Below are 144179 nucleotides of genomic sequence, written 5' to 3'. Positions count from 1 at the left end.
AGACATCGATGTGCATTTCAAATATATTTAAAAACTCAGACGCTTCCAAAAATGTAGTCGCTCATCAATATCATTTATTGCAAATTTTTCAGCAGTTCAATTGTTGTGCGGCTAGCGTTATAGAATCGATACTACTATGCGTCTACTGGACTCGTATTCGGGAGGACGACGGTTCAAACCCGCATCCGTCCTCCTTGGTTTAGGTTTCCCGTAATTTTCCTAAATCACTATAGGCAAAAGCCGGGATGCTTCCTTTGAAAGGACACGGCGGACTTCCTGCACCATCTTTCCCTAATCCGATGGGACGGACGACACCACTGTTTGGTCCCCTCCCTCGAATGAACCAACGGACCAACTATACGTCTATGTCCGAAGCCAGAAATCTACAGCAATTGCTGCCTATCCTAGGCTTCCGGGGGAAAGAAAAATCTAATTTTCAATATTTCACGTAATTATTGACCGAATTTAAAAATTTAAAATGCTATCACAATGTACTTATTAAGAAGTATAATCTTAGTTAAAAGTTTAACACAATAAGAAAAGTATACAGATAGAAATCGCATGTTTGTCTGGAAGCAGAATAACTGATGGTATCTACATACCTGGACTTTATTGATGAAGTATTTGAGAATGATATCACTTAGCGACTTCCAGCAGACTTTGCACAAGATATCAAACCTTTATGAAACTCTTTCTTTCTGACACCCACTGTAAAATCACGAATATGATAAATCATTTTGGCATACTAAATTTTGACAGACTTCTGCATCAGACATGACGATTTAATTTATTAGTTCTTCACTATAGACTCTACTCTGAACACAGTTTCCAGACTGTATCCAGATACCAGTGAACGTGCCAGTAAAGTTATATGATTATGCGATACGAAGTTTAGGAGGTATGACGTCGCAGACATGTAGATAAGTGAAAAACTAGCTTCTGCTAAAACTGGCGTGCAGTAATAGTTCAGTGACGTTCCAGTTTATTTTCTTTACTACCAGCTCTATTCGCAACACACTTTACAGACAAAACCTACATATATCATTAATATGCATGCAAAATTATATCATTGTTTAACAGACACTTCAGGAGATATGACGTCATAAACATTAAGATACCTGAGAAACTTGTTTCAAATGGTTCAAATGGCTCTAAGCACTATGGGACTTAACATCTGAGGTCATGAGTCTCCTAGACTTAGAACTACTTAAACCTAACTAACCTAAGGACATCACACACATCCATGCCCGATGCTGGATTCGAACCTGCGACGATAGCAGCAGGGCGGTTCCGGACTGAAGCGCCAAGAACCGCTCGACCACAGACAATATTCGTGCAGTGTTCCGTAATGAGAGCACTTAGCGACTTTCAACAAATTTTAAACATAATTTCAATTATTTTGTATGGTTTTTGTCGCTAAAACGTTTACCGCCCAACATTTGATACGTTAACTCATTTGTAAAGCAATTAGTACTTTTAAGCTCCTTTATACATGGGAGTTCCATTGTCTAAGGAATCTGGAGTTTACCGGTATTGTACTGAACCTCCTGGATCCTCACTTCGATCCTAGTCGCCGCTTGAAATTTGAATACAAATTGTCAGTAATGGAGCCCAAACACTTTGAGACTGCAAACGTTTTCTGCCAACGTTTTGTTTCACGGGGATTGAGCGAGTAGATGTCTAGGACGCCTCCCACTTCTCCTCTGTAACTTTACTCCACAAACCACGTTACAATGCATGGCGTAGGTTACTCTGTGTACCATTGTCGCTCATCCCCTTTCTTGTTGCAGTTGCAAATGAGGTGAGTGAAGAAGATCAGTTGTTGGTGAGTCTCCGTGTGAGCTCATATCTCTCTAACTGTACCTTCACGGTCTTTACATGAGATATAAGTTTCGAAGCAATATACTGAGTCTTCCAGGAAAGTATACCCAGAGAATAATTTTAAACATTTCTCCAGTTTCTCTCGGTGTCTTTGTTGATCCAAGAGGCCACGGGTGCAATGTCGTTTCGTAGTGTCGAGCGGACACAAAATTTCGGTGATCAGACGTGGCCGGCCGCTGTGGCCTAGCCGTTCTAGGCGCTTCAGTCCGGAACCATGCTGCTTCTACGGTCGCAGGTTCGAATCCTGCCTCGGGCATGGATGTGTGTGATGTCCTTCGGTTAGGTAGATTTAAGTAGTTCTATGTCTAGGAGACTGATGACCTCAGATGTTAAGTACCACAGTGTTCAGAGCCATTTGAACCATTTGATCAGACGTGTAGCCATCGTCAGGTGCGCTGACAAACTGAGCTCCTGAGGGCGCGCGGACCACTGACACCCGCTGCCCCCACCAGCGACCACGTCGGCGGTCGCGGAGACGCTGGCGTCGGCGTCTGTGACAGCGCTGATGCACGTCCTCTGTCCATCGTGGTCGCCAGATCGTTTTGTTTGCTGAGCGTCTTCTTAATTATACTCAGTGCTCGTTCCCAAGCCTTGCTAAGATTATAGCCGCAGTCTCGGTTGATGAGACCGTCCCTGGTGCTAATCATTGTGGCCTCTCTAACGACGTTGTCCCAGTATTTGGAAGTCTGTGCCCAGATCCTGGTACGTTCGTTCTCCGTCGCGTGACTGTCGGATAAACAGTTCTCAGCGAGCGCTGACTTATTGGCATACATCTGTCGAATGTGCCTCTGGTGTTCTCTGCAACGACGCCCGACGCTGCGCCCTGTTTGTCTTCTCACACTGGAATTGAATCTGGTATACGCCGGCCTTCCGCGGCTTGCGAAGGTCTTCCTCTTCAATAAACATTCAAGTTTTCTGAAACTGTAATCAACCGTTTGTTTTCACTTGTACGTTACATATAGCAATTTCCGTCCCTTTCGGATAGTTTCTGTGTGGTGCGTCGTATTCTTTTTTTCCTTAGAGTGTACTTCATCAAAAGTTATTCCTAGATGCTGTGTCAGGATTTCGTGACATGACACAAGTGAAATGTTACATTCTTCTGCAGTATCTCTGATAGTCAGTCTTCGACTGGCACGCACAGTTTCATTGACGTTCCTCACATGAGCGCCGTCAGTAGACGTCGGAGGGCGTCCTGAACGAGGGCCGTCTTTAACTTCCGTCTGGCCATTTTTAAACCGTGTCAACCATTCGTAATACTCATCACTCATCGCCGTAGGCTCCCTGCATCATTTGATGTGCCTCTGTAAACGTTTTTTGTGAGTTTCATGCAAAACTTAAAGCAGATACCTCCGTCGTATTTCTCTTGCTGCCGCATACTCGTTCTGATGTACAAGAACTTTCCTGCGTGAATCAGACATGTAAGCACTCCCTCATTGTGCTTCAGTTTCCCCAGTTTCACATGGGAGGCCTCCAGACCACGCTCCGAACCTACCACCAATAAATCCACGACCCCACACATACAGCGAGTGGATTAACTTCTGAAGCACTTCATAACGAATTCCTGGCCATAGCGCATGGTGGATCCAGTTTCGAACACTATCCCACAATCATTTTCCGTGCACAGAAATAAGACAGCTGTAACAGAATGTTTAACGTGGACGACACCAAACAGCAGTTACAATGTGTTTCTACGTATTCTCTACCAATCACAACCACACGGTGTCAGCTAGCAAGCACCTTACAGAACAGTTGTTGCATGGTTCTTTAACAACATTCTGCTGTATGTCTATTGAGGTAATAGGGATACATACAAGTTGCTTTCTTAAAAGAGAGAACCATGTGCCTCTAAATTGACATGGATTTGCGTTAAAGACTAATTGAAAGTAGATGGAGTAGTCGGTTGAGAATAGCAGTAACTAAGTATGATTTAATGGTAGACTGATGATGCATTCTAGAGAGAGGGAGATGTTGCGGTAGGTCATTCATAACACATTTAACCACTATTTCTGTTGTTCTGCGGGATGTTTTAGTTGTGTGGTATAACCTGTGTTCGACCTTTATGCAATTGCGTGTTCAGTGTGTGACTTAGAGTGCTTTCTACCTGCAATCGTTAACAGCAAATCTGTCTATACCACAGTCAGCAGACGGTTTTCAACGCTTGTTTGATGAATCATGTCCACCTAACCGATGGAAAACTTATTTCAGCACTATCTATCACATCTTGGACATAAATCGAGTATTCAGTTTCATAACTGCAGTGATTCTGAGTTAGTGACAAAGCATTGGTGAGGTACTGCAATTTAAGGTACTGCAATCCCTGTGTTCAATTGTTTGTCAGATGTGTGTGGAAGAGACTGTCTTCTGTTCATGGAGCTAGTGCACCATGAGTATAATTTCACATGTCAAATCCTGCTGCTATTCATATGTCTACTTCCCCATAAAATTTCGTTGTTTCATGCATTTTCCATTGCTGACGATCCTTTTATACGACTGATGCGAGCGTAGCATAATTTCTTAATCGTAAATGGATGTGAAAACTGAGTGCTACACACCTCCAGAGAGCTATATAGTGCATGCATCACAAAGAATGTATCGTCTTTTCCTCTGGCATAGAGGGTAATAGTTTTTATCATCTTAAAGTTTCTCATCATAATGAGTGGAATAGAAAACTCGCAGGGCGAATTAATGTAGGTGCAGAAAATATATTCCCTGAATTGGGGTATTAACAGTGTTGCATTCCCCACAACTAATATATCTGAAACTACATTGCTTTAACATTATAGCATGTCTAAGTGTAGAACTGTATCGTATTAGGAGCTTGTGTTCGTGTTCTAGAATCATTTTTCCCTTTTCCAGTACCACCTTGGTACGGAATCCAAATACTAGAAGAGTACTACAGAACTGATAGCACAAGTGATTTACATAAAATGTTTGAAACCTCTTCCATCTGGAAGTCCATCACGAATAAACCATACATTTTTCCTTCTTCTTAATCGTCTGTTATGTTACCATAACATCCTCAAATGTATCGGGCTTGTATCTACTATAAGGGATGAAGAAAAAGTGTGTCTCAATATTTTAACTGTGGATAGCTAATATCAACTGTGGATAGCTAATATGAAACATAAGAAATCACTTCTTGCCTCAATAAAACGTATACAGGTTGGATAAAACTTGTGTCCAATAATTTAACCGTGGATAGCTAATGCCAGTAGGAACCAAAATTACTAATGTTGTGTAGGTCGACAATGCGCCGTTTTTAAACTACGGAAACTTGGCGCCACGCGCTCCGATTGGGCGTGGGATTGCCCTGTTGCTATTCGTCGTCTGACGGGCAGTGCTGTGGTTTTTGGTTCACAGTCACACATTCAAACGTCAATCGCCCTGACACTGCCCCAACGTGATACGCACACGCGTCGAATAGGTCTCCCCCTCATGTCAAAGGCATTCACACCTAAGACGCCACCCACATCCGTAGACGTTTACAGCAAGTCACCGGCGACTTGCCGAAAACATATTCGTCGGCGGCATATCCTAGTGATGCTGGAAGACATCGAACACGACGAGATGCTGCATTTGAAGAGACTGTTCTCGAGCGTTTAAATGAAGCACATATGACAAGTTGAACACGACTTGGCTCACTCATCGGTTAGTCTGGGAGGTTTTGAGGGATGACGGTCAGCATCCATTTAGTATCCACTCCGTCCAAGACCTAAATCCTGTGGCGGACTATGAACACGGGCTAGGGTTTTGTCAGTGGTTTCTGCGACGTGTTGCCCGAGATCCCGACTTACCCGCCATTGTGTTGTTTACCGACAAGTTCACCTTCCATCGGGATGGCCTTTACAACACGCAAAACATTCATTACTGGGCAAGGGGAAATCCTCACCTCATGTACGTCCACGGACAGCAGGAACGATTTTCCCTCACATTTGGGTAGCCATTGTGGGTGAACATCCGACTGGGTCGGTTCAGCTACCTCCTCGACTTACCGGAGAAAATTACCTTCACATTTCGTAAGAAACTCTACCCGGGCTGCTGAAAGATGTTCCCCTCGACATACAGCTACGCATGTGCTTGCAGAATGTTGGGGCGCCCGCATATACCGGTTGTACTATGCGAGGATATTTCAATGAACTCTTCGACGGCCGGGCAATTGGCAGAGGTGCTCACAGGAAATGGCTCCCGCGATCACCAGACCTCACGCCACCAGACTTTATCCTATGGCGATTCTTCAGGGCTCTAGTTCACCCACCTGGACGCGAACCACCTAGAAACGAAGAAGAATTAATGGTTCGCGTTCAACATGCCGCCAATCACCTCAGAGCAATGCCAGCAGTCTTTGAAAGAGTTCGGCAAAACGCATTCCACATACCGCCAATCACATCAGGGCAATGCCAGCAGTCTTTGAAAGATATCTCGCAAAACACTGTTCGACTTTACCAAGCTTGTGTCGCGTCATAGTGTCGTCAGTTACAGCACATGCTTTAAGTAAACAATGTCCCAGCTACAAAAAGGGCCCTTATCTAGGTCGACACAATTTGTGAAGGACTTCCTGTACGCGAACTAACAGCTGTTGACGAGTTTGTTCCCGGTACGTCTTACCATGAAACTACAATGTATGTGTCGTGATCCCTGCGGATTCGCCCCCAGGACCTGCCGCGCTACCACCGACCATGCGAGACACCTTGGATATATCGCGATCTCTCGTTGGCAAAACGTTCGCGGTCATGTGTTGTCCAGAGCATCCGACAACAGGGCAATCCAGCGGGCATTGGAGCGTGTGGCACCAAGTTTCCGTAGTGTAAAAATTGTGTGTTGTCGACCTACGCATAATTAGTAATTTTGGTTCCTACTGGCATCATCTATCTAGGGTTAAAATTACGTGACACAAGTTTTCTCCAACCTGAATACGTTTTCTTGAGACAAGAAGTGATTTTTTATGTTTCATATTCTTACTTGGACATTTGGCGTATCAGTTTATATGTTCCCGATGTTAGAGGCAATGACGTTTATTCTTGGCACACAATACTACTCCTTACTGTCTTCGCCCTGATAAACGTACTAAATTTTGCGTCCCTTTTGTCTCCCCTTTTTACATTATTATTAGTTACGTGGAGAGATCCCCAGGGGTGGGGTAAAACGTTTTGAAACATTCTATACGATGATGTATTTTCAGGTCTAAGGAATCGCGGTCTGCAGCCATTCACTATGGTATGCCTTCATCTGCGTGTAACAGACGAAAAAATATATTGGAGTGTCCCGTGACGGTGCATGGCTTTGAAAATAGTAGTACAGTACAGACTGGCTTAATAGCGCAACTGTTAAAGTCTGACTTCACATGCAGAAGGTTGTGGGTTTCAGTCTTGTGAGGTGCCATCCACCTTTTTTTAGTTTTAAGTTTTTATCGAGATGACTTTGATCATTACTTTTATTCGTTAACTGGTTTAAATGTAACTTGTTTCTATACCTGTGTCACGTCGTATTGGTAATCGTATGAAATACATTATTTGATTTCTCTTCCTATCCGCCTTTTTCCATAGTAAAGTGTCGTCCTAACTCCCGTCTGCTTCACGTCTGCTGTGCAGCGAGCTACCTTAATTTTAGTATTAACTGTATTTTTCTTACTTGTCACTTCTTCTTCCGTGTGCTTTTCCTTCTAGGAAGCTTTATTTGTCGAGTGCTATTAATAGTGTTCCATAGATTTCGTGTTTGTTTTGAATCTAGTAAGAGAGAGTCCCTTTAGTCAACCATAGTGCCAGTAGTGCTAGTGTTTGTTTTCAATACAGTTCAGAGACAGGTAGTGCTATTTTCTTTGTTTTCTACAAGAAGTGGCTAGCAATCATAGTTTAGTCAATAGTCAGCCGCCTTTAGTCTAGTTAAAAGTTGATTAACTCTCTTCAGTAAATTGATTCCTTAGGAGGGATAGGATGTGTGACTGCTGTGTACGGACGCAGGAGGAGCTGGCCACTGTTCGCGAACAGCTGAACGTGTTGATGGCCGCGGTCAGCCGTCTTCAGGCTGCTGCCTCGGAGTGTAGCGGCAGTGGGGAGTCTGGTGCGTCGCAAGGTACCCCCCAGGTGTTACATGCTTCACCCACTGTCCCTGCTGTCGAGACATTTTCGCGGGTACTGGGCGCGGTTGGGCCACCCTCTCCCCAAGGGGAGTGGCGGGTTCAGCGGCGTTCACGGCGCACGAGGCGGAGGGTAAATGTGGAGGCTGGCCGTGTGGCATCGCCCGCTCTGCCTGTGAGTGGACATGTGGCTGCTCCTTCAGCAAGGTCCGAGCAGGCACACGGGGGGAGGGGTTTATTAGTTATTGGGAGCTCCAACGTTAGGCGGGTGATGGAGCCCCTTAGGGAAATAGCGAAAAGGTCGGGGAAGAAGGCCAGTGTTCACTCTGTGTGCTTGCCGGGGGGTCTCATCCGAGATGTGGAGGAGGCCCTTATTTGTAGTATCGTTACCAGAACCGATCGCGGTCCTCTGGTTTGGAGCCGAGTGGAAGGCTTAAACCAGAGGTTCAGACGATTCTGCCGAGATCTGGGGTGCAAACTTCTCGACCTCCGCTATCGGGTGGAGAAATGTAGGGTCCCCCTGAATAGGTCAGGCGTGCACTAAACGCCGGAAGCGGCTAAAAGCGTAGCGGAGTATGTGTGGAGTGCACATAGGGATTTTTTAGGTTAGAGAATTCCCTCCCTAGGCCCGACAAGACGCCTCCTGAGACACGGCAAGGTAGGAGTAGGCAAAATGCAACAGGGAATAACAATATTAATGTGCTAATAGTAAACTGCAGGAGCGTCTATAGAAAGGTCCCAGAACTACTCTCATTAAGAAACGGTCACAACGCCCATATAGTACTAGGGACAGAAAGTTGGCTGAAACCAGACGTAAACAGTAATGAAATCCTAAACTCAGATTGGAATGTATACCGCAGAGACAGGCTGGACAGTGAAGGGGGATGCGTGATTTTAGCGATAAGAAGTGCAATAGTATCGAAGGAAATTGACGGAGATCCGAAATGTGAAATGATTTGGGTGAAGGTCACGGTTAAAGCAGGCTCAGACGTGGAAATTGGATGTTTTTAAAGGCCCCCTGACTCAGCAGCTGTTGTGGCTGAGCACCTGAAGGATAATTTGGAAAATATTTCGAGTAGATTTCCCCACCATGTTATAGTTCTGGGTGGAGATTTTTATTTGCCGGATATAGACTGGGAGACTCAAACGTTCATAACGGGTGGTAGGGACAAAGAATCCAGTGAAATTTATTTAAGTGCTTTATCTGAAAACTACCTTGAGCAGTTAAACAGAGAACCGACTCGTGGCGATAACATATTAGACCTTCTGTTGACAAACAGACCCGAACTATTTGAAACAGTTAACGCAGAACAGGGAATCAGCGATCATAAAGCGGTTACGGCATCGATGATTTCAGCCGTAAATAGAAATATTAAAAAAGGTAGGAAGATTTTTCTGTTTAGCAAAAGTGACAAAAAGCAGATTACAGAGTACCTGACGGCTCAACACAAACGTTTTGTCTCAAGTACAGATAGTGTTGAGGATCAGTGGACAAAGTTCAAAACCATCGTACAATATGCGTTAGATGAGTATGTGCCAAGCAAGATCGTAAGAGATGAAAAAGAGCCACCGTGGTACAACAACCGAGTTAGAAAACTGCTGCGGAAGCAAAGGGAACTTCACAGCAAACATAAACATAGCCAAAGCCTTGCAGACAAACAAAAATTACGCGAAGCGAAATGTAGTGTGAGGAGGGCTATGCGAGAGGCGTTCAATGAATTCGAAAGTAAAGTTCTATGTACTGACTTGGCAGAAAATCCTAAGAAATTCTGGTCTTATGTCAAAGCGGTAGGTGGATCAAAACAAAATGTCCAGACAATCTGTGACCAAAATGGTACTGAAACAGAGGATGACAGACTAAAGGCCGAAATACTGAATGTCTTTTTCCAAAGCTGTTTCACAGAGGAAGACTGCACTGTAGTTTCTTCTCTAGATTGTCGCACAGATGACAAAATGGTAGATATCGAAATAGACGACAGAGGGATAGAGAAACAATTAAAATCGCTCAAAAGAGGATAGGCCACTGGACCTGATGGGATACCAGTTCTATTTTACACAGAGTACGCGCAGGAACTTGCCCCCCTTCTTGCAGTGGTGTACCGTAGATCTCTAGAAGAGCGTAGCGTTCCAAAGGTTTGGAAAAGGGCACAGGTCATCCCCGTTTTCAAGAAGGGACGTCGAACAGATGTGCAGAACTATAGACCTATATCTCTAACGTCGATCAGTTGTAGAATTTTGGAACACGTATTATGTTCGAGTATAATGACTTTCCTGGAGACTAGAAATCTACTCTGTAGGAATCAGCATGGGTTTCAAAAAAGACGGTCGTGTGAAACCCAGCTCGCGCTATTCGTCCACGAGACTCAGAGGGCCATAGACACGGGTTCACAGGTAGATGCTGTGTTTCTTGACTTCCGCAAGGCGTTCTATACAGTTCCCCACAGTCGTTTAATGAACAAATTAAGAGCATATGGACTATCAGACCAATTGTGTGATTGGATTGAGGAGTTCCTAGATAACAGAACGCAGCATGTCATTCTCAATGGAGAGAAGTCTTCCGAAGTAAGAGTGATTTCAGGTGTGCCACAGGGGAGTGTCATGGGACCGTTGCTGTTCACAATATACATAAATGACCTGGTGGATGACATCGGAAGTTCACTGAGGCTTTTTACAGATGATGCTGTGGTGTATCGAGAGGTTGTAACAATGGAAAATTGTACTGAAATGCAGGAGGATCTGCAGCGAATTGACGCATGGTGCAGGGAATGGCAATTGAATCTCAATGTAGACAAGTGTAATGTGCTGCGAATACATAGAAAGATAGATCCCTTATCATTTAGTTACAAAATAGCAGGTCAGCAACTGGAAGCAGTTAATTCCATAAATTATCTGGGAGTACGCATTAGGAGTAATTTAAAATGGAATGATCATATAAAGTTGATCGTCGGTAAAGCAGATGCCAGACTGAGATTCATTGGAAGAATCCTAAGGAAATGCAATCCGAAAACAAAGGAAGTAGGTTACAGTATGCTTGTTCGCCCACTGCTTGAATACTGCTCAGCGGTGTGGGATCCGTACCAGATAGGGTAGATAGAAGAGATAGAGAAGATCCAACGGAGAGCAGCGCGCTTCGTTACAGGATCATTTAGTAATCGCGAAAGCGTTACGGAGATGATAGATAAACTCCAGTGGAAGACTCTGCAGGAGAGACGCTCAGTAGCTCGGTACGGGCTTTTGTTAAAGTTTCGAGAACATGCCTTCACCGAAGAGTCCAGCAGTATATTGCTCCCTCCTAAGTATATCTCGCGAAGAGACCATGAGGATAAAATCAGAGAGATTAGAGCCCACACAGAAGCATACAGACAATCCTTCTTTCCAGGAACAATACGAGACTGGAATAGAAGGGAGAACCGATAGAAGTACTCAGGGTACCCTCCGCCACACACCGTCAGGTGGCTTGCGGAGTATGGATGTAGATGTAGATGTAAACGAAACATGGTCCGTAATAGGCTATAATGCGACGTTTCTTTAATCGTGCGATTAGCCAGTTTCGACCAAGCGTCATTTTCAAGCACGCTTGTAACATCGGTATTTCACGTCATTTTCAAATCACTCTAAATTAAAAGTAAATACTAGCCATAAGAGTGATTTGAAAATGACATGACATACGGATGTTACAAACGTGCTTGACAATGACACTTAATCGAAATTAGCTAATCGCACGATTAAACTTCGTGCTACAGCCTAATACTGACCATGTTTACATTTATTAAGGATCTGGAGGCTGTGGCTCGCCACAAATACAAAATTTTAAGTGTTTTTCCACTTTGAATCCTTGTTCGTTTGATTTGGATTATTGTTATGCGTTAACTTCGTTTTAATATCTTCCATTTCATCATCTTCCATGTTCTTCCATGTTACTGCATTCGTTACTTCTGTTTCTCATTTTGTGAATACCGTTTTGCTTATAATCGTCGCTTTCGTTTATATCATCTTAGTGCAATAATAATTAATGTTTTAAACATTTATGTGACGACTGACATTCAAAAATTGTACATCTTATAACGAAAATCACACTCTCAGCACCAATGCACAATCAGTATAAATTGATTATTTCGTCTTCTGTTTTTTAATCGACATATCAGTATTCATATCGGTATTTTAAAATGTTTAAACGGTATGGTGGGTAAATAAAAATAATTAAATTTTCCGGGCTCAGATATTCCAATAAGAATAAAAATGAACTATTGAAGATGTTAATAAGTGGATTAAATTTACGTGACAGAGCAATAAAAATATAATAAATTGCATGTAAATCAAATAATTTAACTTCCATTACTCCTAAACGAGGGCCTACCATGCTGAATGGCGCTGGACTTCAGGCTATATCACCGTACAGGTCGTTTCAAACTATCTATCCAGCCGCTGGGGAACTGTCTTTGTAAGTGGTGGATCTACCTGGAGTTCATCTTGTTAGGTTTTTGCTATTTGGAATCTTTGTATGTTAATAATTAATTTCCAATATACTGATGCACTAATGAGGCAAATCCGACGAACTGAATGCCGCCCGGTGGCTTTACGAGCAAGTGACGCGCTAAGAAAAATATATAACTGGAGTAGAGTAAAAGAGGGAATCATTTTACCGACAATACGGGCCATACATGGGAAATCCACAGATATTTACGAATTCAGTCGACTGTTCTGGCCAGCTGGCTGGGAACGAGCATCTCGGAATCGACGAAACTGAGGATTGTCCGCGTGCTACTGCCGTCTGCATCCAGGGAAAGAGACTGAGAGGACCTATCTGCGAAAGGGCTGCACTTTTAACGCTCCTTCCTCCCTCACAGTAGTTCGGATTTATAAAGCAGAAGCAGCTTAAAATTTGTACTTGCAATTAACGTTATTATTCCCAGCAGTTCTGAGAAAATCAGTTAGCTATCTTATAGTGATGTTGACAAAAATATGTATAAAATGCTAAAAAAACTGAACACTGTATAACAGAGCAAACGTTTTCTTTCGTATCTCTGACACCATAGCTTAAAAATCAGTCAAGCTACAGAAAACGTTACAAATATTATTTTACTGCAGGAAATATATTTAAAAATGTAGATTAATAATCAGTCGGCCGTTTTAGAACTTCGAAGCTTCATTTTCCTGTTGCTCACTTCTTTCTTTATCCTCCATATTCTTTCCCTTCATTCTTTGAATTATGCTAGCCGCCTGGGTAACACCTCCTGCTACTCTCTTCGCTTCAGTTACTTGCAACTGATCGGTAACGGTTTCATCTTAAACTGTATTCTTTCCAGTCTGGATACCTAACGTTTTCAGAACATAAATCCTACAAACTGCACTATCATTGAAAGTTATTACTCCATCCATTGCACCTATCTTCGACACTGTCAGCCCGACTAATACTGTTTTCGGTATTCGCTCCCCTCTGCAGCTGTTGATACTTTCGGTGGAATTCAATGAGAGAGCATAGGAATATCTTCTAAGAAGGTTTGTATTTGTCTGATCCCTTTATTTAATTGTCCATAACACGATGGAATACTTGTGAGGGAATTATATGCATGTACACCCTGTTTCAGTAAGTCACAACTGATCACAAATAATGTTCAGCTTATTATTCGAGGTTGCTTTGAACTGATTGCCTCGAAACCTCTGTTTAGTGTTAAATTTTTCCAGTCTCGGTATTTCTAGCGCAGGAAACCGTACTCTGAAATAGAACAACACGATGGTAACTACAAAGTTCACTTGTTTGAAATTCCGATAGGAAGAGCTAAACAAATGTATTTAGATCTTTACTTGCAGCTAAGCCACAGCCTTCTAGATGTACCTATACTTACGTTCCGGTAGTCAGAGCCTTCTAGAATACGTCTGTGTTTACGATCCGTGTCTAAAAGGTAGAAGAAGGAAAAGAAGGCTACATCACATATTCTAACGGACTTTAAAATTACAAATGAGTGTACCACCTGTGCAGCATTACGTTCAAATTATGTTTACAAGTAAATGGTAAATCAAAATGTCGATAAATTACACAGTTTTTGAATATAGCAAGAAGTGCTCTTTTCTACAGAACAAGATTTTTTTGTTGTTTATTTTTCACGAGCAGGTCCGCTTGACACAATGTTTAGCCAAGAGTAGGCATCATCACAGAATGTAAAGTACAGGGGCTTTCCTGCTCAGCAAAGCCGTATAGGCAGATGTCTGCAGGAAATCTCAAGACACTAGAGTGTTGGTGCAGGCGCTTTTCGTCCAGTACCTTTCAGCATACAGTATTGGACCTCTGCAACAGACGACCCTTACAAACTCCCATGTTGATCCAACAACATCATCAATTCAGATTTTAATGGGCATAGGAGTATTGAGATTGTCCACATAATCAGTGGAATCGTGTCACATCATTGGATGAATCACGTTTATTGTTTTTATTGCTACACTGGGTCCATGTTCATGCCTGGATACACCGCTATCCATGCACTGACCCAGGGACGTAGTCCGCTGGGTCAGTATTATCCTCCAAGGGGACATTCATCTGAGATCTCACGAAATTTATGGTTGTAATGAAAAGAACCAAGGCAGCTGTGGACTACCTGAATATTATGTCTTTCTGATAGCGATGGCATCTGTCAGCAGGATATCTGTCTGTGTCACAAGCCGATATTTTTGTTACAGTTTTGTTAGTTTCTTTCCCTACTGCCGTGCGGGATTAGCTGAGCTGTCTAGGGCGCTGCAGTCACAGACTGTGCGGCTGGTCCTGGCGGAGGTTCGAGACTCTCTTGGGCATGGGTGAGTGTGTTTGTCCTTAGGATAATTTAGATTATGTAGTGTGTAAATTTAGGGACTGACGACCTTAGCAGTTAAGTCCCATAAGATTTCACACACATTTCAACATTTTTCAGCACCTACTCACATTGACATGTTGGCCAACAAATTAGGTTGCTGTGATACGGATGACAAACATATGGGTGTTATCAGGCGTGAACTCGATACATTCAAACATCGAGCATAATGTATGGCAATTTTGTAACCTGTGCATAGATATCTCATACCACATACTCTTGGAGGGCTATCGAGTCGGTGCCATCAGAGCAGCGGCTGTACTGCGTTCCAGTGTGGGCCAACACACTGTTAAGACAGTGCCCATAATGCTTTGTTTTCCATTGTATATAATGAAGCATATTTTATTATTGCCTATGACTGAGCATTGGGACCCATGTCACTCTTTCAAGTCTCATCTTTCAGCAAGTTCTGGGACTGGATTTTGAAGCCCATTTTGCAACATTTTGTTTGTTCATAACAGATATTCATAAACACAGCATTTTTTTCACACAGAGGTTTCAAGTGTAATGGCTCTCATAGATTACTTTAATGGTTGCAAACTTCAGATGTATAACTTCGGTTTGGGCTACCTGGAAGTAAAAATTGATTTCATTCAAATTCACTTATCAAACCACGTTACTGAGGTTCTGATGATGGTACTGCCTCTATTGTATTTTGTGATATTTTGAGTGCTTTGTAACATTGCATAGGCATATTTATTTGTTTTCAGTCGTTGGAATTGTTTTTCACAGACTGTAACTTCCATAACATTACATTCACCATCAGCATCATAAGAAAGACTAATAAAATGTGGCATACAAAGAAATATTCTACGGAAGTCCATCCACATTATCATACCAAAAAATGACTCCATCTTCATGTATAGTCACACATAGTGGCCTAAAAAGTAATAGCACATAGAAGATCTCATCAGGTGAATGAATCATGGCACACAAAATACTCTTTAAGGGGACATTGTATGTCCTATGCATCCAATGTTAAATTACCGAATTTTGAGTCCCATTATCTTAGAAACATTTCAAGATACCAACTTACAATTTTCTATCATTATTGAATTCACCTTTCTAGATACACAGAACTAGAATTTTTATTAAAATTGTGTTGTAGGGCATATTATCTTTTTTTTTCAAACACTCAATTTTTTTAACAGAATGTTGTAAATAAATGAACATAAAAACAAAACAACACAGGATATTTTAATTATTCTAGTTCCATATGTCTTGAATTTCACACTTGGCATACTGTGAAAATTTCGTGCTTCCACCACCAGTACATTTTTAGAAAACAGGTCATTTATTGCAAAAATTGTAGTTGAGAGATATTGATGTTAAAAACTTTTTTATTACAAATTCTTATACAGACTTACATTTCTGAGTCTTTTATGCACTAGAATTACCCTGGCCCATAGTCTGCGTCTCATTTAGTGTCACAACAGCCCAGTGCTTGCCTCCTCCTTTCCTTTCTTACTTCTGTTGTCATTTGGTGAGCAGCTTACTCTGCTACATGTACATGAAGCTCATCCAGTTTCCACAGTCCTTTAGCTGTGGTCTGTCCAAATCATACCCTAACTTCTTTCAGAACCTAACGTCTTTCGTAGTTCCCACCATTAAAAGTTATTACAGCATCAGACTCTGCTATCTTTAGAGTCATAAGGCCAAAAATACATTTTTAGGCTCGCTGCAGCACACAACATTATTGAAGGACTCAGTCACATTCTGGATCTTTCCATGTAAACACTAACTCAGTAGCTGAGGATTTGCCACATCTCTGTAAATAGGTTTGATTGCCTCCATTCCTGCCAAAGGAACAGAATATTTATGTTTAAATAAGTTACTTTGCTTTTAGATGCACTAGGGGGTGTGGTCATTTCAGAAACATTATCGTTATTTTCTTCACTGCTAGCATATGTGTTTTTAAGTGCTTCAGAAGAAAATGCAGGTCTCACATATCTCTTATCCGCAAATCTGCGTTTCTTGAAGTTACTTTTACGCTTAGTCATTTTATTTATGTATAAGAAGGAATAGAATTTAGCGTACTACAAAAATAGCCGATAATTACACTACTTTCAACGAAAACTGGTATCAGAAACAAAGGACTGCTTTGTCTTTTCGTAATGCCAACATCTGAGACGTAGCAGTAGGCACAAAACAAAGCAATTCACAGCCTTCTAGGCTGTGTAGTTCCCAAGATATGACTGCTCAACTGTGGCAGTGTATACCTAGCCGCCAAATTTGACAGTCACACGTCAACATTCAGAATATTATTTTAAGATCTCACAACTGTCTGATTTTAACGTATTATATACAAATTTTTTTTAAAAAAAAGTCCAAAATACATTATGCAGTAGAACACAGAAAATGTCAAATTTCAACTAGTTTCACGTACAGTGTCCCCTTAGAATAACACACATTCGTTACTTTGTTGCACACAAAAGAAAACTGTTAGTTAAAATATAACAATATCATATACACCACAGTGTAACAACAAATGATGTTTACTGTTGCCACACACCCCTAAAATTTCACTGATTTCTCTCTTAGTTAAAATTATCCTCATCATTTCTAGCAGGGAGTTCCTCCATCAACCACTTCAAGTTTCAACGCCATGTCGACCTAAAAGTGACTTGTGTCACCTGAAATCATACTTTGCGTTTCCCTGTGACTTCAGTTGAAGTAGAGAAAACATTATCATTCTGGCCAGCACTGTCCTTTTCAACACTACCATACCTCTTGTGGTAAAACATTGGAATTCTTTAGAGATTAGCTTTACACCAAACAGAATGATTTGGTGGAGCTCTGAGAGAAATTTCATAATCCAAATGCAAGTTCGTTCATCAAGAGTGTAGGAAGTTTGCAAAAACTGATTTCCTGACCCTGCACTCTCAAGAAACCAAGCGGGAGTTTTAAATCCAGACTGAAAAAGTTTTTCATCATTAGTGTACCATGCTTTACTCTGTATTGTGCTTGCTGAGACCAGCATGTAAAAAAGAAACATCAAAATTTCTCATATTATTCGCAATTGTACTCTAAGTCAGACATCTGCATTGCAATTACCCACCAAGTAACCACACACTAATCAGTCTTGCAATTGCCAGACCGAGGTGGAAAATCAAACTACGCCAAGCAAGCATGAGGATGAATGTCATTTAGCACATAAATCTTTTTGATGGATATGAAATGATTCTAATCATCACCAAATAATTCTTCACAACTGTACAAAACTCACCCATATGCCTTCTTGAATGTTTGCTTCGCTTCTTCCTTAATCGGTGACATACTGGCCCCAGTCCTTCAGAACTTTTTTCTGAACTGTAGTAATGCAGCGTGACTGGAAACTTGATCTTGAATTTGAGTTACCACTGCCTAGCCAGATACCCTCTCAAGTTTTTTAAGAAGCGTCATTTGTTCCTTTCTTATTCTACCCTCAAATATTGAAAACAACTTTGTAGCTGTTTAGTTTCCTCAGTAACTACGAGATGAAATTGACCATTACCTTCCAGAGAAGGTGGTAAGCTTAGACAGTGGAATCTGGAGCGAAGTCGGCGTTCTAAATAACCCGGTTTGATGCCATGACTCTGGGGAATCTAGTCCATTTCTGCAACGTTGTAGTCGGCAGACGATTGGTTCAAAGATGCTGCTTTATTATAGGGTAGAATGTCATACTATAATGAACAATCATTGCCTGCAAAATGACCCTCTACTATATGTACTTCTCTGTACTGTAATATGGGTTCACATCCTTGTGCTTTCAGCGTTATCTTAGCCGTAGTAACAGGACCACACCTAACTATAGAAAGCACCCTCATACCATACCACAAATTCCTTTGTACTCAGTTGACATCCAGTGACTACTTCACGTTCAAAGTTGCTGACGTCTCCTAACAGACTCGGTCTGCTAACAATCCAGTACTCCCCAACTCGTTTTATACTGCCAGGTCAGCCTCTTCTGACATCTAATCATTAGTTACGCATTAGAGTGGAGTGTACCGATACTACTGTATACTGTGATAATAGTTCGCTGTCTCACTAAACAGAAGTACCTACCCTTGCTTCTGACGATGACTCACCATGAATAATGACACAGTCTTTGGTGACATGTATTTGTTTGAAGATTCTAGGCTTTTCACGGCCTTTCACGTGATTGCCATGACCTCTGTAAAAAAACCTCCTGGTGTAAAATCCTTTTAGTTTCTATTAGCTGCACACCCATTTTCAGTGGTGGATACATTTGCGGACTCCAGTTTCACAGCTTCCCTGAAGAACAGAACAGTCAGTGCCCGTAGTTTTGCCTTTATCTCGGATCAAAACAGTCCCAGCTTTGTGGGCTGCTTATCACTATGAGTTGTTACAGTTATTTGCTCGGTCTCTTTACTTTACATGTTTGCAGTAACGACAGGTTTTTTGCTGGATTTGGTTATCCAGAACTGTGGCAGTCTGTGTCAGCAATCCACCTATCTAGTACGCTAGTGGCGAGATGCTGGCTGCCAATTAAGATAAATATAACAAGAAGATGTGAGCAGTCGCATGACTGGCAGTCAAGATTTTGAAAAAAAAAAAAAACGCAAATGTGAGAACAGCACTGCAAAGGAGAACTCCAGGCTTCGAATAAAAGTGTCAGATGAATGTATCCAGAATACCACCAATGCCACAACAGGAGCAATATCTACGATTAACACCACACAGAAGGCCAAGAATACAAGACAGCTTTTTGGAGAGCTTAAATTTGATGAGATGCACGTCCAGTACAGTTGTGTATTACTCACCAGACGGCCCTCGACGTGCATCCGTTTCTTAGTGTTTCAGAGGCTGGCTCGTACGAAGAGGCACGAAGTGAATGACTGCAAAAGTGTGAATCTCGTTTCGTTTGTAGTACAGTGCTTTTGTCAAGCACAAAACGGACGTATCGAGGCCACAGCATATGTCCAGACCATTTCCCATCACAAAGGAAGAGAGAGTAATAAAATTAATCCTTCAATTCAAATCACAGATTCTAACCCAGAAAAAAACAGAGGAAGATCCGAATAAACTGACGCTTAGCTGAGACGAGTCGATTAATTACTTCACAATTCATCAAACTCAGATACTGAACTGACACTACTAAATTAGTTTTCCCACATCCACAGACACTATCGGGTTATTGTCTACATACAGTTCCATCAGTTGCAGACGCAGGACAAATTTAACATTTCACGATTAATTAATATAGGAAACGCCCCAGATGGTGAAGTCGGCCCTCTAGCCGTTATTTCGAGTCGTTGAAGCCACGCCGTGACGAAGTCACACACAGTACTCCTGCGTTCTTAGAATTCTCTCCAGTTCAGGTCACCCAACGTGAGAACCGGAACTTGGTAACCCCAGGCGGCCAGGACAGCAGGGACGTTCCACCTCACACACCTGTTTGGTTGGCTACAAGGACTCTCTCGTGTACCGCGGAGCTGTGCCATAGCTCATTGACCGAGTCTGTAACTAATCATAGGTGCAGCTCTCCAGTCCATTCCGTTGCAGTCTGCAGAGGTGCAACATCGCCAGGTTCACTGTACGGTACTTACCGACATTTGGCAGCTAGTGCTGTCCATTACCATGGGGACAGCCTAGTTTAGTCATCCTCGAACCACTCGTAATGTTTAGAGGTACTAAGCACATCGAAATAACTATACTTGGGACTCTACTACCGCTATGTCTGCGCCGAGAGGTACTGGTACTGCAAATTGACATGTAGCTTGGAAAGCTGTTTGGGCCGACCGCTGTTACCGTTATCGTGTGTGCCGTTGTTTTTTTTTCTGGTATAGCGATACCCGTTGTTTCATTCCAGTGCTCTGTCCGTTGTGTGGTCTGTATTCTGAAGACGGTTTTGTTGTGTGAAGTTGTACACTTTCAACTTGTCCTTTGGCAAATGTAATGCTCGCCCAGCGGCTGAATTCCGTGTATGATAACTTGTACAGTGTTTCCTCTCACTTATGTGTACATTTTTCAGTATACATTTCCACAAATTATCTCGAATTTCATTGTCTGTAGCTTCGCTGATTCCCATTTCGTAAATCAGTTCCTTACTAGGCGATGAAACATCTGCTGTAAGAAATGAAGTCGGACGCCTGAAACAGATGATCGACTGGTTAGCGATCTTCTACAGAACAATGTTAGTCTGTGGTTCTTTACTAATTTGCTACAGTCGCATCCACCAACACCCGAAGGCTACAGACGTGGCGCCTGTGTCAGGATCGACTACATATCTCCTCCAACATATTCTGGGTTAGTAACGGTCGTGAGTTTCAAACGCTCAATCCAGCTACAGTTGTTGGCCGCTCTTTACTGAGTGATAGCGTTGACAGGAAAATGACTTAATTCCCGCTGCCCCTCAGTGTTTTAATTCAGTAAGAAAGGAAATCAAGAAAACTTGGCGCTCTGTGCCGTCTCAGAAAGATAATGATGGTACACAACCAACGGCAGCCGCTGCCGTTACAGACGTTGCTTAGGAAAGCTAACGAGCAGAGTCAAGGTACTCCCGCTGTCTGTGTGTAGTGATTTCGGGTTGGAGCTGAACTGCCCGCAAAATCCTTCGGAATGCTTACTGGCGGAAGAATTTCTCGTATCAGTACAGGCGTATCAAAGTCTACGCGTAGCTTGCCACTATTCTGAATCCACATGAAAGATATTCGTTGGCACACGTGCAGGTATCCGGATGATCTCGTGAGTTGTTCGTGGCGTTACACTTACAGGTTCGACAACCGGAAAGGTGGCCCACATTTTACTTCTCGTGCCTGGATCGTCGAAATGCAGCAGTGAGGAGTCACTGTTCGCCGGACAAGCCTTTAACAAGCAGCCGCAGACACAATTGAACGGCATTCCCTCGAAGTGGGGACACTGACACGGATTCACTGTTCAGCTGAACATACCAAATGGGTACAGTATATCGCGCAGTTCGAAGAGATCATTTAATAGTTTAATCCACGATTCTACAAGTTATTCCCCTACCGAACTTGTGCTTCAGAGACCAGTAATTACGCCTGTCAGTGCTATGGTGCAATTACCTCCTTCCCAAGAAGAGGTATTGCAAACCAAATTGTCAAACACACTAACAAGAACGAGGAGGAAGGAAGCTCACCAGAAGGCGCAACTTGATCAGACAGCCGAACATCCTGCGTTTAAGGAAGGCGATTTGATCCTAGTCCGAGACCATCAGCTATCTGATCTCTTAGAAAAGAAAGTAGTCAAGATCTGTCCGCTGTATGACGGTCCCTGCGGAGTCATATAACTTCTGGGCAAATATCAGGCTGTTGATCATCCCTTCACGCTCATAGATTAACTTAAAACTCCACTTTAGCATTCTCTACTTTGATTTTGTAATGATAGCGTAGTTTACTTAACTTTATTTGCTTAGGGATATAGGGTGAGGTTCTAACAACTATCATTTATGCTATGTGTTCCTGGGGTAATGTACTCCTAGTTCTAAGTTGTGATTTACGTAACTGTGTGGCGATTAGCAGGTGCTAAGAAGGAAACTGGGGAAAAACTCACGGAGTTCACTAAGCACGAATGGCTTATGCCTTTGGAAAACGCTTGGGATTTAGTGAAAGAGTGACATCCAGAAGTATAGATTATATGTATGGCAGTTGGGATAGGTGACAAGGATAGCAATAAAATGGATTTAGATCTCCTTGGGGCATGTGGAAAAGGGAAAGCGATTGCATTGCGTGACAGGCATGATATGACCAATCACGAACCACTCCCCCACTAATATTTACTGGACACAGATAAGGTTTGAGAATCTGCCTGTAACGCCAAGTCATTCACAAGAGTGTCGAGAAGTCGGACTGAACCACCTCCCCCCTCTCATACACATACAGAGGCCACAAACTAGAATGAAAACTTTTTTTTTTTTTGGGCCATCAGTCTTCTGACAGGTTTGATGCGGCCCGCCACGAATTCCTCTCCTCTGCCAACCTCTTCATCTCAGAGTAGCACTTGCGACCTACGTCCTACACAGCACTATATTATACCACACTACACTACAGTACTTGTATTAGAACGAAGCTAGATTACTTGTTTGTCTGGATAGTTATCCCATACGGCACTGAGGTACAACTCGGGACTCACAGGGGCTGTGCTGCTGTGCCATGAAAGATGTGGAGATCTGCAGGTGGCTGTTAGGGTCTCAGGTAATCCTTCCTTGTCCTCCTCGAGGCTCATCTCCTCACAGCTTCTGGAAGGTTGTCGTAGGTGGATATTTTGCCGTGTTGTGTGTCGTTTACATTATGCGTGGCCTCGTCTTCGTTGCCTCTCTGCCATGTAGGCTTGAAGTTCATAAACTGATGTTTTTGCCTCTAGCGAATTCAGCTGATTCCACAGTTCCTCATTCCTTATTATGTTACAGACTGTAGTAATGCTAAAGACGCTCCTTCCGTTGTCTGTAACATGTAGGCTGATGGCACTTTCTTAGACGATGTGGTCACTGTGCCGATTGCTCCACATTAACAAGCATACTCAGTAAGCAGTTAGGTATGGACCGTGTCCCTACAGCTATTTCTACCCTGCCCAGATTTCACGTCATTCTCTATAAATGCATGCCACCATTTCCTTATTCGATGTGGCTCTTATGTCCACTATCTCATTTAGCTTATCATGTTCGCCATTTGTCAGCCAAAATTGTGGACCTGCCTTTTTTAAGCTCGGGTCTAGAGACAGCAAGCCTATTACCACTGCAGCGCCTCAGACGGTGTTATGGCCTGTCAAGTGCAGGAGTACACTTCTCTGTGCTCCCAGTAGAGCCTGTGCTGTCCTAACCTTTGTGGCTCTGTGAGCCCAAACGCTCGATCTGTAGCCCCCAATAGCGATTACGATTGCTTTGCGGCACGTTCTTTCTGGTCGCAGAGACAGCAGAAGACTTTTTTGGCTAATTGCTGCTACTTCATTGAGGATCTTAATACCTCTCTGTCAGAAGATTACTACATGTCCGTGAAATATTTGCGCTCCGTTGACGTTGGTATCAGGATAAACGGCTGCTTGTGATTCAGACCGGGTATGGCAAGGCAATTTTCTCCGTGGTTGTACGTCTTTATTGGTTATCCACGGAGATAAGCTGATTTCTATCTTGAGATACTGCAACCACAAGCCCAATTTTTCCATGTTAGAGTTGACCATACTTAATGGACGGTTTTTAGTAGTTGCTTCTCATTCGTGGTAATAAGCGCTCACATCGAACTGCGACGGGACGTAAGTTTTGCGTGATGGAAAGTATTCACAATCTAAAATGACAGCTACGTCTCTGAATCTGAAACGTATTGACCGAAAACGTGACACGCCACTATAAGGCTCAGGAGGATAATCACGTACCATATTAACTGTAACGTTATTAGGGGAAGAAATTTCCTATACATACCTCTTTCTTTTAAATGAGTATTTGCGAATTATGAAGGTGGTTGTTTAAAGGTTTTCGATATATTTGTGAGATAAATATCGCATGATTAAGTTCATTTTATTCTAAAGCTCTTCAGTTATACAGTTAAAAGCGTTTTGTCATTTCTTGATTACTCTCAACTATTGGGTACAGGTATAATTTTCGATGTGAAACGTATCTGCACCTTTGCCCTGGTACATTCCTTTTCCCTTACTATGAAACGTCTTTATTCATTCAGTTACTCCGTTCTCATCCTTTTCATCTGGAACGTTTACGCTGTCTTCTTTCCTTCTCTCTTTCTTTCTCATTTTCCCCGTACTTTTCATGCACTGCACTGATACAGAAAGGGGCGCTCAAACCTCCATCTGTAGCACTTTTGTGTTAGCTCACGTTTCGAATTTAAAGTACTTCGTACGTGTACACGCCATTTTCAATGAAGATATTTTACAGGGAGCTCTGCTATTTAGTACTTCATACGCTCAACCTGTCCAGTTGACTTAATGTAGAAACAACTATATGCATTACACCTTCGTTAATTTGTTAACACGTTAAACGTATTATCAATGTGTGCTACTGTCTACTCTTCTTAACACGACATTTACCTCTCACGATTAGGTGATTTTGACGCTCACGCCATTCAATGACGGTTGTTTTCTCCAAAATCAGAAATAAATTTCAATACACTGAACGAACTATAGATTGTCGCGTTGCTTTAATGCATAAATTTACAAATTTCACGGGGAATGTCTCTTCGATCATATTTCGTGCTCATTTGCGTCAGAATATCACAATATGAAAATGTTTCGATCTGATCACAATAAAATAAACCGAGGAACGGTTCTAGCTAAACTAACTGAGAAAAATGTGGGTTTCGCTGAATGTCTCTATTACCCATTTATTTTGTTGTTTTGGGCGAACTTTAAATTAGATTCCGGATTTTCGGTGATGAAGAAATAAATTTTTTATGTTTTCTTCTTTTCTTACGAGGATTGTTGTAATGGATAATAGACAGTTACAAGCAAATCGGGAATGGTTAGAAAGTTTTCTACAGTCACACACGATGGATGGTAACTCTTCAGTATTGTTCCCAGGCCAGGCTCACAACAATGAAACATCGTGGAACGTCGTGCATGCGTTGCCTAGCATTTGTCTGCCTGGTGAACTTAAGCTACTGAGGTGCGTATCGGTGATCGTAGAAAAAGAATCTGCTGAAAAGTGAAGTGAGCTGTACATCTGTGCTAGAAGGAGTTAAAGTCGTCGCCGAGAAAAGTTTGATTACTGAAGAGAGGCAGATATAAGAGAAAACCATGAAGCCAGTGGAGGTAAGTGACCAATAACTGTCTACACTCAGCCATCATCCACGTCCAAGCAGAAAGCCCGACAGTGTGCATCAACCAAAAAAACCGTTACTGTTGAATGCTATTATCTCATACGTCCTAATCAGAATAATACAGAGCTTCGTATATGGGACTCACAGTCTCCAGCGTGAATCGCCTATCACTGTACATAGAAATCTATACTCCGCAAGCCACTTTACGGCGTGTGGCCGAGAGTGCTTCTGAATTCCCACTTTTCCTGTTGTATTCGCGAAAGGTGCTTGAGAAGATAACATAATAATTCGCTACCGTAACATCTCTAAACGCTCAGGGTTTCACATCATTATCATTTCGTGAGAACTGGAATCGAGAAAATAATATCCTGTCCGATTCTCTTCGGAACTTACTCTCTCGCAATTTCAACAGTAGCTTCTCCGCTATACACAACTCTTTTACCGTCTCCAACTGGACTTGAGCATTTCCATAACGGTCTCGCACCTGCTAATCGATCCCGTGACGACAGATATCCATCTCCGATGGATCTCCTGCAACTCCTCCATTATTCCAAGATGATAAAGGGCATAGAGTAATCAGCAGTACTGAAGCATTGGTCGAACAAGGTTTTTATAAGTAGCTGTTTTCGTGGATGCATTGCATTTCCTCAAGACTCTTCTAGTGAGTCTCAGCTTGGGATCTGCTTTTCCTACAATTATTTGTACACCATCATTCGACTTCATGCCACTTCTGCGTGTTTTATCGTTGTTTCACTTTCTATTGATATATCGCCAGTACCGTAATCGAACAATAATGGACTTCCTCAACTATCTATAGACAATGTGTTATAATGAGAAGAATTTTCACGGTACTACCTGTTCCTGTGCGACTAATTGATTCACTGCAGATATTTCTCCATTTTGCTTATAGTCTTTTGGCATTTCAACCTTTCTATAGACGATAGATTCACCTCCGCGTACCCTCAAGGAACTTTCGACGTTAACCACTAAGCTGATCAAGATCTGTGTTTTCAGAAGACTCTTTTTGAACTTTCTTCCTGCAAAAGCTTAATATAAATTATAGCATAAATATAAAAAAAATATTCCACTATTCTCCAACAGATTGTCTTGGCAATATAGTGATATAATTATATGCACCGATCGGGACGAACTTCTCGAAAACGGGAATGGCCTGCAATTCTTATCCAATCCGTTGACATCCTCAGTTGCTCAGGCGACCTACGGTAAAGAGTTACTTGAAGGATCACAAGTTCTTAGAGTAATCTCTACAGAATATTCCAGCATCTTATCAGGTCCCGATGCGTTTCCTCTGATGAGCGATTTTAGTTGATTTTCTTTTTTGTGATAACTTGTCTCAAACTACCACCTCGGCGTTTGTCCAGTGACTGAAAGGAGGTACCCTATTGCGATCATCCGTGGTGGAAGATTTTCTGAAAATCGAATTCATTTGTTTGGTTTTCTCCTTATTGTCTACCATTTCGGTGCAAGTATGGTCAATCGAAAGACCGAATAAAACATTCCGATTATTTAAGGCGATTTTCCGGGGACTGTCAACTCTGCAAAGGATTAACACTTAAGGGAGTCGCAGTATGGCCCGTTTGGTCTCTATAAAACTGTCGATGTGAGCAACGTATACTGCTTGAGCTAATTCACGTGAAACTAGTGTCACCAGTCCACAGAGTAGATGCAGTAATCGGGAATAAGAAGTTGCTAAATTTTAGCTCTCTCTCATCGTCTCTGGTGTGTTCATGTTTCTCCCAAGAGCAGTGAATCTACATCCGGTAAAATGGTTGATCAGTAATTCTCCGAACTACCGTCACCACAGATACGTGCTTTGCCGTATGTGCTTCGCAAATAGGTTGCCTTTCATCCGGTGTCAACCAAATTAAACTTTTTGATTACCAGGACTGTCTGAATGCGATCCCTTAATTCCTTAGCACGTGTAATCCGAATGTAGCACTGTGGTAGCAAAATCAGCATCCAAGTTAGGATATTTTTTCATTAAATAAAGCCTGTATAACCGGTCACCACAAATAAATTGTGTTAAATCCACAAGAAGATAGGTTTGAATGGAAAATAAAATATATTCCAGCTTTAAATTATTATCTCTATTTCCTCACAGTACCAGAATTTTGTTTTCCCACTGCTTAGAATCACATATAGTTGAGATGGAGCTGAAGCATTGCGAAGTAACTACGTCCGTATAGCAACTTATGATCAGCTTAGCTGACATGCTCAGAAAAATATGTAAATTGCCCTTTATAGCTGTTGGAAAGTCGAGGTCCAGTACCTTGCACGTCGGTACTATGTCACGTAGGCAATACATAATAATTATCCCTCCTGTGACAGCATTTTATAGGTAAGTACTGCGAATAAGAAGAGAATTTAGATTTTTTAAATGTTATTTGCGTGTTCCTGAAATCTTGATTTTAGTTTTTCATTCGGTATATTAGTCACAAGTAAGGTCGTTATGGAATATAATTAGTTAAACGCCTCTAAGTCTGTTGTGCGTATACATTAAAAGATCTGCTATCATAAAAAAAAAAAAAAACGCGTGGCAGTGGCACCGTAGTAAACGCAACTAGCAGCTGATTTTCGAATCTCAGATGTTTGTTCATTATGTATCTGTCGTTGACACATTCCCTGAAATTTATGACTAATGCACTGAAGGTAATTGTTTAGCGTTGTCAGTAACAGAATACCCTCACTACTTACGGAGACATCACAAACTCATAAAAGACGTTAGGAAATGGATGATACCTGTGAACCATTTATTGTGTGGGAAGTTACTAAGTTTCCAATTAAAATAGAGAGTGATTTTGTCGAGTTCCAGGCACGAATTAGGAAGATGCACACTTAATTACTAGTAGTCAAACTGTCAACTAACCATCCTAAAATTTGCCAACAGATTAAAAGGATATCTAGAGAATTGCTGGAACTTCAGCTAATGCGGTGGATCACAATATAGCTGAAAGGAAAACATGGCTTTGGCTTCTCCATGATATGCGGATCCAATAAAGCTGTGCCACCATAAGGATCATCTATTCTTAGGTGTACCAATCTGGCACCTGACTGAACTGACTTATGGAAATGAAGTAAATTCCAGCTCAGATCGCTGAACAGCTCGAACCGTAGGAAACTCCAGTGCATTAACCTCTCCACCAACGTGTGCTGCTCTTCCTACTCGTCCACATTCAAAATATACGTCGTAGCTGACTAAGATTGATGTGGGCTATTCCATTATTAAGGTCTGCTGGGTCGTGAAGTCTAAATCACAGAGAAAATCCGATGAAACCTTGCACAGATGTCTCCGGCAGTGTCCCAGATATGCCCGTCGATAGCGTCTTGTCACTCTTTTCAGTTCTGAGAGAACGGAGATCAAGTAAAAATGCACAGAAGATAGTGTTCCCCGCCAAGAACAAATGCCTGCCGAGGGATTTCGCCTTATTAGATGCAGCGCACGTAACGTAACTGTAAGGCATTTCCACACACTGCAGCGGCAATGAAGATGCTCCTGCAGCATTTTCGCTGAAAATTGTTTGATTACCTGCCCTACAGCCAGAAATGGCTCCCTCTGGGTGTCATCTCTGCTCGCATAAACCGCTCTCCATGAGGAAGAGTTGGTTTCACATGGAACTGAGACGAGCATTGCGACACCTGCAACAAATCGGCGCCTTGTGTCAGCTGTCACAGATCATCCACCATGCTGGGATGGTTCCTTTGAAAGGGCACGGTTGTCTCCCTTCTCCATCCTTCCATAATCCGAAGGGATCGAAGCCCTCGCTCTTTGGTCCCATCCCCCAAACCAACCAACTCTTCCAAATAAATCATTTTTGACTATCACCGTGATTTGCGTTTCGCGACCGATCGGATTTTTATAAAACAACAGTACTCGTACATTAATCTGCCAAATAGGCTGAAACCAACTGGGTCGCTGAGCAGACAACGTGTGGATTTAAATAGAACAGGCAACACCAATGTAGTTTTCCCTTGTAGGAGTTTTATTACTCCCTTTATTTGGATTGGGTTTATTGAGCCACACTGCGAAAAGCCTGGTACAAATACAAAATAATATACGCCGAGTAAGCAGAATATAAGCAGTGCAAACAATGATTTCAAATTATTGTAGAATTTCCTTGAAGGGCCATGGTTTGTAGCTAATAAATATACACATATCACGTACAGACAGAATATACCAAACACAACTCAGGAGAGAATGATAAGCATCCACATGGACAATATCACCTTTATGTAATCACAGATAAACACAAATTTCATTTTATCATGTTTTTACCGCCTGTAAATCAAAAAATTTTTTGAATCCTCCTGAATATTGAACTTAGATATCGTGAATGAAAATTTTATGTCGGTGGTCAATTTTTTTTTCTGGGACCAAAAAGACTGAAATACTAAATTACAAAAATTCTTCATATTCACCAAATATTAGGACACATAGTATATATTTTACATCAGTACTCACACACGTTTTTCATCCTGGTAATGACTTATTTCCGCGGATTAATTTGCTGACCTTTACTTATAAACTGCCGACTGATATATAAATGTGCAAGTACCACAGAATATTAATTTATTATTATATGCGAAGAAAAGATAAGAAAATTTTCACGTACGTGGGGCCCTCAAATAGTAAGTTAGAGATTGTCGTGATAGGCCAAGTAACTTGCAAATTACTCGGTTGACTTTTCAGCTTCGCAGACGGAAGTTGAAATACGCTGGCGCTAGAGCAGCTCCGAGTTTAACGTGTAACATGTCTGTGTGCATCTTAACTACGTCATTGCTTGAGAAACAGAATCTCAAAAGACAGAAAATACGAATTTGGAGAGTTCGTCTACACATGGAACACAGACGAAGGCTGCGACATCTGCAACAATGCGTCGGTTGTGTTCAGTGTCATGGATCATCGCCCGCACATTCCCGACTAGGTCTCCTCTGTTTTCCATCTGTTTCAAAAACTTAAAAATTACCTTCGAGGACTTCGCTTCAATAGTAATGAAATGGTGCAAACTGAGGTGATGTAGGTGTTGGGTTGGCAGAGGCGCCAACACCGTGTTACGAGTGGAGGCCGAAATGCACGCGTTTTAGCTCACGCAGGCTGGCGTGAGGAGGGAAGAACTATACTAGCGTGAGGTCTGGAACATGACAAGGAATTAGAATTCAGAAAGCGGACGTAATTAGTTTCATACCTAACTTTAATCCATTATGATGAACGTCGCACTTGACGGTACATGATTCACAGTATTATCTGTTCAGAAGACATAGTAACTGAATATGGCGCCTTGCTAGGTTGTAGCAAATGACGTAGCTGAAGGCTATGCTAAACTATCGTCTCTGCAAATGAGAGAGTAAGTAGTCAGTGAACCATCGCTAGCAAAGTCGGCTGTACAACTGGGGCGAGTGGTAGGGAGTCTCTCTAGACTAGACCTGCAGTGTGGCTGCGCTCGGTCTGCAATCACTGATAGTGGCGACACGCGGGTCCGACGTATACTAACGGACCGCGGCCGATTTAAAGGCTACCACCTAGCAAGTGTGGTGTCTGACGGTGACACCCCAGTAGGCATGAAGAATAAAGGTGTAGAATGTTAATAACGTACGCTTTATTTAAAAAGCCTTAAGAGATTCAGCACTTTGTACACATCCGGCAACGACATACACATTCACATTCACAGTAGAGAATGCAAGGCGCAGAAGAGAGTGAGGAAGAAGAGGTGGAATGTGATGACAAACGCGATGCATTTCGAATGAGGAAATGCTCTAGAACACCAAACCCTGAGCCAACACTGACAGTAAAGATGCTCCATGCCATGTACCGTGTCCACCTGAGATACTGAATACAACACGGAGAATTTGATTCGGATGGTTGTTGCCTGGATGTAAGGGTTTCACGTTATGCAGTGCACTAAATACATTTGTCTTGCAGAAAAAACCAACTGCTTATTGCAATACCATAAAAATAGCAGAATCGCGCCATATACGCAGCGACTGCAGAGAGTAACACACGTTGTCCCACGCTAGGATCACTGCGCAACTGGACTGGCGCGTTATGAGAAGAGAGTACATGCCTTGAGACTTCTGCAGGCACAGCTACACTGCGGTACGGATAGTAACTGCGTCACAGTTTGAGAGTGAAATGGAACGGCGACTGGAAAGCTGCTACTAAGTTGAGTTGCGCGAGACAGTCCGATTCTTGTGGGCAAAACATCTAAATTGCACAAAAACTAACCGCGAATTCTGGCTTTGTGTGTACAAAATGCAATGACGCGTCCCGCTGTATTGAAACGGTGTTATCAATTTAACCAATGCTGAACAGCCTTGTAAGACGTTGATAGGAAAGGAAGGCCGTCGATATCGACTTCGGCCGCAGACGACAATGTCCAGACCATCGAGGAACTGATTCAAAGAAGTCGCGGTTTATCCGCGATGAAGACAAACACTTAGCAGTTCTGGAAAGGCTCCGTGACCAACGAGCGGATTTCTGTCGTCGAGTAATTGAAGGACTGATAGAAGGCTCCGAGGCCTATTTACAGAGATTTGGTAACTATGTTGCTAAACTGTCTCATGTATCTGTGTCAGTTTGAAGTGTAAGAGAGCATTCTACACCTTTATTCTTCATGCCTACATCACCTCTGCTTGCACCCTTTCATTACTATTGAAGCGAAGTCCTCGAAGGTAATCTTTAAGTTTTTGCAACAGATGGAAAACAGGCGAGACCTAGTCGGGAATGTACGGGCGATGATCCATGACACTGAACACAACCAACGGATTGTTGCAGATGTCGCAGCCCTCGTCTGTGTTCCATGTGTAGACGAACTCTCCGAATTCGTATTTTCTGTTTTTTGAGATTCTGTTTCTCACGCAACGACATAGTTACGATGCACACAGACATGTTACACGTTAAACTCGGAGCTGCTCTAGCGCCAGCGTATTTCATCTTCCTTATGCGAAGCTGAAAAGTCAACCGAACAATTTGCATGACACGTAATACCTCAACCGATCTTGTGAACAGAACAAAAAATTTGGAGGCATTACTTTTCAGCACGCTCTCGTACATCGAAAAAGTTTATCTTTACATTGTTTTCAGCAAATAAACGATCTCTAATTCTATAGCGGAATATATACACATATACAACCTGAAATTACCTTTCTTTATTCAAACCATGCAAACAGCGCGATAAAGAGGTTTCTTCAGTCAGATGCTGAAACTTACTGGGAGATTGCAGAAACGGAACCAAGTGTTGAACAGAAAACACATGGTGCAAAGTACAACCTACAATCAGGCACAAGTTCAGTTTCTGACCTGGCGTAGACCAAAACAAATAAAATTTGGATACTGAGTATGTGCTTCGTGAGGACTGCGAAGGATATTTCAGGATCTTCATGATACAATAAGACAGTAGCACTTGACGGAAGGGAGACCTTCAAGATCTTGCAGGAAATAGTTCCATTGTCTTTCGATGTATCTGTAGAAAAACAGTTACCAGCCTCCTCCTCTCCTGAAATTTCCGAAACCTGCTGGAGCTTCTAATAGGTGCTTTTATTGGAGTGTAGTATTGACTTCTATCGTACACTAAAAGGCCCCAATCCTCTGCCCATTCTTCCTTGGAAAGTTTCGTCTTCCGCAACCTGAATTCTTAGGATGGTAAATGACTTTAATTACAGGGTGAGAAACACTGGCCTTGTTCGTCATCTATTCGCCCTAGTCGTTGTAAACTAATACCAAGTGTCCTCAGTTCCATGGAAAGGAGATTCATGTACCTCTTCGCTTATTTGCAGTACCCGAATATTCATTTTACTGATCCATAGACATTGCTGAACACATTCGTATACACATTTGGATTGTTACGCTACAGAACGTTCTGGAGCGCCGCGGGACGACCAGATTTGAGAGTCACTCGAATCGCTATAGCTTCTGCTGTAGAAAATGAGAAATGTGGTGGAAGACGAAATTGCTTGGAATATTTCAGTTTCTGGACAAGAAATACACGTCGTACTGCTGAAGACCCTTGCAAGCACAAGCCATTAGTATAAACATGAACAATGTTCGTCGAATAAGACAGCTGAGCGGTAGTAGATAATTTTGAGGTTTACAAACATATGTAGCAATGGAGTACGAAATGGGCCTATGTAGATATGAGATTGAATTCAACCGTAGGTGTTACACACCGGATCTAATGTTTTAACAAGTCAGCAATTAAGACGCTACATTTCCGACTTGGATCTTATGTGCGGAAGAATTTATCTTACATCCCGTAGGAGGGTGATTGATCTACTGTCGGACTGCTGTCCCTCTAGACCAATAAATCTTCTCGCCAAGTACTTAATAGTCAAGTACAAAATCTAACGAATTCTCTCTGGTCTGAATTCCAGTTACGATTTCTGAGTTTCCTTGTTGTACTCCACACATCAGATATCTTAATATCTCTATTCATCGTTTCACAATAATTTATCCAGATAAGACGTTTTTAGTTCTTTTTTGCAACCCGTTAGTTTCGCATCCGTCTTCTAGCAGTGCAGATTGTCTGCTGAAGATAAGGAGAGTTTATATTGCTTAAATGCTACTCCACGTTGCTCAGTAATTGTGAGGATTCCGTATCCCATGTCACAGAGCTAATAATCTATAACGAAGTAGCATGTCGTTTTTGGGATAGAGAGATCTGTCACATTTAACACATTGAACAATGTGTAGCAGGATACGTGCTGTGGATCCGTTTCTGGCACAACAGCTACTGTATTCTCCACGATTGTTTGAAAGAGTGCCAAGGAGTGTTAGGGAAGAATCTTGCTGTCGGTTTGTCATCAGAACATTAGGGAAATGATCTGATCCTAATGGGTCATGCCATATTAAGTAGAAACCGCATCGTCTGGTAACGAACATAACGTGATATCGTCAACAGAGCTGCCTTTATAGGGAAGACACATCAGGAGAGGACAGCCATCGTTGACAATTGACAGTATGTAAACAACGAAATCGGTAGCATCCGTCGTAAAGGGTGTGAAAGCATGTATTACAGAAAATCGATTTTAGTCACTGAGTAACCACCTTCAGTGCAAATATTTAAGTCTTGAAGACCCACGTAATAATAGCAAATATTACAACTTCAAGTTGGTATCAAATGGCTCTGAGCACTATGGGACTCAACTGCTGTGGTCATTAGTCCCCTAGAACTTAGAACTACTTAAACCTAACTAACCTAAGGACATCACACACACCCATGCCCGAGGCAGGATTCGAACCCGCGAATGTAGCGGTCGCGCGGTTCCAGACTGAAGCGCCTAGAACCGCTCGGCCACCACGGCCGGCCAAGTTGGGATCAATATAGAAGAAAATGGCAGTTGACGAACAGATTTTTTCGTTAAGTGCTATGCTCTTCTATATTGTATACCCAACAGGAGCACCGTCTTAGTGTCACTGTCCCACAGTGCAGGCTCAAAATATGAACATTTCACAATATGTCTTGCTGTGGCAAACGGACACAATCGTTTGGTGTTTTTTGCGTTTGATATTGTGTATGGTGTGTCTTAAGAGACTTGTGGAGGCACCATTAATTTATGGGCGGTTGTCAGAAAACCACCCAAAACTTTTTTCATGTATTCTTTCTACCAAAACCGAGCCGCGGATTCCAAGACGGATTTTAATACCATATGACTGGATTTCCTACGATATACTCCTACAATACCGAGCCCAGATAACCTTGAAAGTTGTCTTCATATCTTTATCCGTTTCCGTGAGACGAAGGTCGAAAGTTACCCTACTTGAACAAGTAAGATATGCATGTGTAACGGGGTGTGAGGCGAAATAGTAGTTTATACTGCGGAGATTCAAGCGTTTCTACTGGTAATGTATTTGTCGAAGTTGATCGCATTGTTGCAAGGCAGAGTCGCTGGCAACCAAGATGTACTGTTTCAAGTTTATGAGGTGCACCTTTCGTATCCACAATCGATGACTGAGCGGAGAAAGCCCTAGGGTACGTTCAAGAGAATGGTGGGCTCCACACCCTACCAAGTAACATCTACAGATATCGTAATGTTAATGCTGTTTCCTGATTAGAAGAGATATGTGATCATCCCATCTGAAGCGCGTTCCAAACACCACAGGCTTCAGTTACCTATGGGAAGGAGACACTATGTAATAAAATGGATGAATTACACCGTCGCAACCATCTCCGGTTGAAGAGAACTATCGAACATTTCTGAGTTGAAATTGTTAGGTCGTTGACATTGTAATAGCGTGTTAATGCGTAAACTACTCTGTCTGAAGCAATGCAAAGATATTCAAGATCATGCTGTACAGGAATCAAGACGCTGAATAGGCTTCAAGACCGTGGTGTATAGGAGAAAGGTATAAATCATCTGCAACCCGGAGAGTATCAGTGCCGGGTGAAATGATGTTTTCCGTGGTCCGTATCTCGTGTGTACGTTTAATACATATAAGGGCTGGGCATGGAGCACTGAGGCAGTCCTCTCTAGGTTGTACGAGCAATTTGTTCTGCAGTCAGAGCACTGTATCTTAGGAAGGTTTGAATACCAAACAAAAACGTCTCTCGAATACACATATCCCTTAATTTTTGTAACAGAAGTGAATTTTAAACATTGTCGTGAGCACTTTTACGTCGATAAACGCTAATGCAAAAATGTTGCCTAGTGTTGAACGTTCGAAAAATTTCAAATTTTTTTAATACGAAGAACGCATAGTTTCCGTTACCCTTCGTAAATCCCACCTGGTTTTCTGAAAGCAAATACTTCTATCGCAGCTACCACTCTGAGTGGGTCTTAATAAACTATCTAAGGGTCCTTCTGGCTCAAGACGACGTTGTACCTCCGGCCTTTGCTTTAGGTCACGGAGCTGGAATAATTATTTGAACAGTGAGGAGAGGAGTGTCATCCAAATACCGTTCAAAGTTCGTAGAAACTTTGTCAATGCACTATTTGGCGAATTACACAACGAAGGATGGTGAACATGATCCACTACAAGGACAGAGTTCGTCGAGGACTGCAGCATTTTCTTCAGCTCTTTTAACTGAAAAGGTGATCACTGGATATGGCCAGATTCTACGGCCACTGGTGGAATAACGGGACTGCAGTCGTAAGACAAACATTTGGTCCGGGCTCCATTTGCGATTTCTGAGTTTTCATACTGTATTCAACACATCGGACAGCTTAATAACACTATTCAACGTTTCACAATAGCTATTTGTTTCAGACGTTCCTGACTTTTTTTTTATTTTTACAACCTGTTAGTTGTAGCATCGGTCTTCCAGCATTGCAGGTTGTCTTTTTAAGATATGGAGATCTTATGTTACTTACGTGCTAGCCAACGCTACGCAATCATTTGTGAAGATTCCGTATTCTATGATATCACAGGGGTGTTAGCATGTAACGAAGAAGCGTAATACCTTGTGAGCCGAAAACGTAGTTTATGAAGTGGCATAGCACCGATGAACAAGTTGTAAAGTGTCTTCACTAACATCAGAAGAGTTCTGGGAAGCCCACGTTGTAGTACTGAGGCACAGGGAAAGTCATGTGCGCGTTAAATCCTCTGTGAGGTGTAAAATTAGTCGCGCAATATTTCAGTTTCATATAAGTAATGTATCAAAATTTTACTGACCCATAAAATTCTCTCCATAAGAGTGACTTGCCCTACTGTGGCTGGCAAAAGTGGGGAAGTAGCGGAAAAATGCTCCTACCGGAGGACGAAAACGGCGAACACGCTGTTGTTTAAAGACTCTGACAGAAAAGTGGAGTACCAGCTGCCTCATCTTACTTTCCTCAGCACCTTTAAAAAATTTCCCAAAAATTTTGGCATGTAGGCAAATTCGCGCGCTTTTTTATGCAGAGAGAGAATGTTAAAGCAGCAGTGGAAAAGACACAGATATACTGGAAGATAGTAAAAGCTGGTTGTGGCATAGAAAGATCGAAGGAGACATTAGGATTGTGAGAGAAGGAGAGTGTACAGTGGCATAGGTTCGTAGTTGACAGTGCTAGGAAATGAGTGAAAGAGACTGTGCTAGTGATACAGGAGTAAAGGGAAGGTGCAGTTGAAAGTGAATGACAGCCAGTGATAAAGAGAGACAGCGTCTACGATAGTGACATCGAGGACGAGAGAGATAGCGACAGAGAGAAGGCGGCGGCAGTTTGAAGGGGTGAATGAAATAGTAGCAGTAAGAGAGAGCAAGAGGGAGGCAATGACGGTGAGGGGATACAGTAGTAGTAGGGGTGTGGGTTGCAGGGAGGGGAGTTTGTCGGAATGAGAGATGAGATGACTTCGCTTACATTGCTTTACGGGGAGAAACGTACCGATAACAGGGTGAATGATACAAAACGTAATTATATCTGTGCTACTGGTATCTACAGTCTTATAGTACGGGAACTGATCTGTGCTTCCAAAAAAGTATTTTCTTCCCACACCAGTACAGGGACACCGCCTTTCCACTCTGGTGTGCTCGACCTGATAATGACGAACTCTCTAGAAATGATACGTCTGTCTTGTGCCAAAAAGGTTTCGGAAACGCAAGCTGCAGATATAATTGGATACGAAATCTCTCGGAAGACTTTCTTGATTTTCTTTGGCTGACCGAACGCTCCACTGAACGACCCCGAAAACCGTGATAGGTGATAGCACATACAATTCCATTTCTTAAATCTCTCATGTGTACCTCTACTTTGGTGGGGAAGAGTACCTCGGTTGTTAATGTGATGCTGCTGGTGTTACGCGTGTACTGATAGTGGCTGCCATTCTTCGTGAACGTCGTGAAGATTACTTGCGTGCCTGCTTCATGACATGTCGTTCTTTCCTGGGGTAGAGGAAGCAGGGGGATAGTCTGTGAGTTTCCAGCACTCTTCATGTGGTATTTGGTAGTTTTAGGGTATTTTTCAAACAAATTGAGGAAAGGGTCAAGTCCATGTGAGAGGTAGTCCACAAAAAATTCGTAACTTACTGACTGCTCTGCAGCAAGAGTTTGAGGCGGTGTCATTTTGCTGTCTGAATACATAAACTCTGAATCACACGTGTTCTAATGTTCTTTTGTCTTCGCAGGTGCTTTACAGCATTTTGTGCTGTCTGTGTCTTCCCTGCAGGAAGAAGACACGTGATTTGGGGCAGAAATCAAAGAAAGCACGTTCGACGGAAGTCTATGATTACAGAAATGTGGACATGGGGAAGGTAAGCACTGAGCAAGTCCAAGGTGTATGAAAAATTCCACAATGAAGCCAACGACCAGTTACATTACAGTTAATATAGTCACTGATACAGCACCATACAGAATCTCACTGTATCAGCTTCTGGACTCGGCTAAACTCTCTCAACTACTCGTTGTCATAAACAAGCCATCAGTAAACGGGAGCTCCTTCTACAGTGCACACTGACCCCACCGTTTTATAAGTGCATTTTCAGCGACAGTGAAATAAGTGTGGATCGAGCCACGTAACCCAATTGCAGCCACACGTCTTCGTATCCATCACCCCCGTAACACTAGCCGCTCACTTTCTTATGATCTTCGGACCGGCATAATAGCTATACCTGCTTACAAAAGGACTCGTAATAACTGGTGACAACGGTAACAACATTAATGGTTGGAATTAAGCTAGTAAACTGAACTGAAGAAAACATTTCGGCTATACACGTACGCATTCCGGACCGACCAAAACTTCCATATGTCACATATCGCCCATATTTTCTATGTTCGCATTTTGTTGTGCATGCGGAGGGAGAGACTAATTATTACAACCATCACACAGTCTGTGTTTATACGATGTCTGTATATTACATTACAATTTCCTTCAGTCAAGCATGCAGTCATTAACGGTTTGAGAAAAGAAGACCGCGTACTTACGTTCTTTCTACTAGGAGGCAACTTCTATACATAATGTGGCAATCAGCCGCAACGCTGCGGACAGCAGCATCCTGTCTTTAATAAATAGTAAAGTGAAGTACGCATGAAGGCAACCGAAAATTACATTCAGTCGATATTGTTACAGATTTGTGGGTCAAACCGAAAAAACATGCCTGGTAGGATTAAACATCGTTCCTTTTGAGAATATTCAGGAGTATCAATTGATGAATGGTTCAAACATTTAGGAAAACTTTATATCTTTTAATGGATAAGTTCATTTCCATTAGTGGATGTAACGCAGACATGTCACACAATCGCAGACTACGCGGTATTAAAATAGGTGCACAGTAGATTGTAAAACGTCTACAGTTATTTACGTCATCAATACTCTTCTCAGCGTGCTACTGCGAGGAATGTCACATGTTTCCCATTTCTGACACCATGATTTTAACCAGAGCTATATGACAGAGCATTATTTTCATGACGCCATCAGTAAGAATGTGCGTTTAGTGTACACAGATGGTTCAAATGCCTCTGAGAACTATGGGACTTAACGTCTGAGGTCATCAGTTCCCAAGAACTTAGAACTACTTAAACCTAAGTAACTTAAGGACATCATACACATCCATGCCCGAGGCAGGATTCGAACCTGCGACCATCGCAGTCCCGCGGTTACAGACTGAAGCGCCTAGAACCGCTCGGGCACACCGGCCGGCTGCACACCGATGTGTGTTCCTTAAATGATATTTTATGTAGCAGGCTTATTCTCCAACCTAGAGAGGCTTCCAGTCTTTATGTTCTTAACGAATTTTCAAATTCGTCTCATTCGTCAGTAGTATAGAGATCACAGTGGGACGATGGCAGCTGAATGAATTTGCCTTCTGCGGGCACGCGCTCCATCGACTATACTAACCAAGAACGACACACGACCTGTCCTCACAAGTGTACATCCACCAGTGCCTCATTTCACAACTTCCAAACTTCACAGAAAGGCAAAGGTCTCGTACTCGAGTTCCAGTCCGGCGTATCCCGGCCTTCATATTTCACCACGTGTTTATTGTATATATCTATCCACATTTGCTTCACATATTCTAAACCTTCATTGTACATACAATTTTTCTCCTTTCAAGCGCCAGGTTAACTATTACAGGATGCCTTAGCAGTAGCCATATTACCGTGCCACAGTTTTGTCTAGTGTTTTCCATTAAAATCTTACCTCACGTTTTCATTCTTGTAGCTCTTAGTTCTCTGCCTTATTTGATGTCTTAATTTATAACCGCCATCTGTAGCACCGTACTGCACATCTCTTAATTGATACAGTTATGGACTGCATATGTTGTATAAAATCTGTTTCAGTATTGTAAGTCAAGTGTTTAGAAAGTTCGCATCTGTTAGAAAAATATGCAACCCACTCTTCCAGGTTTATGGCCGCTTGAAAAAGAGGAGGGTGTCACAAGTGCCTTCTGTCTTTGAGATATTTCCCTGCCAATGGACCCCAGAATCAGCCAGTCACATCAGGAATGGAGATAATAGTGTGAATTGTACGCTGAAGGACGGCTATGCAGAGGTAAGTCAATATCAGTACAGCCGTGTGAAGTAAACTCGAAGAAAGGGTAAGAAAGAACGACAGCGAAGAATGACCAAATAAAGTAGCAAATTGTATGGTTTGCAGAATCTGTTACTCTGCCGGATAACACTTTCATTTGTACATGAAGGACTAAATAAGAATTGCATTTGATTACAATCCAATATTAGTATCGTGCACTGGTTACAAGAACCTAAGGTAATTCTAAGGTGCAAAGGTGCAATAGTACTTGTGCACTAAGCTTCGTCTGTAAAACTGTCAGGGTTTCGGAATATATCACTCGTCTCACACGCAATAGTGTTCTTCCGCACTCCACCTTCACCAAATGAAAAACAAAGGTTAACAGTGACTCAGTGCACCAAAATCTGGCGAGAGTATTAGACGTGCTGCCTCAGTCTCCAGTAGGCAAGATACGGCCAAAGGGAGTGTTAGTTTGGATACCTGTGCATAAAACTAAGCACTTCCGTACATAGGTAAAAGCGTATACCATCATTTTAAAAAGAAGACGAAAGATGACTATAAAGTGCGTGCAGTTATTTCAGGAAGTAGTCCGTATCCACTGTAGAAAAATGTACACAAGGGCACAACGATATAACGTATGTTACAGTTCCAGTGCCTGTGACGCTTACCAAGAGCTCATGCAGGAGAATGTTTAGAAACTTGAAGAATAGTTGATAAGAAAATAAATAACCGGAACAGAGAACACAGACGTGTTAGAGAAGGTATTAGAGCGTGGGGATTCTTAAACAAAAGATAACAGTGCTGTCGTAGAGACCCCCTGTAATGCTCCAGAATCGAAATTTGAGGTTGATTAGGCAGTGTCAAGGAACACAAAACATAAATTCAAATGACGATGGTAAGAATAAGCTAAGAAAAACTAGTGTGACAACAAAGATAATTGTAAACATTAATTTACATTTTCGTTAGTAAGCACTCTCACTTGCAATTCCCTACGTATCTAATTGTGTACTGGCACTTCAAATTTATTTGATGTTGTGTCATACGTTAACTGTTTGTTGATGCCTTAGCACTAGTAGCAACAAACTACACATAATTTACTAAGTGTGCTCCATAACCATCTTTCTTTGTCTTTTCCCCTTGTATCTCTTGGTTCTCTACCTTATTCGATATCTTTGCTTTCAGGACACATCAATAGCACCGTACTAAAATTCCTTAAAACTACAATTTCGGGCCACTTATTGATTATATAGTCTGTTTAATTATTAAAATTCAGATATGTAAACCTTTATATCTGCTGTATACATGACGTCTTGCCTAAATTAGTGATGGTAAAAATAAAACTCCCCCAGGTTCGTATATTTGGGCGCTTCAAGGTGGTAAATGTGGACGAAGAAATTCCTCCGTCTGTTTCACACGACTGCAAGCTTCCTGTAGAACCTCGCAACCGCCGGAAGAGACGAGAGAAGAAACAGGAGAATCTCATTGATGTAAGTCAATATTATTACTACCATGATAAATAAGCAGGAGGGAACGGCCAGACAGCGTGAGGGGGAAGAATGCACAGATAGTATTTCAGATGGTATGCACTGCGGAATCCGCCACTCTGCCAGGTAATACACTGAAAAGCCAAAGAAATTGGTACACCTGCCTGGTATCATGTAGGGCCCCTGCAAAGCACCCAGAGTACCGCAACACAACGTGGCACGGACTCGAGTGACGACTGACGTAGTGTTGGAGGGAACTGGCAGCATGAATCCTGCAGGCCTGTATATAAATCCGTAAGAGTTCGAGGGGATGGATATCTCTTCTGAACAAGACATTGTAAGTCTCAATAATGTTCACGTCCGTCTCCAGCTGCACACGCCTCACACCATTACTGAGCCTCCACCAGTCCCCTGCTGACATGCAGGGTCCATGGATTCATGAGGTTGTCACCATACCCGTACACGTCCATCCGCCCGATACAGTTTAAACATAGAGACTCGTCCTTCCAGGAACCATGTTTCCTTTCGTCAACAGTCCAATGTCGGTGTTGACGCACCCAGGCGAGGCTTAAAGCTTTCTGTAGTGCACTCACCAAGGATATACAAGGGGCCTTCGGCTCCGAAAGCCCATATCGATGATGTTTCGTTGAACCGTTCGCACTCTGACAATTGTTGATCGCTCAGCATTGAAATCTTCATTAATTTGCGTAGAGGTTGCTCTTCTGTCACGTTGGACGATTCTCTTCAGTCGTTGTTGTTCTCGTTCTTGCAGGGTGTTTTCCCGGCCACATCCATGTCTGGGATTTGATATTTTACCGGACTCCTGATATTCACGGTACACTCATGAAATGATCGTGCGAGAAAATCCCCACTTCATCGCTACTTCGGAGATGCCGTGTCCCATCACTCGTTTGCCGACTATAACACCACATTCAAACTACGGTAAATCTTGATAACCTGCCGTTGTAGCAGCAGTAACCAATCTAACTACTGCGCCAGACAGTTATTGTCTTACACAGGCGTTGCGGACTCCAGCGGTGTATTCTGCCTCTTTACATATCTCTGTATTTCAAAACTGATGCCTATAGCACTTCCTTTGGTGCTTCAGTGTATTATTGGGAATCGCTCAAGCTCCATACGTGCTTTCAGAGCATGGGAGACCGCAGCTGGCACTCAGATTTACAAGAAGAGCAGAGAGAGACATTCACTCTACTACAGACCAATAATATTATCCTCAACTTGTTACAAGGCCCTAAGGTAAAAATAAGGTTGCATGCAAGAATATAAATGTTGAAAGGAATGCTAGGCTATGAAACTCAAGAAGAGGGAAGATGAAGAACAATACACATAGGGAGACGTGGCTCCAGTATAATTGGTGTAAATTAATCAAAGAATACGATATTAATATGTTCGGAGGAATTATGCATCATCTTATAATATAGCAGGACAGTGTGAAAGGAGAATGAATTTAAAATATGTAAAAAACAATATATCGAGACACTGATAAACATATAGTAAATAACTCTACATGAAGTATTGTTAATCAGGCGTAGTATTTCAATCTGACGAAAGATACAGTGTAGCAATATCGAAATATATTTATATTTTCGTTAGTAATCTTCCTTTTTTAAATCTACCGGCACAGTTACTTTAAGATCGCAAGTAGTAACCACCAAAAACCATCGAAGATGTTACATATCATACGGCTATAAAAGGATGCGTCCTGTTTTTAGATCATCATAGTATTTCTTGGTTTCACTCTTTTGCATGGTCTAATCATTTTACGTCATGACACTATCCCACTGTATACGCGATGGTCTCATTCTTTTTTTCTAACGTGCCCACATCTTCGCAATTTTAACATACATTAAAAACACTGTATTTCACGTTCATTACAGCCTACAGTTAAGCCGTAGTTACTTAATATGTAATCCATTTATGAATGCTGAGACAGACGTCTAAAGATTTCTGTCCTTTAGACACATGCTATTCTAGCTCAGTCACTAATGAATAATAAACTCGAACCTCCCACAGGTCAATTTTTCTTGGGACTTCGGTGAGGAAGAGATGGCTGAAGAGATTCCACGTTTTGAGGACGACACTTCCGAACTGAGTGCTCTACCTGAAATTTTACCGCAGAAACCAGAGGCAGAGTTGCTCGATGCGCCGCAAGAGGGCCGTACTGAGGTAAGTCAGTAGCATTACTACCATGAATTCTTAGTAGGGAGAAATGCCCTGACAGGGTTACAGCGGAGAAAAGCCAATTACACGTATGTCTGCATGCATTGCAGAATCACCCTCTCTGCGAAATTTGTTTATTTATTTGGAATGTCTCACGCTCCAGACATTCTTACATGACAGCAAAATGCAGTCGAAAATCAAGTTTACATGAAGGACTGTACAAGGGATTCATTTTATTACAACTCAGTAATACTAAAGTCCATTGGTTACAAGCTGTTAAGGTAAACTTCAGATCGAACTCAATACTACTGTTGAGGTACAGTAACCTTCAGTTGTAAAATTGCCATGAGTTCGGAATGCCACTAGCGTGACACATGTCGGTCTAAAATGAGTTGGGATGCACCGATTATAGACGACAGCCTTGGAGAGTCGCAGCTGGTCGAGCTCTACTGCTGGCCAGACTCTCATCTGTCCATCGGTGTCGTAAGCTCGAGGCAAACGTGTAGGATTAGAAGCTGACTTTCAGTTTGCGACGATGGCGTTATACACGCAGTGCGATTTCGAATTGTGGGCCGAGCGAGATTGAAACCGGTTGGCTCATTATTAACCCAACTACGACGAGGATAGTGTCGAGCGATTTATGGAAACGTGGAGTACTTAAATCCGCGTGGCAAAAGTGAAATTATCACAGAACATACTTCTTGCGGAAATAAATCCTTGTTTACGTTGTGTCTTTAAGAAAGATATAATACTTTACTGATGCATACGACTGTATCAAAGCTGGACTGTTCTGATTCTTGCCACTAAGCTTAGGTTGACCAGTGGCTGCCAGTAGATTGCGTCCTCAGCCATTTTGTGGGAGAAACAGACGAGGTCGGCTACAGGCCTCCCTGTACTGTAATTGTAGACCGCAGTTGCACAACTTGTCTCATCAACACACACTAAACAGAGGTATCATTGCGAAGACGTATCAATAGTAAAGGGAAAAGCTGCGATGCAGTTCTGTAATTGTGTGACATTAGGCAGACCTATTAGTTGAAATGATGTCTCGAATCCGACATCCAGATGTCAGGGGATTTGAAACCAAGAGCTGGAAATAAATGACTATGAACGCCATAAATTAACATGTTGTGTGGCAGTAGGGGATAGATAAAGAAGACAGAAGGAATCACAGCATCTCAATGATTGTAGCCAACTAGATGGTGAACGTGCCACCTAAGACAGATGATAGAAACGGAATGACTATTACACCAAATCAGTATGCGTGGTAACGGGCACGATGGTTCAATCCTTGTGAAAGTTCAACACGATAAATGTGACGACATAAAGATTCCGAATGAACTTATGGAATATTCTATAACATCCACAAAGGCGCTCTACTGGGACTCTTTTATCTACCTTCTAACATAGTTCACACCTAATTGCTCCAGCTAAACTTTCGTGGCGTCTGTTTTGCCTTATTGTGATACCGTCACCGGTTGTTCTAATGCTGACGCTCACGTGATCTTTTAATTACGTTCTTGATGAAAACGATCTGGATAAGTAGACTGTAAGAGTATAAAACTTGTAAGAGCATACGAGCAGTTGGCAGAGACCACATGGAATCAATGGCACAAGCCGTAAGGAAAGGGCGAATGACGGGTGGCCCAGGCATTTTCGGTACAGGTTCTGACAGACGTACCACGAGAACTGAAACAGTGGCATCCCATCTGTTCGTCCACACCGGTATCGCTCGGATTTGATGCCGAAGTTATAGATAATTACTATAGTATTACGACGTCTTTGTTGGATAGCAATTCATAAAAAGAAATGTGACAAGAATTTTGATTTGTACAGTCAGTAGTAGGCTGCCTTCGAGGCTAGATTATTTAAATGAAACAGTGTTTTGGATCACCTTCCGTCGCAGGCTGAGCTACATCTTATGAGGAAAACTATATCTACATATATACTGCGCTCGCCACCATGCGGTGTGTGGCGGAGGGCACTACTCACGCTATAGTCATATTTACCCCCCACCATCACACACACACACTTTTCCACTCGCGATTCGCACGAGGGAAAATCGACTGTCTGAACGCCTCAGTACGAGCTGTAAATTCCCTTATCTTTGAATGGTGATCATTGCGGGATTTGAAAGTTGGTCGTAATAATATATGATCTACATCCTCGTGAAGATAGGATTTTTGGAATTTAGTGAGCAGCCCCTTCCCTTTAGTTCGTCGTCTATCTGCAAGTGTGTCCCACTTCAAACGTCATAACCATGTAGTCCGAAGACAACGAATGTGCGAAATACGACTTACATAGTAGTGTTTACCAAGAGGCTGCGCTTCTTAGTCACAAAAGAGGATTACCTCTGACTACTTTTTACTTCAGATACTTAATCAGAGTAAATGAATAATTTAGAAGGAAATGGAAATTTGTGCGAACTGTGTTACGGGTTTCGCTGGTCCTGTTATAAAACATAGTCGAGATGCATCCAATGGAAAAGAACACATGTTCTTTCACCCATCATCCTTTCCCATATCTAGACGAAGTTTTCTTATGACCTCGTCAACGATGGCACGTTACGTCTCAATCAGCATACTCCCGTCATTGCGGCTGCCACTGCACGTACTTTCTACATGTTATGTTGCCTCGCCACAACTGTGCTGTTAGGGATACGTCGGATAACATCTTTGTGAAATTTACAACTGTGTGGTTAATGGTGTTGCACTGCTCGTCCGAAATCCTAAAGAAGTCGAATACTTTATTGAATGACTCGATAAGGGACAGATTCTGTACGGCTAAAAACACTCCTCACACTTATTACCCGGGATGATTTGACCGAAGAGAGTGACGCACATAAATGCGTGCAAAATAGATCCACGTGATAACACAGTAACAATTCTAGATATAAAAATGTTACCACTGCATGTATACAAATGTGTGATACGTAACGAAACAGAAAACATTGATGAGGAATATATTGCTCAACAAGACGATTACTAGTAATGCATTAGGAAGTAATTCTATTTATTGGAGGATAATAATATGAAATCATACGTATAACAGACATCAGTTAAGTAAAAGAACAACATCTGTTGGAGGGAAGCGGATGTAACTTTATTGGAGTAAATTAAAACATAAATCTTTAACAACTTCAGAACAATCATACAAGTCCTGATATATGACACATGAACGTGAAAGACGTGTGAACGTTTTTATACTTGACTAAACACTTTTATTGTAAATGAAATTAAGTATCTGTACAACTGAGAAATATGCTTCCTTTTAACTCCAAACGATATCACGATTATTGGATGTGTTACTTAAGTTTACTACATGATTCAGATTGGTTCAAATGGCTCTGAGCAGTATGGGACTTAACTTCTGAGGTCATCAGTCCCCTAGAACTTAGAACCACTTAAACCTAACTAACCTAAGGACAGCACACATCCATGCCAGAGGCACGATTCGAACCTGCGACCGTAGTGGCCGCGCGGTTCCAGACTGTAGCGCCTAGAACCGCTCGGCCACTCTGGCCGGCTACTACATGATTCAAAGTAGTAATAAAAAATAAATATATTTCTACATTTTCTTTAGCAAGCTCCCTTGTTTAGAGTTGCTGTACGTCTGTCTGTGTTCTATTGTAACTAGTAAACAAAAACCATCACAATCATTACATGCCATATAGACCACAGACAATGTCCGAAGTTTTTAGATCATCATTCTCTTAGCAAGTTTCATTCTTCTGCGTGATCATTTTGTATCATGGTAGCACGAAGTACTGCATGGGCAATAACCTGCCTGTTATGTTCGAACCTGAACATATCTTAACAATTCTTACTTTCAAGTGCCCGATTAACTATTCCTCTTGCCTTACCAGTATTCACTTTAGCCTTTCTGATCAGTCTGCCCCATAAAAGTGTTCCCCCTCCATTAAACTCATGTACCTCTCAGTTCTCTACCTCTATCTTACTTTTTAGCAGGAATCTGTAGCACTGTTCTTCACCTTTATTACAACCTACACATAGAGATGTCGTATAAGCCATTTTAGAAAGTTAAGTCAGTGTCTAGACGCTTGCCTTTACAGCTGAGTCAGTGATGATGAAGTCAAATCATCCACAGGTCCGCGTCATTGGGCGTTTCGACGTGACAAATGTGCTAGAAGATATTCCACCGATCGAGGACGACGCCTGTAAAATGACTGTGAACGCCGAGACTATTTGCAAGAAAGCAGAGGTGGAATTCGTTGATCTGCAGAAGGAGGATCCCGCTGAGGTAAGTTAGTGTTATTAGTACAATGAAGAGCTAGCAGGAATAAATAGCCACTCAGTTTGGAGCGATGAAGAGACAAATACATCTCATACTGTATGTATTTCAGAAACAGTCACCCTGCCGGACGATAATTTTTGCGAACTTCTCACAATGCGGTTACCTTTCACGACTGTAAAATGTAGTCGACTGTCTCGTTTACATGAAGAACTAAACGAGGGATTCACTATATTACAATCCTATCATACACACTAAAGCAAAAGAACGACGCACCACAAACGAATTATTAGAATGGGAAGGATATCGATAGACGTGATGTACAGGTGCAGACAAACAAATGATTACGCTTTCAAAAAATTTGGATGATCTTAACAAACTGAGCAAGTCAGAAAAGCGTTGGTACACCTTTGGAGCTTCTCCAGGCAGTTGGTGGCCTTGGCATTGATTGGCATGATTGTTGGATGTCCTCCTGAGATATCGTGCCACATTCTGTCCAACTGCCGCGATAGATGGTCAAAATCCTCAGTTGGTTGCAGGTTCCCTTCCATAATGCTCTAGACGTTTTCAATTGGAAAGAGATCCGGCGACTTTGCTGGTGAAGATAAGGTTTAGCAAGAACGATGACAATCAGCAGAAACTCTCGCCCTGTGTGGAAAAGCATTATCTTGCTGAAATTTAATCCGAAGATGGTTTGTCATAAAGGGCAATAAAACGGGGTGCAGAATACCTTCGTCGCACCCCAGTGCTGTAAGATTGCCACGGATGACAACCAACCGAGGCCTGCTATGAATGGAAAAGGCGCACTAAGCATTATTTCTGGTCGTCGGTCCATTGGTGTCTCACCGGTGTCTGGGGCGTATAGATGCGTTTTCAGCTAGGTATCTCTCTGACACGAGTAGAATTGTCTTCAGCGAGGAATGTCTCTTCGCATTGACCACCGATGACCAGAGAAGACGTGTTTCGAGAATCCTCTGACTGCCGCCCTCCACACAGTCTGACAGCCAGGAAAGATGGTCTGGGGCGCCACTCCTTTTCACAACTGGAACCACTTGGATTCCATTCGCGGCACCTTTACAGTACAGCAGTACGTCGACGATATTCCACGCAACGCTTTGTTGCTATCCAGGGCTTATATTTCAGCAAAACGAGTGTTTATACTGCCTCCCTTCTTGCTTGTCAGATCCTACCATGGCCGTCAAGTTCGTCGGATCTCTCCACAATTCAGAGCGTTCGGAGTGTTATGCGTAGGGTCCTCCGTCCAGTTCGAGATTTTGATGCTCCAACACTCCGATTGGCAGAATATGCCACGATGTCAGGAAGACATCCAGTAACTGCAATAATCTGTGCCACGTCGAAAAACTGCTGGTATAAAGCCCAGAGGAGGAACAGCGCATTACTGACTCCCTCAATTGGTGAAGCCCTTTCTCTTACATAAATAATTCAGTTTCACTGAAACTGTAATAATTTGTTTGTCTATACATGCACATCACTTGGTTATTTAGAGTGTACTCATGTCCTTTAGTTACTAGACACTAAGGTGAATCCAAAGTCTAACGCGATGGTATCACTTGTGATTATAAGCTTTATAATATATTAAAATAGTGGAATAGGTGATAATAAAATGTTGAAATGCGTGGCTTTCTAAAATGTATTGAATTAGTGGGATTAATTTTTCGGCATGAATGACAAGCACAATAAGCTGAGCTATGCCTGGAAATAAGTTCGTATTAGTTCATATTATTTTGCAGGACGAAGTAGTTTCTTTCTCCGCTGTAAATTTGTGCTTACCATTCTTTATAATGCTACGTTTGGTCACCGTGTTCACCTTTGAAGTCTTGACCGTGTTCCCATTAAGCTTATCGGATCTTTGTAATTTTCCAAAGTACACAGGTGGGCTTCAGTTCTTGTAATTATTGTACTATTTGAAATAACAACTCACACGACCTTTCTGTTAATAAAACAATACTGTATTTTTCTAAACGGTACACATATGAAATACATACTCCTCACTTATTCATAGCGACCCCAAAATGGTGGTCTACAATTACTCGCTAAAAATGGCGTGCTTCCCACTCGTTCACTAGCTGAGCGCGAATCCTCCCTTCCTCCTACTGGTACCAGAAAAAATCCTGTGTTTTTTAACAACTAAAAGTCAAAAATACATGACGGCAGGCATAGGCTCTATGATGGGCTACCGCTTCATCTTCTCTCTTTGCCTTTAAAGAAGACGAAAACAAAGGAAATGCAAAAGGTTTATCACAGTTTCCACTGTAAAATTGTCACGTGTTCGTTATGGTTACGTGGCACCCTGCAACGACTTGAGTCGTGCCAGTTGGAGATCATAGTTCTTGCGAGTCACAAGTGACGGTATGTCACTGCTGACTGGAGTCACATCCTTCCGTCTGCATGGCAGGATCGAGGTAGTGGTGTAAGATAAGCAGTTAACTTTTATTCCGCGACAAATACGTTATTTACGTAGCGTGATTTCTAATTGGGAAATGACGAATACTCAAATCCACTGACTCACATTCAACGCAACTATGACGATTAATGTTTTACGTAATTTATGGAAACGTGAACAGTCTAAATCTGGATAGTCGTTGAACATTTAAAAGGGCACGTACTGATTTCGAGTACTGTGTCTTAGCCAACTCACACCTTCGCCACGTTGTAGTTTTCTTTGGAATATCGTCTGTATCTGGCTTGTTTCTTCCAGAGATGTAAGACTTCGCCGAAGTCGACTCCTTCAGAGATGAACTTTTCCACTAGTTTCAAGTGATCTCAAGTACCTCTTGCTTCAACGAGATTACATCCTTAGCCCTTTACTGGAAAGAACAGAGGAAATTACCCGCTTGCTGGACAGAAATGTAAATATTGACCGCAGTAGCATAGGTTCGTCTGCTCGATTACGCACCAAACAGAAATATTAAAGCGAAGACATATCACTATCAAAGGAAATGATTGCGATGCACTCACATGTCTAAGTGACGTAAGGAAACCTATCAGCTGAACTGGGCACCTTAGTAAGGTATCCTAGTGTAATAGGATATGAAACCGGGAGGCAGAATGAGATGTCGCCTGAATACCACAGATGACTATGCTATGAAGTAGATTGTCATCGATAAAGCAGTCAAAAACAATTACAACACTCCAGTGCCTGATAACCACGAGAATTTAACGCAGATTTTAGAAACCGACGGAATTATGACATTAATGCAGTAAGCTTGGTAACGAGGACTTTCGTTTCATCCAAAGTTACATCTAAGGACATGTCGGGCACAGATGTAAGGTTGATTGAAATTTTTATGACGAACAATGGTACTGAGCCTTTCTGCAGCTTCAGTTTCTTTTCTCTCAGATTTTCCTGCTGTGACAGAGAGATAATTCACTGAATATTACACCAAAGAATGCGGATAACCTAACACACAAAATAACGGTGAACGTTTTATCATGTGATATGACAATAAGAATTAACAACGATGAGTTTAAAGGAGAATGGTATGATCAAGTGTGCTGAATGTCAGAAGATTAATAAATCTACTGCATGTGAAGGTACAAGAACAACTCCTATGTTACATAAGTTCAGTCGCCACTGCTACCAGAATATATATATTTTTCGTGTAAGGATACGTCTGTTTAGCCTCATCCACTATTTTGCTGTGAATAGCATCAGTACAGCTATAGCCCTTAGTAGATACGGAACAGCCAACTATTAGAATATCAACCCGGGGCACTACCGTTGCTCTTGTTGTCTTCTGTCTGAAGAATGGCTTTATGCAGCTCGCCACAGTAGTCTATCGAGTGGGAGCCTCTTGGTTTCTTCATGACTATGGCAAGCGTCATTCATGTGAGTCCACTTTACATGTTCAAGTCTTCATCTATCAGCATAATTTTACTAACATCCCACGTTCCACGACCACACACACTCCCTAAGTCCTTTTTCACCAACCTGATAACCTCCTGAGGCTTCATGATGCATGCTACCAACAGATTCCATCTTATATTCACTTTCTGTCATAAAAATATTTTTCTCCCCGGCTCGATTGAACTGCCCCATGTAAGCCACGCCATAGGTCGACTTCGTCTTCAGCACTCTCCTGGAACACTTCCCTTCAAAACCATCTGCTCTTTTCTGCCCTGAACTGCTTACGGTTCGCGTTTCATTCATGTACAAGGCTAGACTGCAGACAAATACCATTAGAAAAGACCATGTGACATTGAAATGTGCCTTTTATGTTAAAAAATTTTGTTATTGGCGTTCTCAGTTTTATATCTGCTGCACTTCAGCATCCATCTGCTATTTTTCCACCGAAGTAGCAAAACTCTTTTGATACTTTCAATGTCATTTCCTAATCCATCTCCCTCTGTAGCTCACAATTTCAATTTTATTCTACTGCATTTTACTACCTTACTTTCACTTTCTTAACATTCAGCTAACAACATATTTTCAATACGTTACACATTTCGTTCAGCTGATAATTCAAGTAAAGTACCGTCTCTGATATAATTGCATTGTCGTCGACTAAACTAAAAGTTTTATTTTTTTCTCCCAGAGCTAAAATCTCCATTCCAAGTTTCAGTTTCCTTTCCGTATTGCTTGCTGAATGTCCACGTGGAATAGGCTAAAAACCTGTCTCATTCCAGTCTCGCATTTCATCCTTGTTACCTTCAGAAATGCAGCAGGTATGACGTCCGTTTGCTTTGCTTCAGTGTATCTCCCAAGTCGTAGAATTGAGTCAGTAATGGTTCGTGCATCTCTACATCCCTCTTGAACCTAAACTCATCTTTTGCCAGTCTAATCATAATTTCGTGTAAGTTCTCTTCCAACCATTCCATTAACATTCACACTCCTTTGGAATTTTCCCACTTTCGAAGTGGGATCATTACATGTTTTCTATGACTGAGAGTATGTATCCAACCTTGCACGTGTTATATGTCTGGTGAACTCTTTTTTTTTCTTGCTTCTCACAATGATCCCAATAACAGTAAAGAAGTTTTGTCTAATCTAGGTGTCCTTCTTCGACATATGTCTTTCAGTGGTCTGTGAAATTCCTTTCACAGTATAATGTGTTCATCTTACCCTCGTCTAATTCCTCTTTCCTTTCGATAATAATTACTTCAAGCTGGTATTCTTTGTTGAACCTCCCCGTACACTGTATCCCAGTTTCAGTAATTCCTTTCTTGCTTCATACTGTCTTGCTATATGAGCCCTAGGTATTGATTTATGTGGTTGAGTTTTCTCCAAAGTTTTCTTAAATTTTCCTGTTTGGGGCCTCTATTATTCTCCCAGTCAAGTTTAGAGTTTCTTTTCCATTACTTTTAAACTTGTTTATTCACATCTGCTGGCTTAATTTTCTGTATTTAGGTATTTTCTTCTTTCGTGAATAAAATTCTTTACTGATGAGTTGTCTTTTCCTCCATTTGATCCTATGCAGCTCTCATGATCACATCTCTCGAAACAAACCGTTCGTCATCTTTTGCAATACATCTCCCTTTCTGCCTAAAGCTCCCTTTGAAACACTCGATAGTCTTCTAGTATCTTCAGGTTTCTAAAAGATACGTAGCCTGCTTTCATATTTAAAAAAAAATACAAATTCAACTGATTTCTGTGCACATTTTTCCAGGCGCCTTTCTCTATAATTACTTTCCCATAGCTCATGGTGCTCTGTTATATTTTATATTGTCCTGCTCTCGAATTCCTGCCTTGCATCACAATTACTTTTTTTCTCCTTTCATGCAATGAATAATTTTTTCTAATTAAACTTTATTTATTTCCACCTTCTAATGATCTACAAGCTAGTGGCCTATCATACTAACATCATGTGGGTGTAGGACTCATGTTTATCTGGCTACTCATGTTCATCTGGCTTCTAAGTTGATCGGCCGCATTCCTATTTTCTTGTTCATAAATAAATCATCTCCAGAGAAATCTCCTTTTGCTTTCAGCTGTTGGAAGTAACCACACAACAAACCCCACCTCATTGATCATATTAGCTCCCTTTAGCAGGAATACGGGTATCAGAGGAAAGTGCCTTCGTCTCGCTGGCTGAAATGAGGCACGCCTCAGCCAGGTATCAGGCTTCACCAGCCTCGCCCAGCTGGTCCTCCTCCCAGTGACACGGGGCTCTGTAGCTTAGGAGTGAGGCAGCTGCGTACAGTGACACTTTAAACTACGCACCGGCAGGCAGTGTGTTGTCTTTTCGTTTGCTATTCCATCATTTCATTGCAACAGATTCCCTCATACCCTGACGCCCAGCACAATATCACATATTTCCGTATTTACTTTATGTTGGGTGTCCAGAAACCGCAAAATGCACTGAATAAGCAAATGTGCACTAGGGGAAGGAGAAGAAATGGGTAATTTTGGAGGACTCGTAACAGATGAAATCAAACGATGCTTATAACTGACACACAGTTCTTCACTAAATAACAGTAAACCACCGAGTAGGGTAATTCCCAGTTACAAGACTGCTCGCAAGCAGTTGAACTATCCGTTTTAGATTAACATCAACAAATTCAGAATAGATAATTCGATAACAGTAACAACACCCACATCAGACTGACTTACAAGCAATGAATTACATTGAAAGGACAACTTAATTAATAACCTGCCAGAAATCGTATCAGTGTGTATCTAGTTAAAGTCCCGTTGCTAATAGAGAGATCTTCAGCGGTACTCCATTGAACATTGTGCGACAGACGAAGACTCCTGTTTGTAAACAATTTAGTTCTCTTTCATATTTTTTAACGGTTAGCAGCCGTACTGTATTCTCTGAAGGCTGCACTTCTTAGTATCATTTTAGCGCTTCTCTGACGCTAACAGGACGTTGTGCTCCTGTTCTGGATTTGATTATACTCTGCTGCTACAACTCGAAAGCTTCTATCATTGCTCGTGGAATTCGTACATGAGGCCATCTTTGGCGATTGACTGTGCTCGTATGTTATAAATGTTGTGAGGCTGGTCTAAGATTTTTAATTTTCTCAAGCAGTTTCATGCTGTTTTGTTCAACCAACTAACCTATCATGACTTCATTAAGATCTTTTATGTAGGTCTCTGGCTCTAGACCATCGGAGTTATTTGAAAATGAGTCTTAAGGATCTCTTTCATATGACTTGAAAAGATTTTATATTTGTCTGGAGTACTGTGCCCCAAAACGAACTTCTGTATGTCATGGCCTTAATCGTGAGTGCCTTATAACGTCTTATTTTTGTATTGACTTTCACATTTTCGTTGTCTAGTAAGGGATGTAGGGCATCAATTAGTCTCATCGTCTTCTCTTTCTTAACTTGTATGTGTAAGTTGAATATAAATTTATTGTCTAATAATACACCTAGGTATTTGACGTGGTTGGTCCCCTGTATCTGTCTGTTATTGATTTGCAGTCGGCCCCTCAGGTCTGGTCTTCTTGTAGAGAACAGGACTAAGCGTTTCTTATCAGCACTTAGACGCACCATGTTATATTTTGTCCGGTGCTCTGTGACAGTTAGATTGCCTCTAAAGGCGGCCTATGGCAGCATTCACTCTGCCACAACATCGTTTGCTAAATACCCCAGCTTACTAGTTTATAAATTGTAACAGACCGGAGAGGACATGTAAAAGCGTCTTATTTATTTGCTATCAGCTGTTATGAATATCGTTAAAGCTTCTTTTTCTTTTTTCTCTTCTTTGCACTATCCGGGTAATAACAAGAATGGTATTCCGTATTAACTCTTTGTTCGTCACAGTGTCTGGATATAATTTGCTACTATTATTTTATTATGTAAGTTCTAGGTGATTACTGTTTTTGTCGCAACTATAGCTGTGCTGTTTGCCTAGGTGGACGCTGCTGATAAGGAGAAACCTCGTAAAGAAGTGGAGGAGGGGGCAGCCGAGGATCTCAGCAGCCATGCTTCGGTTGCTGCTTCCAGCAACTGAAGAAAAGATTTATTTGTTCCAGTAGTTCTTGTTTGTTCCGAGTTTTTTGTTCTCTTCGAGTTATTTGTTCAGTTTTGTTCCTTGTTCTTATGTTCGAGTTCATTTATGTTCACTTTTGAATTTTCATTACCATTCTTTGGCACATTTATAAACAAAAAATAAATCTTTTGTTTTTCGTCAACTGCTGTCTAGTTCTTTAAGTGTGTTACTCTAAAATGAAAGTTCACGAACATACTTCCTAAGAAGTTCATTTTCCTGTATTTAATAGCCATCAATAATAGACGCTTTGCATTCTGGAAACCAATCAAAGATAGCAATTTATAATAAAACAACACTTCTGGCTGTCAACCGAATGCCAAACACGTAAGCCCCACGTCCACAGCACCACACACAATGTCACCTCACAGCTGGGCCATTTTATGTAATGTGCTGTTCCAGTCTCTTCTGTACCTAAGGTCCATCACCGTTCCCTTTGGATCCCTACGTAATTCGGTGCTCTCCGATACACACGATCGAACAGCGGAGGAGTGGTACTCAAGCGTCAACTTTAGGTTACAATATCTCCGGATGTAATTAACATTTTACAATGCAACAAACGGCACTGATTGCGTATTTGTTTATATGTTCAGATGTGCTAACAAAACTAACGGGGTTCCATTTAAAAAAACGTAGGTTTGTGTTAAAAAACATAGTTCCGTGCATTTTCTTATTGTTTGTATTAACCAGTTACACTAGCCCCTCTCCTTTCTTTCGGTCTGTGGAATCGATTCGTCAGTATTTGATGTGGTTTACGAAATATATTCAGCGGTAATGTTAGGTGACTCAATCCTTGCTGCCACAGGATACATTATTTGTAATTGATCACCAAATGCAGCTGTATTACCACCAACCACTACGATGTGCGTTCAAGACAGTCTAAAGCACTTGAAAACCTCAGTACAGTGTCATAAATAGGGTAAACATGTATCTCCGACAGTTTCGCATATTTTAGCTTAGTTTACAATACCACATTCACTTCACAATGACACACTTCATATGATGCTGAGAAGCTCAATTTAGTTTTATAGTTTTTAGAGTGGGTTAGATAAGTGTGTGTAATGAGGTGTAACACCATATCTCCAATGACTATGGGTAAAATCATGGCCTACAAATTTGTCCACACTTGTGAACAACTTATATGGGGGTGTATACCAGCCATAAGATGTTTAAGACTCCGTTGGATAAAACATTGATGGAACCTTGCGAAGAACTCTCATAATCTACTTTCTCCTACTAAGCTTACTTCCATGTACAGATGCGTACTTTTCTGAAGATTTCGCGTTCGTACCGATATAAATCGGCGCCTTCAATCTGATGTTTGGGAGATTTGTAATATATTTTCTGTGATTCTCCTTACGCCTTCCAAGAGTACCGTACCTTTTTACTCGTAGTTTGTTTAGGAATATTGTATGCATCATCTATACGAATTTCTCACCTTCATCTTCCGTTGATACACGGTGTAGCTATTTCAGGAAAGGCAGTTAGAACAAGTTAAACTGTTAATAAATGGCAAACTCTCACGGAATAGGTTTGTCTCCAATTATTTTCAGGTATGGATATCTGTATGGTTCAGTGTGCATAATACATACGCGTTAATGTAAAAGTACAATTTTTATTCCCTATTGACATGGAAAGTGTTGCCTCTTTAGCGTCAGTTTGATTAATTGTACTGCATCTTGCCAAGACCATACCAAAATTGTTATTTTATCCTGTGTATGCAGCCATGGATATCACCTAGTGCAGAACTGGGCCATAGGTCGACACAAAATGATTTTAGCTCTGTTAATCCTGGTTCTGCTTGATCTTTGTTATTCGTTGTGTACGCCAGCTGCACTGATCTCGCCTTATTCATAACTTTGAGTGAGGTCATTTTCGTAAACCTGTTCTGCTATCTTCACCCTACAGATACAACATCAATTGAATGCGATCAGAACCTTCGGAGTAAAGCTAGTGTCGCTTGGCATATATGACATTCGAACTGGCAACCCAATAGAGCCTAATTGAGAGATGCAAAGGCCAATGCCACTTGAATAGATATGTTTCGTCCAAACTGCGGTGGAACGTATGAACGGACCACAGCGCAAAGTTCACAAAAATATCTCTGTCGCTGAAATAAAAATATAACATAAAATTTAGAGAAAGACTGCAATGAACGTTCTTTGAACTATTGGTTTGTTGCTAGACTAATGACACGTCTGACTTTTGCTACTCGAAATACACAGAATGCATACAGTGAATGTAAAAACTATTCCGGTACTAACAAATTCCTGATGCGAAACTAATCCAGCAGACAAACTACTAAGCTAGCAAGACACAGACTGCATAGCTATGTGCTGTAAGAAATATTTTCCACGTCGAATGGAAAACAGAAATATATACGCTAGATAAGATAAAATTGTAGGGAGTCGTCCGTTTCATCGGTCAGCAAGTGTTTGAAGGCAGAAGAAAAAGTACGGTAATTATATGCTTTTGTAAGTCATTCATCGATTCAAGTTTAATGCCATTCTTGAGTAACTCAACGAATAACAAGCGCTTCTGACACTTCGCACTGTATAGTCAACCTCAGTAACAAAATAAAAGAACAAACATCACAAGAAATCGGTCTCTAAGACACAGTAAATATTAATGCCCTACCTCAGAAAAAAGCCAATAGCTGCAATTATGTCATGAGACTGACTATTTGTCTTACACTGAAATGTGTTTCAGCAACCAACTAAAGAAAAAGTGCCTGCAATTAGAAATAATATTGGAACCGAAACAAAGCTTCCTGTTATGAATCATAATAAAACTAAGATCTTATGTTCAGACAACCACACAAAGGGAATGACACAATTTTACAAACATTACAAGCAAATCCTGGTTGCTGTATTCGCGAAATTTTAATGAAACGTAATGAATCTTATGTTCAGACAACCACGCAAAGGGAATGACACAATTTTACAAACATTACAAGCAAATCCTGGTTGCTGTATGCACGAAATTTTAATGAAACGTAATGAATCAAAAAAATCAGTAGATTCCAATACTTGGTGATAAGTGTGATGTTTACAGTAACAAACTGAAACAGTCACTTGAAACCCTGACAGTGACTGTGAGTATAGTAAGGTAGCAAACAGTTATCGTGGCAGACATCCCTTACAGAAATCATCAAATAGAGTCTTCTTGTGTAGAAGACATTCAAGAAGCAAGGCAGTTAGTAAAGAAATATTTGCCAGTCAATTGGGAATGTGTTTTTTCTGTTTGCCTAATGTCTCCTCTGTTAACTACAAATGCCCACTGATTGCTTCTTTCCTTATGCCGTGGTGATACTGTAATGGACATTTTCTCCTACAAATAGCGAAGTGCATTTTCAGTGATTCATTAAATGTCTAATGATTATGTGATATAAGTTGTACCACAAGTTATTTTTTAAATTTTGTATTTAAGTGTAAATGAAAGATGAAGTATTTTTGATATTCTAATGTTACAAACACTTTGGTTTGTATGCAGTTTACACGTATAGAGACCACTTTCGTCTAGCAGGAAAACTTTTATTTGTGCAAAATTTTGTTAAGGAGGAATCGAGAAATGATAGGAGTCAGTCGATGATGGGCCTCGTAACTTACTGACGAACAGACAGGACAAGAAATTTAACCAGTGAGAAGGAGTGATAATTTCGAGGAACGTTAGGGAGTTTCTTTGTGATGAAAGTCACAAGATTTTATGCAGAGCTTGGAATTATCCTAACGAGGAGAAGAATGCAGTTTGACCATACAGAGACAAGGGAGTTTTAAGAATAGACACAGATTCTAATGTTATCAATGCAAGACAAGACGACAAGACAAGAAGATTTCAAGCAAAAAGATAGCAAGAAAAAAATATCAAAAAAGGCGATTCAAGACTATAAAATCTGATAATGAATCGATGCAGGAGAAAAGAAAAATCAAGCCATCAGAAGTATGAGAAGAACTAGCAGTTATCACAAAACGCTAGCGTACAGTGAATTTGCCGAGGCTGAGTACATTGAATAGTTATCGGCTTTATTTTGATTGAGGAAAGAGTATGAACGTCAACAGTAACATGGATGGTGTTGTGAAAAGTGACTGTTTAGCGGCCTACCGTTGTTATAGAATTAGATCTGAGAATTGACTGTCTATTAAAAAATTACCTGTAATGAGGACCAAGGCACACATTATTTGAAGAGTGTTTCTCAACACACATTATGTGCAGACGTTAATTATAATTAGAGACATTTAAAATATTTTGAAGGTTGGAGAATGTTATCCAAAAGAACAATTGTTGAGCTGATATATTTTTATATTCACTGAAACAAAGATCCGTCTTGCAATTAAATGTTGTTTTCATGCTATTAGAGAGTGTATGATTTCTGTATAGTCAATATTTTTCTTGTACTTTAAATTGCAACAGTTGGTGTTGGTTAAGTCCTGCATAAAGTTTGCCCTCCTGCGAAAATGAATAATTCTCAATTATTATAATGAGGTCGGGCTACTCTCAGTGACGATTCTCAGGCCCCAACACTCAAAACGTGCAGTGTACTTTATATTTGATGTCTAAAATAGTCAGTTTGTCAGAAAATCTTCAGGACAGGGTTTTTAAATAATAGAAAACTGCGCTTGGCAAGTCATGATCGTAGCTCCGAACTAAGTAGTCCCCTTGGCTACCTACTAACGGTTACTAACGTTGCTGGAGGTTTTGGAAGCAAGCAGGGAAATTTTCAATTGTGGTGCTTCTAAGTTCATTTCTCACAGCTCATAGGATGTCTGCGATATCTTGATGCAACTTTCCATTCAGTCACCTCTTCATTCGCGGAAACAAGGAAAAAATCGGAAGGCGAGAGATCGGGCGAATATGGTGGATGTTGGATGTCAATAATAGAATGACTCACCAGATACTCGATAAGAGATGAAGCAGTAAGGGGTCTTGCATTGTCGTGCAGTAAGAAGCAGTCTTGTGAATGCCGCATATTAGGGCGGCGATGTCGATTTGATTGTCGCAAACCTTTCAAGACTTCGATGTAAGCAGTTTGGTTCACTGTTTGACCTGGAGGACATACCCGTGGCGAACTAATCGTTTAGTATCAAAGAAAGCGTTCAACATTGTCTTTCTTCTCGAGGATTGTCGTTTGACAATTTTCGAGGCTCATGATCCAGAAAATTCTTCCATTCATCACTTGATGCTTCATGTGAGGGTGTTAACGGTAGATCAACCCTAAGCACTAACAATAATCTTTGACACAAATGTGGAATAACTCTATCCAGTAGTTCAGCAGAAACTCTTCTCTTTCCTCTTTCTGTTGGTCTGTTAGTGTGTGAGGGACGAGTACTGCAATAATTTTCCGTTTGCTTAAATCTTCGCATAAAATCTTAAGACACACATCAAGATTCAAATTGAGTTCTTCTGATATCACACGCACAGATGCAAGTCGCTTGCAATAAAAGCCTTATACGCTCCACGTTTGCATCGGTATGTGCTGCAGACGGGCGACCAGATCGTGTTCGTGTTCATTCGAATCTCTGTCTTCACGAAACCCTTCGTGTTCTTGAAAGTGCCTCACCCGCATTTATTACCCAAGTTTCACTAGAGGTTTTCCCGAGCTTGATGCAGAACTTTACATTCACTCTTTGCTCACCATCAGTATCCATCGTGTCAGCGTAAATAATGTGCCAAAAACCTAAACAGTGTGTTGCTAAGCACACCACTATTACATCGTTAATTTGCACGGTAACAGGGCCAAGGTCATTTCACGAATGGACACATGCCAGGTAACATAAAAATAACATTTGTCCTTTTTAGTATTGCAATCTCAGAAAGAAAAGACCTTGTCTTAGAACTTTTCTGACAAAAGGGAGTAATTCAAAATATTTACTGCTGGTTAACTTTTCCTTTTACTGAAATCAGACTGAATGTTCCTAGGATCTAGCTTTCCCCTGATTAGTAAGATAGGAGTCGTAGTTGTGCGTTAATACATAATATGATGATCTATCTCTGGCGAGCTTGTAATACCACAAAAAGTGAAATCAAATTTATGCAGCTGCCCTCTCAAAAAAGTAGCTTAATAAAACAAAAAGTATCGTGTTTCTGAATATTCATTATGGGCAACTAGTTCTGAATGAAATATAAATTGAATTGGTCACGAGAGTATTTAACTTGTTACTTCCACTCAAGGCTTCCTAAAAGACCTGTTTAGTAACTACCGCATGTTGACTCACAAAAACTGTGCTTCATTTAACTGAATCTACCATTGGTATGGATTTGAAATAAAACATATAAGATTTATCACTTTGGCTATTATTGTGCCTCATATACACAAAATTCCCCATAATGACATCACCTAAAGTAACATGAATCACAAATTCTCCTTAGCACACCCTTACAAAAATCAGTTTTTCAACGGATATTAGAAGATCATGTCAGGTACAGCTTATTCGGTGAATGAACTACCGACAGCAAGATAAAGATATTTCACAAACAGAACGCAAGCTATTTCAAAGAATCGTATTCTTTGAGAGTCAGTCTGCCCTGAGCTAGACAGATTTGCACTAGCCAACGTGGCTCGCCCACTGCCAGCATTTCGTAGTGCATAACGGTTAGATTTGCCCAGGGGAGTTTTGTTGTTAATAAAGTGTCTGACACCTACAAACTATTGCTGATTCACACACACACATACACACACACACACACATATATATATATATATATATATATATATATATATATATATATATATATATATATTTATTTATTTATTTATTTATTTATATATCTATACAGGGTGTTAAAAAAAGTTACGGCCAAACTTTCAGGAAACATTCCTCACACACAAATTAAGAAAAGATGTTCTGTGGACTTGTGTCCGGAAACGCTTAATTTCCATGTTAGAGCTCATTTTAGTTTCGTCAGTATGTACTGTACTTCCTCGATTCACCGCCATGATTTCATACGGGATACTCTACCTGTGCTGCTAGAACATGTGCCTTTACAAGGACATTTTGAACATTTCCTGTAACAAAGTGCTTGAAGTCACGCTGGTGCGTTCTGTTGCTGTGTGTTTCTATTCCATGATTAATGTGATTGGAAGAGAAGTAATTAAACGAGCGTTTCCGGACACATGTCCACATAACATATTCTCTTTCTTTGTGTGTGAGGAATGTTTCCTGAAAGTTTGGCCGTACCTTTTTGTAACACCCTGTATATTGTACTTAACTTCTTCATATGCTGCATACATATAATTACAAACATATCTAGAGAGGCATTACTTATGTCATACTTATCTCGACCAACGCGAGCAGCAATGTCGCGATACGATAAACCGCAATCGCGATAGGCTACAATCTGACCTTTATCAAAGTCATAAACGTGATGGTACGCATTTCTCCTCCCTACACGAAGAATCACAACAACGTTTCACCAGGCAACGACTGTCAACCGCTGTTTGTGTATGAGAAATCGGTTGGAAACTTTCCTCGTGTCAGCACGGTCAGCACGTTGTAGGTGTCGCCACCGGCGCCAACCTTGTGTGAATGCTCTGAAAAGCTAATCATTTGGATATCACAGCATCTTCTTCTTGTCGATTAAATTTCGCGTTTGTAGCACATCATCATTTTAATGACCAGTAGTATATATATATATATATATATATATATATATATATATCTTCTTATCCACATGGCTGTAACGGATCGGGCAGCCACGTCTCGATCCCTGAGTAAACAGATGTGGACGTTTGCAAGACAACAACCATCTGCACGAACAGTTCGATGACGTTTGCAGCAGCATGGAGTATCAGCTCGGAGACCATGGCTGCCGTTACCCTTGACACTACATCACAGACAGGAGCGCCTGCGATGGTGTACTTAACGACGAACCTGGGTGCACGAATGGCAAAACGTCATATTTTCGGATGAATCCAGGTTCTGATTTCAGCATCATGATGGTCGCATCCGCGTTTGGGGACATCGCTGTGAACGCACATTGGAAGCGTGTATTCGTCATCGCCATACTGGCGGATCACCCGGCGTGGTGGAATGGGGTGCCATTGGTTACACGTCTCGGTCACCTCTTGTTCGCATTGACGGCACTTTAAACAGTGGACGTTACATTTCAGATGCGTTACGACCCGTGGCTTTACCCTTCATTCATTTCCTGCGAAACCCTACATTTCAACAGGATAATGCACGACCGCATGTTGCAGGTCCTGTACGGGCCTTTCTGGATACAGAGGATGTTCGACTGCTGCCCTGGCCAGCACATTCTCCAGATCTCTCACCAACTGAAAACGTCTGGTCAATGGTGGCCGAGCAACTGGCTCGTCACAATACGCCAGTCACTACTCTTGATGACCTGTGGTATCGTGTTGAACCTGCATGGGCAGCTGTACCTGTACACGCCATCCAAGCTCTGTTTGACTCAATGCCCAGGCGTATCAAGGCCGTTATTACTGCCAGAGGTGGCTGTTCTGGGTACTGATTTCTCAGTATCTATGCACCCAAATTGCATGAAAATGTAATCACATGTCAGTTCTCGTGTAATATATTTGTCCAATGAATATCCGTTTATCATCTGCATTTCTTCTTGGTGTAGCAATATTAACGGCCAATAATATATATATATATATATATATATATATATATATATATATATATATATATATATATATATGTGTGTGTGTGTGTGTGTGTGTGTGTGTGTGTGTGTGTGTGTGTGTGTGTGTGTGTGTGTAAAGACACACACCTGTTTGTGTGTATGTGAAAGCAGCAATAGTTTCAATGTGTCATATATATTCTCAGCATGTGTAAATGCAGGCACTTTCAACAACACATTATTTCACGCTATAAGACAGAACATCCTATCCGTATCATAGTCATGGGCAGATGAATAAGAAGCCTTCATTATTGTTCTGCTTTATATGACCAATGAGTTTGGCCCTGATTACCTCGTTGCCTGGGGCCCTCTTGCTCTTATTAACCTTATTATGTACACTATCACAGCAGATCACATAACGAAAGTCAATCAGTGGGTTCAAAGGTGAGAGAAAAAATCAATTGCAGATACCTGAGATGAAACAAACCGAATCTATAGAATTTGGCAAATATGCAAATATAATGGACAACTCTCATCAGAGTCTCTTAAAACGGGAGAACAGGCTATAAACTTTTTTATGAACTAAAAAGAAGAACACACTCCAAGGTGACCCCTTTTCATAACCTCTACTGCTAGGAAGTCGTACTTATTTGCAAGTACAACCAGAAATAAAATATTTCAATAACGACTAAATACCGGAAAATTTGTTTGATAAATAGTCTTGATAAATTTCACATGTTCCTCCCACAATTATCATCAATGTCTGTGAGGGTAATTTTATTATTATATGATATTGATTAACAACATAAGTAATAATTTTATACGTGCAACACTGATCTAGTAAAATGTGAGAAGTTCCCAGGAATGATACCTGAAAGATGTTACCCATATCGAAGACATGATTGTAATATGATTTAAAATATTTACAATTAACTGTAGAAGTTGTGTAAAATACTTAGATTGAAAAAGCTCTTGCATAAGAGACAAATGTAAATCGTCACAAAAATGAAATGACTTAGTCAAAGCTATGGCCCCAGTGTTGTCGTGATGTAAGTGAACATCAACAGCTAATATGTGAAAGTAATACAAAATACAAAAATATGATACTAAATAGTGTAAAATGTTAACTCAAGACCTCGCTGTGGATGTGATGTAAATGAAACATACGTAGCTAGCATATCAATAGAATTACTGTAAGAAGCTTAAGCTTAAGGTTACTCTCAATAGCTAACTCACATGTATGTAATTTACGTGTACTATCTTAACTATTTTATAAATCTGAGCACCCATCTCATTCATGCTCTTCTTTGGGGTAGAATTGTATATACCAAAAAACGGAAGATTATTGTTTTGGCAACTTCATCATGGTCACATGAAGGACACATTAAATGTGTAAAATCTCTAAGTCGATGGAGATAATCTATACAGAAAAGATCAAACAACTCTTAATACTCGAGACCCGATTATTTATCACACCAACGATATTACTGCAAAGCATTATGAAGTGGCTTCCAGTATAGCCTAGTGATACACAAAATTTGCCTCAGGTGGCATGTGCAGTTACTTAGCTAATGTTGTAATTACCTAGGCTCAGTACGTGAGAGCATTAATGAATCAAGATGGTCCACAATGCAAGAGAATTGGCCGTTGTCCTGTTAAATTACCGTAGATGAAGTTACAAGTGTCATGCAACACATAACAGTTCGTCATCTGTGAAACATAGAAGGATAAGTGTTGAGTACATAGTTCCGCGTAGTCAGCGCGTACACAACTTTCCCAATAGAACACGCCCCACTAAGCACAACAGCGCAGGCGCAGCGCTCGTCCGTCTCCGCACTACGAGAAGGCGCTGTCTTAGAGGCGGACCAAATTCTGCTTCCGACCATCCGCATATTAATATGTCTCGCAGCCAATGAGATTGCTGCTAACGTAGAACCTTTTCTCCTCACGGATCACACTCGTGCAGTGATATCTGAACGCTAGAGGTATTATAACGAGTGTACAGACCTCCGATTAGTCAGTCTGCATTTGTCTGCATTAGTCTGTACCAGTCTGCATTAGTCTGCAATTGTCTGTACCAGTCTATAGTCAAGGTTCAGTCTGCGCCTAATAATATTATCATATTCCTGTACATAGCCATGATACTTTGTCAAGTATCAGAGATATGTGAGAATAAGATTAACGCACCAAGACCAAAGGAACTTCAGGATGTCAGTTGTAAACAGCATCAAGAATCAAGTTGCGTTATGTCTATGCTTTTTATTATTTTAATAAATGTGTGTGAAAATTAATCCAGTTCTGTTTAAAGTTGGTCACCATCAATCTGCTACTCTAAGCGTGCAAGTGGCATTTCTATCGTCTGACCTAACAGCGGAAGATAAACACGCCACGATCAGACCACGAGACATATTGCTGACACTCACCTACTTCCTTAGAGCGACAAGTCAAATAATTTGATGGTGTGTGTGCCAAAGGTCTTACAGTATGCACACCACAATAAGAAATGAGCTTGTATTTATAAACTTGAAGTAGCAGACACACACATTATTCGTTAGTGTAACAAGGAATGGCTGATCTTTTACTGGCTCCAGAATTACCTTCCATGCCGTTTGGTGGCTTTAGGAGTATGATTTAGATGTATGGCGCGTGCTCAAAGATAGGACGCTAATCGTTATCTTTGGCGCATCAAGTATAAGGAAAGTATTTAAGTATATACTACAATGACAATATTTTGTTTCATTACTATCAGGGTTGTGTACTTCGGCTTAACTACAAAATTTGTACTGAATTTAATGGATGAAAGGTGCGAATCAGAAATAACGATTTTAGATTTCCGTTACCTTAATAATATTATTGTTGTATCTCGGTCAGACAAATGTTTTACGTTGGAAGGGCACAGTAACTTTGTTATGTTCTGCAGGCTGTCTCTTTTCTGCTTACGTTTTCTTAGATTTTTTATCTTATCATTGGCAAAGTTCACACTGCGAACGGATTTGACGCCGGCCGGGGTGGCCGAGCGGTTCTAGGCGCTACATTCTGGAACCGCGCGACCGCTACGGTCGCAGGTTCGAATCCTGCCTCGGGCATGGATGTGTGTGATGTCCTTAGGTTATCTATGTTTAAGTAGGGGACTGATGACTGCAGAAATTAAGTCCCATAGTGTTCAGAGACATTTGAACCATTTTTTGAACGGATTTGACTTTTATTCTCATTTTATTACGCTCGATATTCAACATATTACGTACCTTTAGCCACCCTTCCTAAACGTGGATGATTGCTTGGTTGTGTGAACGTTTGTGTAAATACGAACGCACGCACATCGATAAATTTAGATGGTCCTCTTCGGTCCCGTCTTTGGGCCTTGGAATGGCCGTAGGATCTTTTACCGGAGGCTACGTTGTGTCGGCAGTCTAGCGGGTGCGAACAGAGGGGGGAAGCTCGGTCTGCTTGTTCATTCTTAACGAGTGGCTTCACGAATGGTTTCTTGAAGATCGCTGCGCAAGAAAAACGATTGCTTCAATTTTTTATGCTTAGGAAATACTGAAACGAGAAACCAGCTGCTGCGTCTGCTGTCTCTGACTGGAGGAGCCTCTCGGAACCACTGAAAAATCACTTTGTCGACTGGTCAGTTCGCCACTTCCAAGTTTTTATCTGTCTCTTTCCTCGGAGTTGCTACAGACTGAAAGTTGTTCAGATGCAGCAAACGCTGTTCTGGATCTGTTTAGTGTGACTGCCACTGCTGTGCTCACTGGAAATGTGATTTTAGTTGTCAGATAGTAAGTATTACCATGTTAGGAAGTATCTACGATTTTTAGTTCATATGTCAGAAGCACTTTTTGGACACTTCATGAGTGATAAATATCTGGTCGTTTAACTAGATTCAGTTAGGGAAGGCCTTGTTCCTCATCCAGTCATGATTTACTTCTTGCATCGCGATCCTTATTAAGTTTCTTGATGTCTTTCCACTGTCAGCTTCAAGCCAGTTTTCACAGCTCGTCTACGCTAGAGATGGTGACCTAGTCGTCTGCTCTCTTTAAGTGTCTCTTTAAGTGTGTCCACTTCGAATTTTTCACTTAACCTAATCCTTACGGAATACTGTTGACTAAAATTGTTAAAGCAGACACCCCTCAAGGATCGATAGTGAAAGGACTTCTTAAATTATAAGTGTTTACAGGAGTTGAGTATTTCATTCTGTTTCGTGAATAAATGTAGCTTGGAGTGAACTACTAACCCAAACTTCTCCCTAACGTGCATTCCAGCACACCATCCAATGTTCCTGTGCTCATTAACCCCCAACTGCCCTGTAATTAAAATCTATGAGAAGACATATATTTAAATTTTATTCCTCATCGGCCGTTCTGAAGTTTGAGTTCCAATTCCCATTGCAAACTTTAGTAAAAACAAAAAAAGTAATTACGACCAAATTCAATTAAGATATCGTATGACTTCAACCAGTTCGGCGCAGTGGGTGTCCGAGAATGGTGGACATTTGTGGGGTCCTGCCCATTCGTCTCTTTGCTTGAATTGTTGTACAGCAGTCCGAGAACGCAGCATCCTTTAGGCATTCTATTTTTATGACAAATAAGAAGAATGACAAAACTTAACTTCTATGTACAACAAGTGGTCGCAAACGATAGGCGACATGCAAATAAGTGTCCCTTGCTATATACAGTGTTAATGCAAGCAGTTGATATGGATGACACGTCACTGCTACCGGAGCACTCTCTGCTGGGCCATGCTGATGCTGTCCGAATACTGAACGGCCGAGGCAGGCAGGAGCGGCGCTTATATTCTCCTCTTGTAGAGGCCGCTGCTGTCGTGGTGCGGTCCTAATCAGTGCACCACTGGCCGATATCGTTTCACCGCCTTCTCTTCTCTAGCGTTCTTCAGCTTCGTTCCAGCGCTTGTGGTTACGCCAGAACAACATTGTGCAAAAGGAAACATAGAACTTCGAAAATGTCCACGTTATATGCTGAAACCTCGTCCCACAGTATACTCAGTTATCAAAATTTAGACGTATCAGTATTTTTGTAGCAATAGGCATGTTTTAACCTAAACGAATCTAATTAAGGTTAGTTGAAACAATTCCTGGTCTCAGCACAGCATAGAAAGACCAGTTCCTTCACAAAGGTTTGATAAGAATAAAAGATGGAGAAGGTACGTGGTGAATGAAATGCCGACTTGCTTATCCTGATGGCCAATTAAACGCAGTTTATAAACGGAAACTGCAAAACTGAACTGTAACTGCGGAAAGGCACTCTCCCATAGCATTCTGTGTCTGACCCAGATACACGTCGACAACCCAACATTTCTCGCCCTATATTTAGTAAACAACAAATGGTAATCTCTGACGCAGAGTAGCCATATAAGAGGACCTTTAATTTCACACAAGTACTTCACACATACAAACCCGCTACCGCTTTCATATATTGCTTACTCTGTGGCGCGCTGTATTGTGGTTTGATTGCTTGTTGTACAATTTCAGCAAGATTACAATAAAATAAGTTACTTACTATTAATGGAATATGAAGTTTTATTTAATAACAGCTTTTCCCGGCTGATGATCGTTATTTTGTTAAACAAATCTCCATCTGGAAACGTGTAGCAATGTTGTCTGTCAAGCAGTGTAAATGGCACGAAGTTCACGCACAATAGTAATCATATATATATCAGCAAACAAGCTAAATGTATGACACGTAATCTGAACTAAACAAAAGTAATCATTTTTAGTAATTTTCAGTGGTATTCCATAATAGTCTCTTTACTAGTTGCATATCGTTTATCGAATTTAACGCTACTGTTATTCGGGGTGGTAACACGTTTTCTTTCAGCAAAATGAACAGTTTTGTCACACAATACCACACTCACACAACACTAATGTATTTTTTCGCTTCAAAATATTTCATAAAAGTCTTTACGAAATAACCAGGCTTCATACATCAGCATATAAGAATTTGTATCACATAAGATGCTGTTTCCATTTATAGAAGTTCACAATATTTAGGGATTACTCACAGTCTAACTGGAATTTATTACCTAAGATTGGGTTCTGGGCCACCAATACACAATTATTACCACTATTATGAGCAACAACATTTATGTCTGTATAGAAAGTTAATTTAAAACTACCGCTGCAGTATATCACTAAGATGGCGGCTAACGTAAGACAGTGACTTACCGATTCTTCTCCTACCCCTGTTTTACTATTAACAAATAATATATATTAAATCTTTTTGTATCTTTACTATATGTATTAACATTTGAAAATATTTCTTAGTGTTAATCGCTTATTATTCAGCATTTCCCAATAAACCGCACTGTAGATCAATAGTTCCAATGGCTGCGCTTCTTTGTAGCTGCTCAGAAAACTTAACATTTACATATGACGAGAGTCAAAATGAAATAAAACTCCAATCAAAGAAGATTTATTTCAGTGACACATAAACTATATTTATGAACTATAAAATTAGCAACATAATATACTCTTTTACGGACATCTGTGTTACCAGACATCAATCACATCCTATCAGTACAACAGTTCGAAAAAGAAGAAGGATTATTCTAGAAGAATCATAAGAAAACAAAAGATTGAGATTGCCATTATCTTTCTCCATGGGTATTGTCTGAGATATAGTTTCTTACAAAATATTAAATTATGTCATTTACAATAATTATTTGTTATTTTACTAACGATGAAGTCGTTTTTATTAATATCGCAAGAACGTTCATTCACTTTCCACACACAATGCTGTCGTGAATATTATTCTGAATAAAATGTAGCCGTGGGTATTACAACTCTCACAGACTTCTCATCATGTACGAGGGGCGGTCAATAAGTAATGAAACGCATTTATTTGTTCCATCATTTTGGTTAAAAAAAAAAATATTTTGTTGTGAGACATCGTGGCATATTCCTGCTTCACACCCTCCAGTTTCATGGAATTCCGATAGGTGGTGGCGCTATACGTGGCCTTCAAAATGGCGCCTGTAGCGGAGGTGCGTTACAAGCAGACAGCTGTCACTGAGTTTCTTTTGGCGTAAAACTGGTGTATCGCAGATATTCTAGCCGCTTGCAGAATGTCTACGGAGATCTGGCAGTGAACAAAACCACGGCGAGTCACTGGGCGAGGTGTCTGTCATCGTCACAACGGGGTCGCGTAAGTCTGCCTGACAGCCAGCCTGCCGGCCGCACACAGCTGTCACTCCTGCAGTTTTGCAATGTGTGGACTCTCTGTTTGCAAGTGATCGATGAGTCACAATCAGACGCCAGGCTGCACAACTGTGTGTCTCTGTTGTTAGTGCTGACTCACTCAAAATCGTGTGCTGACATTTCGCACCCTCCGGCTACCATCTGTTAGACCAATGAAGAACGCACTCTGCGGGAAAAAGTACCCGGGTGATGGTGAGCTTACTGATATAGCAAGACGATGGCTCAGACGTTGGCCAGTAGAATGCTACCATGTTAGACTACAGGCCCTCCCAGTAAAGTGGCATAAGGCTCTCACACTGAACGGAGATGATGTTGAAAAGTAGGATTTTGTAGGCAAAGCCTGTGGGGAATAGTATGGAGTATTTGAATCCATAATACGCTCTCAGGAAAAAAAATGGTTGTGTTACTTACTGAACGCCCCTCACGTATATACAGTCAGTCTCAAATGTTCAAATGTGTATGAAATCTTATGGGACTTAACTGCTAAGGTCATCAGTTCCAAAGCTTACACACTACTTAACCTAAATTATCCTAAGGACAAACACACACACCCATGCCCGAGGGAGGACTCGAACCTCTGCCGGGACCAGCCGCACAGTTGTCGGTCTCAACGGTACACCATTTTACACCGTAAGAAAGGACACCTTTCTCTGTCACAGCCTCGAACAGAAAAGAAAGAAGATGCAGGCTCTGTTTTCCTTCGGAATTTGTAAAAGCATGCCTAACGTCTTAGCTCTCTTTCCCTTAGTTGGCTTGGTTTATTCACATCCTAAAGAGCTCAAGCAGAGAAACTACCGTAACAGACGCTGCAGTGAAAGTTTATGAGTGGGTTCTGCGATAACAACAGAAGTTCGTCGCGAATAAGCGACACGTAATAAACTGAAGGTTAGCAATGTGCAAATATAACAAGCAAATTTCATTTTGATAAGACACGCCAAAAGGAATCGAGGAATGCAAGTTTCGAAATGGAGGAAGAGTGGAGAGTTAAAAGTACAGTAGAAGACCAGGGCTAGAGTACAGTAATCAGGTTCAAATTGATGTAAATTGTGGTTAAAATATTTTGTAAATTGCGGTAGTTACTCATAGCTGAAGAGCTTTTACACATAGCAGACTAGTGCAGAGGACTGCACGAAGCAGTCTTCGACTGATCTCCACAATGACGCAGAAATGTGTAACGCTAAATTATTTACAGATGGTAATCAGCTAGGAAAGCCGATAATTGAGAAAAGTATTCTTCGCAAAATGTAGCAAAATAAAGGCTGAATTTTTTTGTTTTCTCTGTTGTCCTCAGTACTTGAAGCAAATTTTTGGATAACCGTCACACCCAATTTGATATTTTGGCTTACTTCCTGTTGCACTGAATTTCAATGCAAGACCATCCACGGATGATGATGTAAGAACTGTGGTTCTGAACCTCATCTGATCTGTGCGATCTAAAATTTCTTGTCATATCTTTTGATATGTTCTCTCACTGAAAGATGTATTATTTTTGTCACCGATACAAATAATATGTGATAGTTTTCATGTTTCTCCCGAGATTGTCCTATGTTGTGAGGATGTAACTTCGAAGGTCTTTCTTGAGACAGGATGACAATGACTGTTTCCTATTTTGGACAAATAGAAATACTGTCCATGCTTTTTTAATGACTTTCCTCTCTTTTTTTATCAGTTTGTGGGTGTGGCTTCCATAGCCGAAAATATTCTGGGTTATTACTGGGGTTGTTAGCTGAATTTTTGTGAAGAAACCCAACTTTAAAATGGAGAAACACGGATATATCAGCTGTTACGAAATGTTCTGCGATCAGGAGAGCATCACATTCTGTTTGGTAAAACTCTTGGCCTGGAAGTCACGCGCCTGTATTGTCATACGATATGCAGGGACACGATAGAGGTTATTAAACATACCTATAGTTTAATGGGATGAAGCTGATTGTGAAACTAAAAGGTATCTTTATTCCCCTGCTAAAGAAGATGAGTACTGTTCTTCTTTCATGGGGCGATAAATCATAACGAATGCAGTAATTGACAATGGCCGATTACGGTTGAACTTTGAAAACATGTGGCAGCATATTTCTGCAGGGCACCACGCAGAAACGAACTTTTATTGTAGTCAGTAATGAGCCAGTAGCTTGCATTTCTTCGAATTATACGTAGAAGAGATAATTAATATAGAAGTATATTGAAGGACGTCTGGAGCGATTGGATGCAATGTTGTGGATTTAATCGGTCCGCGTAACTGCTACAATCACCAGTGAGTATACGACGAGTATGACCAAAAGAAATGTGAACAACTGACACAAACAGTCTGTTAGATAGACTATTACGCGCAACAGCCGCGGAATACACTTAACTGCGACATAATGCTGTCACAATCACGCAGAAAACTCTTTTTTTGTACAACTGACATTTTCAACGTAATGTGAACGATGCGCAGATGCCGTTCGTGGTCAAATAGAACGGCGTACCCTGCCGCCTTGGCTAGGATCTGGATTTATGTTCACGCATGCATTTTTCGCGGTGTTCCCTTGTTTTTACTCAACTCCCATACAACAGCACACACTCACACTAATATCCCACCCGTATTGAGATAAGTGTCAAAGGCTTGCAGTGAAGAGAAATGCAAATTGCAGTTGAAGATGACAGTCTCCATTTTACTGGAGTGTGTAAACATAAAAAAGTGAAAAGGAAAAATCGAAGATTGTGTTTAACGCCCCGTCGATATCGAGATCATTAGAGACGGAACACAAGCGGGCATTCTGTTAAGGGTGTGGAAGGAAATCGGCCGTGCCCTTTTTGAGGGAAACATCCCGTCATTTCCGTGGAGCGATTTAGGGAAATCACGGAAACCCAAATCGGGATGGTATTTATTACTTCTCACGCCATTAAGTTCTAATTTCTCTGAATCATCGAATCTGTAAATTAGTTATCGCCAAGGGTATCTTTTACGATAATATATGTTTATACTTATTACCTTGTTCTTTCATTTTATTATTTTATCGTAAAGCCCAACTCTGAATGACACAGATTTCATAGTCTTTATTTTCATGACTACAGACGATCCAGTCCCATTTATGTGAGCCGGCCGAAGTGGCCGTGCGGTTAAAGGCGCTGCAGTCTGGAACCGCAAGACCGCTACGGTCGCAGGTTCGAATCCTGCCTCGGGCATGGATGTTTGTGATGTCCTTAGGTTAGTTAGGTTTAACTAGTTCTAACTTCTAGGGGACTAATGACCTCAGCAGTTGAGTCCCGTAATGCTCAGAGCCATTTGAACCATTGAACCATTTATGTGACCACCTGTCAAAACGCTCAACAACCACCTTTTGTAACGCATACTTGCAGGTAGAAAGTCAGTGAGGCTCTGGAAGGTACCGACAAGGACGTGGCGTGGCCAGCTGTTCTATGTACTTTGCTTGTGTCACAGAGTGATGGACTTCGGGCAAGTGAGAGACTGTTTGTTTACTCTTAGGACAGTATATCTTTGACATGTTGTATTGTATGTTCTGTGACTATGTAATAATGTGATGTTAGACTGCTAATCTCTGCTCTATTGTGATTCACGACATAAAAATTTGAAGTGGGGAAAGAAACGCGCAAGTCATATATCACTCTTGCCACACGTGCTGCCACACGAGCTGTACACCTCGTACTCTGTACAGACTTGTCAACGGACAAGTTTCTTATGGCACTTCAGCGATTCGCCGGAAGACGCGGGCTACCCCACACGATATATACAGATAACGCGAAAACATTCCAATGTACGAATTTGGGACTAGCCCAACTTTGGAAGGTATTAACCACCACAAAAACTTATCAGTTCCTCGCCCACCACGGTATTACTTGGAAATTCATTGTCTCCCGGGTTTCGGCACCAAATTTTTATGTCGTGAATCACAGTAGAGCAGCGATTAGCAGTCTAACCACACTTTATTACATAGTCACAGAACATACAATACAACATGTCAAACATACACTGTCCTCTGAGTAAACAAACAGTCTCTCACTTGCCCGAAGTCCATCACTCTGTGACAGCTTGAGAATGAACGGCGTGACAGCCCGATCGACGTGGTCCCACAGAATTTGACTGATCTTAAGTAGGGGGAGTTTGGTGATTAGCGGAGTACTCACCCTGGTCTTCCAACTTCACGTGTACACTGCGAGCTGTGTGATGCTTTGCATTGTCCTGCTGGTAGATGCAGTGGTGTAGAGGAAAAGCAAACTGCATGTAGGAGTGACCATGACCTCAGGGATAGATGCACACTTGTGTTGATCCATTTCACGTTCGAGAATAATGTCACCCTGGGAATGCCACCAAAATGTACTCCTGAACTTGATGCTGGCTCCTCCAGCTTAGAACCTTCCGACGAACGTTGTAGGGCCGTACGCGCCAACGGCAGTCTGTACGATGAAGCAGAAAACGTGATCCACCTGGAAAGGCCTCCTGTCGGCGCTCAGTGGACCTTCAGTTGCGGTTCTGGAGTGGGAATTCCAGCCTCCGTCGGCGATGAACAGCAGTCGCCATGGGTGCAGGAAGGAGGCGCCTGCTGCGGAGGCGCATAAAGCAGAAACATTCACTGAACGGGCGTTGAGGAGACACACACACATTTATAGCCTAACGAAGGAGACGTGGGTAAGTTTTTTGCAAACGTAAACATTAAAAATAGTGTGCATTTGATTTGAAAGTGGAAAATGTGACAGTAAGAATCAGTAACAGGTCCTCTAGCTTCATCAGCTATCGACGCAAATACAGTAAAAGATTATTTAACTGCGTTACGAAAGCATCCTATTCATGTCATAGGCTTCTCTCTTTGGTTACTTTGAATGAAGAGACAAAGGGCAATTTATATTTATGACGGAAAATCAAGTGCGCCTTTAAGGAAAAAAAAAGGAAAGACGAACAGGTGCACGTTGCCTAAACCTGCATTATAGAGAAATAGGAAACGACTAGGATGAAGAAGAAGACGAAACAGAAGAAGAAGAAACGTATTCAGAGATTAATTTTAAAAGAACCACTTTTTAGTGTCCCATAGCAAATGGTACAGATTCAAGTATATTGGGAATTGTCTTTGTTTATGGTGTTAGATGAAATGTGGGGTGTAGAAACGAAAGGTGAATACGAGAGATGAACTGCTTGGTGGCATCATTGAAGCTGCTGCTCTCATTAGGGAACGTACAGAAGCACTCGCACAACCAACAGTACATGTCCTACCTAGAGTGCGCATATCCAATGAAGTTGACGGTGGGATATTCTAGAATTTATTGTCAACTGTAAAACACTTGTAATGTGACATGCACAAGAGGGCTTAAGGTGAATCTGTTACAAAAAATGATATTTTTCGATTGACACTTTGTAAAATACGTTGTAACATTTACTTCCTGTTATACATCTGTACATGTGTACACCCGATATTTTATTGAACAGCACTGAAGCTGAATATGAAGCTATACTATCTCGGAAACTATTCCAGAATATGTCCATATGAATATTTCGCCTTCAAATGATCGTTCTTCTGATATACCTGAAAAGTCAACATACCTGCCCAGAAACCCTATACCCAAAGGGTTTGCAGTTTAATTTTTTTCGTGTTTACACATTTAGTACTTGGTTGTGTGGACCAATGCCTGAAGCTATTTGAAGAAATAATAATATGAGGGACGTTCAGTGTGTAATGCAACAGATATTTCTGAAGGCAGGTTGGTTTGATTTACCATTCCAGTGCAGGATATTGTTTCCCTCTCTTTTGGATACGAAACTCTATTTTTCAGCATAATCTCGGTCCGATGAGACGGCCTTACGCCTCCCTACCACGCTGACCTGTATGCCCGCACGGTACCACCTGCTGGTCCACGTCGGAGACGTCTTGTAGCATCATCCACGTGCTGCTTCCCGCGGAGTCCATTTCTCTTTCGACCAGAGACATGGAACTCGGAAAGTGCGAGATCCAGGCTGTAGGGTGAATGACGAAGAACAATCCAGTGAACTATTTTGAGATCCTGTTGGATGTGCAGACTTGTGTGAGGTGTTCTGTTGTTATGGAGAAGGAGACAGTCGTTTACATTTTTGTGGGAACACACTGAAGTCGTTCCTTCAGTGTCATGAGGGCACCAGGGTAAACTTCAGAGTTGATCGTTGCACCATGAGAGGGTATATCAAAGTGTCCACACTACGAACAGATGTGTCCAGCCCTGCAGCGAGGTGTCCGTCTGTGATCTATCGATCACCTCGAATGAAAATGTCGACACGTTCCAACACTGCAGGAGTCACAGCCGTGTGCAACGAACCGGAGCGCCTGAGATCGGTCAGGTTAGCGCGACTCTGTTGCAGTGATCACAGACACCCTCCTACGCCTCCGCAGACATTCTGCAAGCGCTTATGAATATCTGCGATACTCTGGTTTTCCACCAAAAGAAACGTATTGACAGCGCTCTGCTTTGAACACACCTGCATTACAGAGGGCTACATATAGCGCCACCACAGATCGGAACTTCATGAAACTACAGAAGCTGAAGCGGGGTATTGCACGATGTCACCTAGCAAAGTCTTCATGTTTTCAACAGAAACGGACAGAGAAAAAAATGACATTAATTATTGAACGCCCCTAGTAGAACGATACCTTTATTTCGAATGTGGAGCTTACTCCACCGACGTTATGTAGCTTTACAAAACCGTCGTCAGCAAACAATTTGTTTGGAACAAATGCTGCTATTTATTTATTTACATAAAACTGCGGTCAACCGATTGTCGTTATGAATGAAACAAAGTTCCAGGCTCTAAAAGCTACTCGTTAAAGATGAAGCCTAAAGGACACAAATGCGTCTGTCCGTAGCGTTCCACAGAAGTCGTCCATCGGACAGACAGATCTGTTTGCGCTTCGGCAGAGAGGAATATGGACTGCGATCTGGCGATAACGAGCTGCCCTTGCCGGAGCTACGCGGGCCGCCTGTCCTCTGGAGGCGAACAGCCGCTGAGGCGCGCCACTTGCTGTCAGGATGGAGCGGTACGCAGGTCGCGTCGCCCTGGTGACGGGCGCCAACTCCGGCATCGGCGCCGCCACCGCGCGGGCGCTGCTCAGGAGGGGGCTCGAGGTCGTCGGCCTCGACAAGACGATCGACAGGGTCCAGGTAGTTAACTAACCACCAGCCTCGGTACAGCATCTGAAAATCGGACAGGTTCGAAAACTGTGCCAGTATTTCTGTTCCAAGTGTTATTTAGCTAACTGAAACAGAAATAGCGTGGGTTTCAGTGCCATAGAGAAATGAATGTGATGTATTAAGAGTAAGGTATTACTTTTTTCTATTTTTAGCTCAGTCACTTTTTTATGACACAATCGTAACTGGTTTTCAGCCTTCATAGGTCATCCTCAAATGCTACTTTTTTTGGGTCATCAGTCTTCTGACTGGTTTGATGCGGCCCGCCACGAATTCCTCTCCTGTACCAAACTCTTCATCTCAGAGTAGCACTTACAACCTACGTCCCCAATTATTTTCTGAATGTATTCCAATCTCTGTCCTCCTTTGCAGTTTGTCTCCTCTACATCTCCGTCTAGTACCATGGAAGTCATTCCCTGATGTCTTAAACCAATGTCCTATCGTCCTGTCCCTTCTGCATGTGAAAGTTTTCCACATATCCCTTTCCTCTCCGATTCTGTGCAAAAATTCGTCTTCATTACCTTACCATTTAACCTAATTTTCAACATTCATCCGTACCTCCACATCTCAAATGCTTCGATTCTCTTCGGTTCCGTGTTTCCCACAGCCCATGCTTCGCTACCACACAATGTTGTGCTCCAAATGTACTTTCTGAGAAATTCCTTCAACAGATTAAGGCCCTTTTTACCGGTGCTAGTCCGCTTTTGATGTCCACCTTGCCCCGTCCGACACTTGTTATGTTGTTTCCTAGGAAGAGGAATCCATTAACTTCATCTACTTCGTGACCATAGGTCCTGATGTTAGGTTTCTCGCTGTTCTCATTTCTGCTACTTCTCATTACATTCGTCTTTCTACGATTTACTCTCAAACCATATTCTGTACTAATTAGACTATTAATTCAGTTCAGAAGATCATGTAGTTCATCTTCACTTCCACTCAAGATAGTAATGTCATCAGTAAATCGTGTCATTGATATCCTTTCACCTTGTGTTTTAATTCCACTCCTGAACCTTTCTTTTATTTCCATCATTGCTTCCTCGATGTACAGATTGAAGAGTAGGGGCGAAAGGCTACAGCCTTGTCTTACACCCTTCTTAATACGAGCACTTCGTTCTTGATCGTCCACTGTTATTATTCCCTCCTGGACCTTGTACGTACTCTATATTAACCGTCCCTCCCTATAGCTTACCCCTATTTTTCTCAGAATTTCGAACATCTTGCACCATTTTGTATTCTCGAACGCTTTTTCCAGGTCGACAAATCCTATGAATGTATCTTGATTTATCTTTAGTCTTGCATCCGTTTTCAACCGACATGTCAGGATTGCCTGTCTGGTGCCTTTACCTTTTTCTAAAGCCATGAGCTGTTAAGCTGATTGTGCGATAATTCTCGTACTTGGCAGCTCTTGCAGTCTTCGGAACTGCGTGGATGATATTCTTTAGAAATTCAAATGGTATGTCGTCAGACTACTCATACATTCTACACACCAACCTGAATAGTCGTTTTGTTGCCAGTTCCGCCAAGGATTTTAGAAATTCTCTTGGAACGTTATCTATCCGTTCCGCCTTATTTGATCTTAAGTCCTCCAAAGCTGTCTTGAATTCTGATTTTAATCTCTTCTAAATCCACTGGTGTTTCATTTTCTACCACAACAGATATACCCTCCCCTTCATAGAGGCCTTCAATGTACTCTTTCCAACTATCTTCTCACTCGTCTGCATTTAACAGTGGAATTCCCGTTGCACCCTCAATCTTACCACTCTTGCTATTAATTTCACCGTAGGCTGTTTTGATTTTCCTGCTGCGTCAGTCCTTCCGACCATCATTTCTTTTTCGATTTCTTCACGTTTTTCATGCAGCCATTTCGTCTTAGCTTCATTCCTCAGCAATTTGTATTTCCTGAATTTCCCTGCACACTGCACTTCCTATTTGTTTCATTCCTCTGCAACTTGTATTTCTATATTCCTGAATTTCCCTGAACACTCCTGTACTTCTTTCTTTTCGGAGTTATTTCATCTGAACCAATGTTTTTCTATCCAACTTCTATCATTGCTCTTATTAGAGATGTCCATTACTCTTCAACTGTACTGCCTACTGAGCTATTCCTTATTGTTGTATCTACAGCCATAGAGAACTTAGCGTATCGTGTCATTCCTCATTACTCTTGTATCCCACTTCTTTGCTTATTGATTCTTCCTGACTAATCTCTTACACTTCAGCCTACTCTTGATCACCACTGCATTCTGATCTGAGTCTATATCAACTCAGTCGAGTATCTGATTTCAGAATCTCTGCATGTCTATGATTTAATCGAACTGAATATTCCCGTATCACTCAGACTTCTCCAAGAAAACTTCCACCTCTCTTGAACAGAGTATTCACTATTACTAGCTGAAACTTATAACAGAACTAAATCAATCTTTCTAGTCTCTCATTCCTAGTCCCGCGCCCTTATTCTCCTTCCCTTAGAACTGTATTCTAGTCCCCGATTACTATTATATTTTCATCTCCGTATTCATACTGTATTACCCGCTCAATATCCTTATATACTTTCTCTGTCTCTTAATATTCAGTCTGCGACGTCGGCATTTATACCTGAACTATCGTTGGTGTTGGTTTTCTGTCGATTCTCATACAAACAACTCTATCAGGGAAATGTTCACAGTAACACACTCTCTTCCCTTCGTTCAATTTGAAATGAATCCTACTCCCGTTTCACCATTTGTCGCTGCTGTCGATATTACCCTATACTCATCTAATCATAAATCCTTGTCTTCTTTCCATTTCACTTCACTGAACTCTACTATGTCTATAATGAGCATTTGAATTTCTCTTCTCAGATTTTCTAGCTTCCCGACCACGTTCAGGCTCCTGACAAACCCACGTCCCGACTCTTAGGACGCTATCCTTTCGTTGGTCATTTAACCTTTTTCTCGTGGTCACCTCCCCTTTGGCAGTCCACTCCCAGAGATTCGAATGGGGGACTGTTCCGGAATCTTTTGTCAATGGAGAGATCATCATGAAAATTTTTCAGTTACAGGCTACATATCTTCTGGATACACGTTATGTGTCTTTAATGCAGTGATTTCCATTGCCTTCTGCATTGTTGATTGCGTTTACTTAAACTTATGGGCTGACTTTTTTCTGGTTCATAAACATTTTATCTTTATCTGTTATTACTTTTATATTGTAATTTCATGTACTGACACGTTCCATGACCTTGGACGTTTGATATTGTTGTTTCTTCCGCCCTTAGGGGCAGTTTCCTAAACCGAGGACAAGAGAGTGGCCTTAACCTCCGTCCGCTGCATCGCCCCCTTTGACAAGGCCGTTGGCAGAAAGAGGGTGATTCTTATGTCGGAAGTCTTCGCCTGCCAATGATGGTTATTAATCAATATTCAAGTAGTTTCGTGTTTCGAACTTGGGACCGAAGACGTCAATCAAATCAATAATCAAAGACGATACCCCTCGACCACTTGTGCATCACCAATGCTGCTATGGACAATACGAAAGGTTACAGTAAGACCTGAAACAAGTGCTATTTTTTCACTTGGTTTACTTGTGAGCTTAGTAATGTGCTATAACAATGTATATGGTTTCATCTGATGAACAAGTGCTCATCACCGTCTCCACAGACGGGATGTTATTTATTCAAAAATGTATTAACAGTTCTTGCTGCTAACAAGTGAGTCTGACTGTAGGACTGTAATACTGTAAACACTATTGTCTGAACTTGTCATGTTCTCAGAGATTCAAAACACACTATCTAATGTCGGCAAGTAAACAAACCAAGACTTACCTTAATGTTGCGTTTGGCTTCTATATTCACACTAGCGAAATCCTTCAATAGAGTCCAGATTTTCATTACCGGAATGACAGCGTCGACCTCCGTGGATTCTCATTTATTTTCACGAAGCATCTTGGTGATACCCGCGTGTTGCTCGAGCCTGTAGTAACAAATCACGCAGACCGTCTTTGAGTTGCTCCGACATCTTCCTTTAATCCGAACTTTTGGAGATCCAAATTACTGGAGCACTACTCAAGAATGGGTCGCACAAGTGTTCTATTCGCGGTCTCCTCCATATCTGAGCCAAATTTTCATCAGAATTCTTCCAATAAATTTAAATCGATAATTCGCCTTCGCTACTGCCGACACTACTTGCTCCTTTCATTTCATATAGCTTTGCAATGTTACACGTAGACATACAGAGCGTAACGGGTGTAATTTATTTTAATTTTATTTACACGTCAGGTTCCGTAGGACCAAGGTCATGGAACGTGTCAGTACTTGAAATTACAACATAGAGGTAATAACAGATAAAAATCAAAAGTTTATGAACCAGAAAAATGTCAGCCCATAAGTTAAAGTAGACGCGATCAACAATTCAACCAGAATGAGTTCAATTTTTAAAGGAATTCCTCGACAGAGTAGAAGGGGTGACCCATGAGGAAACTCTTTAGTTTCGATTTGAATGCGCGTGTATTAGTGCAAAGATTTTTTAATTCGAGTGGTAGCTTATTGAAAATGGATGCAGCAGTATACTGCACACCTTTCTGCACAGGAGTCAAGGAAGTCCGATCCAAATGCAGGTTTGATTTCTGACATGTATTAACTAAGTGAAAGTTGCTTATTCCTGTGAATAAGCTAATATATATATATGGTGAACAGGGGTCGACAAGGGGTTCGTGAACTTACACCACTTATTGCCCGAACTCTCCCGTTTCTGAGCCAAAAATATCATTTTAGAAAGGGAAGAGTTACCCCAAAATATAATACCATACGACATAAGCAAATGAATATAAGCAAAGTAGACTAATTTTCGTGTCAAACGATCACTGACTTCAGATACCGTTCGAATAGTAAAAATGGCAGTATTAAGTCTCTGAACAAGATCCTGAACGTGGGCTTTCCATCACAGTGTACTATCTATCTGAACACCTAGAAATCTGAACTGCCCAGTTTCACTAATCATATGCCCATTCTGTGAAATTAAAACGTCGGGTTTTGTTGAATTGTGTGTTAGAAACTGTAAAAACTGAGTCTTACTGTGATATAGCGTTAGCTTATTTTCTACAAGCCATGAACCTAGGTCATGGACTGCACTATATGAAACCGAGCCAATGTTGCACATAACATACTTTACTACCAAGCTAGTGTCATCAGCAAACAGAAATGTTTTAGAGTTACCCCTAATGCCAGAGGGCATATCATTTATATAAATAAGGAATAGGAGTGGCCCCAACACTGATCGCTGGGGCACCTCCTACTTGATTGTACCCCACTCAAACCCCACATCACAGCCATTCTCAACATTGTGAATAATAATCTTTTGCTGTCTATTGCTAAAGTAAGAGGTGAAACAAGTGTGAGCTACTCCCAATATTACGTAATGGGCCAACGTCTGCAGCAATATTTTGTGATCAACACAATCAAACGCCTTAGTTAAATCAAAAAAATATGCCTAGCGTTCGAAACCTTTTGTTTAACTCATCCAGTACCTCACAGAGAAAGAAAATATTGCAAATTGTGAAATTATTTAAGTGGAGCTCCGATACACCAATAATCTACAAGCAGTTCGCTAACTTTGTCTCTAATACCTCTCATATTTTGATGAAATATACTAATTCCTTCTCTATTTGGAAACATGACGTCCTCTGAAGGTGAGCCCTTAGTTAGAGGGACTTGCTTTAAGTAAGTTCAGATATTTCTACTGGTTGCTGAGGACAGCGTACTGAATAATATTACTTCTTTATTTATGTCACTGCAGACTGAAAGCCATAGTCAGTACAAGTCATATATGTTTTAGTTGGTTAGTACCTCCAAGTACATGAGGCAAGAGAAAGCACTGAATGACCGTCTTTCCCCTGGGCAGCAGGTCAGGTGTGAGGCGTGGACGTGTGGTCGCAAAACGCTTAGTGCACACTGACAGGCATAGTCCTCTTAGTGGTGCAGCATTGTCATGCAGAAAGCCTCAGGTCGTAAAGCTTCTGATGTGTTTGCGGGAAGACTGTTACACGCAGAGAAACAACAACCAGCACGCTGATGTGTGTACACTTCAAGGTCCCATCTGTAACAATATCCGCAACTACACCTGTTACAGCCTGTATAATCGTCACGTCTGTGTCCTTCAGCACAACACTACCAATGTACCGAACAGTACAGGAGTGTTTTTCCTACTCATCCGCATTAACTGACACCTTTCTACATTTGCATCAAGCTGTCATTCATCATACCAAATTGAAATTATCTCCGACTCATCCTGTAGCCTCTAACACACTCTACGAAAACACTTTCCATTACACTGCAGTATAGTCAGCAAACCGTTGCCTTACCCATCACATCGTTTATCCATATCTGGAGAATAAGACAGGTTTCATCACTCGTCCCTGGCATACTCGAGATAATAACCTCGTCTCATTTGCACTCTGGAACAACGAACTACGTACTGTTGCATATGGTAGGACCTTCTTTAAACCACAATAGAGCGCTGTGTGGCAATGTGTGGAATTCATTCTGGAAATCTAAAAAAATTGAATTTGCCTGTTGCCCTTCATCAATGGTTCGCAGGTTTTCATACAAGAAAAGGACAAGCATTTTTCACGAGCGGTGCATTCTAAATCTGTGCTGATTTGCGGACAGAAACTTTTGTGTCCAAAGGAGATTTATTATTTTCCTCGATAGCGTTAGTGATCCGTTCATATACTCCTCTTACACGCACGAGTCACCTGCGCTTTTTTCCACTCAGTTGAGACTTCACTCTGAGCCGGAGATTATGCAAGCTGGTTACGGGTTCAGTGCCAAAGAGTACTCCCCGTAACACAGAATACTGCATTCCATACGGACCCGGCGACTGATTTCTTTTCAGTTTTTTCAGATGCTTCTCTATATCAGTGATGACTATAACTATGTTTCTCGTACTGGGGTATGTGTGGCGGTCAAACGACGATGTCTGTACTATATTCCTAGGTGAATGATTTTTTAAACGCGAAATTTAAAATTACTGTTCCTATTGCTGCCTTCTGTTGTCACACCAGACTGGACTTTTCGATGAGTTACTGGATAGAAGCCTTTGACTCAGTTACTAATTTTATGCACTGCCAGAATTTTCTCCAGGCCTCGTCAAGATCTGCTAACGTATGGAGGTGAATTTGTGTTAGTCTGCTAAGTGACAATAACTGGTAGCTGGGGTCTTCGCAGTACATGCTCAGCGAATGTGGGGTCATCATTCTGCGACCTCCTGTTGATTTCATGTTCTGCCAGCGAAGCTGCTATCCCTTTGCTTGACTGCTATCCCTCTGCCTGACTGGCCAATATAGAACTTATCATACTAAGGACAAGTAATTTTTTATATCCCACTTTACCTGTCCTAGCTATGGTATTGTACACCGCTCCTGCAGTCAATGCAAAGAGCACCAGAGCGAATAGAACAGGGGTTGAATTTTCGGTTCTTGTTTACGTTGAAAGGTGTTATCTACCAGCACAGGGCTGTAGCTATTGATTGTGACAAGAAATTTGTGCCTCAGCCTAGATGAGTAACTTCCTTTCCAGTTTTACGATATTGCAGTGCCTGTGTTGATAAGAAGAACGATGCAATGTGCTTCCGGACATACATGCATGTCAGGCATTGTGTTATGAAACACACAAAATTTATTCGAATTTGCGAGTGCGAAGAAACATCAGCTTAATAAGGGAATGATGACAGTGAAAATTTGTGCCGACCCGACATTCGAACCTTTACTTCCAGCTTTACATGAGCATTCACGTTAATCGCTTTGGCTATCCGTGAAGGACTCGTGGCCTGACCTAAACTTCCGTATGTCTTCGTTCCTGCAACAGAACCTGTACTCGTACACACATTATGTAATTCCCGTACAGGGGAGGAATGTTTAATTGAACGTCGCTGTCCAGCATTGGCATATCAATTTGATATTGCAGTGCCTGTCGTGATAAGAAGGAAGATACACTGTCCTTCCGGATATGCATGCATGCAATTCTGAACCTCATGGATAGGGAGTAGCAGCCGTCCATATCCCCTCCCCACACACACATCCAAGCAGTTTCAGCGTTCAATTTGAGGGCAGGGAACTATTTTTGCAATGTCTTCCTGACGTCCAGAAAGAAGTTTAGTCTGCAACAGAGTACGTGCTGATCTGAAACGCCCTGGCTATTAATGCTTTGTACCAGACTAGTACTCGAACCAAGAACCTTCGTGCTACACTGGTAAGTGCTCTACTAACTGAGCTATTCAGTCGCAGGTCGCAACTCACGCCCCTCCTACAAACCTGTACTTCTATCATAGATTCCACACTTCATAGAACTCCTGCATGCCTTCTTGTAGAACCATAACGCCTGGAAAAAAGAATATTGTAGAAAAATGACTTACCCACAGCCTGAATAATTGATCTTGGAATCAATTTAACACTTCAGGCGAGTGTGTGCTTAAACATTAAGTCATATTAGAACTGTGTCTGCACACTGGAGTGGGCTTGTAACTAGGGAGGGAACAAATGTGTCAACATCCTACTAAAATTTGGGATGTTGTTAGAAGACATAAACCGCCCCCCCGCCAGGTGTCTCAGCGATCGCTCCATGTCTGCAGCCAGACTTGGCATTCCAGACAGGAATGTCCAGATGTGGAGGCGTCTAGGGAGGAGTGGAATGGTAGGAATTTGGATTTTAGCAATATCTCTAGTGCCAACATTTGTCAGTGATTGATATTGAATTTTCTCAAATATCCACGTCAAAATCGGTGAATACCCACAATGAATATGATCACAAAGGCTGCCCGAAACATTAGTATTAGTATTAGTTCGCTCTTCACCCGCCTAGAGGGCGGCATGATTTTATCTCGCCTGACTGGTTTCAGAGGCTTAGCGACGGTTTGCGCCTTAAGCCAGAAATGTCATTTCGTTCCCGTCACTGGCTACCTCTGCCAAACACCTGGATACCAAGCAAAGTCGTCCTAGGAAACCAAACACATATTTATCAGTGTAATTACAATTAAATATTACGATCATCGTACCAGTCTGATGACATTTGCCAATGAACAAAGTATTGGAAATGACTTCTGTTGACGGCTTGGGCTCTGGAAATTTCCATATCTATACCATTGTTATTAGTGGACATAATTTTCCACATAAAACCTTTCCTGCCCTTACACCAATCTGTGCAATGAAAAATTATGTCCACACACACATGCTAGGTGTCTTGATTCTCCTCATTTTTAGAAACTTGCTTGATTTGAAGTGTCCTAGCCAATGAGGGTCGAGAATGGACTGTAGGTATTTTCCTCCACGACTCTCTCAAACAAGTGCTGTAAAACACAGGCCTCCGGCAATATGTGATGATCAAAAGTGTTCCCAGTGACAAAAGGGTTAGAAAGGCATCACCAGTATGTGTTGGTGTACTGTAATAAACGTCGCAGTCGACAGTGCCACAAAGAACATGTCAGGATCTGCATAGGGGAGCTAATGAGAAGACGTTCTGCGATACATTTTGCTACAGCTATATTGCCCGCCCTGCAGATCCAGTTGAACCCCAGCATTGCTGTACTGTGTAGCTGTTTACGAATTGAGTCTGTCATCTCCCAATGTCGGCTATACTCTTCAGTGCATTGAAATTACAATTACCGATGTCAAATCAATCCTCCCCTTACAACTACACATATGTAATTTTCTTACGTGAATAGTAGTCTGATCACTTCCCACTAAAGTCTGGTGATATGTTGGAATATAAGCTACAGTAACATTACGTTCAAGCAGCACTATCATTTATAGTTTTATAGCGACAGAAAAAGTTATATGTCCACACTCGCACCAGTTGGGCGTCATTCTGCGCAATAGCAGACTCCCTCTCCCCTCCCACCGCCCCACGCCATATTGTCATTATCACATATCTGTCAAGGAATAAAGGATGTAATTACAATTAAAAAGTTTCCACAACTTTTTTATTTTCTAGATTTCACCACTTCCACGAAACCCTTTCGTATTTTTTATACTTGTATATCCATCTATCACAGTGGCGTCTTACACGTTCGGACCGCCATGTTAGAGTTCGTGGTAGTGGATTTCAGCTTTATATCATGTTTAAACGCATAACTATCGTACACCTAACACCAAGATCATACAAATTTCTTGCCTAAGACATTACTGTGAGAGCAATGTACTAGAGTACGTCCATTCGGCGTTAATTTTCAAGAGTCGAGTAAACGGGTAGAGAAACGTTTGCATACCATAATGTTATCGTAAACTTTTCGGAATTTAATTTCCTATTGCTAAAACCGTACCAGTTTAACATTTTGGAGGCGTAACACCTCGAGACGGAACTGATTTAGCTGGCAAAAATAAGTTTGTTTCGAAAAAAAAAGCACCTGTTACAGCGTCATACAAAGATTTTGTTTGTTACATGTGCGAGAATACCATTACTTCGATCAAGGCTGAAATTATACGAAGCATACTGGACGCTGGGTTTTTTTTTCTTCTCAACAAACTAATTTTTTCCAGCTGCATCGGATCTGCCTCGGGGTGTACCGCGTCTAAAATGTTAAACAGGTGCAGTGTTTAGCAAGAGAAATTGTGCTTGGAGCCGATACCAAACACTTTTCCGACCTCGGGGAAGTTCAGTTTGGATTCCGTAGAAATATTGGAACACGTGAGGCAATACTGACCCTACGACTTATCTTAGAAGCTAGATTAAGGAAAGGCAAACCTACGTTTCTAGCATTTGTAGACTTAGAGAAAGCTTTTGACGACGCTGACTGGCATACTCTCTTTCAAATTCTGAACGTGGCAGGGGTAAAATCCAGGGAGTGTTGGCTATTTACACTTTGTACAGAAAACAAATGGCAGTTGTAAGAGTCGAGGGACACGAAAGGGAAGCAGGGAGTGAGACAGGGTTGTAGCCTCTCCCCGATGTTATTCAATCTGTATATTACGCAAGCAGTGAAGGAAACAGAAGAAAAATTTGGAGTAGGTATTAAAATACATGGAGAAGAAATAAAAACTTTGAGGTTCGCTGATGACATTGTAATGCTGTCAGAGACAGCAAAGGACTAGGAAGAGCAGTTGAACGGAATGGATAGTGTCTTGAAAGGATGATATAAGAGGAACATCAACAAAAGCAAAACGAGGATAATGGAATGTAATCGAATTAAGTCGGGTGATGCTGAGGGAATTAAATTAGGAAATGAGACACTTAAAGCAGTAGAAAAGTTTGGCTATTTGGGGAGCAAAATAACTGATGATGGTCGAAGTAGAGAGGATATAAAATGTAGACTGGCAATGGCAAGGAAAGCGTTTCTGAAGAAGAGAAATTTGTTAACATCGAGTAAAGATGGAAGTGTCAGGAAGTCGTTTCTGAAAGTATTTGTATGGAGCGTAGCCTTCTATGGAAGTGAAACATGGACGATAAATAGTTTGGATAAGAAGAGAATAGAAGCTTTTGACATGTGGTGCTACAGAAGAATGCTGAAGATTAGATGGGTAGATCACATAACTAATGAGGAGGTATTGAATAGGATTGGGGAGACGAGAAGTTTGTGGCACAACTTGACTAGAAGAAGGGATCGGTTGGTAGGACATGTTCTGAGGCATCAAGGGATCACCAATTTATTATTGGAGGGCATCGTAGAAGGTAAAAATTGTAGAGGGAGACCAAGAGATGAATACACTAAGCAGATTCAGAAGGATGTAGGCTGCAGTAGTTACTGGGAGATGAAGAAGCTTGCACAGGATAGAGTAGCATGGAGAGCTGCATCAAACCAGTCTCAGGACTGAAGACCACAACAACAACAACAACACATGTAAACATTTCTCTACCGGTTTACTTGGCCCTTCAAAATTAACCCCGAATGGACGTACTGTAGTATATAGCGTTCGCAATGATGTCTTAGACGAGAAATATGTATGATCTGGATGTTAGGTCTACTATGGTTATGTGTTTAAACATGATACAAGGTTCAAATACACTAACACGAACTCCAAGATGACCGTCCGAATACATAAAACGCCATTATGCTGGCTTGATTTACAAGTAACAAAAGTACGAAACGGTTTCATGGAAGTGGCAAACTGAAATCAGCGTTTGGCGTCATTGATCGGGAGGCCCCTTGCGTAGCAGGTCCAGTCGCCTTGGTGCAGGTCTCATCACTTTCGACGTCACATTAGGCGACCTGTGTGGCGGTTGGGGATGAAATGATGATGAAGACAACACAACACGAAGTCCCTGAGCGGAGAAAATCTCCGACCCAGACGAGAATCGAACCCAAGCCCGTAGAACGGCAAGCCGTCACGCTGACCACTCAGCTATCGGGGCGGACATGGAAGCGCCGAAAACGAGGAAATACGAGGTGCATTCAAATGAAACCTGGTCATTGCGTCTACCTCTGCCTTACACGGAAGGTGGCACTATGTAACTGCGGGTACGGTGGCGCTATCTATTGGTAGACAGACTGACGCATGGTCACCGTTTGATGTTGCATAGTGCCAGCGTGGTTGTTCGCCTAAGAGAAGGTGCTCACACAAGTTATCGTCCACTACCGAAATGTATCGACGGATGAAGGCTGTCAGGTGAGTACAGCCTGAGTCGTTCAAGTGTCGTGGAATGGCGCAAACGATTCCTTGAGTGGCGCCAGTCACTGGAAGACGATGCACGTCCTGGACAGACTCATCGTGTCATCACACCGGAAACGGTTGCGGAAGTGAATGCTTTAGTCTTGGACAACCGCAGAATCACCGTGGACGAGATCTATCGGTTACTGCGATGCACCATAATGCACCATAATGCATCAACCCTTGAACTTTCAAAAAATATGTGCGCAGTGGGTTCCCCACCAACTGACCGCCAAACAGCGCAGTGCTGGAATGGCGCTGTCTTTGAGTCATCTGTAACGTTATCATAAGGAGAAATACGGCTTTCTGTCACGTACTGTCACAGGTGACGAAACATGGTGTCACCACTTTGAACCGGAAGGCAAGGAAGCGAGCACCTCCGAACAAATCAAAGGCCGTGCGCACCACTTCTGGTAGGGTCATGACGTCCTTTTGTGACCGCAAGAGCCAACTGCTCGTCGAGTTCCTGGAAAGGCGAACCACCATCAATGCGCAGCGTTATCAAGTCACATTATAGAACCTTGGACGAACAATTTAGTCGAAACGACGAGCATGTTATTGGTTCAAATGGCTGTAAGCACTAAGGGACTTAACATCCGAGGTCATCAGCCCCCTAGACTTAGAACTACTTAAACATAACTAACCTAAGGACATCACACACATCCATGCCAGAGGCAGGATTCTAACCTGCGACCGTAGCAGCAGCGCGGTTCAGGACTGAAGCGCGTAGAACCGCTCGGCCACATCGGCCAGCGAGGCATGTTGTCCAATGGCTTTTATCCTCCTGCATAATAATGCCTGCCCACACACGGCCAGTGCAGTGAAGGCGACATTGCAGCAGCGTGGGAAACGCTGGATCATCCATCTTGCAGTCCCGAACTTTCACGGCGTGACTTTCATGTGTTTGGACCTCTAAAACAAGCCATTCGCCGACATCAATTCGCAACGGACGACGAAGAACATAACTTGCTCCAGGGCTGGATCCGACAGCTTCTTCGAGGATGGAAACGAATGGGATAAGTGTGCCAGCAGTTTTGGCGACTATTTTTGAGTATGTGTGCTGTGTATAACAAAATTTTTGAGTTAATAAAATAGTTACCTTTAGTTTACACTAGAGAAGGGGTTTAATTTGAATGCCCGGGATAAAAAAGGTGTGAGGACTTATTCAATTGTAATGAGGCCCTTTATTCCACAAAAATTATGTGATAACGACGATGTGGTGATAGGGCGGGGGGGGGGGGGGGGGATTGTTTCTCCTGTGCAGTGCGAAATGCCACCCGGCTGGTGCGAGCGTAGACATCCCATAATTTTTTCGGAGCTACACACAGGTAAACTACAATAACAGATGTGTATGTTTTAGAATGTAAGAGTACTGTGGTTAGCGTTCCGACATGTCCAACAAAAGTAACTAAGTCTGGTTGTAAGGGAGGTATAGAATTGAAGTGGAAAATTTCGATTTCACTGCTTTAATTGCCATAAAGGGGATGTAAGCTTTTATGTGGAAAATTATGAGAATGGTATAGATATTGATAATTCCAGAGCCAAAGCCGTCGACAGGAGCCATTTCCAATAATTTGTTCATTGTCAAATGGCATCGTAATATTTAATTGTAATTACACTGATAAATATGTGGCTGGTCTCTTAGGACGACTCTGCCTGAAGTCTGGGTGTTTGGCAGAAGTAGCCGGTGGTTAGAATGAACTGGCATTTCTGGATTAAGGTGCAAATCATCGCTAAGCCTCATGAACCAGTCAACTGGGGTAACCGCTGTCGCCCTCTAGGTGGGTGGATAGCCAACTAATACTCAGTATGTGTTGGGCAGCCTAAATGATCACATTCATTGTGAGTATTCTCCCATTTTTAGGTTCATATTTGCGAAGATTCAATATCAATCACTAACAAGCGTTGGCGCTGGAGGTATTGATAAAATCCAAATTCCTGCCATTCCAATCGCCCCCAGACGCCTCCACAGCTAGACATTCCTGTCTGGTGGGCCGAGTCAGGCTGCTGACATGGCGCGGTCGCTGAGACGTGCCTACACGGCGGCAGCCAGTGCTGCGCGGTTTCTGGCCTGGGGCGCTGCATGTGGACTTCCCGAAGTGAGAGCGTCGGATTTGCTACTGTTCCAGCGATCTCCGACCCCTAGCTGTGGTAACTACTACTGCAGAATGGAACACGGTTTAACTATGTGATATATACTGCTCCTCAGTAGCGTCCAGTGGACCAGGTCTTCCAGTGGAAAGATGGTATTCGTTGTTGTTACTGTACTGCCACATCGTAGACCGTTCCTTCTCCTTCTTCATCTCGCTGTAGCTGAGAAAACCAACTTAGGGTTTGTCTAGCGCTTCAAACACCCAACCACATCATCAAATTCCCGATTGAAAAATTTATTGTTCCTGATAGTGCTATTATGAGCATACATACCAACTAAACCCCTCCGCACATTGTTGAAGAACATATCATGCAATTCAGCAGAAATCTGAAATTTTCAGCTAACTCTAATGTAGTGGATTTCCTACCAAATGACCCAACTGTCCCTGTATCCACCAACAGGAGGCAAGTGAATAAAACTCCAGAAGGGATTGGAAACTGGGCACTTATATGGTCGAATCGCACCAAATGTAGCATTCCTAATATCCATCAATCGGTTACAAGATAAAACTGGCCGCACAGGAATGGTATTGATTTAATTAATTAATAAATCAATCCAGTAGAGTAAGGGAATACTTCCAAGACATCCACAGCTGGGTGCTTTCCACGTATCCACTAGTTTGTTCAGCAGAAAGAAGGAATTAGAGGGATAAGTGCGGCACACAACACACACTACCTACTTTTTCTCAAATGCCTTTGTTCCATCTGTTACCAGTTTCCATAGCTATGGAAGTGAGAGAACAAGTAGATATAGTGACTACCAGCGCCAGGTAGGTGAGAGGGCCATCGAGGGATGGACGGAATGATGTGTGGTCTGTGTGTGTTTGCACTCGTTAGTTCACACAAACAGGAAGTAATTACTTGAGACAGATGGAGAGTGACGAGGGGGGGGGGGGGGGTGAGGGGCAAGAATTTAGTCTGGTATCAATTCTGAAAGGAATATCACTGCCTGATTCTTTGTTTGCGGAAGATTAGTGCTATCTCACATTTGCGACGGTCCCTGGGATGCACTGTGCGGTGAGATTGGTCCAGCAGTCAGTCACATGGTCGAGAGCTCTTTCAACAGACATGTGCAGTACAATCTGCCCCTACGTATGATGAGTGTTTCATGACAGTATTCAATGTGTGACCACACAAAGAAAGCGCCACAAATGTTTAAAAATTCCATACTGCATTGTCATCCAGAAACTGCTTAAAGAACCAGTATTACATACACTATAACCAATTTCCTGACAAACCTTGTAAATGAATAAATAACTTTATTACACATAATCCCTTCCCTGCCATAAAATTTTTTTTTAAATGTTCGATACATCCCAAACGATTTCCTGTCAAGTAGAAATCAACTGAGTCTTTTTCCCCCAATTCCAGATTGGGGGAGGCGAGGGGATCTGGAGGAGGCAACAGTGGCTCGTAGTTTTCCCAGATGAGGAGAGGTTAATTAATTCTTCAGTTTAATTTATTAATGCATTAGTTACATGTCGAAAGTGTGTTTGTATCGCTGAGGGGATTTCCTGGAGGGGTGGAGGACGAGGAGGGGGAGGTGTGAGGGATTTCTCAGAAGAATGAATTACCCTCAGGGAGTCATAAATCAACCTCCAGGGTGTCATAAATCAATTAACAGAACAATAGGGAAGGGTGGGGAACGGGGGAGAGATTACATGAAAAACCAACTAGCAGAACAATAGGCTTAGGTCATAAATAATTCAACTGTCACAATTTAATTAATTTGCACATGTATCTGATATCGTATGTGCTCCAGAACTAAAGTTGTCCTACCACTGAAGCTCTATACTGAATTCCCACAAGAATGTGGAGCAGAGGAGTTGCCGGCACACACACTGGAAGATGTGGTATGCATTACCAAAAGCATAATGGAAAAGATAAGAGGAAAAATTAAAATCATCGAATCCTCTTGCCTAGAAAAACTGCCGAAGGGAACGGAGCTGATAGTTGAAACTGCAAAACAAGTATTTTACAGGAAGAAAATTTGGTATGTATTAGAATTCCAGAAAATACTTCTCTATATTTGTCAAGGTACTGGCTGGATAAAGAAATAGATGATGCAGATGCAAGTCTAAGTTATAAGCTAAAAATTAAATTGGGCATTATTAAAACTACACCTAACAAAAATAAGGAATGAGTTATTTTCTACATGTGAACGTATATGCAAACGTTACTACATATTTTGTACAAAGACATTTACTAATCGCTAACCCACCAAGAATCCTAAGACATTTCCCATATACATTGATCTATGTTCTTGTATTTCGGATAGGGGAAGTGGATGGTTGGATGATCTTGAAAGTAGTTGTAATTACGGAGTTGAAAGCGTAGCGACCCCCTTTTCTTACCTATATGAAATGTGTAAAATCGCGAAACCTAGAAATATTACGAAAATTGACTGAGAGTACACAAAATTGGAGAAAAATTACCATGAAACGTGCACAGACAGAAATCAATAAAACTGTGTGTCCTGGACGAAAGTGGATTGATGCTACATATAAACACCTTAATAGTGGAAAGAGGGGGCATTCTAGAGAGGTCGTCTCAAGGTGAAACGGTCATAGCATCCTGCACATGAGCAGTACAACCTAACATTGATTGGACCATGACTTCACTGTGGAAGAAGAACGTTACAAGGAGAAGCGGTAAACTGCGATAAGACTGTTACATCTTCTCTGGCTACTGATAGTTTTGTTTATTACTTCGTAAAATGTCGCTCTTTCTTAGTATGCATTTTCAGCTGCCGACAATCATTTTATAGGACTGTTAGGAATATACTACAATTTACAAACCGCAATCGGGCTTGAACTTCGTAAAAAGTAGATATCATATATCTCTGGAAACCTATGTAATATTTGTGTTACAAAAAAACGTTGTTTTGTTTTATGACCTTACGGTTTAACCACCGTAGTTTATAGGAGAGAAATTTGCAGGGAAAAAGTATCTCTTGCGCTGGAAATACATTTCTTACTTGTAATATTAACAGCGTTACATTCCACATGACTAATAGGTTGGAAACGTGAACTCTAAGAATAGTCGACTTGTGGTTCTGTTAAATGTTCAGCAACTACGCGAAGTGCCCCAGCATGATGTGGAAACAAGAGTGAGCTGTGCGATTACTGCAACTGGAATTACTGAATCGATGATTTCCCTCCAAACCGAAACATCTTATCGGTAGAGTCTACGTGATCAATATACTGTAACCTTCGTCGAGAACTGACCCACGGCTATATCATGCAAAACAGTGCAAGAACATGGAGAGCCAATGAGTCAGAGGCAGTATTAAGAAATACTGTATTTGTTCCATAGCAAGGGTGTAACAAAATTCAATTTGCAGCAACTTCAAAAAGTAGAGGGCATCGTCGTCTTTTTATTACCTACATAGAGATCTATAGTGAGTTAGAACATCAGCCACAACTCGTCCATGATTCTGAAATTTGGAGTAAGTGTTCTATTGCGTCTTTTACTTAGAACTGTCTATCGGTTCCAATATTTGCGAATGATCCCTTTGATTTCTTTATAAATGTTTTTTCTTGGGGGCCAATATTTTCTAACCATGTTCGCAAATCACTATCTCTTTGTCGACGGTCTCAAGATCATCTAATTTTCTTGATGTCAGCAGCGCCAAAGGGTTTCTCTCACGTGATTGTTGTGAAACTAGTTCTTCGGTCCAGTTATCTCATGATGGATTTAATATTATTTTACAAGATTGCTTGTTCTTACTGTCGATAATGCAAGTGAACATTTCCTGGTTTGTGCTATCTGTATGGAAGTAGACCCTTTCTGCTAAAGTATAGTTGAGCTGCATCCGTGTAATTCAATTTAGGCTAAAATTGAATGACTTTACGACCGGCGCGTCCAATTCTGGCACCATGTGCAAGCATACAGGTATCAGGCTAACTGGACAACCGTTCGTTACTTTCGTCTATGTGTACTAGCAGTTACGTTTTATTTGAATTTCGCCTAACCTAATAATTTTGCTCGCCCAAGCACGAGGAGAGTTTCTGTCCCAACTTTGCGATGTATATTCCATTTACTGTTGAACGACGTTTCTAGTGTAATGTGAAAGTTATTTGAAGCTCTCGCTCCGGCAGATAACAACTAACACTTCAAGAACCTTGTAACCTCCCCACGTAAAATAATTCACCGCAACCTCTCAACAGAAAATGTTAACATAAATAATATTCACGTTAAGTGTAACCTCCCCACAAAATAAATTGAAATTAAATAATTATTATGGATAGCGATTCTAATTTCTGTGTGACCTCAGAACACAATTGGTTCCCATTTATAATCTCCGTGCACAAATGCATTCACATTTAATGTACCCACAAAATTCTTTTCTCATTTAATGTAAGCTCGAAACAGAAAAATTCCTAAACCTCGTAATAAAAAAAATAAATTCAGTAACCTGGTAAATTTTAGGACGACAGCAGTGCTGCGTCGTGGCCCTGTAAGATCATTCTGAATAAAAAAACAAAAAATTCTTACCTCAATAAAAACGGCGAATATATCTGCTCTTACCTAAAAAATTTTCGGCACAGCTCCGTGCAATGCTGCCCTATACATTTGTGATTCGTGAAAGAATGATCATGCATTGGATAAATTCTTTAAATTGAAATGAATGCTTTTAAAAAAAATTACTTTATATTACAAAAATTATTATTAGGGCATTTACTAGATATGCCCGAGGCTGCTTTTTACCTTATACAATAATACTCAGGCTCCGGACTCCCGACCAGAGCAGACTCCAGACAAGCGCAAACAACCCCAGACTAGCGACTAGCAACAACTAACTGCTACAGTTGCACAGTTCGTACTACAGTCAACACTGCTCTCTGGTCAGCGATTCTCATATCGCAGGCAGCGCATACCTCTTACAACCTCACGTCCCATATTTGATATTACATCAGTTTCAGTTATTGGGTTTTCAGATTACGAATTTTTACCTGGAGATCTTGGGGAATTTCGAATCACAGTCAAAAAAATGAGTTCCACATGCCCTCTCTACCCTCTTGGCCGCTTCTGGTCTTTGGTGGACACTGGGGTAACTGTACGAGTCTCCGTAGCTCGTGGATTCTTCAGGTAAGCCCTGCACCGAACTGACGAAGTTTCTGCTTTAGACAATCCACTTGGCTCCAATTCATAGCAAGATGCTGGGGCTACACATAGTCTTTTACTGTAAGTTCGTGTTATACATATGTCCAATGTGAATATACTATGAACTGGGGAAATTTGATGTCAAATACTAGATATCGCAGTTCGCGTTCGTTATTCAGTACAAGATAATGAAGTTAGCAAAGCGACGATATCCACAGGCGACTTGAGACTCAACCATGTCCAAATGACACTGCTTTTGGGAAGCCTGGCAAAAAGTTGTTCACAGGTGTCTCGACGACATGAGGCATCCTTGCAGAAGCTGTGTAGTTTAGAACGATAAATATGAACCTCTTGTCTTTGCGACCCACAGAAAAATCCGTGCTACCACCTATGTTACTTGCTTTCTGATAGATCATACAATATGAAACATGTCGACAGACTCTTGATATCTACCGATTCCATTAATACCCTCTTTCCCGCTGCTTGGAGAAAAAACTGCGTACTATCTAGCGCAGGACGTCCTAAGACGTCTTGCTACGTCGCAAGAACTCCATAAATCGAAGTTTCGGTGAATATCGCGGTGCTCAAATTGCTCGACAGGATCAACACACTTCGATATTCCTTCTTCATATGGTTCAATTGGCTCTAATCACTATGGGACTTAACATCTAAGGACATCAGTCCCCTAGACGTAGAGCTACTTAAACCTAACTAACCTAAGGACAGTACACACATCCATGCCCGAGGCAGGATTCGAACCTGCGACCGTAGCAGCCGCGCGGCGCCGGATGGAAGCGCCTAGAACCGCTTGACCACAGAGGCCAGCGTTCCTTCTTCATCATGACAATCACCAACTGCATTTAGCTGAGACAACGGCAGAATGGTCAGCGTTTTGTTGCGACATCAGCTTCAAAGAAACTGGGTACCGAACTGTCAAACACCACATATCACATCAGTTCAGCTTTCCCTCCATTCTAGACTGAAGGGGAAGAAAATTTTCACCATTAATAGGTTAAGAGCACTCACTTGGATTCCAATAAAATTAATATACACTCCTGGAAATGGAAAAAAGAACACATTGACACCGGTGTGTCAGACCCACCATACTTGCTCCGGACACTGCGAGAGGGCTGTACAAGCAATGATCACACGCACGGCACAGCGGACACACCAGGACCCGCGGTGTTGGCCGTCGAATGGCGCTAGCTGCGCAGCATTTGTGCACCGCCGCCGTCAGTGTCAGCCAGTTTGCCGTGGCATACGGAGCTCCATCGCAGTCTTTAACACTGGTAGCATGCCGCGACAGCGTGGACGTGAACCGTATGTGCAGTTGACGGACTTTGAGCGAGGGCGTATAGTGGGCATGCGGGAGGCCGGGTGGACGTACCGCCGAATTGCTCAACACGTGGGGCGTGAGGTCTCCACAGTACATCGATGTTGTCGCCAGTGGTCGGCGGAAGGTGCACGTGTCCGTCGACCTGGGACCGGACCGCAGCGACGCACGGATGCACGCCAAGACCGTAGGATCCTACGCAGTGCCGTAGGGGACCGCACCGCCACTTCCCAGCAAATTAGGGACACTGTTGCTCCTGGGGTATCGGCGAGGACCATTCGCAACCGTCTCCATGAGGCTGGGCTACGGTCCCCCACACCGTTAGGCCGTCTTCCGCTCACGCCCCAACATCGTGCAGCCCACCTCCAGTGGTGTCGCGACAGGCGTGAATGGAGGGACGAATGGAGACGTGTCGTCTTCAGCGATGAGAGTCGCTTCTGCCTTGGTGCCAATGATGGTCGTATGCGTGTTTGGCGCCGTGCAGGTGAGCGCCACAATCAGGACTGCATACGACCGAGGCACACAGGGCCAACACCCGGCATCATGGTGTGGGGAGCGATCTCCTACACTGGCTGTACACCACTGGTGATCGTCGAGGGGACACTGAATAGTGCACGGTACATCCAAGCCGTCATCGAACCCATCGTTCTACCATTCCTAGACCGGCAAGGGAACTTGCTGTTCCAACAGGACAATGCACGTCCGCATGTATCCCGTGCCACCCAACGTGCTCTAGAAGGTGTAAGTCAACTACCCTGGCCAGCAAGATCTCCGGATCTGTCCCCCATTGAGCATGTTTGGGACTGGATGAAGCGTCGTCTCACGCGGTCTGCACGTCCAGCACGAACGCTGGTCCAACTGAGGCGCCAGGTGGAAATGGCATGGCAAGCCGTTCCACAGGACTACATCCAGCATCTCTACGATCGTCTCCAAGGGAGAATAGCAGCCTGCATTGCTGCGAAAGGTGGATATACACTGTACTAGTGCCGACATTGTGCATGCTCTGTTGCCTGTGTCTATGTGCCTGTGGTTCTGTCAGTGTGATCATGTGATGTATCTGACCCCAGGAATGTGTCAATAAAGTTTCCCCTTCCTGGGACAATGAATTCACGGTGTTCTTATTTCAATTTCCAGGAGTGTAGTTAAAATCCTATGCAAATTGTGATTACTGTTCAGATGAAGAGGTGGTCCTATACACTGACGGAAATCTTACTACCAAGAAGGAGTTTTGTGACGTAAACGAAAGATGGTAGGCGTGTGTCTTCATATGAAAGATGATATCGATTCAGATTTCGCCCCTGTCACTTAAGATTTGCGCTAGTAGTTCCACTGTGACAACGCAAAACGGGTTGGCTTCAAATACATGCTGTAACGGTCGTAATGGTTAGTTACCTTTGAGATTCGACGTGGTGAGTTGATGTTAGTCAACGTTGCCCCTACAGCGATAAAGACGCCATTACCAACACCTCACTGAGTTTGAACGAGGTCCTGCAGTAGGACTACGAGGAGCTGGAGGTTCTTTCTGCAATCCTACAGAAGGACTTGCAGGGATATAGCCACAGTACATGACTGCTGGGAGCGGTGGTCACGGGAATGTACTGTCGCAAGAAGACTGTGCTCCGGACGGCCACGTGGCAGTACCGAGAGAGAACACCATCTGTTTCGGCGTATGGCTCCGAGACATCGCACTCCATCGTTAGTAGTCATTTGAGCAGCAGTTTGAACCATGATGACACAACAAACCGTTACAAATGGATTACCTCAAGGACAGCTCCGAGCCAGACAATCTGTAGCGTGAATTCCACTGACCCCAAACTACCGCCGTTTGCGACTTCAATGGTATCAAGCGAGAGCTCTTTGGAGGGCTGAGTGGAGGTCTGTTGTGTTTTCTGATGATAGTTGGTTCTGCCTTAGTGCGTTGGTAAGAATGAGTCCAGTTGATGGCCTGGAACCATCCTGTCTGACCTATACTTGGAGTTATGGTGTGGGGTGCCATTTCGTACGACTGCAGGAGCCCTCTCGTGGTTAGCCCACACACCCTGGCTGCAAATTGGTACGCAAGTCTGGTGATTCGACTTGTTGTGCCGCCATTCATGAATAACAGACCAGGGTTGTTTTCCAACAGGATAATGCTTGCCCACAAACCACTGTTGTACTATTACGTGCTCTGCAAAGACTCGACATGTTGCCGTGTCCTACTCGATCAGCAAATCTATCTCCAGTCGAGCACATATGGAACGTCATCGAACAACAACTCTAGAGGCACTCACCAACAGGGTTAACCGTCCCTGTATTGACCGACCAAGTGCAATAGGCATGGAACTGCTTCCCACAAACTGACCTCCAGCACCTGTGCAACACAATGGATGCGAGTTTGCATGCTTGCATTCGACAGTCTAGTGGTTTCACGGGTTATTAATGTACAAAGATTTCACATTTAGAATGGATTATCTCGCGCCTACGTTAACCTATGACCTCGTTATGTTAATCACTTAAATATGTTAACTAGACAAATGTATTCCGTAAATTTCATGACTGTACATTAATCATATTTTGATATTGCGATTTTTCACATCAGTGTAGTTGTAAACAGTAGACGTAGCTAGATTGGGCTAACTAGTTTTCATTGTTCGACAGAAAAGCTGATAGTGTGATGAAATTTAGTCCATATTTATTAGCGCGTCCCTCAGTGAAGAACCCAGTGCTACTCCCGTTGCTACTTCGCTCTATGTCTGTTTTTGTGTAATGGCCGTGTCTGTCTTTCTTTTATAATGCTTTCACAATGAACAGAACAATTCACGAATTGCACGTGATACTGATATGTTGCTATATTGTTATATTCTGTAATAAGTTGTCCATACGTCTTCCTTTTATGGAAGATTATGAATAGATTCCTGAAAGTGAGTCGTTATGTTGCGACATCAACTTCAAAGTACCCGGGTCCGAACTATCTAACAGCACATACCACATCACCCTTGCTTCTCCACAGTTCTGGTCTAAAGCGGAAGATTTTCACAAAAGGTTAAGAGCAGGCCACGTGGCTTCCAATAGAACGGCACACCTGACATATTCGATATCCTATCTGACAAATAGTTCAAATGAATCTGAGCACTATGGGACTTAACGTCTGAGGTCATCAGTCCGCAAGAACTCAGAACTACTTAAACCTAACTAACCTAAGGACATCACACACATCCATGCCCGAGGCAGGATTCGAACCTGATACCGTAGCGGTAGCGCGGATCTTGAATGAAACGCCTAGAACTGCTCGGTCACAGCGGCCGACGTGATATCCTATCTGAATTGTGGTTACTGTTCATTTGAAGAGCTGATCTTTTAGTTTCTGATGTACTGAGTAAAGTACAACAACGAGCAGAACACCGACTGAAGTCCTAAAAATTGTTTATTCGCCATACTGATTTGCTTTAAGTTCTTTGAAGAACTCTGAAAACGTAAGTTTTTGGTTGTTACCTGTTAGGTGCTTTAATTCAATTAGTCAGTGGTAAAAACTGAACATTGAATGACTATGTTAAGTTTCTTTACATATATGATCAAGTTAAGTGAGACTACGTGTCTTCACGAATTCCAAGGTTCTGGGGAGAGACACAAAAATATTATCATCCTTCGTGGCAACAGCTTCTTTGTTTATCGAATTACGACACTCACGTGTGTAGGATTGCAGTTTGTTAAATGGAAAACTTGATCTATCTCGTAATGATCTTTCTTCTTCTCTCCCTTGCAGATTCGACAAATCTGTCGTTTATTTCTTGCAGGCTCGAGAACTGAAGGACGCTCCGGGTACGCTCTATCCGTTTCAATGTGACGTCAGCTGCGAGGAGAATGTTCTGCGCGCCTTCAAATGGATCAAAGAGAATTTAGGAGGGGTCGATGTTCTTATCAACAGCGCCGGCGTTTGCAGAGAAAACCTTCCAACAAGTAAGTGAGCCACAGTTCGTCTCCATTCAAGTAAGAACCTTGAGACGTCATGAAGCTACAAAGAATCTGGAAAGAGATTTATGGTTTATATGGACAGGTGGTAAATTACGCACAGAATCGGTGCTGTAAATCTTCTTGTACGCTTACTGTTTCTCCGTGGCCACGGCTGGATGTCTTGCCGGCCGCGGTGGTCTCGCGGTTCTAGGCGCGCAGCCCGGAGCCGTGCGACTGCTACGGTCGCAGGTTCGAATCCTGCCTCGGGCATGGATGTGTGTGATGTCCTTAGTTAGGTTTAAGTAGTTCTAAGTTCTAGGGGACTAATGACCATAGCAGTTGAGTCCCATAGTGCTCAGAGCCATTTGAACCATTTTTTTTTGTCTGGATGTCTTGTTTATCTCGTGTGATATGTTTGGGACCCAGAGCAAGGATCGGGATTAATTTAAGGAAACATGTGGAAGGGTGGGCCAACTTCGTGCGCCATTTATGATTCCCCTCAAAAAAGGAAGAAAAATTAATAACAATTCTATCCTAAGCCAACTAACAGTTCTAACAGTTCCCAAGAATCTTGTTAAGTTAACACAGATAACTGAGGTTTTTAAAGTAATATCGCAATGCATAATGACATTTGAACTATACTTAAAATTACAAGTGGTAGTATAAGAACATGTCAACGGTGCAACACAGTGATGGCCCGATTACAAAGCCGCGTGGAGTGGCCGCGCGGTTTGAGGCGTCATGTGACGGAGTGCGCGGCCCCTCCCGCCGGAGGTTCGAGTCCTCCCTCGGGCATGGGTGTGTGTGTTGTTCTTAGTATAAGTTAGTTTAAGTAGTGTGTAAGTCTAGGGACCGATCACCTAAGCAGTTTGGTTCCTTAGGAATTCACACACACCGATTACAAACAACTTACGAAATAAACGGGTGGCAGGGCTGTGCCCGGTCTTCTAGCAGCACAACTGTGGGCTAACCCCACAACAGGACTTGAATTTAAGTTCAACATACGACAAGTAAAGGACGTTAAAATGCATACATCTCCACTGCAACAGTAAGCTCCAGACCTGCTCCGAGGCAAACATTGGACACAAGTATATATAATGTTTGTGTCCAAAGTCTACTAGCCACCTCACACTAGGTGGTAAACAATCATGTTAAATCTTCCTTTTACTAACAATAATGGGGAGCGTAAGGCAAACGACAACACTCTGATGTCAAAGACATTGTTATTCTGCTCCCATATAGACAAGAAAAGGACAAGGTGACCAAACGCAATCGTCGTGTAAAAACCGTGCAAACTGTAATACTTCACCGATTGGCTACAAGGCTGTTACACACAAATCAAGTACTGAATAAGCTACTGGGCCCCTAAAACAAAATAAACTACTGGCCCCCTAAAACACTATTAAAATGATATTGACAATTAAACGCATAATTTTTTTTTAAAGAAAAGCCTTTCATCACACTCCCACAAGGATCTTACAATAACAGAAACACTGACAAAAGTACTTTCTCAAACTCACTGAAGGCAAACCCCAAGTCCTAACCCAGCAAAAGCCCCGCCACGGCATGATACCAAAAGAATGGCAATAAACTCCTCAGCTTGAGGTTGAAATGTGAGATCCGCAGAAGCGTGTGTGACCTGCCAACACTTAGGCCTCGTGCGTTGACGGGAAAGCCGCCGAAGCAGAAGGGAAACGCGTCGCTGCATCGGACCAACGGAACAGTAAGGCGTCAACCGCTTCCGATACAAAGCTGTCAACAAACAGCAGAAAAGACTGATAGAAATTAAAATGCACAGTCGTATTTAACGGACAATTAAAATTATTTTCAAGGAAACCAACTATTAAAACTCCAGTATAGGAGGAGGAGGAGGAGGAGGAGATTAGTGTTTAACGTCCCGTCGACAACCAGGTCATTAGAGACGGAGCGCAAGCTCGGGTTAGGGAAGGACGGGGAAGGAAATCGGCCGTGCCCTGTCAAAGGAACCATCCCAGCATTTGCCTGAAAGGATTTAGGGAAATCACGGAAAACCTAAATCAGGATATCCGGAGACGGGATTGAACCGTCGTCCTCCAGCGACCCGCTCATAAACATTGCAAGTTAACCTTCCTAGAAAATGTAAAAGGTCATTTAAAACAGTAATTACATAATAATTGAAACAAGGCAAAAAAGACAATTTGTACCTTTACTGGGGCCTCTTAGTAACTAAAGGACACTGTAATTTGGTACGCGCCAAATGGCAGATCGTCGGTTAAAATGTACTCCTACAATCCGAAGGGCTCATCAACATGGAGTGGGGGGGGGGGGGGTGCAAACACACACACACACACACACACACACACACACGCACACGCACACACACACACACACACACACACACACACACACACACACACACACACATGACCCACACGTGCATATCTTGAGGCTGACTGCGCAGCACTTCAGTTACAAGCCAAAACCAATAACTCGTTCTAGGAAGGGCCATTAGGTCTACAACAAACAAAAATTACACTCACTAGTATCAAATACTCAATGATAACAATGCTTTCAGGTACTAGATCACCATTGCAAAATACTACCTTGGCGCTTACAAAAATCTCCAGACTGACAAACTCAGGCCCAAAAGGTGTCACTGAAAGGCATTAAAGAACCGGATTCCTAGCCAGCTAGCACTGTAGGAGAATTAACAGTCTTTAAGTAGAGTAGTTACTGAACAGTCTTCGTACGTGATTTCACATAAATGCGAAGGAGGTCAATAGCTTCAGAGCTCCAAGTAGGCACTGGATAATACTGCCCTCCTGCTCGTAGCTCTAACAAGAGGTTCAGTACACCTCGGCGTATTTAGGCCACCACAATTAACTGATGCATTTCGTAACGACCGGCAGCAACGGTAAACGCTGCAGGAAAAGGCGGGCACCAGCGGACTAACGGTCAACAGTTTCAAATCTCTGCAACCGTCAGTACGCCGGGTAATCAGACACACCCGTCCAGATCCGTCTTCCATACACCACTCCTTACCACACAGCCCCAGAGGTAACACACAACCAAACAAAGATGATACGACGAGGCCCACAATCGATGGAACGCGCAGAAATGGCGCCATTACGATCGCGCGCGCGGCCTCATAGAAGCCACCACTGCTCATTTTTGTTGTACAAACTACGTGTAGCATAAGAAGCAAAACTGTCACATAATATTGATACTTCAATAAAGCATTGTTCACTTCACAAAGTTTGATACGCTCAGTCAATGAAAGAAGAAAAGAGGCAGCAGGTACAACAAAGAAAAGAATCATAAGCTACTCTGGGAAAATGCCGAAAGCAAACCAGCCGTCTACGACGTTCCAAGATGGCAGATGAGGCAGTTCCACGATGAAATAGTAAAGGCAGTGTGTGCCGGTAAGCCATATCATGAGCCCAGCTATAGACAACGTAGCCAAAGAAAACTAATAGTATTAGGCGTTCACAGGAGGGCAAATAAGTCAATGCCATGTTGAAACGGCAAACACAATGCGAGATAAACCTGTTGTTACTAGCGATAGGACGATAGGACACGTAGCTGTTGTTCACACCTCATGGAATTTGAAAGAAAAATAAACAGGAGGAATTTCTTAGGACACACACACACACACGAGGGAGACTTAATTTCGTCCTATATACGTATAAGCAGGAACTACCTCGAACTGGGACACAGGCTGACAATTACAGTAACTGTAGTATTGCAGTATGAGGGTGATACCCACCTATTACAGTATTACAGAATTTGCCTCATATAACGCCCATCTGCTAGTCTGTTTTGTTCTGATCTCTGGTAATTTCCGTACAGCGACTGTTACAATCATTCCATTATACAGCTGATACTTGCGCATAACCGCAACTGCGAATACATTTCATATTACTGAAGGCTGTCGTCCATTGATTAACAGTGGCAGTAGCGGCTCAAGATTGGGCCTATCTGGCTGGGGTCTGAATGAGTCTCCAAGACGTGTGCTGTACAGGCGTAGACAGTTATCCTGGTACGCGACACAGATTAATATAGCGTTACTATAGCCAGAATAAACAGCCATTCAGTATGATTATCTCTGATCTCAGATAGTTGTTACTTTCCTCGATGCCTTCCCAACAATTGGTAAAATCTTATTAAATAAATATCACCTATTTTACACACACTGATAAGCCAAAACATAATGATCAATTGCTTAGAAGTCTGTTGGTCCACATTTGGAAAGGGGCGACTCTGCGTGCAGTGGATTCTAGAAGATCGTGATAGGTTTTCAGATGTTTTCCACGGTCAAATATTATTTTTAAGCATACTGTGTGATATTAAATCTTCGCAAGTGAAGAAAAATCTTTTTTATTAATAATTTGTGGAAAAAAATTTGTCTCATGTTCTCACCAATTAAGAACTTCCGAGCTGTCATACAGCTTCGAATTTTGGGGCATGGATTACCCGGAAGACCAATGAGTGATCACAAAGTCCCATTACCCCCTATGGAGTGTCCGTATATACTTAGACAGTGACACTGTGTTTATATGGCAGCATGACAGAGGACAACTTTGAGGTTGTGTGACTGTTCTTAATTATTTATTCCAGAGTGTCTGGGTACGTCATCGTTTTCACAACATAGTATGATTCTCTTCCATGCAAGATGTGAAATTCTCCTCCAAATTTCTTGCATGATGGCGGTAAACGTACGTCGAATAGAATTCTTACACACTTCTGTCTCGCAACGTGCGACAGAAACCTTCGGTTTAATGAACCCCTTAAAACGAATTGCACACTGGATGACAGATCAAGACTTCGGAGCGGCCACTCCAAAGGTACAGGCGTACGGACAGAACAACATCCAGTCCATTTATAATGAAATATCTCACTGAAGCATTTTCTAACGGCGATAACAGAATCGACTGGTGACCTATCCTGCTGAAACCACATACAATCGAGAAGTTTCCGATCGTGCAGATGCGGAATAAACCAATCACGTTACATGGTGATATAAGCAGTGTGATTCACAGGACCGTTGAAGAAATATCGAGCTACCAAGTGGGTTGCAGACATTGCAGCCAATGTCATGATATATGGTGGGTTGTGTTCAAGTTCATCTTAAAAATATTGGTGTTCTTTATTCCAGAAACGTTCCTGGGTCTTGCACCGCGATATATTGCACACTTGTCCGAGAAAAACACTTCGCCCCTTGAAGGAAGAGCATTCAGCCACACAAGCCTAATGTCTTTCTGGATACCGTTACCATTCAATTCGTTAGCAAACGAAGGTTTAAATGCCTTTAGCTTGTAATCATTCCTCATATGATTTTGTAATGTAGAGTACGGAACTCCCAATTCCTCTGACCGCTTACGAATGGACTTCTTTTGGCGAACGCTCGACAGACACTGCAACCTCCACATACGTTTGCATTAGTGTTTGTGGTCTTCAAGAGCGCATCTTATGTTTTATCATTAGCAATGATTTAGATTTATGTGAGTGTCTACAAGAATAAAAGAACAATTTAGCATCTCTACATTACATAGGGGGTAAAGTTTGTGTGAACCCTGTGGATGCGGTCGAGGCTCCGAACAATGATCAAGGAACAAGAGACAAGGAACCCCCTCTTCCGTTCCTCACGACATCATTAATCCTTGACGTCTTATTTTCACATTCCACACGTCATTATAGCTCTTTTGGATGTGAATAGGTATTTAAAACTGGGAAACCAATCAGTAAAACAGAAGTGAAACGTTTACAGTCTGAAATATTTTGAGCTATAACTCCAAAGTTAATTACGTCAACCAGAATTTAGTGATGTCACTTGCAGAGTGTATAACTAAAATCTGTTGCCTCTTTCTTGTTCCCTGAGCAGAGGCAAGCGTGCAGAGCTTAGGGAGGATCACCACGAGCGCCACGGGGGCAGTGACAGGCGGGGGAGCAGAGGAGAGTAGAAATCTCACATTACGTCTAATGTGCACGGTTTGCGCTTCGTACCGATTGCTTGCTGTAATTCACATGATGTTCGGGACAGAAAAGTTTTGTGTCAGTGCATATGTACGTAGGCAACGGCCCTGCCGCAGTGGATACACCGGCTCCCGTGAGATCACCGAAGTTAAGCGCTTTCGGGCGTGGTCGGCACATGGATGGGTCACCATCATAGCTGCCATGCGCTGTTGCCATTTTTCGGGTTGCACTCAGCCTCGTGATGCCAATTGAGGAGCTACTCGACCGATTAGTAGCGGCTTCGGTAAAAAATACCATCATAACGACCGGGAGAGCGTTGTGCTGACTCAAGCCCTTCCTATACGCATCCTCCACTGAGGATGACACGGCGGTCGGATGGTCCCGGTAGGCCACTCGTGGCTTGAAGACGGAGTGCATATGTAAGTAGACGGTTATCTTCACATGTGGTTCATATTGACAGCACAACACAAAGATAAAGAAACGCCCGCACATCTGTTAGCTGCGCACTGGCCAAATGTTCGCTGCAACACTGAACAGTGGTAGAGCGCCGACTTTGGCAGAAGTTGCAAAAGGCACGAAACGTTTAGAATTAAGTCAAAAAATTCCTAACAGAACTGTGGCTCTCAAGAAACAAGACAAAGTGGACAGACGATAGCAAGTGAAACAGGACCCGTAATAATACTGGTTTGCATTTGGCTAGCTATTTCGCCGTGAGACGGAACAAATATTGGGGTACAACAAAGGAAAGCACGGCTAAAGTCTGCCAAATTGCCATCCTCACGTGCACCCATTATGTTCGTATTTTCGTCTTCGCTTGCTTCAACCAGTGCATCGCTAGTGTCATATATTTTGTACTAAAGATGGACAACTCCAACAAATCTACCTTCCCACCTTGCTTTAGTCAATGGCTTCAACTTTAGGATACATGTAAGGGGCGTTCAACAAGTAATGCAACACTTCGCTATCTCACCCGATTCCAGCTGACAAAATGCGGAATTTGCTGTGGGACGTGGTGGAATATTTCCGCTTCACCCCTGTAGTTTTATGAAGTTTCAACATTTGGCGGCACCATACGTAGAATTCAAAATAGCGGTGCGTTGCAAGCCGAGAGTTGTTCTTGAGTAACCTTCGGCGGAAAACCAGAGACTCACAGTTGTTGATAATAAAAAAAAAAAGCTCCGTCTTTAGGCCACAAGTGGCCCTTCCGGGACCGTCCGGCCGCCGTGTCATCTTAAGAGGAGGATGCGGATAAGGAGGGGCGTGTGGTCAGCACACCGCACTCCCGACCGTTAGGACGGTATTCTTTGACCACAGTTGTTGATAATAGGTTGCAAAATGTCTGTGGAGACCTGGCGCTGAACAAAAGTAAGATTAGTCGTAGGGTGAGGTGTCTGTCATCATTGCAAAAAAAAGTCGCGCAAAACCTTACGATCTCCCGCTTCGTGGGCGGCCGCACACAGCTGTCACGCTCCACCTGTTGCAACGAGTGGCCACTCTCGTTCAAGGTAATCGACGGATCACAATCAAATACGCAGTCGTTCTCCAATAGGAGTACTGAAAGATGTGTATCCGATGGGTTCCTCGCCAACTGACAGAAGACCAAAGAATAACAACGAAGAACCATCTGCGTGGAATTGCTTGCCCGTTAAGAGGTTGATAGAGGCAATTATTAGTAAGAACAGCCTCACAGGCGATGATAAATGCGTTCATTACCTCGAAATAAAGCAGCAGTCCATGGAGTCACGCCACACCACATCACCTCCGAAGAAAAAAGTTCAAAGCCCCATCCTCAGACGATAAAGACATGGCGACGGCCATTTGGGACTCTCAAGGGGTTATTCTGTTTGCTGCCCTCCATCACGCCGCAACGATCAACTCTGATCTGAATTCTGTTACCTTCAGGAAACTGAAGAAACGACTTCAGTGTATTCGTCGCCACAAAAATGCAAACAAACTGCTCCTTCTCCAAGACAATCGAAAGCCTCACACACGTCTGCGCAGCCGAGAGAAGCATACAGAACTTCGTTGGACCTTTCTTCCTCACCCACCCAACAGCCAGGATCTCGCACCTCCCGACGTCTATTTGGTCCAATGCCTCCGATGTCGTGCAGTGCAATGGGACCATGTCGGCATACTGGCTCTCCCAGCAAGGTGGTGTGAGGCCGTCACACTGAATCGAGATAATGTTGAAATATAGGGATTTGTACCAAAAGAGTGGGGAATAATAAGGTTTAATAGAATCCTGAATAGAACCAACCTACTTTCAGAAAAGAAACGCTGCATTACGTATTGAACGCCCCTCGTCTATGACCAACAAATCTGCCCAGCGTCGCGTGGATGCAGAAGAGAAACCAAGAATTTTTCTCACCAAACAAACGAAGGAAACTGCGTAGCACGATGCCTTTGCAGCATTATTCACGACTAGAATCAGGGAATAACTACTACAGGGAACCTGAAATACTTGAGGGTTTATCCAAAGTTCGCTTTTACATTCCCATGCTCTTGCCTTTCATATTAGTACAGTCATCACTGCGCTGCCCCTTCACATCTGCCAAAGGTAATTTCCTTTTTTTTCTGTTTTACGAGTACCTTTGTTGAAGCACCAAACCAGATGTATCCCTTACAGGCACTAAGCAAGAAAATGTTCACGAATATTTGTATCGTAGATATCATCAGTAGAATCCAATTAAGTAAACTCACTATCATTTTCCTTTGAGATACACCAAAAATGTCTGGTGCATAGCCCAAAATCATACTGTAATATTTAGTAGCTTTCAATAAAAATATTTTATTCTCAGTTTTTAACAGAGATTGCGAATTATGCCACTTTGTATGAGTTTCCCGAGATAATTTTATGACATTTCTTTACCACGAGTTGCCTTCCTTGCATGTTTGCCCAGAATTTTTTTTATTATTATCACTGCCAGTTTCAAGAAATTCTCATAGTTCTGAATAAACATTTTGTCTGACGTTCCATTCAAAGGAAGACTATCTATTCAAAAAATGAACAATTGCTATAAGGTGTTTGATTACCCCTTACCGATGCCGGGTTTCCACATTTAATATTTCCAGGGCTCCTGCATCTACATTTTTGACAAATTTTAATCTTCTGGAGATCTTCACCCACTCATGGTGCGATTCTGAGTTCATTAGGGATCTACTGTAGCTGATTAACGTCTCAGAAATCTACCGCCAGTTTCTGTAGGCGCCTGAAGTGAATAATATTTTAATGTTCGGGAAGAGTTTGTAGCAGAAACAGAGAACATCATCTGCGATTTTTGAATAAATTAACTATTTTCCCTAAACAATTGCACCGCTGCACACTACCGTGGAGAAGTAGACAACTGCGGCGCGAAACACGTGGCAGCCAGAAGAGCTGAGTACTGCGTTGTCGCTTCTGCTGTAAAAAGTAGAACGTCATAGCAGCACGGTGGCTTACGTACAAATGCTGTATCTGTTGAAACAACGTGTATAAATCACCAATGCCTATTTAGTGTATCCGTAGTACACGAAGGAGAAACGGCTGAAGTCGGATATAGAGGAGGCGTGCTCTCCGACATGCCACGACCACCATGTATGACTCAAAACAAGCAGTTTTGAAAGCACTTTCATTTACTGTAGGGAAAAATGGGACTTAAATCTTAAATGAAGTTTTCTGAGCGCAGTGTGAAATACGATGAAAATCGGTAAACAGCTCGTGCAGTGCAGTTCAGTTCCAAAACAAATATTGATACGTTTCTTTCGTATCATATTAATATTATCTATTGCTTGGGGCTTCAACATCGAAAAAGAAAGTGAGGGAAAACATTAAATTATTTTTTTTTCTACGTTGTCTGCAAATTTGAGCACCATGGCAAGAGGAAGAGGGATGTAAATGGCATATACGGCATATCGAAAGGAGAGGGAAGGATAGGGAAAGGACGACACGCATCATTCCCCTGTAAACATCACCGAATCAGAATGTCTGTAGTCAAAAGGTTATGGTATGTGACGTGCAGTGAATATTTTACTAATTCGTTATTTATTTATTACAAAATGTCTTCCTCAGTGATGTTGCTACAGGTGTTTAAGGTTGTTGTTTAGGAACTGTTAGGTCATCACGAGCTGACACCTTTATTTCTTTATTATAAAGTCTTTCCCTTCCGTAGGGGCTTTCAAGCTGACGTAGGTGCATGTCAAATGTTGTATAGAGGCAGTGAAGAATTAATAGGGAACGCAACACCGCCACTAGCAATATTTTCTGTTTTAAAAGACGCACGCTAGGAAAACCGGCACTTCATTTGTTACCTGTTTCCGTAGATAATTTCCACTAAGACACTAGATTTTATGAGTGATTTGTATTTCCTATTTATTCACTTATGGAAAACTTTCATTGTCTTGTTTCCTTCGTCCTCTTAGAGCCACATTAAAACTTAAAATTTGGCCGCTTTCAAAAATCTGCCGCCGCCCTGAGCGTTGTCATGGTTCTCTCCCCCCCCCCCCTCCCCCCTTCACCCCTAGCTCTCAATGCCACTGATGTGTGCACAGCTCGAAATCAGACAATAAAAAGGTGCAAATATGCCGAAGAAAGAAATGTAGATAGCTACTTGCATTTGAAAAAAAAATAATAATAATAAAAAATCCTAGTTGGTCAATACGATTGTAAAAAAAAATAAATAATAGTATGACCTGGGTACTTCCACAAGTGCGGCCACGATACATTAACATTACTCGTATTACTCCGATTTGACAGTTCAAGTTATTTCATAACAGAGGAAAGAAGAAATTCCATGTATCGAAGTAAATGTATAGCCACTCATACAGATTTTTTTTACATATTCGGTTGCTTTATACATATATTTCACATATTTAGTTGTTTACCAGTCTTGATTTTGGGCTGGTTAAATCGTAAGTAAGCCGATTTTTATGTTTGGCCCCTAAAAGAGGCAGCTCACCTGAGATCAACTTGTAATTTCTTCCATACGTTTGGGAACACTTTATTTGAAAGTAAGTCATTAGCATAATAAAAGGAACCGCTACACTAGAAAATACTCAAAATACGTAGCGTTGTCTGAGCGTAATTCTGAAACTAAGCGACTTCTCGCAGCTATTTTTAATGGAATTCCTAAATAAATGAATATGACATAGCAAAAAATTAGGTAGATGAATAATTATAGTGTGCTATAAATTTTATTGATTGGCGACTCAATGGAGCTTTTGTGCACCACAACCAGATAATGGATATAATTGGAAGGAGAATTAGCCTTGGTCGAATTTTTTTGTTTTATTATCCGCAAAATCGATTTTCGGTCACTTAGTGACCATCCTCAGTGCTGTAAGATACAATTAAAATTGTTAGCACTGGTATTAACAAACTCTAAGCTTGGTCGTATTTTTTTGTTTTATTATCCGCAAAATCGATTTTCGGTCACTTAGCTCTAAGCTTGTTAATACCAGTGCTAACAATTTTAATTGTATCTTACAGCACTGAGGATGGTCACTAAGTGACCGAAAATCGATTTTGCGGATAATAAAACAAAAAAATACGACCAAGGCTGTTTCTCCTTCCAACTATATATAAAATTTAGTTATTGTGGTCAATTGCTTACGTACGGGGTGGATACTGCTTATTCCTACTGCCGGCCTTTAATGTTAAAATGTTAAGACGCACATTCTTAGGGAGTGGGTCAGTATGAGTCTCGGTCCCAGGTATCGGTGAGTTGGCTCAAGAGTGGAGATTATGAGGAATGCTGGGCTAGATGAAGAATAAACTGGAATGCAAATAGCTGAGATAGATATAAGCAATCTTACATATGCAGTTGACACCACACTGATTGCAGAACGCGAAAGAGAGTTAAACATCCTCTTAGTGAAGGTGAAAGGAGAAAGTACAAAGGCTGGTCTGAGGGAGAACGCCAAGAAAACTCAAGTTATGCAACTGCACGTATCACTTCATGGCATACGGGAGGAGAAAAAATGGAAGTATTTTCTGTGATGGCGAATGCAGCCACGAAATCAAGAGACCGTTATTGCTTTGAGGAGAGGGGAGGTACAACTTTAACAGTGTTTTAAGGAGTAGAGACGCAAATTTAAAACAAAAATCCGTATAGTAAATTGTGATATACTGATATGACCTGGATCGCAAGAAAGGCTGAACGGCGTGGAATAGGTACCTCTGAATTGTGGTATTGGAAGAAAATACGTTAGAGTTCCATGGACTGCAAAGAGTACGAATACAGCAAATAAAACCACACTGTTGCTTAGACGGTACAGTACTGAAACAAAAAAAAGCAGACCTTCTTAGGGCACATTACGAGAAGTCATCATTCTATGGAAAAGACGGTAATGCTGGGCATGATCGGAGGCAAAGGAAGAGGGATGCCAAGGATGAGATGAATCGATGGCGTCACATCAGTAATGCATTAGAACCTGGGAAGTCTACAGGAGAAAACGCAGGACAGAAGTAATTGGCGTGCTGTAGTTCAGGTGGTCATGGAGAGTGGGAATCGACTAAAATAGAGAGAGAGAGAGAGACACTATATACCAAGTTAATACCGTTTCACTTGTTGGATTGATCCGAGAGGGCGAGCTAATGCTTGTCCATCTGCCCTCTTACCTTTAACTATTTTTAACCAGTGTTATTCGATGGAATCATTCCCTGCCGCATTCATTACTGTTTAAAATTCAAATGGCTCTGAGCACTATGAGATTCAACTTCTGAGGTCATCAGTCCCCTAGATCTTAGAACTACTTAAACCTAACTAACCTAAGGACATCACACACATCCATGCCCGAGGCAGGATTCGAACCTGCGACCGTAGCGGTCTCGCGATTCCAGACTGTAGGGCCTAGAACCGCCCGGCCACTCCGTCCGGGTATTATGTTTAAGTTGAGTCGTTTTTCAATTGGGCAGCAGGTTCCATCCGCACAGTGCGATTGAATTATTTTACGAACTTCTAACTAGAGGTGACTAGTTTCGTTTTACCTGGGTTCTTTGTAGTTTAAATTCATAAATTTATTGCATGTTCGTTTTTAGGCACCTTTCCGATAAAATATCAGTTACAAATGATTTATGATGATTCCTTCAAAACATTTACGCAATATTGAAATTGAAAAATAAAGAGTCATATTCATGAAATATAATGAAATTAAATTTTTTGGTAGTAAAGGAATTACTTAGTTAAATACTGTTTCATAGTGTAAGAAGTGAGACACTCAAAACTGAAATCATTGACACAAATCCTAAGCGAGACGACGAGTCTATTTACGCAGACAATTGTTTAAAAACCTGAGAACTTTCTAAAAACATGGTCTGCGTTCCAAAAGCATTACGTAGAGTGGAAGAAAATTTGTAGTCTCGGAAAGTGTTAACTTATTGGATTGAGACTGATAAAGAGAAGTTTGCAAGTATTGGAAACCAATAAAGACATGTTTGCATCCCATCTACTGGCCGGTGACGAAACGTGAATATACCGAATTGTCAGAAACAGTCTGAGCAGTCTGTAATGCTGTTGCAGGGTAAGTTGTGCTGAAAAATAATTCTATACGTTCCACCGCGTCCGAATAAAAGACAATGGAATTTAGCCAATCAAGACGTTGCGACTTGAGCGCGGAAATTCAAGACGCCCGCCAGAGACAGTGTTGCCAAACATGTTTGTTTGTTTCCCGAATACCGAGCAAGAGAGCGACACAATAATTGGACACAGGACGGTAGTAAGGATCGAACCAGAGCCGAAGGCTGAGCAGTCTCGAAAGTTGGCATCAATGCTACAGCAACTGATACTAATTGCATCTGGCGGGCCGCTTGGATTTGCGCGCTCAGGGACCTTCAGTGTTTATTATTTCGGAAACGGCGCAACGTATCGAGTTCTTTTCTTAAAAAATATTTCTCAACTCAGCCTACTCTGCAACACCCTCAAAAGCTTTTCAGATTGTTTCCGACCACCCTGTATATAATCCAGAATGAAAAAGATCCAGGTACAAGCGACGTATCTCCTTCCGAATACTAAACAAATGTAAGAGGCAGACAGCAGCAAAAAAATTCATTACTTATATTTTTGGAATAATAAGGACGCGGTTCTTGATTTTCTGTAATGCCGCTGTTCATAAATAGCGAGAACACCATCACCTTTCACAAGCATTACCACGAAGAGATTACACAAGAACACGGAAGCGATCCAAATTCACAATGGTAATGCCGAACCGCACGAATCTTTGGCAGCTAATCTGGCACCTTCTTAGACTGGATCAAGATCCCTTACGCATCGTACAGTGCAGATGTGACACCCTCCGACTTTTGCAGGTTGGACCCCGTGGAAGACAGTCTTCAGAGTCTCAAATTGATAATACTGCTGACATAAAATGGCTGTGAAGACGTAGATACAACAGTGTGCACTCGACTTCATGCGACGAGGATTACAGAATAAGCTTAAACGACGATGCTCTGTCACTACACTGTTCTGAGTAGCTTCATTGTATACAGGATCAGTAACTTTAATAGCATATGCATTTCGTATGATGTGTCAGTTCACACGGTTTCAGTACAGTCCTCGTCCTTCGCTTTATGGCTGACTTATGATGGCGGCATGCTGTGTTCCCAGCTGGACAGACAGCCGAGTGGCGGCACACACTGGACGTCAACGTCCTGGGGCTGTCCGCCTGCACGAGGGAGGCCGTCCAGAGCATGCTGGACAGGGGAGTCGACGACGGCTTCGTCATCCACATATGCAGGTAGACCTCAAAGCGTCTATAGCGATGTATTTTCGTCTTGTGAGACTGTATAGAGGTATTCTTAAACATAGAGCCAATCAGCATTTAGCTTCCAATAAACGTCGACATCAGGTACCGCGTGAGAATCATTGTCTCTGGTACCTCAAAACCGCCCTAAGCTTGAATTCTGCACTGACACCTGCGATAGCTCTGACATGAAGAACATTTCATGAGATACCTTAGGGAGGAACTAATAAGTTTCTTGACAGTTCTTGGATTACAGTACTCCTCTTCATCATGTAGCAAATACATGTTGCAATGTAAAGTGAGATCGGTTCAGAATTCTCCAGTGCCGTACTGTTTATTGCGATTCTCAAGGAATAATCCTCATAGATTACTTGGGAAAACGTAGACCCGAACCTGAAACCTATTATGCTCCATTCCTCGATCGTTTGAAACTTGTGATGGCTGAAGAAAACCTAGGTTGGCACACGAAAAAGTACTCTTTCAGCAGTATAATGTTCCATCCCACATATCAGCGATAATGGTGTGAAATGGGCTTTGAACTGCTTCCTCATTCGCCTTGTACACCAAGCTCAGCTCCAAGTTACTTTTTCCTGTTCCCTAACTTGAAATTTTGGCTTGTTGGTAAGGAATTTTCAACAAATGAAAAACTGACAGCTGCAGTCAACGAGTATTTCGCAGAGTCTGACAGAACCTCTTTCTGTTGATGGGATGACAAAGATCGCTGGACCAAGTGTGTGTCCCTCATAGGAGACAATGTCAAGAAGTAAGGTGAGTTGTTTACCGAGCAAACTTTTTTCCTTGATTTTTTACTACACTTAGTAAACCAACTTTCTATTACCACACAGCTTAAATTATATTGTTGCATTACGCCTGAGTTGACGCTAGCTCTTAGGTTACAGATATTTGTGTTCTAGTACTTTTCCAATCTTTTTAATTTTTTTTAGAGCTATCGTAACTATTTCGGTTTTACACGTTCACCAGATTCTCAGAGCAGAAAAATGAACATCTTTAAATATACTTTTTTTCAGGATATGTAGATTATCTACCCATCTATAAAACTAGAAATGATTTTTCGCGATATAAAAATTGAATCTTGGTTTGATAAACCACAAGCAATGTCATCTTGTAAATATACTCTTCCAAATATTCGTACAGGGTTATACACGTGCGTGATACTTTTCCTGTTAGGCTTAACATTACACCGCATTTAGCTTTCTTTATTAGAAGACCAGCTACTTTCTTTACAATTCGGACAGTACAATTACAGGTGGTGATATCACTGTGTACTGTCGTTGAAGAATAATAAAATGATTTCTGTTTCCCGAATACCTGGTTCTCGAAGTACTGGTACATATTTATAGCTACCGAAATAACAAACACTACCTCACTTTTTACAAACATTGTAATTTTTATCTGGGTTAAGGTAACACTTGTAGATATGAAGTTGATGTTTTATTTTTAGAGTTTATATTCTTTCACTTAACTATTGACACCATTGTTAATCATTACTGTTATAGTGTGTGTGTGTGTGTGTGTGTGTGTGTGTGTGTGTGTGTGAGTGTGCGAGAGTGACGGTCGGTTATCTACTGTCTATGACAGCCGACCTCGTCAGACTTTAGTTTTATCTGCATTTGATGCATAATTTAACAACTGCCCAGTTTACAAAATATTCATTACGATTATGTTTTGTTGCTGTTGAGCGTTTTCGTTGCTCAATTTCCAATCAACGTCTCTTGTTTAGAAAAGGACTAGAAGGTCTTGTATTTTTGTGTGTTTATTAACGAACATGAAAGCTGACTCTTATCTCCACAGTCTACACTGGTGTTCAAAATTAAAGCAACAAACCATTATTTTCCCTTCCTGTGTCTGATTCACGATATAATCATACAAAATGTCAACAGATGTCCGTACAATCGTTATCTGCATGAAAGATAGCATTCCGGTCAACGGACAAGCACGCCAACGATGACGTCAGTGCACCCATCAAACGAGATAGTATTTGTCGAGTCGCCCAACATCCACGGTCGTGGTGTACACTGTCACAGACGGTGCGATGTTGCACAGAGATATCGCCTATCAGACTCTTTGTAGTGGAGAGCCGTAAAAAGAATGGAAGCAGGACAGTCACAAACTAATGTACCCCGATGGCTTAATGTGAATCGTTCTGTTGTTTACAGAGATCGAAACTGTATCCCGATGACCAGGGCAGGGCCGACCACGTGTAATATCAGAAAGAGAGAACCATTACTTGGCTGTAAGAGCACGACGGACCGCCTTAGTAGCGCATGGCAGCTGGCGTCTGAGATCGCAGCACCCGCGAGGCAAACGCTGTGTGGAAGGCTACAGCACAGAAGCCTTTACTGTCTGACATCTGCTGTATGTGTACCTCTGACGCGTCTTCTCAGAAGTACCATCAACATGCCACAGTGGGCCAATGTTCTTTGCACAGATGAGTCCCGTTTTGGTGTGGAGAGTGATTATCGACGCAGACGCATCTGGAGGGAGCGTAGAACGCATTTTCGGAATCCAAACATTAAGGAAAGACAGCGGTATCGAGGAGGATTCCTAATTATGTGGGCAGGGATTACGCTGACTACCCTAACACCTCTTCATAAAATTGTACGAGTGAACAGGCAATGCTTAACTGATGCCAGGTACCGCGCCGAGAGCCTGGGGCCTCATGTGTGGTTCTTGCGAGGAGTTGTGGGCCCATACTTCGTACTGATGGATGATACTGCTCGACTTTTAGAGCACGGGTGATTGATATTCTTTTGGAAGCGGATGATGCTGCTCGCTCCCCCCATTTGAATCCTATGGAACACGTCTGGGATGTGCTAGGAAGACAGGTTGTATCACGTCAGCATCCCCCAACCACCCTTGAAAACTTCCGAACAGCTCTGCAGGAAAAATTGGCGTTATTGCCTCAACATGAGACTGATGACATCACTCACAGCATCACCACTCTTAGTCAGACATCTATTGCTGCCAGAGGTGGTAACACCCCATGTTAAGTGCATTAACCTGTTGTCGGAATGTGTGTGAAAATGCATTAAGTTGGAAAAAACGAAGAACATTTTTGTCTACCGTTATAAATGGTGCAGTTGTTTGCCTTCTGTATTTCTTACGTTGTTTCTACTTTACTGCCACCTGTTTATATTCTTTTGTTGCAAAATTAACGCAATCTTGCACTATTTGCGTTTGTTGCTTGAATTTTGAGCACCGGTGTAGATAAGACGTTTGATTGTCAGAAGAAAATATTTGCATTATATCAGGTTTTCCCGATTGAAGGAATCGTTACAACGGGCCTATTTTCACTTCCCTTTAAAAGACGGATTCTGTGAAAGTTATGTCGCATTCTGCTACGATGTAGAATTCTCGTGCATCTAAGGAAACAGGAAAATTCGCATTAAGCGAGACGGTGTGGTGGATAAAAAAGGCGGAGGTGTGGATTTTAAACCCCCGTCCAGCGATCCCCATAAAAATTTTATTGTGGTTTCTTTGTTTATTTTAAGGCCCAAGCCAGAATAATTCCTTCAATGTCACCACTGTTGATTTCCTAACATGATCATTGTTAAACTGAACTAGTTTTTGTCCTAGTAACCCCGATATCGACGGAGCATTAAAACTTCTTCGCTTAGACCTGAGGAAGTGCATGACAGATGGTTTCAAGTCCGCAACATAGAGTAGACTTTAATGCGAGGCACCGTCTCTGTCCTGTGTAGGACCATTTAGCAAAAAAGAAAAACAAACTCATAGTATACTTTTTTGTGTTCACTCGAACTATAGAAACGAAGGCGCTCAATTATTGTTACCTACAGATCTTCATAACCTACTCTCTGTAGAGCTCCATGCACTTTGCTATATCTGTGTACTAACGCATCATGTGCCAAAACCACTGCCCAGTAGTGCTAAATACTGTGACTTGCTCACTGTTACGACCAACAGCAAGCTGCAGAGTTGAAACTAACATTAGTAATATTCATCAACGAAAAACTCCACGGAGGAACTAAATGTACAGCACATCTGGTGTATTAGTTCCTGCACAGGTCGAATCTATCAAACATTCTCCTCACACTTAACCCTCTGTTTCGTTCCAATGGTTGGTAGGGAGGAACCTGGAACTTCGTCAGTATCACACTGAAGTTTATGTATTTTAAGGATAGAAAATAATGATAAATACAGACTTGTGTTCGTAAGGGTCCTGTCACTTCAGTGCCAATACTACCCCTTCTACCTGCGGGTGATTATGTGTGATAGCAATAAATGACGTGATGGCAACGGTGTGGTATCGCCGAATAAGTGAATTAAGTTAGTCATGCCAATGACAGTCCCCAGCTGCGGTAGTCCCCAAGCTGTGACGATACTCCACTCTAAATTGACCAAGATCGGTGACTGGAGTCTAATTCTAGGAAGAGTAGAACAACCGGGCACTGATAATACTTTTATTATAAAAACAACTATCAAAGATACAATGCAAAGTGAACATTCATTGAGACAGAACGTTAACTCCAACTCACTAACCTAAATTTGAGATTGTCAAAACGTTCATGGCATGACTCGGAATCGCGTCCTCGCTTATACGACAGGAACACTTAAGCGGCTGATACTGATTAACATGGAAGTTACGAAAGCCTCTACCCTTACTGGCACTGACAATGAACGGCTCTGCGATCAAAGAAATGGAACTTAACACACGTACTGTTAAAAGAGTTCCTATGTGCCGATTCGTGGTGCGTATATTGCCGAATTCAATTCTGTGAAGAACAATTCTGCAGCGATTATCTGGGAACTGCTGCCAGTGGTCGCAGAGACAAAGTGTGTTGCGTAGCTGAAAACTCTGACTACACAGAGGACGTCAAATGGCGTCTGCAACCTCCTGAGGTCGAGGCCACTTCCGTGTAATGGCAGAAATGCGGCTTGGCACTTCGCATAAGAACTTCTTTCAGACGTTAGCATTCATTTGCGGCAGGCATCCCACGTACATTCCTTATGCTAAAAAAGACTGCTCATGGCACCTGTAAGATTCTATCTCTACAATCTCATACTTTCAGCATCATCTCGCCTAAGCCTCCTTGGCGACCACAGGTCAATCACGAGAAGTCCTTTCCCACCGGCCTCACGACGAGACGACTATCTTGGGCTGTAAACTACCAGCATTCTGCTTTTAGATCCAGGAAACTGGCTTCCCACAGCCATTGTTCCATGTCGATCACTGTGACCGTGAAGTCGCACTATCGCCTTTCTGTCAGAAAATTAGAGTCTCAGCTTGCATCTCCACAGAAACGTCAGTATGAGGCTACCCAGTATCAACCAAGAAACGGTTAAGAATTCGCTAGCTTTCGCTCCCCGAAGTAAATGACATACGAATTGTGAAAATTATTCATGTTTGGTGGTTAAATCTTGCCGAATTACACAGTATACAATTTGCATCCATATAGTACAGGCAGTACAAGTTTGTTTCTTTTTCTTGCTTCCAGTATAGCTGGTCACATCATGCCATTCGATCCACTGTACTCGATGTACTACGCCAGCAAGCATGCTGTCAGGGCTCTACTTGAAGGACTGAGGAAGGACCTGGTTGCCAGGAACAGCAAGATACGGTGTGGGGTAAGTTTCAAATGCATTACGTTGTTACATTTCAAAGTCTCCGAGCAAGACTGGTGTTTCTTAACTTTGCGGTTACGTAAATATACTATTCAATCATAGAGACATTTCCAACCCGGTAAATATACAGTTCAAACAAGTATATATAAATTGCAGGAAAGGAAATGTAGTGAACAGGATGTTAAAAGCACATTATAAGTATCCAGGCTTCGTGATAGAATACTATGAGCACGACATCTTTCTTGCAGGACAGTAAATTTGGGAACTTTATTACGAATACTTCGACAGTTTATACATAAAATTGTGACAGTCGAAATGGCTCTACTCCGAAGTCAGTTTGACTTCCCTGTCTGTAGATCGACTGACGAGTGTTCATCAGAGCTGCTTCCTTTGTGTAGCGCCCCTGACCTGTCAAGGAGTGTGCTACAAATCCCCACACGATAAAGCACGTCCAGAAATCTGCACCCAAGGTCGTCACAGAGTCGACGAAGAATTTGGTTGAGTTCCCTCACTCGGCTCCAAACCAAAGAACAGCGACCAGCTCTGGGAACGATGTTGCAAACTGCGAACTCTGCTTGCACCCCTCACACGAGTCCAGCAGTTTTCACCTCCCCAGCCAGATGGCTGTACGAACTGAGGACAGGCGTCGTTGGTGCCGACGTGAGCCACTTCCAGACGACTGGAACACGCATGCTCTGTAGCCACAGGCGAGGCCGCCTCCACATCTCTTATGAGGACCCTGCAGCAGACATACAGAGTGCACACGGGCTTTCTTTCCAGCCCTGAACGCTACCGGCCTAATGGGCTCCATAACGTGCCTATCACTGGAGCTCCCAATAACCAGTAAACAGCTCCCCCCGTGAGCCTGCCTGGGCACTGCTGAAGGAGCGGCCATCTGTTCACTCACAGGGTGAATGGGCGAGGCCAGGCGGCCAGTCTCCACATCGGCCGTCCACCTCGTGCTATGCGACAGCGTTACTACCTGCCACTGACGATGCTGTGAGGGCGGATCCACCGCGTCGGGTGCACTAGGAGGTGCCTTGGAAACAGAGCACATGCGGTAAACAAGTGACACCTGAGGTGTCTAATGCGACTTTCCAGACTCGTGATGGGTCACCAATGGTCGCTGCTGCTTTCAAGAGCTGCGCAACTGGCTGTTCAGTGAGCAACTATTGCGCTGATGACTGGATGAAATCACATTTACAAAAACGCGAGATTAATCCTATTAAACATAGAAACGCATGAAATTTACTAAATATACTACGTGGACGCACTCGTATCACGCACGTCACGTCATTGGAGAAATAATTTTGGATATTTCGTCAGTACCACGATTAAAGTACTAGTGGTCGATTGCTCGTTGCATCCATGGTCCCTTGAAAGCCTCTCTGTGTATCTAAAATCCCAATAGTCCAAAACGTAAATTGATGTGTACACAGGGTCCATGGTCGGGAGTGTATACTCGCATGCTAGCATTCATGACTCTGTTGCTGCAACTGGGAGACCCGCCTGATCTCTAGTTGCAGCAGGCTGGTCACAACAGCCACGGTGCCAAGTCGTCCGTTCTCAGGTTCTCGACCTTTCAAGATACCGAAAAGAGTTTTGTGGACCTCACCTGTGTCTCAGGTTGCGTCAGAAGGTCGTATCGTGCATGATACGGCTGTGCTGAGTCAGTTCTCCAATTCGACTGCAGCTGCACGTGATGCAGAAGTGTGATTTGTGACTCCACCTCACGGCAGCTACAGATCTATAATGGTCATTCAGCCATCCCGGATATCCACTACTGGCCATTAAAATTGCTACACCACAATGATGACGTGCTACAGAAGCGAAATTTATCCGACAGGAAGAAGATGCTGTGATATGCAAATGATTAGCTTTTCAGAGCATTCACACAAGATTGGCGCCGGTGGCGATACCTACAACGTGCTGACATGAGGAAAGTTTCCAACCGATTTCTCATACACAAACAGCAGTTGACCGGCGTTGCCTGGAGAAACGTCGTTGTGATGATAAGGAGGAGAAATGCGTACCATCACGTTTCCGTTTTTGATAAAGGTCGGATTGTAGCCCATCGCGATTGCGGTTTATCGTATCGTGACATTGCTCCTCTCGTTTTGTCGAGATCCAATGACTGTTAGCAGAATATGGAATTGGTGGGTTCAGGAGGGTAATACGGAACGCCGTGCTGGATCCCAACGGCCTCGTATCACTAGCAGTAGAGAAGACAGGAATCTTATCCTCATGGCTGTAACGGATCGTGCAGCCACGTCTCGATCCCTGAGTCAACAGATGGGGACGTTTGCAAGACAACAACCATCTGCACGAACAGTTCGACGACGTTTGCATCAGCATGGACTATCAGCTCGGAGACCACGGCTGCGGTTACCCTTGACGCTGCATCACAGACAGGAGCGCCTGCGATGGTGTACTCAACGACGAACCTGGGTGCACGAATGGCAAAACGTCATTTTTTCGGATGAATCCAGGTTCTGTTCACAGCATCATGATGGTCGCATCCGTGTTTGGCGACATCGCTGTGAACGCACATTGGAAGCGTGTATTCGTCATCGCTATACTGGCGAATCACGCGGTGTGGTGGTATAGGGTGCCATTGCTTACACGTCTCGGTCACCTCTTGTTGGCATCGGCGGCATTTTGAACAGTGGACGTTACATTTCAGATGTGTTACGACTCGTGGCACTACCCTTCATTCGATCCCTGCAAAACCCTACATTTCAGCAGGATAATGCACGACCGCATGTTTCAGGTCCTGTACGGGTCTTTCTGGTTAAAGAAAATGTTCGACAGCTTCCCTGGCCAGCACATTCTCCAGATCTCTCACCAATCTGGTCAATGGTGCCCGAGCAACTGGCTCGTCACAATACGCCAGTCACTACTCTTGATGAACTGTGGTATCGTATTGAAGCTGCATGCGCAGCTGTACCTGTGCACGCCATCCAAGCTCTGTTTGACTCAATGGCCAGGCGTATCAAGGCCGTTACTACGGCCAGAGGTGGTTGTTCTGATTCCTCAGGATCTATGCACCCAAATTGCGTGAAAATGTAATCACATGTCAGTTCTAGTATAATATATTTGTCCAATGAATACCCATTTGTCATCTGCATTTCTTCTTGGTGTAGCAATTTTAATGGCCAGTAATGTATTTATAGGAGTGGGAGGCAAACTGTGCAAACCGAAAATACGTCCAAATTTCTTTCCAGAATAAATGCCTCAATACATTTCTGCCGAAATTGTGCCGAGAAAAGTGTGGGCGTAATACAGCACGCAGGAGGTTAGATTAACAACATTCAGTGAGTGACCCCACCCTGCTAAGCAGCACGCGGATGGGCGTGGCTTTGGAACAGTGTGTTTTCATTGTGGTGGTGTTTGAAGTACTGGCGTGAAAACGATGATCCAAGGACAGCACACGCTCTGTGGTTCTCCAAATGTATGTTTCTGATTCGTGTAAAGGACACTCACTCTGTGAATACCATCTGTCGACCGAAAAAGGCGATAATTACTGCAAACGATGTGTGAAATATTAAACCTGAGGCAAATATTCTGAATAAAGCAACGAGGGTATCCGTCTGTGCAAAATTTGTTTTCAGGACGAGGAAAACGCAATGTTCCATTACGTGGAGACGTTTTTACCTGTGTTAAAGTTGACTGTGCACTCTTCATTTCCTCGAATGTTGCATGTTACTTTTTTGCGAGACGTTACACTTCACAGTTCACCAAACTGATATGTAACTGTTGTAATGCACAATAAATGTACTTGCTTTTGTAAGCAAGTTCACATATGCAATTCATAACCCTGCACACGAACTAAAATACGCTTTTATATACATCCAGTGAAAACTGGTATACGGAGTGTCTGAATCATATACAGCAATGCTTAGACTGTGTTGTAGGGACCTGATTTAGAAATCCGTATAAGCAAGCAGTATTTACATCGTCACCAGCATATGGTGTTATTGTTATAGAAGCCGGTAGGCTTGCTGAATGGCTGTATACCCGAACTTTATGACGTATTATACGTAGACTGACATGGTTTGAGATCACTATGTCAGCAGTATTGGCTTGTTGTTGATCATTAACACGGCTGCGGCTCTACCTTCCTCCTGCAGTCAAACCGTTTCAGCACATGAGAACTGGGTAACACATGACAATTTACCATGACGCACTTATAGCAGGTTTCGTTCATTGTATTCGAGCACCCAGTCTGTATCTCCTGCTCTTGTACGCTGTGTCTCCAATGCTGCTAGCGTTGGGTCGGAAGCCCCTCTACAGTTTGTCTACTGCATTAACGGTAGACCATTAACTATTATATTCTGCCCGCCTGCTTTTATAATAAGATTCTCGGACTCCAAAATAATCGGAAGCGTTATTCTCCACAGTACCATCGTTGGTACGGTCTGGCCGTCGCCATTTGATACCCTGTCACACAAATCGCGGAATTTACCATTAAATTACACCGTTACGTTATTATAGGCCAACATTTCATTTCTTCCGGAATGTGAGATGTTGCCGTTAATTTACACACAGCGCACGTATTCTGCCTCCGGAAACTGCACTATAAATCTGCATTAACGGAACCAGCTTGCTTCAGTAGTTCTACAAAGTTGTTACAGGGCAGAGCGTTGTATGTTCGAGGGGACATCTTCCATATAAGCGACACCTAGGGTTGTACTATACCATAACAGTGTTTAATGTGGATGACCTCCAAATGTAGAGTGAAAGTTATCTTTTATATATTATATATGTCAAATGAGAAGTCCAGGAGCGGGCAGTGTTATTAGTAACCAGCTTATAGGTTTTACAAAGTGACGACGCACGCGGCTGATCATGGTCGTGTGTTTAATACCTGTGCAACACCGTTCGGGTAATAACTTGATGTCTTTTCAACTACTCTGTTATGGAATACAATGACGTCACGTCGGCAACTATTGGAAATCCCGCACTACTATTGCCGCTGTCATCTCTTTATTTCCCGTGCAGTGTCATTCTGTCATCTACGTCTCTTCAAACCGGCACCGTCATACTGCTACACTGTGATGAGGTACGTGCCTCTTAATATTTGCAGGTGTTTTGTTTACGCTTTTCTTATTGGAAGTCCTAGTATGAATGATGTGGGAGAGGGCTTGATATTAAGCGTATATTCTAGCTGAGGCAGCATCATAGACTGGTAGAACCTCTCGATGTGATCCACTAATTTCTTTTTAGAACACGACGACTTCCACACCTACATATCTGTGCGTTATAGACAATAGCATCCCATTAATAAGTATTGTGGCATTTCTTTCGTCTTTATAGCAATGGAGGGTAGTCATAAAAAGCTTTGCGTTAGGCGTTAGGCGTATTATGATTTCTCTTTGCAACGTCATCAAATCTTACTATTTTAGTAAGCTGCTGGAAAGTGGTTCGGTTAATGGTAGCAGTATAAACAAACCTTCCTGAACTGCAGGACCATAAATCTGTAACAGATGATTACTGTCATTTTCCTTCTCTGTAACAATAAGTAGTCCTATATACGCCATGAATTCAGTATTGTCTGTCTTGGATATTTTCTGCCTCTATGCCTCTTCATTGGTACGCTTTATTTTTATTATGATGTTGACAATTTCTGGAGACAAAAACTTTTCAAATGATTCTCTTATTATTCCTACTTTACCTTCGCCTCTTATGTCTTCTCTTTCTGTCTCTATGTTTTGTACCACTAGTCTTCTAATGTGAGGAGGTTTGGAGCTATAAATTTTTCAAGTGCTTGTGATGTGACTGTCACTAAACTCGCAAGCTGCGTCATCAGTTTCAGGCGCCCAGAGTCTTATGTAATCTATCACTGTTCACATCCTTGCGTGCAACACATTCCTCTTCAGGTTCACTCGCTACATCGTAGGTTTCATCAAATTCAATTTGGGGATCTGTAGATTCTTTCAGAGTCTGTGGTATTTCTCTGCCAGTGAGTGAATGTCGACACATTTCAATCACGGTTGTATCTAGCACTGAATTAAGTGCCATTGAACAGTAAAAAAAAAAAAAAAAACAACAAAGGGAAATGAATCGTTGTTGAGATAATTGTCAACCCAGTGAAAGATAATTTACATGTGTTCTAAGTTCACGCATTGTTATTATTTCTGGCGTAAGACGACTGTTGTGGGAAGTTGCATTACTACCAAGGGCGAGAGACTTTATGACCATCTCACTTAAACTTAAATTTTCCGGTTAAGCTTAAACGAGAAATGTGAAACAATCATAGAATCTGGAAGAAGACTTCATCAAAAAAAGTAAATATTTTTTACAAAATTTTAAAAAATAATGTACCTAAGTAGATTTCAATATTTTCAAAAGGTAGGCATGAAGTACTGCATCCCCCCCACCCACCACCCCCTCGGTGTTACGAAGGTTAATATCGGTCAAATACAGTCTATAAAGCTTTTACAGGACCTTCTGACTGCAAACTGCTGTTTTTTACATGGAGTTTAATAGGCCTGTGCTATTTGTAGTAATAGTAATAACTGCCAGAGTAAAGCTTCATTTATATATTTTATAGTGAATAACACGATGCATCATCGATGTCCGTCCTCAATTGGTGCTTCTAACTATTTAAAAACACTGTAATATATACTTTGAGAGTGTGTTATGAGTAATTAGATTCTGTGTCTCTATTTGAGGGCCAACCTAGCACATATTTTTCTGCAGCTATAGGCCCGGATAGGGTAGTTTTACGACGTCGAATTTTAAGGCCTAGTTTCTAAAATGTCGACTGTTGATCTTTACCACTGGGGTGCATACTTCAGACTTTGGTCACTAATTTCACGACTATATATACGTGTAAATTAACTCATACTTTCTTTTACGATACAGTATTGCAATATTGCAACATCAGACATCGTTTTAACGTCTGATAAGAATGTAAATTTTGCATTTTTGCGCTGCTGCTGTTTTTTAATTGATACTGGAGCCATCTACTAGCGTATTACAAAGATCGAACTATGGTCTCGATTTTACAGTGCAGTATTCTGCTGGTGATTGGAGGATTTGGGATTTGCAATTATTTCGCGTTTTCTGGGTTTGTGGAGTCGCATTTAAGCTACAGATCACTTTCAACAAATACGAATTTTCAATTTCTTATTTATATTTTCGAAACAAATGTTGGTTTTTAATTATTTACAGAGAAATATCGATTTTTGATGTAGCTACCTGGTAAGTAGGAGGAGCAAGCAGGATGTGAAGATGGACTTGCTTTTATTTATGTTTTCAGACCTTGTGGGAAAGTGTTTAAGGAAAAAACTCATTTTCAGTGAATAAGAATTCCTAATTCATTACTTATATTTTCGAGCAAATGTTGGTTTTTATTGGTAAATTAGAGGTACGCATAGTTAGATACCAACGTGAGGACTGGCATAGGCAGTCCTTAAACGAATTTTTTTTAAAGTTAGTAATGCAAAAATAGCTGCAGAGTGGAAGCCAAGGTTTGCGGGAGTGTTGGGAAGTGGTGTAATGGGGTGTTTCATGCAAATTGTGTAGTAGTGCAGTGTGTGTGCGTGTGTGTGTGTGTGGGGGGGGGGGTGTTTCTGAAGCCAGTGTAATATGGCATGCATGTGAACTGCAGTTGAATCTTTCTCACACGAATGCGGGGGGGGGGGGGGGGGGGTGCTCAGTTGTGTGTATGTGTGTGGGAGGTACTTAATGCAAAATTTCCACAATGGCAGTAGGTATGCACAGGCCCTCTCCTCCTTGACCTTGGGACGAGGCAGTATGACATGATTCCTCGAATGACTGGAGATAAAAAAAATACTAATGCTGACGTCAGCAAAATACGAAAAGCTCAATTGCATGAGATTTCCCAGATTGACCTCTAGGTCGAACTCAAGGATGTCTCTTTCTCTTCTTAGCCCTACTACTTCTAGAATGGACCAACTTTGTGTTGTAAGTATTTACACTTAAATTTTAGTAACTCAAACGGAAATAAGTTTGAAATGAGGGAATCAGTGGTGTAAGTGGCTATGATACTGAGAGTTTTGAAAAGTAAATAATAAAATGATTTAGAGAAGATGAAAATACAGCTGGATAGATGCAGTAGTCAATAATACGATTACATTGTTTGTATGAATGGCAAATACTCAGGTTTGCAGTCAGCAAGTAAATCATTTTACCTAGATACTGAGTTTACATGTTGCTCATTACACAACAAAATATTCTACTAACTGATTCCGTAATGAATATGTAGGAACTGCAACAGCTTTACGACAATGGGGCCACGAATGTATGTGTTCTTCAGTGATTATGTGTTTCAGAGACGACAAATAAAGGAAACTGATGAACTAACAGACGTGTTAGGCTCTGAGGAAACTGCGCTCGACGAGATGGAATTCCAAATTTGATTCATTGCTGCCAAACAGAATTTCATGCAAATTTTGCAATGTCTATCCAGTAAAATTTCGGGGAGCAGCGAAAGAATGGTGAGAAGTAGCTTTCAATTTTTTAATGGATGGAAAAATTTGAGTTTGACCTGCCTCTTGTATTCCACATTAGGATTTTGGAAAATACTGACTTAGTTTCTGCTGCATTCTTCTGATGTTTCTGAGCGCGGGTTCTATTCTAGATTTGTTCCTCAAGACACATTTCAACAGCCCCTCACCGCCACCCCCCCCCCCCCTCCAGCAACCCCCCAGACGAAGTTGGTCGTAGTATTCCTGGGATGCTGTGTGCGCACGAGTGTATAAGGCTCTGGCCCTATATTTCCGTTTCACTCTCTTGCCAGATCAGCTACTCTAAAGACGCATGTAGAATTCTTACGTATGTTTGAGGAAGAGTTAAAACAAATCCATGCCTTCAGAACGTAATGAAAAACTGACAATGAAAGTTCAACTGTCTAAAAGTAGCGAAATGGGTCTTTATGTAATTTTACTTACGTAACATAACTAACTAACAGCTATGGATTTCTGAAGACTTTTGGCCGAGTCTTTCATTAGCTAAGGCCACACACCATTCTGTGGATACACTACACACTTACTCAAAAGCATCTGCCTCACAATACTTATTTACGATTGGAAAAATAGTAGCTCGTTAATCTGACTGAGTAAGACCAGTCTTGAATTGTAGTGTACATACGCCAAACATAGGCAACTCTTAGTATTGTCAAAGAACAATTCACACGATGTACTAATCAAATTGACCCACTTAATTCGCAAGAGAGGCACCATCACAAAATAAAGACGTTTACTAAAGTCAACTTCATACTTTCGATGGAGTCTAAAATACGACGATTAGGGAACACTAAATTATGTAATAGAAATTATTCTCTGTTTATGAGTTTAACACTTTTGGGAAAGTGAATCTTACCTATCAACTCTACTTTAGGTTTTCTAGACTGAAAAAATCATGTAAATTATTGGTAAAACGTGTTGTAAAACCTTTATTTCACAATGTATGGGGGCTAATTTGGAAAGTAAGGAATGATTGGTCGCGAAATGGAAACCACAGTGAAAATCTGATCAGACTTTGCACAAATATGTTGGGCTGTGTCTCTAGTATGCCAGTAGATAGTGTCAAGTCGCTCTTTTTAGTTCTGAGCGCACAATGAGTGTATGAAGATGCCCATAGAATAGTGACTTCCGCAAAATATGATGCGTGCCGGGAGTTTTTGGTTTCGTTTCAAGAAACTTCAAGTAACGTAACTGTCATGCATTATCTTCTTCATGAAAGTTTCCGACCGCACACTTCAAGGACAGTGAGGACGCTCCTGCAGCGTTTTCCATGGGAAGTGTTTGATCACCCACCATACAGCCCGCAATTTGCTCCCTAAGATTTTCGTCCCTGCTCAGAGGAACTGCTGGCTGTGAAGAAAACATTTTGGCGCAGACAACGAGCAGCAGACCATAGTAGAAAATTGTCGGAAAATGCAGCAGGCTGCCTTCTTGATGAGTGTATTGTAAGGTTTTACAATGCTAGAACAGACGTCTAAGTCGGAGCGGCGACTATGTAGCGAAGGAGGTGGAAGTTGTAACTAACTGTTGCAAAACATTTTTGATTTTCACTGTGGTTTCCACGTTGTGACCGATTGTTTCTTACTTGCCGAATAACCGTCGTACGTGTAATATACTTGAACTAGGATAATAAGTTTGAGAAATATATAAATGATCCTTAGATAAATAATAAATTTCAAGGGCAAATAAAACAGTTTTTAAAACTAAATATTGTCTTTTGTTTGTTAACCTTTGATTTTCGTTTTAGGAAATATCGCCAGGAATTGTGAAAACAGGTATATATAATACCTTAAAAAAGTATTCGCTTGAAGCACTGGAAAATATGCATACGCCTATGATTGAACCTGAAGATATAGCGGATGCAGTTACCTATATGTTATCGCAACCTCCACGTGTTCAAGTACGTACTGATAATGGTCATAAAAGATGCAGCTAACCTTTTCTGTGTATAAAATATTTATTTAATTAGGCATTCCTTCTTCCTACGAAAATTACAGACTATCATAGGTAATCCAACATCTTGCACAGATTTTTTACACTGAATGGATAGGTGTTCGAAGTCTGATAAAAGTTTCATTAAGTTTTATAATGTTAATAAAGGAAACATTGGTTGTAACAAACGCACACAGCCCATTGCAGATCAATATTACATTTATATTAAGGGCCATTAATAATGATAATAATAATTGAGGAACCATCTTGAGATACGATAATAGGATGTTGAATATTGACAGTGTAGTAGTGCTCATGAAGATTTTATGTGACACAGATGAAATTGACATACATGGAAACAAGTTATTGGGTAAGAAATAAAAGTGGCGTATTTACTTCAGCTAATTCAAAAGGAAATAAAGGAGGGTATAAAAAGGGTGAGAACAATAACACAGTATTTTCTTCTCTTTACCTGTGAAAAAGAAAAGAAACTTTGATCGGCAACATTACCACGATCACATAGGAAAAATTACGACTTGTTGTTAAATGTAGCACGTATATACCAGCAGTAAAATACCACTATTTCTAGCGGAAAGAAGGCAAATGTAGTCCTTTATAAACGAATTTAACTGAAAAGTGGGTAACCAACTGCGTCAGTCCTCATTCCGACGACCTCAACAAGGATATTGGCATGTGAACTATTCGCACTCTTTTAATACAGAACATGCTATTTCCTTTTACCCAATCCCTCTTTGTAGTGATGCCATTATATTCATCATCTCCCTCTCACTGCTACTCTTTGCATAAATACGTCTCCTTCCTATGTCTACTTCTTCTCCCATTGGACTTTTTCCTGTCTGTCTCTCTCCCATTGTCATTGCCTTCATGCCTTTCTCTCGCTCTTCCTTACGACTGTCTACTTCTTTCAGTTTCGTTGTCTCTCTCTGTCACACTACCATTGCTGTCTTTCTTATCAGCCAGCATTGTCTCCTCTCCACATGTGTCCTGGGGGGTGATTTCCTTGAGGCTTTGGCCTTACACCAGGAAACGTTAAAGCGTGGGCGTGGTGGCAGAAAGTGGGCAGGCTTTTCTTATTAACTTTTGCTGGTTGGGAGGGAGAATGGGAAGGTTCCAGACCTCTGAGCCTATGTGTGGTTCGAGTCATTTCTCTTTCTGGTTTCCATTGTCTCCTCTCTCTTTAGTTCCCACTATTATTACATTCACCCATTTCTTTCTCCTTCGCTGCCACGTCCCCCAGCCCCTCTCCCTCTTTCTTTTTTCTAAGGTCAGTGTCTCTCTGTTACTGTCTTGCAGCACAAGAAAGCGCGAATATGTTCACATGCCAAAAACTTTTCGTGGGGAAGGCAGAAAGGGGACTGAGGCAGCTGGATCTCCACTTCTCTCTGAATCTTTTACTGGGTAAGCGTATTTGTCTTTTCTGTGCTCCGACAGAAGAATTGTTCAGCTAGTTCCCTTCTTTTGCCTGCTACAGTAGGGTTTGCTGTTTGTATAAGATGAAGTCTGTATCTCAGTAATGTTTTGACATTTTACTTGTATACTTCGACATATTTACATACTTTCACACATGTACACGAGAAATAAATACACATATCGTTAGGTTAAAACAGAATCGTTTTCCGTCCAATATAAGTTCACTTTACAGTACTTTACACAGAAGAGCTCATTATTTTTAGGCTACGCCTACAGTATACCAAATCATGCGGTGTTTGATTTACAAGTACAAAAAATTTCGTATGACAATTTTTTGTAAAGTGCTTACGATGTCAAGTAGCACCAACGAATAGTTTCCAGGTCAAGACAGTGAAGTCAGAACCCTTACAATGACCCCAGAACCCTTGCCATGCGACCTCTACGTCAGTTAAACTGTATTTACGGCTAAGTTCGGATGTTTTTCGTGAGTATTTACGGTGAATTTGAACCTCTGGATTCCTGTAACACATGTTAAAATCGAAAAATGTTTAGAAGTTCCCAGAGAACATCGTGTTAAGTACATACGGTAAAAATTTCAACGATTTACCATTACAGAAGCGGCCAGCCCCAAAACTAGTACTTTTGGTGCCCAAAAATATGGTGTTTAGGGGTTTTCTCAAGTACAGTCATTGAACAAAGAGTAATGTAATAAAGCCCACACTAGACTACACCTGATGCAAAGGAACGATACAATTTACTCAATAGTGTGAACAATTTAATTATTGTGAACAAAATAGCCTGTGCCACAGCTAAATTTAACCATAACACACAGAGTGCCATAGCTCATAAAGCAAATAAAACCATAAAAGAAAATCTTAAGGGAAACAAATTTTCAATATCAATTCAAATTTAAGAGATAATACAGACATCAACAGGAACTTTTCGAGGTATGACGCCATTCTGAAAAGGCGGATAACAGCAACACAGCAGTTATCGTGTATCACAGTGACTACAATTCCAAACCACTTTAATTTTTTGAATCTAACAGTATCAGCTGAAAAAAATTCTTTAAATTTAAATTGTCTACTAACCATTAATGAAGCCCAGTACCGTGTTGTAATGGATAAACAGTCCACGAGGACGTAGGTCTCAACCTAAGATTCACAAAAGTCGTTGTCCCATATGTCCAATTATAGATGTCATTAACAACCCAGGACACAAAATTACCACAAATATTAATAATGAGCTGAAGAAATATTAAACTATTGAAAACGGCTTTTCAATTTACAATATTTTTGTGTTAATCATCAACATTAAGTATCTAATAACGCTATACACTGCAGTATTTGCCTCGATTGACATACTGAACCTCTACAAAAATATATTCTTCAAATACAAGCTGTCAGGAATACAAAAGATTTGAATCAGGTACAGAAAGCTAATCAATGGAGAAATTTGTGAACTCAGGATATCACTTGAATTAATGTTCTAAAATAACTATTTATTTCAGTGGTAAGCATTGTGAACTCAGGATATAACTTGAATTAATGTTCTAACATAACTATTTTTGTTCAGTAGTAAGTATTATACACAGGACACTAGTCTGGCAATTTGTAGCGTCCTGGCGCGTTTGCTTGCAGGCTTATTTATACATAATCTACAATAAAAACTATTAACTCATCCACAATTTTTCCCCAACATTATATGTTATAAAATATATCTGAATTACTCAATACCACTTTTCACCAGTCCAAAAGAGGAAGTAAATAATTTAGTCGATGACATGAATGGAATGCACTTAAATATCAGTATCATAGTTGAAGATCAGGGACATGAAGGAATTAATTTTTAGTCACAAGAACAAGCATATCTTTCAAATATAGAGAAAATCCACCACTGCTGATGTTACAATTACCAATAACTCATGACATCGTAACCAACACAAAATTACTTCAGGTCATCTTGTAAGTCCACGATATGCATCGCCATCAGCGAAACAGATGAATGTAAATAAATGAACATATTTAAATCTATTGCCAAAAATATATAACAGTTCCCTCGTAAACACCCTAGTTCAAAAACCGAAAGTAAATTTAAGCAACTACCACCATCAGAAGCCAAGACATAAACGACAAAATTTGCCCACTTTACATTCCTTGACAAAGTGTCATACAAACTTACAAGTCTTTTCAGTACACATAATATAAGAAATACCGTTCCACACAGACATTAAACTACAGAATAAAGATTATTCACATGAATCCAATGGAGAGTGGCATCGAAAGCCTAACATTTGTAAAGTGACATGCTCTTGTTCTCGCTTCCGTATAGGACAAACGGAAAAAATTTTGCAACGTGCTACGAAGAACATAAAGACGCCTTTGGATGCAAAACCTTAAATAACACCCGATTCTTATCCTATATTGCTCATCATGAACTCTCTGTTGGTGACATCAATAACAATTTGTGCCCCACATACTGTAGACAAAGGGTTACAGGAGATATTTACATTCACAAGCTAAAATCACCTCAAAGAATCCTTTACCAACAATGAGAATCATTGTCGAATTTTTTTCTAAAATTTTGAAGACATCCCAGACCAAAGCAGTAAAAAGATTATAATAAGAAAACGCCAAAAAATGTCGAATTAGTATATAATGACAGCAGTCAAAGAGAAACAGGATGCATATATAAAATACTTAATTTGAAACAGGAAAGCTTCTGGACACGAATCAGAACAGAATTAGAAAGCATCTTCCCTAAGAAACTCAGTTTGCTCCTTTCTCACATTATGTCCTACGAGCCATGGACGGAGCACAAGAGGTGGGCTCCATATTCCTAGATTTCTGTCCTAGATTGCTAGAAACCGTTTGACTCGGGTACCAATTGTACATAACGAGTACCAATTGTACATTGTTGACGAACGTTCGAGCATACTGTTTAGGTTCGCAGTTATAAGACTGCCCCGAGGAATTTTTAAGTAATAGGCGCTCCCCAGGGAATTAAGATAGGGCCGCACTTAACCTCCACATACGTATATGATCTGACTTAAGATTTCTAATTGGTGATTAGTGGCAGCTTGCTCTAAATGTGGAAAAATTTATCCTAATGGTGATGCGTGGTATTAGTAATGTGCTGCTTAACACAGCCACATCAATTAAATATCTAGGCGTAACAGTTAAATGGGAGATGAAATGGATTCAGCAGCTCAGACTGGTAGTAGGGAAGGCGAAAATCGACTTCATTTCATTTGGAGAATTCTGAGGAAAAGTTGATCATCTGTAAATAAGATGGTATTCAGAACGCTAGTGTGATCCATTCTTGGCTACTGCTCAAGTGTTTGGGATGCCCAACAGGTCTGATTAAAATAAGACGTGGTACCAGTTCAGAGTGTGCTGCTAGATTTGTGACCCTTAGGTTGATCAGCACGCAACTATTACGGAACTCAAATGGAAATACCAGGAGTGACGACGACGCTCTTTTCGACTGCTTCACATCATGTCTACATTTTGCTTAAGGGCCATGAAGACAACACGAAAGAACCAGGCTTATAGGCAGTTGTTGTTCCCTCACCCTTTATGATAGTGTAACAGGAAAGGAAATGAGTAGGAAAGAAAATGTGCATTGCCGTGGTTTGCAGAGTGCATACGTAGATGCAGAAAGTGGTTGAACGACGGTGTACCACGAATGGGCCACAACGTGGCGAACCTCACGCCTCACCACCGAATGGTAAAGTCCGAGGCTTTCCCACTTCGTGAAGCAGGCTAGGCGCGAATTGTGGCAGATGCGACGACAGAGCACAATGCTGGTGCACACACAAGTGTTTGCATTCGGTGCACATCCTCCAACATGAGCCTCAACAGCAGGCAACTCCCAGGCATTCCCACATCAACCGAAGTAATTACGATTGCAGCGGGTACTAGATCGTCGTGATTGGACCTTGGATCAATGGAGAAGTGTAGCCTGGTCGGATGAATCACAACTTTTTGCGTCACCAGGTTATTGGCCGTGACGAAGTTCTCTGTGGATAGAGGCCGGTTGGGGCAGTATTGTTCTGTGAGGGAGATTTATGTAGGCTACCACTGGAAGTTACCGAAGGCACCTGCACAGCTGTCGGCTACGTGAACGTTTCTATGGACCTCCTGCATCCCTTCTTGCTTGTTCGACGGCAGTAACATCTTGCAGTAGGATAATTGTTCGTGTCACAAGTCCAGAATTGTGCAAAAGTTGTCTGAGGGGTGTTACAGTGCATTCACATGACTGTCATCACCAGTTTCAACTGATCTGAAACATATGGGACACGTCTGGAATGTAATTGGTTTCAGCTTCGTTCCCAGAAACAGTAGGTTCGTAATTTGTGGCAATTGAATGACCTGTGCGTTGCAGTCTTGTGCCTCATACCTGCTGAACCCTACCAAGAACAGTGTAGATGTTTCTGTGAAGGCTTTCGGGTTTTGACGGGAATTACATAAATAATTGGGGCCGCTCTGAGTCCACGCTCGAATATCCCCGTTCTCTTTTCATCTCATCTGCCAAGACTTTGTAGTGTGTGAAGAGAGCAGATGGAGATACAGTTCTGTCTGTTTCTTAATGACGGAAAGTGCTGCGACATTTGTTAAAAATAAAGTTCTTGTGATTTGGATTCTGGGCACTGAGTTGACTCTGAGCACAGCAGGGTTGTAGTCACGACCGAGCCGTACTTCTTTCACATCAAAGACATCCCACATATTCTCAGCAGCTGCCAGGAGGGAGGCCAGAATGTGGGAGCGGATGGGCATTTGCGAGCAGCAGGGACACCCAGCCTTGCTCTCTGCATGGCTAGCCGCGAGTGTGTGCCAAATATCGCCCCAGAAAATCAGCACGAATACTTAGTCATACAGCAAATATTTTCATTAAAATGACAAACTGTAGCTTGAGTGCGAGGCTCACTGAAAAAAGAAAACAGGATTTTAACACTAGCTAATACTGAAAAATGATAACAAAGGTACGCAGCCTAAGAGGATGGCTGTCTAAAATATCTTTTGATATACACGCTGGTGGACTCTTGTTGCTAAATAAACAATCTTGAAGGAAAGTGATAGTAACAACGTTAAATGATATTCTCGAATGTGGACCGCCAGGTGGTGGTTACTATTGTTCTTTCAGTTAAAATGCTTGCTACGTCAAGTCAGTTCTGTTGAATGAACAGTAAAAAACTTCCTTTCAGCTGTACTATGGAAAAGTAAAGTCTTGTAGAACGAATATCTTTCACACGTTGACGTTACAGCAGACGTGGCTGTTTTTCCTGTGACGTCTTCTCACTTCGAGTAGAGAGGGAGTAAAGCTACCTTTGCACGCGGCCAGGACTGGAATAATTAAAGGAAGCACCTGTGCTGCTGCAATTATTTTACAGTTTGTTCCCTACTCGGCTGTCAATACAGCTTCGATAGACCTCAGAAAAGTTCGTTGCAGCCTAAATCGCCTACCTGAAGCTTCAGTAAGATCTGTTCCTTACTCCGTGGCATTGTCGTTTGAAAAAATGCTAAAATGTCTCATAGCAATGCAAACACCGGACACAGATAGATTGTTAACTACTACGTCAGTTACAGTGACACAGTTCTGGTAATATGAGCTCTACTCTGAAAGCTGTTTCTTCACAGGTCTGCACTGTTCACATGCTATTGGAGCACATAAACAGGAACACCTTCACGCCCAAACCACTCAACTCTACCGATCCCTCTTTCGAGAGCATTTTTAGTTTCTTCATTTTTTTTATAATCATTTGTACTTCCTGACAAAGTATGTGAAGCACCCAGAACATATGACCGGATATCAATGTAACTTCGTATATGTACATACCATCGGTGGGTCCTTAAATGGTCAGACTTCCAAATTTTTGGCTGTTAGAATAGGCACTGCAGTGCGTCAGTGTCGTTCATGTCCAGTCCTCATAGGTTTTACGAAGGGCATGAACAATACGAAGTGTTGAGCGATCACTGTGAGGGACACAGAGATACCACGTACTCGTGTCACACAGCGTTATCAGCGCTTGACAAAAGTACGAAAAGTCTCCATTCGGCCGCTAGGGCGAATAGTGCACTGTCCAGATTTGCGATGTTGCCTTGCATTGGACGGCGTGGGAATATGAGGGCAGGCATTCTTGTTATCAAGGTTCCGGACCTCTACAACAGACCACGGAAAGGTGGGGTCGCCGTATCTTGCACACATCCCTACCTGCCATCCGAGAGAAGGTACTGACCATTCTGCCTAATCTCGCACCCGTGGTCAGAGAGCAGCAGCAGGCAGACTAGGGAATTACCATCCCCTGCGTAGGATAAAGTTACCAACACGACACAGGTGGGTGCGTTTGGAGTGGTGCCGTGACTAGAAAGCATGGACTGATGACGAATGGCGTCGCACAGTGTTGAGGATGAACCGTAGTTCTGCACGACCCTGGACGACCATCGACGGCCAATATGGCTGCGAACTGGGGAGAGCTCCCCTTCCTTCAGTGTTTCGGAGAAGCAAAGCGGTTTTACTGCAAACTCTTCGTGTGAGGAGCCATCGGGTGTGAGTTCAGGTCAAGGCTGGCCGTCGTTGACGAATCTCTGGCGGCAGAGCGGTACGTAGCAGACGTCGTCCGTCCTCAAGTGTTACCACTCATGCAACAAAATCTTGTTGTAATTTTTCTATACTGAGTTACTACTGTGGCCAGAAAGATCGATAATTCTCTCCTGGACAAAGAATACGTGTGGCCAGCTCGGTCGTAAACTCCGTTCAGTAAGATTTTCCAAGATATCAAGGAGCCGTTACTGAGGGCCAACATGCCTCGGGAGAGGACACAACGTCCTTACCGCTCACCTCCTAACCGAATCTGAGCATGCATCCATGTCAAGGATGTTACTGAGGCCGTAGGAAGTGTTACTCGGTATAAACGTCACCATGTCTTCTGGGAGCGGCCATTTTTTTTTTTTTTGGTCCTTTGTGTTTTAACTGCCGCTGAAACGCAAAACTGATGTTCCAGCCAAGGTTGCTGCGACCTTCCCCTGCGAACGCATCTGGTTTAGTTATCTAGTGACAATGAGTGCCCTGTACCCTGAAAACTTGTGTGTCAGCTGACACAACAGATAGCACCTTACAGCAGAAATGTTGTTCACAAAATTGGAAGTGCTTTTGGGAATCTGTGTTCGTACGATAATACATATTTGCTACTAATGCAGCAC

General features: G+C 42.0%; 1 protein-coding gene across 1 annotated transcript; it reads left to right on the top strand.

Moving 5' to 3' along the window:
• Positions 1-79563: 79563 nt before the first annotated feature.
• On the top strand, positions 79564-126642 carry LOC126235586 (dehydrogenase/reductase SDR family member 11-like). The gene is made up of 6 exons (XM_049944301.1): positions 79564-79695; positions 91284-91289; positions 104695-104857; positions 119383-119512; positions 124996-125125; positions 126562-126642. The coding sequence occupies exons 1-6, from the start codon at positions 79564-79566 to the stop codon at positions 126640-126642; spliced, it is 642 nt and encodes a 213-aa protein (XP_049800258.1).
• The last annotated feature ends 17537 nt before the right edge of the window (positions 126643-144179 follow it).

The sequence above is a fragment of the Schistocerca nitens genome, chromosome 2 (genome assembly GCF_023898315.1).
Source record: "Schistocerca nitens isolate TAMUIC-IGC-003100 chromosome 2, iqSchNite1.1, whole genome shotgun sequence".
Classification (NCBI taxonomy): domain Eukaryota; kingdom Metazoa; phylum Arthropoda; class Insecta; order Orthoptera; family Acrididae; genus Schistocerca; species Schistocerca nitens.
This window is presented reverse-complemented; position numbering and strand designations above follow the sequence as displayed.

Excerpts from the sequence above, each read along its gene's own strand:
- LOC126235586 (XM_049944301.1), top strand. The coding sequence starts at position 79,564 with ATGGAGCGGTACGCAGGTCGCGTCGCCCTGGTGACGGGCGCCAACTCC. Across the intron at positions 119,513-124,995 it reads TTCGTCATCCACATATGCAG|TATAGCTGGTCACATCATGC; the intron begins GTAGACCTCAAA and ends TCTTGCTTCCAG. Across the intron at positions 125,126-126,561 it reads ACAGCAAGATACGGTGTGGG|GGTCCATGGTCGGGAGTGTA; the intron begins GTAAGTTTCAAA and ends ATGTGTACACAG.